Source organism: Manis javanica, chromosome 12, assembly GCF_040802235.1.
Source record: "Manis javanica isolate MJ-LG chromosome 12, MJ_LKY, whole genome shotgun sequence".
Taxonomy (NCBI): Eukaryota; Metazoa; Chordata; class Mammalia; order Pholidota; family Manidae; genus Manis; species Manis javanica.
Genome location: NC_133167.1, coordinates 41,250,749 through 41,377,624, shown reverse-complemented (window position 1 = coordinate 41,377,624; position 126,876 = coordinate 41,250,749). Strand labels below are relative to the sequence as shown.

The 126,876-nt window shown below is 36.0% G+C and overlaps 1 protein-coding gene, 1 long non-coding RNA gene and 1 pseudogene across 2 annotated transcripts; 2 read left to right on the top strand and 1 right to left on the bottom strand.

The window, feature by feature from the left end:
• The first annotated feature begins 70,714 nt into the window (after nucleotides 1–70,714).
• On the top strand, nucleotides 70,715–73,555 carry LOC108385349 (protein DBF4 homolog A pseudogene; annotated as a pseudogene).
• Nucleotides 73,556–78,528: 4,973 nt separating this feature from the next.
• Nucleotides 78,529–86,601, bottom strand: MSTN (myostatin). The gene is made up of 3 exons (XM_017642742.3): nucleotides 86,076–86,601; nucleotides 83,882–84,255; nucleotides 78,529–81,890 (listed from the first exon to the last, which is right to left on the bottom strand). Exons 1-3 carry the CDS (start codon nucleotides 86,446–86,448, stop codon nucleotides 81,510–81,512), a joined length of 1,128 nt encoding a protein of 375 aa, XP_017498231.1. The 5' UTR covers nucleotides 86,449–86,601; the 3' UTR covers nucleotides 78,529–81,509.
• Nucleotides 86,304–108,276, top strand: LOC118971805 (uncharacterized). The gene is made up of 5 exons (XR_005060470.2): nucleotides 86,304–86,415; nucleotides 86,517–86,738; nucleotides 89,546–89,646; nucleotides 98,452–98,565; nucleotides 99,305–108,276. It is a non-coding gene; the product is annotated as an uncharacterized lncRNA (long non-coding RNA).
• Nucleotides 108,277–126,876: the final 18,600 nt, after the last annotated feature.

Here is a 126,876-nt window from a genome sequence, read left to right as displayed (position 1 = left end):
GTTATGTGAGTTCTTTATATATTTTGGATATTAGCCCCTATCAGATATAAGATTTGAAGTTATCTTCTCCCATTCAGTAGGTTTTCTTTTCATTTTGTTGATGGTTTTTTTGCGATGCAGAAGCTTTTCAGTTTGATGTAGTTCCACTTGTTTATGTTTGCTTTTTTGCCAACATTTAGTTATTTTCCTGCTTAGTAAGTACCTTTGCTACTGTTAGTGCTTGTGGAACAAGATATAACTACATTAGAGTTGAAATTGACAGTTTATTCATGAGGCATATATATCTCTCAAAAAAATTTCTGGTTGTTTAGGGGAAATATGAGGGTGGGGGTGGGAACAACTTCCTAGAAAGTCAGAACTGTACTCAGAGCCTACCATTATCTTTGGCACATTAGCGGTCAGAAAATACTTGTTGAATGAATTGGTAATACCTGAAGAAAGAGCTCAACACCCTTTTATCTTAAATTCCTTTAAATCATTTTTCTAAACTTAATAGCTTCTCAACTGTAGGCAATTTTTACTTTTAAAATTTTGCTACCCAAATATCTATAATAATCTATTAAACCATTCCCAAATTGTCTTTTGTGGAAAAATAATGTATTGAAACTTTCAAAAAAAGGTGAAAAATTCTTTTATTTTTATTTTTATTTTTGCTATCATTAATCTACAATTACATGAAAAACACTATATTTATCAGGCTCAACCCTCACCAAGTACCCCCACACACACCCCACTACAGTCACTGTCCATCAGCATAGCAAAATGCTGTGTAATCACCACCTGTCTTCTCTGTGTTGTACAGCCCTCCCTGTATACCCCCCCACAACACTATACATGCTAATCGTAATGCCCACTTTGTTTCTCCCCCCCGACTTATCCCTCCCTTCCCACACATCATCCCTAGTCCCTTTCCTTTTCCTAACTGTTAGTCCATTCTTGGGTTCTGTGATTACGCTGCTGGTTTGTTCCTTCAGTTTTTCTGTTTTTATACTCCACATAAGAGTGAAATCATTTGGTACCTGTCTTTCTCCGCTTGGCTTATTTCACTGAGCATAATACCCTCTAGCTCCATCCATGTTGTTGCAAATGGTAGGATTTGTTTTCTTCTTATGGCTGAATAATATTCCATTGTGTATATGTACCACATCTTCTTTATCCATTCATCTAGTGATGGACATTTAGGTTGTTTCCATTTCTTGGCTATTGTAAACAGTGCTGTGATAAACATAGGGGTGCATCTGTCTTTTTCAAACTGGGCTACTGCATTCTTAGGGTAAATTCCTAGAAATGGAGTTCCTGGGTCAAATGATATTTCTATTTTGAGCATTTTGAGGAACCTCCATACTGCTTTCCACAATGGTTGAGCTAATTTACATTCACACCAGCAGTGTAGGAGGGTTCTCCTTTCTCCACAACCTTGCCAACATTTGTTGTTGTTTGTCTTTTGGATGGTAGCTATCCTTAGTGGTGTGAGGTGATGTCTCATTGTGGTTCTAATTTGCATTTCTCTGATGACAAGCGATGTGGAGCATCTTTTCATGTGTCTGTTGGCCATCTGAATTTCTTCTTGGGAGAACTCTCTGTTCAGCTCCTCTGCCCATTTTTTAATTGGATTATTTGCTTTTTGTTTGTTGAGGAGTATGAGCTCTTTATTTATTTTGGATGTCAACCCTTTATCGGATCTGTCATTTATGAATATATTTTCCCATACTGTAGGGTACGTTTTTGTTCTGTTGATGGTATCCTTTGCTGTACAGAAGCTTTTCAGCTTGATATAATCCCACTTGTTCATTTTTGCTTTTGTTTCCCTTTTCCAGGGAAATATGTTCAAGAAGAGGTCGCTCAGGTTTATGTCCAAGAGATTTTTGCCTATGTCTTTTTCTAAGAGTTTTGTGGTTTCATGACTTACATTCAAGCCTTCAATCCATTTCAAATTTACTTTTGTGTATGGGGTTAGACAGTGATCCAGTTTCATTCTCTTACATGTAGCTTTCCAGTTTTGCCAGCACCATCTGTTGAAGAGACTGGTCATTTCCCCATTTTATGTCCATGGCTCCTTTATCATATATTAATTGACCATATATGTTTGGGTTAATGTCTGGAGTCTCTATTCTGTTCCACTGGTCTTTGGCTCTGTTCTTGTGCCAGTACCAAATTGTCTTGATTGCTGTGGCTTTGTAGTAGAGCTTGAAGTTGGGGAGCGAGAACTCCCCCACTTTGTTCTTCCTTCTCAGGATTGCTTTGGGTATTTGGGGTCTTTGGTGTTTCCATATGAATTTTTGAACTATTTGTTCCAGTTCATTGAAGAATGCTGTTGGTAATTTGATAGGGATTGCATCGAATCTGTATATTATTTTGGGCAGGATGACCATTTTGACAACATTAATTTTTCCTAGCCAGGAGCATGGGATGAGTTTCCATTTGTTAGTGACCTCTTTAATTTCTCTTAAGAGTGCCTTGTAGTTTTCAGAGTATAGGTCTTTCACTTCCTTGGTTAGGTTTATTCCTAGGTATTTTATTCTTTTTGATGCTATTGTGAATGGAATTGTTTCCCTGATTTCTCTTTCTATTAGTTCATTGTTAGTGTATAGGAAAGCCACAGATTTCTGTGTGTTAATTTTGTATCCTGCAGCTTTGCTGAATTCCAATATTAGTTCTAGTAGTTTTAGAGTGGAGTCTTTAGGGTTTATTATGTACAATATCATGTCATCTGCAAATAGTGACAGTTTAACTTCCTCTTTACCAATCTGGATTCCTTGTATTTCTTTGTTTTGTCTGATTGCTGTGGCTAGGATCTCCAGTACTATGTTAAATAACAGTGGGGAGAGTGGGCTTCCCTGTCTTGTTCCTGATCTCAGAGGAAAAGCTTTCAGCTTCTCGCTGTTCAGTATGATGTTGGCTGTGAGCTTATCATATATGGCCTTTATTATGTTGAGGTACTTGCCCTGTATACCCATTTTGCTAAGAGTTTTTATCATGAATGGATGTTGAATTTTGTCGAATGCTTTTTCAGCATCTATGGAGATGATCGTGTGGTTTTTCTCTTTCTTTTTGATTATGTGGTGGATGATGTTGATGGATTTTCGAACATGTACAATCCTTGCATCCCTGGGATGAATCCCACTTGGTCATGGTGTATGATCCTTTTTTTTTTTTGGGAGGGCATCTCACATATTTATTGATCAAATGGTCGTTAACAACAATAAAATTCTGTATAGGGGACTCAATGCACAATCATTAATCAACCCCAAGCCTAATTCTCAACAGTCTCCAATCTTCTGAAGCATAATGAACAAATTCTTACATGGTGAACAAGTTCTTACATAGTGAATAAATTTTTACATGGTGAACAGTGCAAGGGCAGTCATATCACAGAAACTTTAGGTTTTGATCACGCATCATGAACTATAAACAATCAAGTCAGATGTGATTGTTTGATTTTTATACTTGATTTGTATGTGAATCCCACATTTCTCCCTTATTATTATTATTATTATTATTATTATTATTATTATTATTATTATTATATTTAATAAAATGCTGAAGTGGTAGGTAGATGCAAGATAAGGTAGAAAACATAATTTAGTGCTGTAAGAGGGCAAATGTAGACGATCAGGTCTGTGCCTATAGACTAAGTATTAATCCAAGCTAAACAAGGGCAACAAAACATCCACGGATGCAGAAGATTTCTCTCAAAACTGGAGGGGGTGAGGTTCTAAGCCTCACCTCTGTTGATCCCCAATTTCTCACCTGATGGCCCCCCTGCGACTGCGCCTGTCTTAGGTTGTTCCTCCCTTGAGGAATCTTACCCGTCTCTGGCTAACCAGTCATCTTCTGCGGCCATATAGGGAAATGTAAAGTTGGTAAGTGAGAGAGAAGCAATATTGTTTGAAAAGGTTAGCTTTTTACTTCTTTGCAGATGTATGCCCTGTGGCTTCTATGCCCAGCATTTGTCTTGAGGTAGGTATATAATCCTTTTGATGTATTTTTGAATTCGATTTGCTAATATTTTGTTGAGTATTTTTGCATCTACATTCATCAGGGTTATTGGTCTGTAGTTTTCTTTTTTGGTGGGGTCTTTGCCTGGTTTTTGTATTAGGGTGATGTTGGCTTTGTAGAATGAGTTTGGGAGTATTCCCTCCTCTTCTATTTTTTTGGAAAACTAATGAGAATGGGTATTATGTATTCTCTGTATGTCTGATAAAATTCCAAGGTAATTCCATCTGGCCCGGGGGTTTTGTTCTTGGGTAGTTTTTTATTACCGCTTCAATTTCGTTGCTGGTAATTGGTCTGTTTAGATTTTCTGTTTCTTTCTGGGGCAGTCTTGGAAGGTTGTATTTTTTTTAGGAAGGTGCCTGTTTCTCCTAGGTTTTCCAGCTTGTTAGTGTATAGATTTTCATAGTATTCTCTTATTCTCTAATAATTCTTTGTATTTCTGTGGGGTCCATCATGATTTTTCCTTTCTCGTTTCTGATTCTGTTGATGTGTGTTGACTCTCTTTTTCTCTTAATAAGTCTGGCTAGAGGCTTATCTATTTGGTTTATTTTCTCAAAGAACCAGCTCTTGGTTTCACTGATTTTTTCTATTGTTTTATTCTTCTCAATTTTATTTATTTCTTCTCTGATCTTTATTATGTCCCTCCTTCTGCTGACCTTAGGCCTCATTTTTCTTCTTTGTCCAATTTCAATAATTGTGACATTAGACTATTCATTTGGGATTGTTCTTCCTTCTTTAAATATGCCCAGATTACTATATACTTTCCTCTTAATACTGCTTTTGCTGCGTCCCACAGAAGTTAGGGCTTTGTATTGTTGTTGTCATTTATTTCTATATATTGCTGGATCTCCATTTTAATTTGGTCATTGATCCATTGATTATTTAGGAGCATGTTATTAAGCCTCCATGTATTTGTGAGCCTTTTTGCTTTCTTAGTACAATTTATTTCTGGTTTTATACCTCTGTGGTCTGAAAAGTTCGTTGGTAGGATTTCAATCTTTTGGAATTTACCGAGGCTCTTTTTGTGGCCTAGTATGTGGTCTATTCTGGAGAATGTTCCATGTGCACTTGAGAAGAATGTGTATCCTGTTGCTTTTGGATGTAGAGTTCTATAGATGTCTATTAGGTCCATCTGTTCTAGTGTGTTGTTCAGTGCCTCTGTGTCCTTACTTATTTTCTGTCTGGTGGATCTGTCCTTTGGAGTGAGTGGTGTGTTGAAGTCTCCCAAAATGAATGCATTGCATTCTATTTCCTCTTTTAATTCTATTAGTATTTGTTTCACATATGTTGGTGTTCCTATATTGGGTGCATATATGTTTATAATGGTTATATCCTCTTGTTGGACTGAGCCCTTTATCATTATGTAATGTCCTTCTTTATCTCTATTACTTTCTTTGTTTTGAAGTCTATTTGGTCTGATACTAGTACTCCAACACCTGCTTTTTTCTCCCTGTAGTTTGCATGAAATATCTTTTTCCATCCCTTGACTTTTAGTCTGCACATATCTTTGGGTTTGAGGTGAGTCTCTTGTAAGCAGCATATAGATGGGTCTTGCTTTTTTATCCGTTCTATCACTCTGTGTCTTTTGATTGGTGCATTCAATTCGTTTACATTTAGGGTGACTATTAAAAGATATGTACTTATTGCCATTGTAGGCTTTAAGTTTGTGGTTACCAAAGGTTCAGGGTTAGCTTCGTTATTATCTTACTTTCTAACTTAACTCACTTATTGAACTATTGTAAATACTGTCTGATGATTCTTTATTTCTCTCCCTTCTTATTCCTCCTCCTCCATTCTTCATATGTTGGGTGTTTTGTTCTATGCTCTTTTTAGGAGTGCTCCCATTTAGAGAAATCACTCTAAGATACACTGTAGAGGTGGTTTGTGGGAGGCAAATTCCCTCAACTTTTGCTTCTCTGGGAATTGTTTAATCCCTCCTTCATATTTAAATGATAATTTTGCTGGATACAGTATTCTTGGTTCAAGGCCCTTCTGTTTCATTGCATTAAATATATCATGCCATTCTCTTCTGGCCTGTAAGGTTTCTGTTGAGAAGTCTGGTGATAGCCTGATGGGTTTTCCTTTGTAGGTGACCTTTTTTTTCTCTCTGGCTGCCTTTAATACTCTGTCCTTGTCTTTGATCTTTGCCATTTTAATTATTATGTGTCTTGGTGTTGCCCTCCTTGGGTCCCTTGTCATGGTAGTTCTGTGTGCTTCCATGGTCTGAGAGGCCACTTCCAGTTTGGGGAAGTTCTCAGCAATTATTTCTTCAAAGACATTTTCTATCCCTTTTTCTCTCTCTTCTTCTTCTGGTACCTCTATAATGCGGATATTTTTCCTTTCGGATTGGTCACACAGTTCTCTTAATATTCTTTCATTCCTGGAGATCCTTTTATGTCTCTCTGCATCAGCTTCTCTGCATTCCTGTTCTCTGTTTTCTAGTCCATTAATGGTCTCTTGCATCTCATCCATTTTGAAGTCCTTCCAGAGATTGTTTTATTTCTGTATTCTCCCTCCTTAGTTCTTTTTTTTTTTTTGAGAGGGCATCTCTCATATTTATTGATCAAATGGTTGTTAACAACAATAAAATTCTGTATAGGGGACTCAATGCACAATCATTAATCAACCCCAAGCCTAATTCTCAACAGTCTCCAATCTTCTGAAGCATAATGAACAAATTCTTACATGGTGAACAAGTTCTTACATAGTGAATAAGTTTTTACATGGTGAACAGTGCAAGGGCAGTCATATCACAGAAACTTTGTAGATGCAAGATAAAGGTAGAAAACATAATTTAGTGCTGTAAGAGGGCAAATGTAGATGATCAGGTCCTCCTTAGTTTTTGCATATTTCTCTACAAGTCCATCAGTGTGGTTATGGCTTTTATTTTGAATTCTTTTTCAGGAAGATTTGTTAAATATATCTCCCCAGATTCCTTCTCAGGGGAGGATGTGGATAATGTCTGGGTTAGTCTGGTCTGGATCAAATTTTTCTGCCTTTTCTTGTTGATAGATGCAGTAGTATGCTGTTGGCTCATCTGTCAGCTGGGAGAACCAAGACCCTTTCCACTTGCTCCTGGCCTTTCTTTCCTGGGACAACTGCGACTCCTAGCAGCGTGTGTTGGGCAGTTGCACATAGACTGGGTCTCTGTTTTTTGCCTGGCCGCTATGGAGGAAAATCCCTTGCTGTGGGCATGGCCAGCCTCAGGCTGCTGCTCTGCTATGGCTGGTCCACGCCAGAGGGGAATGGGCAGGGGGCTGTTTATCGCCATGAGGGACCTCAGAGCCTCACTGCAGCCCAGGGGGTTAGGGCGCCCGGAGTTCCCAGCTGCTGGGCCAAGTGTCCTGGGACGCCTCCATCCAGTTGTGGGGTCCCTGTCCCTTTAAGACTTTCAAAAAGCACTCGCTTTTCTTTGTCCCTGGGGCGCCGGCTGCAGGGACCCACTCGCAGGTTTTACTGTCCTGTTTTGCTTGTTTCCCGCACTCTCCACTCTGTGTATCTGCGGTCCCAGTGCAGATGGCTAGGGCTGGGTGTTTAGCAGTCCTGGGCTCCCTCTCCTTCCCCGCTCCGACTCCTCTCCTCCCGCCAGGAGCTGGGGTGAGGGGTGCTTGGTTCCCGCTGGGCCAGGGCTTGTATCTTACCCCCTTCATGAGGCACTGGGTTCTCTCAGGTGTGGATGTAATCTGGCTGTTGTCCTGTGTCTTCTGGTCTCTCTTTTAGGGATAGTTGTATTTGTTGTATTTTCAAAAATATATATGTTTTTGGGAGGAGATTCCCACTGTTCTACTCATGCCACCATCTTGGCTCCATCTGCCGAGAATTTCCTGTACAAAAAAATTAGGTTAATTTTTTTTCCTACACTTTGCTAACAGATCCTTAAATCCATTAGTGTATACTGTGACTCTCTTAGAGGAGACTACCCAGCATTTTTGAATCCTATTTAATAAGACCCATTTTTCTCAGTTTTTAAGGGACTATGCTTTCATGGAACACACTTTGGGGAATGCTTATTCTGATCTTCAGAATTCTACTTAATTTTCACTAGGCTGATTGCTTTATTTTTATTTATATCATTTTGTCAGTTTTGGTCTACTTGATATATCCAAAATGAATTTTCTTCCTCATTAGTCCCGACAATCTCTTTTCAGCTAAATATGACGTATCTTAGGAAGTCCACTGATTTCCCAAAACCTGAGTCCATGAATTAGAAATGGCTTTAAGAAGAGTGCTTATCTAAACATTTGTCACACACTCATCAGGCAAATTTGATGCAGTTTTTCAAAGCATTTAGATTCTTTGTAAGTTGTTCTGTACACCTAGGTAGGAGATATCTTGTATTCTAATAGGAAATGTAATAGATATTTTAAACATTTAAAGAATGTGGAGTCAATCTCTAAATGGCAAAATTGCACAGAGTAAGAAAAAGTCCATAGAAATAGAACCAAGAACAGTCTATATAAATAGTAATCTGAAGAAGAGTGAATTCCTTTTTAGCTGTAACATCGCATTTTTTGCACGTTGCACACATTGTTTAGCCGTTTCTAAACACATTTCCATTTACGTCATTTGTAAAAACTTCCTAGCCTCATATTCTGGAAAACTGACAAAGTTGTAATGAACAGATGCAGATTCCATAATTGTAATTGGCTTTTACTCTAAACTAATGTTCTGATTCATGCATCATTAATGACTTCTGTCTTTTTCCATTATTACCTTACAAATTTGAAAGGGTATCTCTCAAGAATAAAAAGTTTACTTGACTTTTTAAAATCAGGGCTTGTTATATTATAAGCTATAAGTTCTCCAAATAAACTTAGATTTTGTTTTTAGCATGCCCTTTTTCATATTTTTGCTGGTATTTGACTTTATATTATCTTTTCAATTTTACTTTTGTTTTTCCCAGAGAAGCACATCAGTTTTAAATGCAACCCTTCCTTTTATTATATTTTCCTATCACTAATAATTTTTTGTTTTTAAACTACTTATTGTAGAATATAATTTTTTTACAAATTCAACTCTGAAGAATATATAATAAATATTAGTAGAATCCCAAACAGAAACAAAAAGATGTTTTCTCATGTTACTTCTTTTCTGATAATATTTTAACAACATGGAAACAACTTTCACTTTCCATATTAGGACTAATCAAGTGGATATCACAAAGACTTAAAAGGACCATATAATCTCATTTAAGCATGAAATGTATAGATTTTCAAATAAAATGAAATAAAATCCCCAAATCCTGATCTTGACTAATTCCTTTGATGGTTTCCATTACTGAATTTTGTTACAAGAATGGAGAACACAATATTTATTAATGAAAAAAATGATTGTTTTATATTTATGTTTTTCAGTGTTTATAGGTTCTTTTCATTAAGGTACCAAAATACAGAGCAAGTGTTTTGGCATATTGTTGCTTGTTATAACGAAGATTTAATAGCTTGTTATGGACTATTAATATGAGCAGAAGTCATTTAGAGTTCAGATATATATTTAGAACTAACATGTGTGCAAAAAGATACAAAGTCAAAAGAAATTCTGGAAAGATTGTTTGAAATGGAGAAATTGCTATTTTCAGTTAGTTTGATTAGGTAAAGATATGGAAAAGATACAAGATAAAAACATGGAAAAGGGATATAAATGATTTCTTTATTTTGAAATTTTAAGAGCTTTAAATTGTAACTTAGAATTGGTAGAATTAAATCAGTGAAAATATAAAACTCTACAATAGTAGTTAAATAGAATTTAATTTCCAGTGTCATCTAGGTAATTCAAAAAGGTTACAGCTATTATAGGAGATGATTATAAACTAAACATCTATCTGAATTTAATAATAAAATGTTATTTGCTACTGCTTACTACAAATTTAAAATAATCATATAAAAATGAATTTTCTCTGGTTTTGAAAATGTCTTTATCATACTGTTTAGCATAAAGAGAAAAATCTTCATATTCCAGCTGGTTATTGAGCAAATGTTAATAGGAATGCAAATGAATGATTTGTTCTTTAACTTATAATTTCTTAATTAAAACCTGTGTAAAATGAAAGCACATGCCAGTATGTTTGTTACATAAATTTTGCAGCATATGGTGAATTAAAACCCTGGTGACCTTTTGGTCTTGTTGATCACATGCATGAAGATGATCACCTGTTAATCTCTACTAATCACTTGGTACATCCTTGAACAGAAACCAGAATGGTTTTTATTTGTGCTACATTTGCTCTTTTGGAAAATGCCTTAACAAGGAATTTTTAAGGTCAATTTATACTCTTGAGATTATAAAATGATGGATATTTTATATCTTAAAAATTTTTTTAATAATTAGTATTTTCAACCTGTGTATATCTGTATATTTTGTTTGTTTATGAGTTTATTTTAGATACCAGTGAGAATTTTCTGACAGTCATAGATTTGTGTGACTCTGCTAGGCTTGTTACTATACATATACATGGACAGGTTCACAAACTTCCGTATATACAGTATGTGTTGGTTCTTGTTAGAATTGTAAGAAAATGAAAACACCAGTGCTTGGATATGCATGTAAATTACCTGTGAATCTTGTTAAAATTCAGATTCTGACTCAGTAGTTCTAAGATGAAATATGAGATTCTGCATTTCTAGCAAGCCTGCAGAGCATTATTACTCTTCCATTCTGAGATCAGCATACTTTTTCTTTAAAGGAGTTGGTAGTAAATATTCTAGACTTTGCAGGGCAAGAAGCAAACTGAGGATACTGTGTAGGTATATACATAACAAGAGAAAAAATGTTAAATGTCCACAATTTTTTATTGATGAAATTCAAAGTATAATAATAATTGAGTACTTTCTGGTGGTGTATGTATAAGGGACTATTATTCAGCAATAAAAAAAATGATCCATTGATATACACCACAGGAATGAACTAAAAACATGCTGAGTGAAAGAGGCCCTACACAAAACCTGCATGCTATGCGATTCCATTTATATGAAGTTTTAGAAAATACAAACTAGCCAACAGTAACAGAAAGCCAAGTTTCTCCTTTGTGGAATGAGAAAGAAACCTTTGCTACAAATTACAAGGAGGAAGAAGAGTTCCTCACTAAGGAGCTGTCCAGAAGAATTGACGCATTTGTAGCCTGACAAAGCTGAAGTAGAACAGCATCTCAAACAGGAGCAGGACTTCCAAGTCAACAAACTGATGAAGAAAATCTAAAAACTGGAGAACAATACCATGACTAAATAGCTTACATTAGAGGTTTGTGGGGATGATTCATCTTCCATCCTGCCTGTCCACACACTCCATGCATATTGAAGTTCTTTCATCCTTCTGATGCAAAGTTGTTCAAATATGAACTGCACAGCAAGTAATGAGTTTATATGGTAATTGAATACACTGATGTTTTTTGTAACTGTATATATATGACTGCAGCAAGTTTCATAAAACAATGCCAAACAACAAAAAAAGACCCCACCACTTTTGGGGCCAGAAGTAAGGAGAAGTACCTGAGGAAACTGCTTAGATGATAGAAATATTCTGATTCTTGATTTTCGTAGTGGTTATACAGGTGGATATCTTTTTCACAATTCATTGAACTCCAGGGATCCAGCTGACATTTTGTAAGAACACTCGAGCAACCTAGTGGAGAGGTACTGCGTGGTTAGGAATTAAGGCCTGTTACCAACAACCAGCAAGGAACTTAGGCTTTCTGCCAACATCAGTGAGTGAGCCATTTTAGAAGCAAATCCCCCAACCCCACTCAAGCCTTTAGATTACTCTAGACCCTGGCTGACAACTTAACTCCAACTTCAGGAAAGACTTGGAGCCAGAAGCACTCCATAAGCCACTCCCAAGTTCCTATTCACAGATGATGATAGCTCTTTGTTGTCTTAAGCCAAAAAACAAAACAGAAAACTCAAGCCATTCATTTTATTTATTTACATAAATTTTAAAGGTATTACTGATATATGCTCTTATGAAGGTTTCACAGGAAAAAACAATGTGCTTACTACATTTACTCATATTTTCAAGTCCCCACCCAAACCCCATTGCAGTCACTTGCCATCAGTGTAGTAAGATACCACAGAGTCACTATTTGCCTTCTCTGTGCTACACTGTTTTTCCCGTGACCACTCACACCATGTGTACTAAACATAATAACCCTCAATCCTCTTCTCCCTCCCTCCTCACCCACCCTCCCACACCCCTCCCCTCTGGTAAGTGCTATTCACTTCTTGGAGTCTGGGAGGCTGTTGCTGATTTGTTCCTTCAGTTTTCCTTCGTTGTTATACTCCACAAATGAGGGAAAACATTTGGCACCTGTCTTTCTCCGCCTGGCTTATTTCACTGAGCATAATATCCTCCAGCTCCATCCATGTTGTTGCAAGTGGTAGGATTTGTTTCTTATGACTGAATAGTATTCCATTGTGTATATGTACCACATCTTCTTTAGCCATTCATCTACTGATGGACACTTAGGATGCTTCCATTTCTTGGCTATTGTAAATAGTGCTGTGATAAACATAGGGGAGCATATGTCTTTTTGAATCTGAGAACTTATATTTTTTGGGTAAATTCCAAGGAGTGGGATTCCCAGGTCAAATAGTATTTCTAATTTTAGTATTTTGAGGAACCTCCATATTGCTTTCCACAATGGTTGCACTAGCTTACATTCCCACCAGGAGTGTAGTAGGGTTCCCCTTTCTCCACATCCTCACCAGCATTTGTTGTTCTTAGTCTTTTTGATGCTGTCCATCCTTACTGGTGTGAGGTGATATCTCACTGTGGTTTTAATTTGCATTTCCCTGATGATTAGTGATGTGGAGCATCTTTTCATGTGTCTTTTGGCCACCTGAATTTCTTCTTTGGAGAATTATCTCTTCATATCCTCTGCCCATTTTTTAATTGGGTTATTTTCTTCTTGGGTGTTGAGGCTTTTGAGTTCTTTATATATTTTGGATGTTAACCTCTTGTCAGATATGTCATTTACAAATATATTCTCCCATACTGTAGGATGCCTTTTTGTTCTGCTGATGGTGTACTTTGCTGTACAAAGCTTTTTAGTCTGATGTAGTCCCATTTGTTCATTTTTGCTTTTCTCTCCCTTGCTCGAGGAGATGCATTCAGGAAGAAGTTGCTCATGTTTATATTCAGGAGATTTTTGGTATGTTGTCTTCTAAGAGTTTTATGGTTTCATGACTTACATTCAGGTCTTTGATCCATTTCGAGTTTACTTTTGTGTATGGAGTTAAACAGTAATCCAGTTTCATTCTCTTGCATGTAGCTGTCCAGTTTTGCCAACACCAGCTGTTAAAGAAGCTGTCATTTCCCTATTGTATGTCCATGGCTCCTTTATTGTATATTAATTGACCATATATGGTTGGGTTTATATCTGGGCTCTCTAAAGCCATTCATTTTAACTGTGTATGTTCTGACTTATTTTATTTAACTTATACCTCAATAAAGTAAGATAAAAAAAAACATTTGGTTGAGAATCTTCAGCTAACATAATATGTGAAATGACAGTGTAAATTATAAATCAGTATCAAAAACGTTATCACTGTTTTAGGTACTCCCCAAGTGTCTTTACATTGTAATTAATGTTTTTAATAATCTGTACCCTTTTCATCAGGAGAATATTTATTCTGAAGTTACACCTGACCAGTATACACTTAGGGCAAATATTAAATAGTCATCCATTCTAATAGTATGTCTAACCTACTTTGCCAGTACAAGAGTGGGGACTTCTAAAACTTTATTTGGGGGCCCAGGATATAAATATGTTACAGTTACTGCTTGACACTTTTCAAAATAGAAATGAAGGTAGGATGGTGGTATAATACATTAAATTTTGGACTTGCTATCAGGGAACCTGGGTTCAGTCTCCACTTGGGTACTAATTCACTAAACAATCATGGAGAAATTAGCCAAACTTCTCTGGATCCCAATTTCCTGCATTATGAAAATGAAGTTACTGGATTAGGTAGCCTTTAATAACTTTGAAATCTATGATTCTATGAACCAGTTTCCTTAAAGGATGGTAATATAATATCTATCGTAAAATAGCATAAATATTTTATTCAAAAGATGCTGTTCTTTTCTATTTACTTGAAATGATTTAAGATGCCCTGAACCTGCAAAGATAGTTCAGTGTGATGTTTTTCCAAATCCCTAGTTGCTAAAAGAGTATTTAGAAGAGGGTTTTAATTTAACTTGAAAATGTGGGCTTTGTTGTAGTATTGTGGTACAAAAAAGAAAATAAAATGTCTGTTTTTAGGCATTTATGTTAAACATCCTTTAAACATTTTCATCTTAGACATTAAAGTCTTTTCAGTTCCAAAATTCTGAGATAATCTGAATTTATCTCTTACATTACTAGCTTTTTGTCATGGAAATTGAGTGCATGTACCATGGTCAGGAGGTATTTCTTAAATTTTCAAATAGAGAATTTAAAACAAGTGTTTTAAAATTTTTACAACTGTTTTCATTCCTAGGTCTTGTATTTCATACCAGAAGGCTAGCCTGCTCCTTAATTTGGTTACACGTAATCAGTAAACCATATAAAGATGATTATTTTAATGTATAGTTCATTAGTTGCTTAATTGTGCTTCCTGAGACGGCCTGTGCCTAGTGCAGCTTTGGGGTCATTTAGACCTAGAATCAAATCTCCACTTTCTCACTTGTCAACTATATACAAGTTATTCAAACTTGCTGACCACCAGTTTATTTTCTTTTGCTTTTTAAGAATGGAGTGATAATACCTTTAATGAAATAGCTGATTACTTAAGGATTCAGTGAGCAAGCGTAACAAATGAACCTAGGAGTGTGATATTATCTTATATCCCAAAGTTAACAGATTTCACAATGCGTTAACTATTAGACCTACCTGTTGAATTTTTGTTTTGACATATATGAACTAGTGACAGAAAAAAAAATTACAAAATGATCCTTTATGTTGCAGCCTATCCATCTGCATATTCTGTGGCATAATGTATGACTTCCTTCTGTATTTTTTGCACATTGTTAGATCTGAATGGTTTCTGAATGTGGATTATTAAGTATTCAAGTATTTTTCTAAGTATACAATTTTGAACTATTCCACTAATGCTTAAAACATTTCCATTAGCTTAGCATTACTTAGTAGCTAAACACATAAAATATTTAATGAAGAATCAGTGTGATACTTTGTAGCCAGACAGCAGTAGGTTTGAATCCCAATAGTAGATACATAACCTTGGGATAGTTGCATAACCTCTGAGTCTAAATTTCCCAAGAAGTTAAATGATGATAATGATTAAATGTTTAGCTGGGTACTTCAAACATGTTAAACAATAAAAAAATGTTAATTAGAAACAATCATCATTATTACTAAGTGATGATTACAGATTTAACCCTGTATGGCTATTACATTAGTTGACTATTTGTGATTTCTTATTCTAACCAGAGTTTTCAAATTTGTGTGAAGAATGAATATATTACTCTTATTCAAAATGCATATTTTGTTGATAGTGAACCAACAGTATTATCTTTATTGAAAATGGCAAGTTATTTGCAAATTTGAAACAACAAGTCTGTGTTAATGAGATTCTTGACTAGGAAATTTACCAAATCATCATTTGTTGGGTCATGCCAGACTGACTTTGTGGAAAGTTTGAATTACGAGCTATCTAACAATATAAGTAACTTTGTTTACCTCCAATGGGTAAGCCACAGTTGTAAATACACTGTGGGCAGTATATAAATATTAATTTGTTAATATTAATCTAATTGCTGTAAATTGGGAGAATTTAAAATGTACAGTATACATTTTTTCAATTATTAGTCCATTTTATCCTTACAATGATTAGTAGTCATTTTTAAAATTTGAGCTCATTGGGTTCAATAATTCTTTTACAAAGTCAGCTGTTTAGAGACCCCTTCCCTGGGTCACCACACTGCCTGAGGACACACTGAAGAGATGACTCCTTTCAACAGACACATTCAAGATCACTGCTTCTGTGGGTCCAGGGCAGTGAAATCCTGGACACACCTTTAATTTACTTAATTTTCCCTCTTTCATCCAAAAATTTTTTTAATTGAGGTACATACAATGAAATGCTTAAGTTGTAGTGTACAGCTTGATGAGTTTTGATGTGTGTATACATTCATGTGACCATCACCCAGATCAAGACATCAAATGTTCTCACTGATTTTTTTACCTCCTCACCTATTTCACCCATATTGTCATATGGCAACCACCAGTCTGTTCTCTGTGTTTATGAGTCTGTTTGTGTTTTGTTTCTTTGTTTCATTTTTTAGATCCCACATTTAAGTGAAGTCATATGGTATTTGTCTTTCTCTAACTTACTTAGTATAATGGCTTCTAGGTCCATCCATGTTGTCACAAATGGCAAAAATTCATTCTTTTTTATGCCTGAGTAAGTATTTCATTGTGTATATGTATCACATCTTCTTTGTCAATGGATACTTGGGTTAATTCCATATTTTGGCTATTGTAAATAATGCCATGATAAACTTGGGAGTGCATGTACTTTTTTAAATTAGTGATCTTGTTTTCTTCAGGTAAATTCCAGAAAGTGGAATTACTGGGTCATATGATGTTTCTATTTTTAATTTCTTGAGAAAACTCCATTATTACTTTCCATTGGCTTCACCAATTTACGTTCCCACCAACTATGTACTAGGGTCTCTTTTCTCCACATCCTTGCTAGTACTTGTTATGTCTTGATAGTAGCCATTCTGACTGGTATGAGGTGGTATCTCATTGTGGTTTTGATTTGCATTTCCCTGATAATTAGTGATGTTGAGCACCTACCTGTTGGCCATCTGTATGTTGTCTTTGGAAAAATGTCTTTGTAAGTCCTTTGCTCATCTTCTAATTGTTTTTTCTTTTTTTTTTTTTGGTGTTGTATGAATTCTTTATGTATTTGGATTTGGATTTTACCCCCTTATCAGATATCTGATTTGCAAATATCTTCTCCCATTCAGTAGGTTGCCTTTATTGATGGTTTCCTTTGTTATGCAGAAGCTTTTTAGTTTGATGTAGTCCCTCTTTTTTATTTTTGCTTTTACTTCCCTTGCCTAGGAAGATGTATCCAGAAAAAGAATCACTAATGCTGATGTTCAAGAATTCACTGCCTGTGTTTTACTTTAGGAGTTTTATGGTTTTAAGTCTTATGTTTAGGTCATTAATTTAGTTTGAGTTTCTTTCCAGGCTCTCTATTGATCTATGTATCTATTTTTTATGCCAGAACCATACTGTTTTGATTACAGTAGCTTTGTGATATAGTTTGAAATCAGGAGCATGATTCCCCCAGCTTTGTTCTTTCTCAAGATTGTTTTGCCTATTAGGGATTTTCTGTATTTCCACACAAATTTTAGGGTTATTTGCTCTAGTTCTGTGAAAAATGTCATTGGTATTTTGATAGAGATTGCATTGAATCTGTAGATTGTTTTGAGTTATATGATCATTTTAACTATTAATCTGCCTGTCCAGGAGCATAGATATCTTTTCATTTATTTGTATCATCTTTAACAACTTTGAGCAATGCCTTATAATTTTCAATATACAGATCTTTCACCTCCTGAGTTACATTTATTCCTAGGTATTTTATTCTTCTTGATGTAATTCCAAATGGGGTTGTTTTAATTTCTCTTTCTGCTAGCTCATTATTTGTATAAAGAAATGTAAGATTTCTGTATATTGATTTTATATCCTATAGCTTTACTGAATTCATTTATTAATGCTAATAGTTTTTTGGTGGAGTCTATATATAGTATCATGTCATCTGCAAATAGTGACAATTTTACTTTTTTCTTACTAATTTGGATGCCTTTATTTTTCTTATCTGATTCCTATGGCTAGGAAGATTGCATTTTTCTAGGAATCTATACATTTTCTTCTAGTTTGTCCAGTTTGTTGGCATATGATTTTTCATAGTAACCTCTTACAATTTGTACTTCTGAGATGTCAGTTATAACTTTTTGTCTTTTATTTGTGATTTTGTTTGAGTCCTATCTCTTTTTTTCTTCATGAGTCTGGCTAAAGTTTTATCAGTTTTGTATATCTTTCCAAGGGACTATCGTAGTTTCATTGATCTTTTGTATTTTTTTTAGTCTCTGTTACATTTATTTCCTCTGGGATATTCATTATTTCCTTCTTTCTACTAACACTGGGCTTTGTTCTTCTTTTTCTAGTTACCAAGTCTTACTTGTTACACATTCTAAAATGAGATTCTTATGATAGGAATTACTGCTTTGTCTCTTTCTCAGCTCAGAGTACATAAGGATTTCTATACATCTCTATTTTCTTTTGAAGTTTAATTTCTTACATTTAAAAATGTGAATTTTTAAAAATATTATAGTTACATGTACACACCACTCACTAAAAAGAAACTTTAGATAATACTATGGTCAAAATAAAATACACATAGTTCTACTACCCAATGTAAATATTTGCACCCTTACAGGCTCTGTTTATTGCTTTTCTATGTATTTACCTATATACTCATAAATATACATACACATACTTATATCCCCCAATCAACATAATAGGAACATGCCTTTCATTTTAATATATTAAACTTACATTGTTGCTTTAATTATTAGTTGCCTTACATTGCCTTTGAGTTTTTTCTACTAGGTCTTTATTTTTTAGTTTATTTTAAATTGTTCTTCTATATAAGGTATACATAACATGTTAGTATATAGATAGCATATACAAAAAGTACTGCAACAATTTTAATTTATGGTATTATTTTCATGTCATATGAATTTTAAGTTTTTATTCAATGAATTGTATTCATTTTTTCCTTAGTGGCATACTTCCAGTGTTAAGACTTTGAAAGGTCTTTTTCACCCCAAGAATTTGTTTATATTTTCATTAGTTCTTTTATGGTTTTACTTTTATACTTAACTCTTTACTCCTTTGGTAAGTGCTTTAAGTACTTTGTAAGCCAGATCTACAGAGTAGAGATATATGCCTTTAGGTAAACTGAAGAGCTATTACCTATATTTCACTGTCCTGACATATTTCCCCAGATATCTTTCCAAGGCCTAAAAGTCTAAGGTTAGATAATTATCTTAGTCTTTAGTATAGCATTTGCTGAAAGTAGAAACAGGCTTAAGGTAGAAAGTCTGAAAGTCTGAAAGAGATTAAGGAAAACCACCAAAGACAATTTACTTGTCAATATTGTTTTTAAGAGCCTATTATTTATATGACAGCCCTTGTGTTTTCTAGAGACATTATACAACATAAATAAGCATTCAAAGACATGTAGATATGAGGCATGAGCAAACTTTTCTGGATCATTCCTGTACTTTGCTGAAGTTAGGGAAACCCGGAGTGGGTGTAGGGGTGTTGTCTCAGACTTCTTTTGCCCTTCTGTTATGACTATGTAATCAAACTTCTTCAGTTATTAGGCTTTTTCCTTTACTTCAATACATGAAACTTTAGTTTTTCTGAATCTTCCACTTTCAGTATTCTTGATGTGCCTATTCCTTCTCTTCAATACTTTCATAAGTACTTCAAATACTTTGAAAACCAAATCTAAGGAGTAGGAAAATAGATGTATAGGCAAACTGAACAGCTGTTACCTACATTTTACTCTCCTGAAATATTTCCCCATTCTTCCAAAAGTCTACAGTTAGAAAATCATCTTATCTTAGTCTTTAGTATAACATGTGATCAAAGCAAGAAAAGGGTTTAGGTTAGCGCCCATTTCTTCTCCTGCCCTAAAATGGTCATGATACATCTAAAGAGCTTGAGCTTCTGGTCTTCCAAGTTGAGCCCTTTGGGAATGGAAACACAAACATTTTTCTTCTTTAGTGAGTACCTAGGTTTTATTTTTAAAAAACAAACAAAAAAGGCAGTGCTATGAAGATCCTATTTTGGAATTCTAAGCCAGAAATTTAGCTCTTTTATTTTAGGTTTTACCTGCCGTCTTCTCAAAGGTAAAATTTATCAATGAAGAGAAATGGGTAAAAGCAGATTAAAAGAGAGTGGAACAAAGCAACTTTTCAATACCTAAAACCATCTTATTACAGCTGTTTTTATGGTCATTTTGAAGCAGGATACTTCCACTGTACTTAGGATGTACAACTAAAGGATAATTATAGGCAAGGATCTTTTAAGAACTTTTGCTCCTTTTTTTGGTCACATTGTCTTAGTCTTTAGTATAATTTATTGAATAGTCAGAGGGTATTTCCTTTTCACTTTTAGCTATTTAATTCTCATATAACTATAATAATCATCAGTATCACTATAAATTTAAAGTTACTTTTAGTTACACCTACTTAGGACTTGAAAATTGTAGGCTGTGATGGAAAGGGGGAAAATGTGAGCTAGAATTAATATCAAAACAGAGGACAAGAATGTGGTAATAAAAACAGAAATGAGAAATAGGTGGCCAAGTGGTTTTAGTGAGTCCTGGGGATTGTATCTTTTCCTGATGGTTTAACCTTTTTGATGCCTACTGTTAAATGTCACAGTATCCCTAATCAAAGACTTTGTGTAGGGTCCACTTAAAAGTCTAAGATAGGGAGATTGGAGACAGTCTGCATCTAAAAGGACTTTTCCAAAGGTACCATTTGTCTAGTTTACTAATAAAATATGAATATATAGTAGAATGCTTGGCACATAGATGTGCAGATAACAGTAATAATATTTATGATAAAAGCAACTGATACATGACTCTCACTGCATACTAGGGACTTTACAAGATTTTTACATATTTTGATTTGTTCACAACAACCTATGAGATACAGGTTAATGCCCTCATTTTTACAGATGAGGAAATTGATGCAAAGAAGTTAAGTGATTTTCCCAAGGTCTCATGGCTAATAAATAGCTGGCAGAACCAAGGTGCCAAAAGGCATCTGGATGCAGAGTCCAGCTCTTAACTACTAAACTACACCTTTTCTTTGTGTATTATTTGTAATGTTGAATGAATGGATAAAGCTCACAGGTACATTGCTAAGATGTAAACATAGAGGATTAGAAAAGAATTCGAACATGTTGAGTCAGAGAAGTCAGGTGAAGTTGTGGTAGTAAAATCATCAAGACTGGGGATCAAGATTAAGGGGAAGGCAAGAGAAAGGGAAGAAGAAAGATATAGTACAAGTCAGGTATTTCTAGAAGCAAAAAGTAATTCTGCAGTTCCTTTTTTCCTTACCCTTTTGGCATAAGCTGCTAAGAGGCACACATGCTTCATCAAATTTTATTTTCTCATAAGAAGAAAATTACTTAATGCATTCACATCCTTATGTCTTTGGTTCTAATTAGCAACATGATAAATTTGCATATGCACACAGTAGTTATTTAATTCTATGGTACCTATATTTTGCAAATTAAAACATCAGTATACATGGTTTGACCGAATTTCTCTTCCAGTTTGTTGATATGTTTACGTGAGAAACCTTACAACATTAAATCACATTGTATTTGAACATCAAATAAATACGGTTTTTTAAACTCTGTTACAGGTAACACATTTCTCCATCATTTTTATCATAGTGACTAATTCAGCTCACTTGTTTTTTTCAGACATCTGCTAACATATCTCATAATAATTGATTTGGTATATTGCATTTTTATTGACCATCAATGACTTTTCTGATATTCAAACATTATCACTAAAAATGATCTCTGCATCCTTGCTCAGAATTAGACTAGGCAGTTATGCATTTTTTATGTGTTTATTACTGACATTTGAATGATCATAATCTTTACATATATTCTAGGATCTTTGACCTCCAGAAAGTTTCTTTTTAACTTACTCAGCTGGCAAATTCTTACTAGGAAGTGACTTAAGAACACAAGATTTATAAACACCATCAGGGGTCAAAGCAGGAAGAGAAGCTTCAAAGAAGAGTTTATATCTTTGCTGAATCAGCCCATTTAGGGTATTTTAAAAACGTAATACAGTATACCTTAAAAGATTCAATATACCTTTAAAAATCCAATATACCTTGCTAAGATAAGAGAAAAGGAACATAGTACTGACTTAATACCAGATATATGAGATAAAGTCACAGTGAATATCTTTGTTAGCTATTTGCTTTGTTTGTTTTCTTGCCTTACAAAAAATTGTAATTTTCATCTTCTAAATTTGAATATAGGAGATGTTCACATATGACTTCTAGAGCTTATATATTCTGCCTCTTCATTTTGGAGTTAACATAATCCACACTCCACTAAAAGATCTTCCAAATATTCTTAAGAATAATGGTGCGTTTTCAACTGATAATTTTTCATCATCTGTGGACTTATTTTTCTTAGTATATTTTTAGGAGCAGTTATAAGACTCCCAAATCTTACATATACACATGACAAAATTAGTCTGTGTTGCACTATAAGATCACATATTTCATACCATATACAGTTAAATTATTTTAATATTCTTACAATAATTTTTAATTCAACTTGAAGGATATCAGACATGTTTTTAATTATAAAGGTCATCCATGCTTGTGTTGTAATGTTCAGATATTACAGAAAGGTTGGATATGAAAAGTAACCTTTACAAAAAATCTTTCCTTCTACCCTTACTCCCATTACATAGAAACTACGTTTATACAAAAATATCCCTTTTGGCAAACAAATAACATAGCTCCATTAATTTAAATGTTACAAAACTTTTTTTGCCACTAATCCTCACCAGTATTTTACTGCAGTTAAGTGATAAGTTAAAGAAGACTTTTCAGAAATCTGTGCTTTTTGTAGTTCCAGATTTATCAGCCAACAAACTTAAGTTGTTAATAAGTCAGCTGCCACCAGAAGCACAGAAAAACAATAATTTAACTAGTTATTTGTCTGAGCCACAATTTTTCATATGAACTTCAGTTCTTTAAAAAAAAAACATAGTCAAACAACTATGACATTTTCCCAATTTCTAGTTTTTTTTAGCTCTTGTAGTGAGATCTTTTCATATATGATACAGCATGAAAAATAGTTTCAAGCAAGGAAAAGGTGGTTAAGAAGTACTGCATTCATATTAAGAACTCCTGTTCATCAAAAGACATAAAAAGAGTGAAAAGTTAAGGCACTGGGAAAAGATATATGCAACATACAATTGACAAAGGATTAATCTCCAAAATATTTAGGAACTCTTCCCCATTCAGGTGAGAAGAAGATAAGCAACTCCATAGCAAGAGACTTGAAAAAGCACTTCACTAGAGGTTATCCATATTACTGATAAACACTGAAAAGGATAGTCAGTCTCACTGGTAATTGGAAAAGTGCAAATTAAGACCACAAATAGGTACTCTTACAAACCTGCCAGCTTGGCTTAAATTTAAAGTCTGAAAATATCAAATATTGCCAAGGGTATGGAGCAGTCGAAACATGTACTGCTGGTGAGAGTATAGATTGATAAAAGAACATTAGAAAACAATTTAATATAAATATTATAATAATGTATAGCACATAATTTTGACATTTCATGCATGGTGTGTACACACACATGTATACATACACCCATTAGGAACTCCTGCATATGTAAGCCAAGAAAGTTGTGCAGAATTGTTAGTAACACTAGGTAATAGCAAAAACTGGAAACAAGCCAATATCCATCAGTAGTAGAAGAGATAAATATACTGGTACTTTTATGTAATATAATGCTGTATAGCAATAAAAATGCAGGAATTACAGCTGCATGCAATGACTTGGATGATTCTCAGGAATAAATGTTAATAAAATAAGAATAGAAGAATACTCACAGTATTATTTTACTTATATAAAGTTTGGAATGTTCAAATGTAAACAGTAAGGTGATTAGGGATGTAACCTTGTGATACAACCCTAAAGAAAAGCAAGAAAATGAAATATACAAAACTCAGGAAACTTCTGAGGTAACCTGTGGTTCCTTCTGAGGGACAAATGGGTAGGAAATGACTTCAGGAAACAACACACAGAACTGCAATGGTAATGTTATTTTCTTAGGCTGGGTGGTGGTATGTAAATATTTATTTTGGTTAATCTTACATAATATATACTCTGTAGATATTTCCTAGCAATAATAAAAAAGTTTAAATAATTATATAGAAAAACTTAAATTAATACAGAAATTTAGCTTTTCTGTATTATCTAAAACCTGAAAATGATTCTTTTATAAAATATGTTTTACCCTCCTGTGGAATATTAACTGCATTTAATCTAGAAATTATGCTCCAGAAAATGAGTTATATAGGCAACCTTATAAGGATGTGGCTATTTCCACCATAAGAAATACTCCAAATAATTAGACTTATTTTAACAGATCAACTCTTCCTTTGACAGTATTTTTAAATGCTCTTTTATTTACTGAAATTTTTTTTGAAATTAGAACAGTGTTTGTAAATTTTCATTAGTCCCAAGCAAGCTTTAAATAATTTTAAGAAAATATTTAAAAATTGCCATTTTAAAATACTGATAATTTCAAAACTAAATTCTATTATTGATATATTACTAGATTTTGCTGAGTAAAGCTGTTCTACATACAAACATCTTGGCCACCTGCAACTGTTTGTCAGTGGACTTTGAGAACACTAGTAGTAATTGTAAACTTAGGAATGTGTGACAAGCTAATAGCCAGCTGTGCATGCCCTGACTTTTTCCAGGTGTTACAATAAATGTGACCATTTGGTTCGCTTGTAACTCACAAATATTTCATGATTCATTAACTTAAAAATCCATTTATAATTTTTTTATTGAGGAGGGTAGATAATATTATATTCACTTGAAATAAAAAAATACCCAGAAATATTTGTGGTATCATTACTTATATTCTAATAGTCTTTTCACAAAATGTAAGAAATTTTAATGTAACATTTGTGTAAATTTTTTTCATATTCTTTTCACAGGGTAACACTACTGAGCCACTTCCGTTTATAGTCATCTGAAGGAATGAAAAAATAAGTGAAAGTATGTTTTGTATTCAGAATTTAACTTGCCTTCTGCAGAACCAATTCCAAAGTGATCTTATATTAATTTCTAGTTTGGGTACATATGTTTGATCATTATCTGATAATAATTACCATTTATTGAACACCTGCTATTAGGTGTTAGCTCAAGAGACCCATATGCCTAAATCTTGCTGAGGCTAAACCCATCCTCATAAAGTTCCTAAGGGAAACTATGCATACGAGACAATTCCAAGTGGAAAAATCCAAATCCATCTTATTAGATTATCTTGTATCTGAAATTCCAAATTCATACTAAAGTTCTCAGATAAACTGGAGTAGAATATATGTCTTAGGCAGCTCCCTCAACCCCAAAATAAATAAGCTTAGGAAGAGCAAAGAGGTGGAGAAAGCTAGAAGAGTAAAGAGCTAATAGAGCTCCCTTACCCCTGCCTCCCTCCCATTACACACACTTCTATTTCCAGCGTGTTAACCCAGTGTTTAGTAGGAGCCAATTTTACAGTAAAGCTAAAGAGGTATTCTACCCTGTGGAAGAGAAGATACTTTCTTATTTTTTCTGGAGAAGAGGACAAGTTAGCACAACTGATCATATTCCAGGACACCAATTAGGTCTTGTTAACTTCTGGTAGGGACTTACTTTGTTTTTAAAAAGAAATATGCTAATTCAGACAGCTTTTGTCTTCTTGAGTGAGACCTATCACATGGCTAGACAGAAGGTTTAAGGTGTGGATATTATATTATGGCCCCTGCCTGTGTAGCTGCTCCTTTGATACTACTACTTTTTACGTAAGGGGCCCCCAGAGATGCCTCTTTTTAAGTCAGTTATAAGAGGCTATTGATTAACACCTATTCCAGACTAGATAAAAAATTCATGCCTGATTGATTTTTCCATTCCAAATAATGTACAGCTTTACACTTCAGCCCATACCAGTTTTTAGAAGTTGATATTGGGGTCTTGCCCACTCTTTAACCAGTATTGTCTTTGGCCAATACTTAAAAATGCCCAAATTCTGCCTCATTGGGTTTCAGAGGCAGTTTAACATATATGTATGTCAGTGAAGGAATCAAAGTAGATTTCTTCTGCTTCTTCTAATCCAGCCATCATACCAATCCCAGCCTTAGAGAAAAGAAGAGAAGGGAGGGAGGGATTTAGAACCACGGTCTTTATACACAAACATAGCCCAATTTTTATATTGGAATATGACTAACCAGATTAATGATTATTCCCTGGGATTAGGATGTGGAGGGTCAGGAGAAGGAGGACGGAGCTCGAGCATGTTTTCTACTCAAAGGATGACTAAATTTGCTGTGCCAGACACTGCCATATATACACTGGCTTCACAGTTTATGAGTACACCTACACTAGATTTTTGGTCTCAGAATTCACTTCAGGTAGCGCCTTTAGCGCACTAGTCAGAGAAGAGAAGAGTGGTTTTTTTTTTTTTTTAATACTGAAAGATATTCCTTTTCCAGGAAAAATCATACTTACTTTTATTTATAGATCTGTAAAGCTTGTATATTCAGGTATTAGAATCTTGGTTTCATCCACCTCATTAGTCCAAAGTTCTTGCCATTTTAAGGTGCTTGTACCAGGACATATTTAAAACTATCTTGATATAAAATGAAATTTTTAATACAAATGGATGAAGATTAATCTCTTCATAGAGAATTTTATCAATCAGTGTAAAATAAACAATGAAAACTGCTAAAAATCCTATTAAAACTTATGAATATGTACTTAATGTATATAGCTGTTGAATCACTGTGTGTATACTTAAACCAATATAATATTACATATGAAATACTCTACTTTAATAAAAAAAATCAGCAGCAAAAAAATCCTTTGAAGCACACGCACAAAAAATAAAGTATCTGGATATGTTAAAGTTAGAAACACTAAAGGCAGGAATTTAAAATGTTACTTATTTTTTCATTTCAACATTGTTATAAAATAAGAAATGTAAGCAGTGTTATATTAGAAAAGAAAAGAAAAACCTACAAGCAGATAATATGAGTTCTCTCAACTGAAAATTGTAGATCGGACCAGATCCAGGATAAATTACACCGCAAATTTTAACAGTAGGCACTTCTGGGGAGAGACGAAAGACATCAATGTTGCGGGGGGTAAAGGTGGACATTTACTTTTATAAGCACATCTAAAACAAAGGGTACAGAAAGGTCAAGAATAGAATAATGAAAAGAAAAATTATGCAAATACAAAGACCCCCTCCAAAGGCTGTTTTGATATATTAATAACCTTTAGGACCAAAGCTTTACTAGAATTGGAAGGTTTCTATACAGTTTTTTCAAGTTCCCCAGAGACAGTCAGTTTCTTTTTTTTAGTCTTTCATCTTTTAAGAAAAAGTTTGTTACACAAATACAGGTGTTATTATTTTAAAAATTTAGAAATGTCCACATAGGACACTTTTTATGTTTTACACTATATTATCCATAGTATGTTATTGTTAGTATCAATAGTCAAAGAGTATGAATATATTTAGGACTTTAAAACATATTACGTGTGTGTCATAAACAAATACAAATGCAAAAATGTATCATAAAAGCAGTACCAATTTACATTTTTACTTTCTTGAACATATACCCTCTCCACAATTAAAAATAACAAAATTTCATTGAATTAATGTTGTAGACAGTTTGACCTATGTTTTTTAGGTGCTCTTTTTCATTAGAAGTATATATGTAGTGAAGTTTTTTACTACTAAAAAAATTTATGAACTATTTCAGTATTATATAAAGGATTCAGAAAACTAAGGAATAACATAATTAATACCTATATATATCCCCCACCCAACTTAAGACATGAAACATTGCTAATCAAGTTAAAACTATTTAATTTTCCTGAATTACGTTCTCCTCTTTCCCACCATTTCTCCAAAGGTTACCACTCTATTTAATATGTGTAATTTCCACATTTTTTAACACTATTATTAAATCTCCATGTCTTACCAATATGGTATTGTTTTGCATGTTTTTACATTTAATGTAAATGGAGTCACTTTATAGTCTTCTTCACTTGACCTTTTTGCTCTGTTTTGTTTGAGAAATATTGAAACATTACTGTTTCATTCATTTTCACTGCTGAGTAATATTCATTGCATTAATATACTACCTCAATTTGCTAATCTATTCTTTTGTTGATTACCATTTAGATTATCTGAAATGTTGCTATTTTAATCAATAGTGCTATGAATATTTTTCCACATATGCCCTTATGCAATAGTTTCTTTGAGTTATGTGCTTGTAAGTAAAAATACTGGTCATAGGAGATTCATATATTCATAGGATATTGCCAAATTGCTCTCCAAGGCATTTTTACCAATTTATGTGCATTAACATTTAAAAGTTTATTTCTACATATCCTCACCAACTCTTGGTATTGCCAGAGATTTAAAGATGTGTAATTTTAGTAGACATAAAATTATATCTGCATATGGCTGTAATTCTCATTTTCTTGATTACTTATGAGGCTGAACATCTATCTTTTCATGTATTTACTGGCCAATTAAGTTTCTTCCTTTATGAATTACCTTTCATTCTACTTTACTATTTAGTCTTCAACAATGCACTGAGAGGCTGGTTAAAAATTAATTTAATTAGCAAATATTTATTGAGCACCTTCTACATGTTAATTATTGTTCTAGATGTTGAATATATAATGGTAAATAAAATAGTCCACTGTCCTTGCCCTAATGGAGCTTATAAAGTGATTTTTTTTCCTTTTTCAGCTTTTTTCCCTTTTCAACGTTGAGATATAATTAAATGTTTTCCTTTGGACCCAGTTTGATAACTATCAACTTTCATGCAAATATCCACTTTCAACTTGAGACATCTAGAGGGATTTCATTGATATTAGTCACCTCAGACTGATGTTAGAGTTTCAAATATTGAGTGCTGTTATTGAAAATGATGTCTGTATAAAAATATTTGATATGACTATTAGGCATCCAAGTAGATAACATTTGGACACTCAGAAGGGAATCCAAGCTGTAAATTTAATTTTGGTCGTCACTTGTTTATACATGGTATTTAAAACCATGAGACAGGTTGAAATCATTGGAATGAGGGTACATAGAAAATAAAAGAGTTCTTGGACTGTACCTTGGAGTATTCTAACATTTCGAAGTATGGAGATGTGGAAGAATCTATAGGTAAGAATGAGTAGTGTCTAATAACTTAAGAGAAAAAGGAGCATGTAGGGTCCTGGAAGCCTAACAAAGGTGATGTTTCAAAAAGGAAGGAGAGGTGAAATATCAGCTGATATTCAAATAAGATGATGTCTGAAAATTAATAAAATCATACTAAAAGATAAAATCATGTCTGCAGTAAGTATTATGAAGGAGATAGCCCTTCTTCAAGTTCACTGAATCTTCTGTCATTTCCATTCTTCTGTTAAGGCTATCCGGTGAATTATTTTGGTTATTGGATTTTTGAGTTCTAAAATTTTAATTTGGTTCATTTTTATATCTTCTATTTCTTTTCAAAAGTTTTGTTTCCCTATTTTTCTTAAGAGTGTTGGTAATTGCTCCCTGGAGCATTTGTATGACAGCTCTTTAAAATCATTGATAATTTCAACAGTTGTATTACCTCAGTTAATGCTATCTATTGATTATCTTCTCATTCAAGTTTAGACTTCCTGGTTCCTGATATCATGCATAATTTCGTATTGTATCCTGTATATTTTGAGATTTTGTTATGAAAATATAGTTCCTTTTTAGGTATTCTCTTCTACCAGGCAGTTATTGTTTTTAGGTTCAGAACACATATCCTGACCCATTTTTGTTGGTCATAGCTTGAGTGTCAGTTGTTTTCAAAGCAACTGCAGTGCAAATTCTGCCTGCCTCACTGCTACCCGGAGGTCAGCTCGAAACCTGGGAATATTCCATGCCATAGTTCAGTTCTCACAACTTTTATTCTGTTGATTCTTGTTGGTTTCATGCCAGCGTCATGAGGAGGGTGAGTCCAGGACTTCACAGACAGATTTAAGAATCTTTTCTATAGCTCTCTTCCCACTCTTCAGTTTGGTGGGGATGCTGTTCTTTGCCTTTTCACTTTGTGCAGGGTGGGGAGAGTCAGCAGGGCTCCATCCCAACAGTGCCTGGCAAGGAGGGAGCGGGAGCCCTGCTTCTTCATGTTGTTTGCCTAGAGTTTGGGAGGGTATAGTTAAAGGAATCTTACTCAGAGCCACCGTCTTCCTAATCCTTTGACTAGAGAGAATGGGTTTTCTTTGGGGCACTTTTTTTTTCTTTAATGTCTGTGTCTGTTGCATATATAGGAGACAAACAAACAAACAAGACAAAAATTAAAAATCTAGCTTACTCACGCAGACCAAGATCCATGGTCCCTAACCAGTCTTCTGCCTTTCCTCCATCTTTGAGTATCTTCTGATAATTGTTTTATATATTTTGTCCATGGTTTTCTTCATTGTAATTAGCAAAAGGAATAGGGTTGAATATGTTTACTCCATACAGTCTATAACTAGAAGTTTCTTTAAGAATATTGAGATCATTTCTTTTAAGTTTTTTCTACTTCCAGCATTCTCTTAGTTTCTTCTTGTTTTGATTTCTTCTTTTTTTTCTATCTTTTCACATTAGAGGCTAAAAATAATTCATTAATATTTAATAGTGAGGAACCAAAAAGTTGATCACAGACTCTTATTTATTTATAGGACTTAACTAGCAGGTTTTGCTATAGGGCAATCTGGAAAACTAGGTTTTTTATTGGATGCCACTATTAAGGTATTAATTTCAAAAAGGAGTTCAAGAAGTTAATACACAACTTCTACAAATGAAAATGAGCAAGTATCAAACTCTTTTGACTTAGTAACATGTTACGATGATTGAAAGAGCAGTTGAGAAGCTAGCATATGTATCTTACAGAAGAGGAAGTCAAAGTGACACTGTCTGGATGGCCTTCAAAGCATATATCCATGCTGTGAACTGCCTGTGGGGACCATGTGGGAAGGAGCTGAGAGTGGCCTGTGAATAATGGCCAGCAAGAAAAGGTAGACCTCAGTCTTACAACCACAAGGAGCCGAATTCCACCAACATTATGAGTTTGGAATAGGGTTTTAACCCAATGCTTCCTGATGAGAACTCAGTATAGCTGACAACTTGATAGCAGCCTTGTGATAGTCTCAGCAGAGAACCCCATCTTGCCTCACCAAACTTCTGACCTACAGAACTGTAAACTAACAAGTGGGTGTTGTTTTAAGCTGCTAAGTTTGTGACAGTTTGGTATGCAGCAATAAAAAACTAAAACAATACCAAAAAGATCAAATGAATTGGTATACATATAAGTAAATCTAAACAAACATTTGTATCAAAAAACAATACCCTATTTGATGAGGTTTTCAAAAAAGATGAAAATAAAATTCTGAGCACAAGCATATAAATCAAAAGGGGCTGGCCACAGTTATATTTGGGGGGCTAGAGATTTGCAGGTGTGTTGTCCCTTCTTCTTTGGCAAATGACCATTTAAACATAGACCACAGCTGCCTGCCTCCCATACAACTAACTGGCCATAGGGCCAGTTCTGAACAGTGTAATAGGAGTTGGAGTCATGTGTGCACGTTTCACCTTATTTGCTCAAAAGGAAATTGCTTACCTTAGACTTCTCTTCCTTCTAAATGTTTGGAACATGGACAATATAGAGACGCAGCTTTGATCATATAAATGCAGATTGTAGAGGATGGTGGAGGAGCAAAATGTAGCATCTGGGTCCCTGAATGACTAAGTAGAGCGGAGCCATACTGCTAACACAACTATATCTTGGGACCATTACAAGAGGTAAAAATTTGTATTATTTAACTCTTTGTATTTTTAGATCTCTTAAAGTAACTTGACTTTAGCTAAATTGCTCCCTGGAACTGGAGTGTGACAATCAGAAATCTAAAATATGGGATATTTAACTTAGCAAAATTTAGGACTTGGTAGTGAGGCAATAGGTCTTGTGTTGTTTGGGGTACAGAAGCAGTTGGCTTTTCTAGCTCATGAGATTCAAATTTCTGGATTCTCTATCCCCTTCCTTCTCTGCTTGCAAATTAGGGTGTTCTTGCCTTAGCTCATCTTTTCCTTGTAATGCCTTGCTAAAAGCAGCAAGAGCAGCCAAAACATATTCCTTATTACTTTAATGCGTGAAAACCAATAGTATGAGATAAAACTGACTCAAGACCTTTCCCTGAAGTGTTCTCAAAGAAAGACAATCCTTTGACAAAGATCAGATGAAGTGTATTGCCTTCCATTTTATCCTGTTGTTCATATAGCCTTTAAGTAGCCATCATTAAAGTAAGAAAGGGAGAGAGGAAGCTAAGAAGTCAGGAAAAGGCTGGATTAGAAACTTTGTCTAGAAAACAAAAACAGAAACAAGGCTTTGATGTGGTTACTGGCATATAAACAAATAGGAAATAAATAGAATCAAAGCCTATGGAGGTGTTTTGAGAAATATACCACCAATGAGTCTTGTCCTTATCTGCCTGGTCAAAGCTGGATTGCTGCCACATGTATATTCCAAGGGAAGGAGAAAGAAAAAATCCAGTGCAAGCAATTTTCTTTGCAGAAATATACCACCAATAAGTAAGATCTTGTGAAGGGCTGTGGTTGACTGTTCAATCTTTTAAGCAATCCTCAGTCTCCCAAGCCTACTCCAATAGTGAAGTGTGCTATTAAAACAGTACACATCCCCATTTCTACTCTTTCCTACCTACATTCTTTCCAAAATCAGATATGGCCACAGAAGATTATGAACAATGAAGTGTGTCTAGACAAAGGCAGAGTCCATAGATGATGAGGGAATTTTTCTAAGAGGTCAAAACCAGCATGTAATAAAGGAATCTTCTTTACTACAAGGCCAAGAGGTTCTTTACAATTCCTACCCAGCATAATTTTCTTTCTAACTATGGACCAGTGGCTACTCTGTATTTCCCATTTGTTCTTTATCCAAAAGGTCTTCCGTCATTGTATATTAAGGGTCTGGTTCATATAATTTGTCTGCTAGTATATTAGTCACAGGACTCAGATGAGCCTCAGATGAACAGAACGTAGAGAATTTTTTAGATCTAGATATCTTGGACTTTGGACTAGATGGGATCTTGGGTTATGTCCATAAAGAGGCAGTAAGTCTTCTATGTGTGGGAAGAAATCATGCGTATTTAGATGACACGACTCCTAGTTGTCCCCCAAAGATCTAATCTGCCCTTTTTCCTAGGTACTTGGTCTTACCAGCAAGAGACATTTACCATTCTAACTTGCAGTAAGATATTGCCATATGACTAATTTCTTGATATTGGAAGTATGTTCAACTTCTGCCTCATTGGCTTATAAGAAAATTGCTTGCACTGGATTTTTTGTCTTTTTCCTTCTCTTGAAATATAGATATGGCCGCAATCCAGCTTTGACCAGACAGATAGCAGTATAATATCCTGGCAGATAGCAGTATAATAACATGGAAGCAGGTTAGGACTCAGTGATCTCATAGAACAGTCACCATATTAACCTGGATTTCTCATTTCAGGACTGTTATGTGAAAGAAATACATTTTGTTAGGCCACTGTATCTTTGAGTAGTTTATTTAGCCTTTTCCCTAATTAATTCAGAGGGCTAAGACAGTGTCTTAAGTTAGACTTCATTAAGCATGCATAAGATCTCAAGAGTAACCGTAAAAGAATAAAAATAGAGCATATAACTTCTAGTACAGAAATTTTAATTCCCTCCTCCCCCCAAAAAAAGACAAGAAATAAGTAGAAGCAAAGGAGAAAAGTAGGACAAGTAGCACAAAGTCTTTAGAAGTAAGTCTTGCAGTATAAGTAGTCTCAATAAATGTAATGAACCAAACTCACCAATAAAAGTTATAAGACTAATGAAAGATTAAAAGAATAGAAAAAATATACTAGGCAAATAATCAAAATAACACTGAGGTGGTTATGTATCTATCAGATCTAATAAACTCTGACACAAAAAAATAGGGATAGGAAGAATCTTCATTAAAATTTCAATTCTGCAGGAAGATACAATAATTCTAAACTTACATTCCTCTAGTAACATAGCCATGATATATATGGGGCTTATTTCAGAGAGGGTCAACCCTATCTGGAAAAGTTTTCTTGATTCTGGATATAGAGAATCTCAAGAAATACTCAAAAAACTTACCAGAACTCCTAAACAAATTGAGCAAGGTGGCTCAAATAAATTTAACAAAAGAAGTGAAAGACTTTGTATACTAAAAACTTCAAAACATGGCTGACAGAATTAAAAAATCTAAATTAGTATAGAGATATTTCATGTTACGGATTGAAAGACTCAATATTATCAAGATGGCCATATGTCTAAATTTATCTATAAATTCAGTGCAATCTCTATCAAAATCCTAGCAGACTTTTTTTTTTTTGCAGTAATGGACAGTTCATATAGAATTGCAAAGGACCTGAAATATCTGCAATAATTTTTAAAAAGAAGACAATTTTACTTTAATCTGAATGCCTTTATTTTTGTTCCTTATTGCTTAGTTTTCAGAATTTTTGGTACAATATTGATATAAATATTGAAAGCAGACCTTTTGCCTTGTTTTTGATTTAGGGTAAAAGTATAAGTTTTTCCACCATTACATCTGAAGTTAGCTATGAATTTTTTTAAATGTCCATTATAAGATTAAGGATGTTTTCTTTATTCCTAATTTATTTAGAGTATTTTATCATGAATGGATGTTGGCTTTATCAAATGTTTTTAATGCATCTATTGAGATGACTATTTGGTTTTTGTCTTTCATTCTATTAATAATAATGTATTGTACTAATTCATCTTTAAATGTTAAACCAACCTTTCATTCCTAAGATAAATCACAACTGGTCATTGTGTATAATCCTTTTTATATGTTGTTAGATTCCATTTGCTAATATTTTTAAAGGATGTTTGTGTTTTTATGAGAAATATTTGTTTCTGTGGTTGACCCACGAACAACACAGAGGTTAAGCACACCTAGCCTCCATGCAGTCAAAAATCCATGTATAACTTTTTGACTCCCCAAAAACATAACTAATAACCTACTGTTGACTGAAAGCCTTACTGGTAACATGAAGTTGATGAATACATATTTTATTATTATATACTATATTTTTACAATAAAGTAAGCTAGAGAAAAGAATGTTTTTTCAAATTATTATAAATCTCTAAATAATTTTTCCAACATATTTATTGAAAAAAATGTACATATAAGTGGACCTGCACAGTTCAAACCTGTACTGTTCAAGGGTAAATGGTACTTTTCTTGTGATAGTTTGGCTTTGGAATCAGAATAATACTGGTCTCACAGAGTAAGTGGAAAAGTGTTTTTTCCCCTCTGTTTTCTCGAAGAGTTTATGAAAAATTGGTATTAGTGCTTCTTTAATATTTGATTTCACCATTGAAACCAACTGGGCCTGAGCTTTTCATTATGGTAAAAATTTTACTAACTCAAGTCTCTTACCTTGTTATAGATATATTCATATTTTTTTACTTTTTCAGTGAATTTTTGTCATTTGTATCATTCTAGGAATTTTTCCAGTTCATAAAAGTTGTCTAATTAATTGATATAAAGTTGTTTGTGATATCCCCTTATGTAACTTCCTTAATTTCTGTAGAGTTAGAACTGATGTACCCCCTTTCATTTCTGATTCTGATAATTTGTGTCTTCTCTTTATTTTCTTGGTCAGTATAGCTGTAAGCACTGCCTTAGTTGAATCCCATAAATTTTGCTATGTTGTATTTTTAATTCAGTTCATGGTGTTTTCTAAAGTAACTTGTGATTTCTATTTGACTTCTGGGTTATTTTAAAGTATGTTTAATTTCCAAATATATCAAAATTTTGAAGATTCCTTTCTTTGTTAATTTTAAATTGTGGTCAGGGAACATAACTGTGTGCAGAAATTTTTAGAGTGTTTTGTATTAGTAGACAAATTTACCATTTATAGTGTTCTTCATTTCTTTCTCTGGATTTGAGTTATAGTCTGGTGTCACTTCCTTTCAGCCCAGAAGACTTTCTTTAGTATTTTTTTCTTAGACAAGTATACTAGCAGTGAATTCTCTCAGTATTTGTTTATCTGGGAATGGTTTGATTTGATTTACTATTGCCCTGCCTCTGATTAGTTAATTTTCTTTTTTGGTACACTAGCGAATAGGTATCTGACAAGGTGAAGGGTACACAAATCAAGTGACCATTGAAAGCAGAAAGACTGCCAGTCTACATGGCTTACCCACCTGACAGAACCTCCACACAGACTAGGGCAGACGCAATAGGAGCAGCCTTAGACCAGAATACCACACACTCTCACTGCTCTTACCAGAAGTTCAACAGTATTACAAACATAAAAATACTTCCCAGACTGCTGTATGGCATTATTTGATTTCCAGAATGCTGGAATGGTTAGTTTTGTAAAATTTCCCAGATTTACAGTTACTCTTTGGTGAGCATATTTGCTGAACTCATCACTAGGTGGTAGCCAAAAGCCCTGTCCTCTGCTTTTCTCTCTTCTTCATGTCTCTTTTTCTTAACCTGGTTAATTTGGATTTCACTCTCAGTAGTTCCTTCTCAGGGTGGAGAACTGTTCTGGAAGGCAGACTTAGGGGCTCTGTTCTATGAATTCATGGGAGCTAGTCGCTCCAGTCCTTATCTTGGACCCCTCGTACTTGCCCACTGTTAGATTGCACATCAGCTTTTCTCAAATTGCCTCACTGCTTTCCATTGAACACCTGTTGTTTACTTTGGTTCTGAGGTCCTTCAGATGTTTTTTTTTCCCTTTGTCTTACTTTCATAGATACCAAATTCTTACAGGTTTGAGGTCTGTCCTCACCTGTTTGGTTTTTGGGATTTCTAGAAATATTTTACCACCCAGTTTTCTTGTAAATGTCCATCAGATTTGATTTTTCTATTTAGTTGTTTTGTTTTTATATGGGAATTCAGAAATATTCAAAAACTATGCCAGCAATGCCCCATTGCTATCATCTTCTTGCTCTGCATCTTTTCTGTTCATTAAGTTTTATGGTATTTTTCTTAAAGGTGTTGGTGTTTCTTGTTAGTTCTATTCCTTGGTATAGGACCATTTCTAGTGCAATTAAAATTGGAAAATGATTTTTCTCATTACATTTTCTGACAGAAACACTATAGGCTTCTTCTGTACGTTGTTCTTGCATCTAGATGTCTTACCAAGATTTTTTTAATTTTTAATTTTTTGAAGTTCACTTTGGGTATTCTGGGAAGACATTTATGTAAATAACATTTTTCTTCCATCTTTCTAAATTAAACTTCATGGATATCCTTCCATGTCAGTACTTATAGAGGTAATTCTTTTTTATTAATATTTATATATTTCTTATACCATTTTATCATAATTTATATAAATAATTTCTTTTTTGACATTTAGATGATTTCCAAACCTTTGCTATTATAAACAGTATATCTTTTCAAATTAATATGAATGTTTCCATCAGTTAAATTCCTAAAAATAGAATTACTGTGGTGATACATCCATTTAAAATTGTCTTCCAAGTTATCATTAGTAATTATAATACATTTTATTTTTTAATTTTTAAAAATTATTTATTAAGGTATTATTGATATACACTTCTATGAAGGTTTCACATGAAAAAACAATGTGGCTACTACATTTACCCATATTATCAAGTCCCCACCCATACCCCAATTCAGTCATTGTCCATCAGTGTAGTAAGATGCCATAGATTCATTGTTTGCCTTCTCTGTGCTACACTGTTTTCCCCCTGGCCCCCCACACCATGTGTACTAAACATAATACCTTCAATCCCCATCTCCCTCCCTCCACACCCGCCCTCCCACACCCCTCCTCTTTGGTAACCACTAGTCCCTTCTTGGAGTCTGTGAGTCTGCTGCTATTTTGTTCCTTCAGTTTGCTTTGTTGTTATACTCCGCAAATGAGGGAAATCATTTGGTACTTGTCTTATTTCATTGAGCATATCCTCCAGCTCCATCCATGTTGTTGTAAATGGTAGCATTTGTTTCTTTCTTATGGCTGAATAGTATTCCATTGTGTATATTTACCACATCTTCTTTATCCATTCATCTGATGGACACTTAGGTTGCTTCCAGATCTTGGCTATTGTAAATAGTGCCACAATAAACATAGGGTGCATATATCTTTTTGAGTCTGATTTGTATTCTTTGGGGAAATTCCAAGGAGTGGGATTCCTGGGTCAAATGACACTTCTATTTTCAGTTTTTTGAGGAACCTCTATATTGCTTTCCACAATGGTTGAACTAGCTTACATTCCCACCAGCAGTGTAGAAGGGTTCCTCTTTCTCCACATCCTCACCAGCATTTGTTACTCTTAGTCTTTTTGATCCTGGCCATCCTTACTGGTGTAAGGTGATATCTCATTGCAGTTTTAATTTGCATTTCCTTGATGATTAGTGATGTGGAGCATCTTTTCAAGTGTCTGTTGGCCATCTGAATTTCTTCTTTGGAGAACTGTCCATATCCTCTGCCCATTTTTTAATTGGGTTATTTGCTTTTTGGGTGTTGAGGCATGTGAGTTCTTTATATATTTTGGATGTTAACCTCTTCTCGGATATGTCATTTACAAATATATTCTCCCATACTGTAGGATGTCTTTTTGTTCTGTTGATGGTGTCCTTTGCTGTACAGAAACTTTCTAGTTTGATGTAGTCCCATGTATTCATTTTTGCTTTTGTCTCCCTTGCTTGAGGAGATGTGTTCAGGAAGAAGTTGCTCATGCTTATATTCAGGAGATTTTCGCCTATGTTGTCTTCGAAGTGTTTCATGGTTTCATGACTTACATTCAGGTCTTAGATTCATTTCGAGTTTACTTTTGTGTATAAGGTTAAACAATAATCCAGTTTCATTCTCTTGCATGTAGCTGTCCAGTTTTGCCAACACCAGTTGTTGAAGAGGCTGTCATATCCCCATTGTATGCCCATGGCTCCTTTATTGTATATTAATTGACCATATATGGTTGGGTTTATATAAAGGCTCTTTAGTCTGTTCCATTGGTGTATTGTTCTGTTCTTGTGCCAGTACCAAATTGTCTTGATTACTGTGGCTTTGTAGTAGAGCTTGAAGTTGGGGGAGCATAATTCTTCCCCAGCTTTATTCTTCCTTCTCAGGATTGCTTTGGCTATTCAGGGTCTTTTGTGGTTCCATATGAATTTTAGAATGATTTTCTCCAGTTCATTGAAGAATGCTGTTGGTATTTTGATAGGAATTGCATTGAATCTGTAGATTGCTTTAGGCAGGATGGCCATTTAGACAATATTAATTCTTCCTATCCATGAGCACAGGTTGGGTTTCCATTTATTGTTTTCTTCTTTAATTTCTCTCATGAGTGTCTTGTAGTTTTCAGAGTATAGGTCTTTCACTTCCTTGATCAGGTTTTTTCCTAGGTATTTTATTCTTTTTGATACAACTGTGAATGGAATTGTTTTCTGTATTTCTCTTTCTGCAAGTTCATCATTAGTGTTTATGAATGCAACAGAGTTATGTGTATTAATTTTGTATCTGTAACTTTGCTGAATTCAGATATTAGACCTAGTAAATTTTGGAGTGAATTCTTTAGGGATTTTTATGTACAATATCATGTTATCTTCCAACAATGACAGTTTAACTTCTTCCTTGCCAGTCTGGATGCCTTTATTTCTTTGTGTTGTCTGGTTGCCATGGCGAGGACCTCAAGAACTATGTTGAATAAAAGTGGAGAGAGTGGGCATCCTTGTCTTGTCCCCAGTCTTAAAGGAAAGGTTTTCAGCTTCTCGCTGTTAAGTATGATGTTGGCTGTGGGTTTGTCATATATGGCCTTTATTATGTTGAGGTACTTGCCCTCTATACCCATTTTTTGAGAGTTTTTATCATGAATGGATGCTGAATTGTGTCAAATGTTTTTTCAGCATCTATGGAGATGATCATGTGGTTTTTGTCCTTCTTTTTATTGACATGGTGGATGATGTTGATGGATTTTTGAATGTTGTACCATTCTTGCATCCCGGGAATAAATCCTACTTAATTGTGATGGATGAGTTTTTTTATGTATTTTTGAATTCGGTTTGCTAATATTTTGTTGAGTATTTTTGCATCTATGTTCATCAGAGATACTGGTCTGTAATCTTCTTTTTTTGTGGTGTCCTTGCCTGGTTTTGGTATTAGAGTGATGCTGGCCTCATAGAATGAATTTGGAAGTATTCTCTCTTTTTCTACTCTTTGGAAACCTTTAAGGAGGATGGGTATTAGGTCTTCACTAAATGTTTGATAAATTCAGCGGTGAAGCCATCTGGTTCAGGTGTTTCATTTTTAGGTAGTTTTAGATTACCAATTCAATTTCATTGCTGGTAATTGGTCTGTTCAGATTTTCTGTTTCTTCTGTGTCAGCCTTGGGAGGTTGTATATTTCTAGAAAGTTGTTCATTTCTTATAGGTTATCCAGTTTGTTGGATATAATTTTTCATAGTATTCACTCATAATTCTTTGTATTTCTGTGGTGTTTGTTGTGATTTTTCCTTTCTCATTTCTGATTCTGTTTATGTGTGTAGACTCTCTCTTTTTCTTGATAAGTCTGGCTAGGGCTTTATCTATTTTGTTTATTTACTCGAAGAATCAGCTCTTGCTTTCATTGATTCTTTCTACTGTTTTAGTCTTCTCGATTTTATTTATTTCTGCTCTAATCTTTATTATGTCCCTCCTTCTACTGATTTTGGGCCTCATTTGTTCTTCTTTTCCTAGTTTCGTTAATTGTGAGATTAGACTATTCATATGGGATTGTCCTTCTTTCCTGAGGTAGGCCTGTATTGCAGTGTGCTTTCCTGTTATCACAGCCTTCGCTGCATCCCACAGATTTTTGCAGTGTTGAATTATTGTTGTCATTTGTCTCCATATAATGCTTGATTGCTGTTCTTCTTTGTTCATTGATCCATTGGTTATATAGGAGCATTTCTAAATAAGAAATTATGGTTGGTTGTGAAGCCTCCATGTGTTTGTGGGATATATCATTTTCTTTGCATAATTTATTTCTTGTTTCATACCTTTGTGCTCTGAGAAACTGGTTGGTACAATTTCAATCTTTCTGAATTTACCAAGGCTCTTTTTGTGGTCTAGTATATGATCTATTCTTGAAAATGTTCCATGTGCACATGAGAAGAATGTGTATTCTTCTGCTTTTGGGTGTAAAGTTCTGTAGTTGTCTGTTTGGTCCATCTGCTCTAATGTGTTGTTCAGTGCCTCTGTCTCCTTACTTATCTTCTGTCTGGTTGATCTGTCCTTCAGAATGAGGGGAGTGTTGAAGTCTCCTAGAATGAATGCATTGCATCCTATTTCCCCTTTTAATTCTGTTAGTATTTGTTTCACATGTGTAGGTGCTCCTGTGTTGGGTGCATAGATATTTATAATGGTTATATCTTCTTGTTGAATTGACCCCTTAAGCATTATGTAATGTCTTTCTTTGTCTCTTGTTACTTTCTTTGTTTTGAAGTCTATTTTGTCTGATACAAGTACTGCAACTCCTGTTCTTTTAATTATAATAAGTTTTAATTGACTTTCTTTCTACCCCAGATTTTTTATTTCATCAGATCTTTTTAACTCTAAGTTTACAAATTTCAGAATCCAATCACTTGTTGCTATTGCCACTGACAGTCTGATTGAAGACATCATTTTTGGGGGCATGGATTATTACAATGACAGTAACTAATCTCTCTGCTTCCATTCCTGTGAAAGAATATAGTCTCAGTGCATTAATATATTTAACCTAGCAGCCAGCATGAGAATATGGAAATGTAAGTCAGATAATACCAGTATTCTATTCACAATCCTCCTCTGGTTTTAATCTGATACAATAAAATTCAAAATCCTTACAATGACCCGCAGGCCCTTTTATCATCTGCCCCTTTTTAATCTCTTACCTCATATCTAATACATCTGTATCAAAAGTGTACTTTCCTTCCTGTTAAGTACTAAATGTCCCTTTTGTATCAGGAAATGATTTATTTTGAACCGTATTGTTTTCTTGTTTATTTTATACTTATTCATTCTTTTAAGAGCAACAAACACCTGTTTTGCACACCTCTGCCTCAACTATCACCTGATTTCCATTTATATCATATAATTATATCATTATATCATACAATTATATGATTAGATCATAGAATCATGTAAACATTTTACTATGGACTTCAGGGCATTTGTGATCTACCCCTGCCCTTGCAAAGAAATCAGAATTAGCACATACAGGAGGAGGAGGAGGAGGAGGACATTCTAGTACAAACTTTTGAGTATTTATACCTTTCTGGTAGTGAGAGATAACCAAGATTTTTATTGGATATTTCAGTGGACTCAAGTCAAAGGGCACTACTCTAGGTTCTACTGCTTAACGTATTAGGTCTACCATTCTGGGAATAATTTTGCCACCTTCTCCTCAGCCTCCTTCCACTCCCATCTCTGCCACAGCAATGTCCCATAACTGCAACAAGACTTCTGCTTACAGCAGGTGCTGGTACCTAACAGACTTCTGCCACAATCTTCATATTTTGCCATTGAAAGGACAGACAAACTGATTTCTAGTAGCATGTTCCTTATTAGTCTTACGGTTTTTCCTTTCCTCTATTCCAAAATTAGAAGAGATGACCATGCGGTTTAGAGTCTACCTTCCTTTATTCCCAAAAAGCAGTGCTGTTTTCTTGTGGAAGTGAAGCTTCCTTGAATGGCCTCCTTTAGTTTAGAACTCTGTTTAAATATTTTCAGCATTTGTAGAATCTGACATTCCTTCCTTAGCTTGAAGCACCAACTCAACTTTTCCTTAGTTAATTCAGTTAGGATTGCAAAGAAAGGAGGCAAACACTATTTCTAATCTGAATTTTCATCCCTTTAGCCTTCTTTCTTTATGACATCTGATATACTATACTGGTGCTCAGTACATAGGAATTTCTATTATTATCCAATGGAAGTGCAAATGGGCACTCAAAATACTTAAAGATGGCCATTTAAACATTCTAGTGATGTTAAAAATAAAACACGATGTTCTTATCTCTTGAGAGTGAGTGATCTGTGAAAAGATTATATCACAGAACTAGAGAATATTCAACAATTGCAGTTATAAAGTTATCATTCCTCTACACCATTTCTGGAGCATAACCAAGTAACAGTAAGCCTTTTTCTAAGGTAGGTCTGCTCCAGACTCACTGTCAAATATCTGACTCAAAAAGCCAGAACTTCCTTCTCAGAGCAGCTCCACATAAAACTAGTTGGAAGCAGAATTCTGGGGAACGTCACTGGTATGTGTTACGAAGAGATCTTATATAAGAATTGAGATAAGCAGATCTTCTTTGTGAGATCTTACTACAAAAATTTCAGTGATGTACTATGGGATGTCAGATAATCATAGCAGGTTACACTTTGCCACAGGAGAGAAATGCACTTTATCAATAATTTTCAAAGTGGGGTAGGCTACCTCCTAGGTATATGAAAACTTCCTAGGGGATATAAGAATATGGATCATTTAAAAGAAATCAGTCTCTAGAGTCTCCCTTTCCAACTCTGTCCAAAAATTAGTGTGAAAATTCACTTGTGTTCATAAAAACTCTTCTCTCACTTTATAAAGCAAAGGCACACACATAAATGTATACACTCTGAGCTCTGAACAAAAGGAAGGCCTTAGTTAAAGATTAATTGCATTATCATAGCCTACAGTGAATTTTCTTCTTATTTATGTTATGGGTGAAAAGTGGGTTAGGAATGTGGTATTTTGGGCCAAGTTGGGATGTTTTGAATGAAGATGTATGGTAGAGTGGAGTAGTAGGACTAATGATGATATTCATTTAAGGACTGTGCCTCTTCCGTACTCCCAATGTTATCAATGAATATATGTACACATAAGGAGAATACTTTAAAAGCAAAGCAAGGAAAGCATTAATAAGAAATATATCTGATAGGAATGATCCAGTTGGGAACAATAGCAACAGAAATTTGAGTAAAGGTGTAAGGAAAGTACTACGATTTGAGAAGAGATGAAATATGAAAGTCGTCTAGAAAAGTGAAAGGTGGCAAGGGTTAAGATGTATTGAATGATTCCTGAGCAGTATTAATAGTAAGGTTAGTCATGAAATTGAACTTTTTAAATATTTAGAGCCTTATGGTCATAAGAAAGAAAAGTAAAATTTTTAATTTTAATTTATATACGTTTTTGTTGTAGATTCACTTGACAAACATTTGAAGATGAGTCATAAATTTGAAGGCAGTGGGTTATATAGAAAATATGGTGCATGATATGTCAGTCATTTATTGCAACAGTGGTGCTGCATAATAAAAAATTTCACAAAACCTCAGTGATTTGCAATACAACACATTAATATCAGCTCCTGATTCTGTGATTTGGCTTTATAGTCTTGCTCAATTGCTTTGGGCTTAGTGGTTCTCACTCTCCATCTGTGTCAGCACTGAGTCTTGCTAGGTGGTCAACTAAACTTTCCTAGACTCACAAGTCTGGGGCCTTGGCTTAGACAACTTTGCTGACCTATTGCTGCTCCGTTTTTTTCCTGAAGGCTAGCCTGGACATACTCTCATAGTGAAGGCAGAGGAACCAAGGGAGAACAGAAATACCCAAGCATCACGTTTTCTGACATTTCACTAGCCAGTGCAAGTCCTATGGCCAACCCCAGAATCAGAGAGGGAGGAGACTATAAAATTAGAGGGAAAAAGGTTTGGGCACAAGGAGGACATTATTTGGAACTATTAAAATAACCGGTGTACTACAAGTGATAAATAAGAGGCTTTCACAAATAGGTGTTACATTCAGATAAATATCTGAGGAGAAAGTATAATGAAATTTTGAAGTCAAAGATAGAAAGGAAAGCTTCAGGGAAGAGCTTGTTCTTTTTAGGATGTATTTTTTGAAAGGGGGATAATGTGTATCAGAACATGATGCTGTTAAGATACCTTTGGATATGTTTAAGAGAGAAGAGTTTACAATATGTCTAAATTCTTTATAATTATTTCAGTGTTTAATGAACATTTCTAGATATCAACCAAAAATGTGTGAAGGGATATGTAGATGTAGATTTTAAAAATTATTTTGGAGAAAATGAGAGCAAAAATTAAAGATTTTTGTTTTAATCACACCTCTGCTTGTGGACCTAAATAAATGCCGACAGGATAAAGGTGGTATGGTCTTTGCCCAAGCAAATTCAGTTTTCAAATTTGATAGTTTTCAGATTGGTTTGAGGACAACCCATAAGTACAGAAGGTTAGAGTCACTTCTTCAAACTTAATGGCCAGTTGTTATTTCCACTCAGTTCTTATCAAGTCATGTTTTCTAAATACTTTCACCTGCGAGTAATACAAAGTCTTGGACCACTAGGAGGTATGTAATTGGCATCTTATTATTTTTTAAAATACATTTCTTCACTACAGATGTATTTGTGATTTATGAAGCTGCATTCATTTAGGAGTGTGGCTGAGGCTGGTATATCCAACATGGATCTCAGTTGGGGTAGGAATGACCATCATCCTCTCCCTCTAGGGCCCCTCTGTGACTTCTAGTCATTCATTAGCACCATCTGGATTTAGTGTAACATAACAGCTGGAATTTAAGAGGGCTAAAAGAGAAGTACTGAGCTCAGAAATCCTAGAATATCATTTCTGTCACATTTCATTGTGACTGTGACACTCAACATGACTTCACAAAGCAAGTCGCAAGGTTAGTGCAGATTCAAGAGAGGAAAAATGAACTCCATTTCCTGGTGTCAGGGGACATGTATGTGCAGAAATAGAGGGAATTTGCAGACAGTTGGATATTTGGATTTGTTCTTCAGTTAATTATCTATTCATATACATTTTGCCATTTAAATTGTGGGTTGTCTTGTTCTAGCAATTTTTAAGAGTTCATATTTTTTTGCCTATGTCATGTTTGTTGAATTTGTTTATAATCTCTTATACGTGTTGTTAATTTTAACTTGGTCAAATGTTATGTATGAAATTGTTAAGCTTTTCTACTACTATTTTTGTGTCTTACTTTTTGCTTTTTAAGTATTTAATCAGTCTGGAATTTAAGTTTGTATGTGATGTGAAATCAGAGTCCAGGCTTATTTTTTGCAGATGGCTGGCCAATTTAGTGAGTTCCATGTAAAAAATATAGTATCCTTTTCTCAGTAATTGAGGTACTATATTTGTCACATATACACTGAGATCTGTTTTGTTTAACTGAACTTCTTTTGAACCATCTGAAGTATATAAATTCAGCACCATTAAATACATTCACATTGTTGTGTAACCATCACCACCATCCATATCCAGAATCTTTTAATCTTCTCACCTGAAACTCTGTACCCATTAAACAATAAGTCCTCATTCTTCTCTCCTCCACTCAAACCCTGTCTTTATGAATTTGACTACTCTAAGTACTTAATGTGGGTGAAATCATGCAATATTTATCCTTTTGTGACTTGATGATTTCATTTAGTGTAATGTTCTCAAGGTTCATCAATGTTGTCACAGTATGTGTCAGAATGTCCTTTCTTTTTTAAGGCCAAATAATATTCCATTGTGTGTCTATACTACATTATGATTATCTATTTAGCTATCAATGAACACTTGGATTGCTTCCACATTTTGGCTTTTATGAATAATATTGCTATGAACATTGGTGTACAAATATCTGTTTGATTCCCTGCTTTCAATTCTTTTGGGTATATATCTAATAACTGAGTTATTTTATCTACTTCTCTGCCAATACCATACTAATTTCTAAACATTTTGTAATTTTGTTTCTTTGTAAAAAATTTGTCATTTACATTTCTAGATGTTTATTGCTGTTACAGAAAAGAAAGCTATTGATTTTATATATTTTACTTTATCAACTTACCTTACTAGATTTTTGTATTATTTCCAAAAGAATTTTATTATATTTTCTTGGGATTTCTAGATAGTTGTAGCACTTTCTGGTACCTGAAAATGATAGAAATTATTTTTTTAATCTCATTTAAGACGATATTTGCTACAGGTTTTTAGAAAATAATCTTTATCAGATTAAAGTACTTTCCTTCTATTTCCATACTAGATTTTTATTAGTGGCTAGGTTTTTATCAAATGCTTTTTAGCATCAATTCATATAATCATATAATTTTCTCCTTTAATTTGTGATGTAAGAAGTTATGTTAATAGATTTCTTGCTATAATATCATCCTTTTGTTCTTGGAATTAAAACTTATTTTATGGTAGAGTATTATTTTTGAACCATTGCTGTGTCATATTTCCTAATATTTTATGTAAAATTTATTGTGATCATTTTGCAGTATATACATGTCATATCATCTTGTCATATGCTTAAAATTAAGACAATGGTATATGTCAATTATAGCTCAATAATATTGGAAGAAACAAGAGATACTTTGATGGGAAAGCTTGAGAAGTACTGTAGGGATTAATCATTTTGAAAGAAAATTCTGTTTTTATTCCAATATCTTTTTATTTCAAAAAGCTAAATGTTTATAATTAATTTTTTTTCTTGAAATAGAAAAATAGCTTTAGTTCTAAGAGGATTATCTTACCAGAAACTTAAGGAAAAAGGCAAGCTGCTTAGAATTCTTTTGGAGGTACTAACCTGTAAGTAATGTGTATACGTTTCCAGGTCTGTATTTAAATAGTGTGATGGAAAGATATATTAGGTTATAGCATTTCCTAATTTAATTACAATTCCAATTTTTAGATGTTTTCTTAGAGACAGTCAAAACTTCATCAAAGCAAGAGAAAAAATACTGATTTTTCCTTACATTACAGTAATTTCCCCACACCTGTAAGTATATACTACTATTACCATATAAAATTAAAGACGTCCTCTAGGGGGAACTATATTCAGTAGTTAATGTATTTGATGTTATGCAAATGACATGGGAGGGGAAGCATTACTTCAGAGAAGTAATAAGTGTTAAGGTCAGAGAGGATTATTCTGACTACAGTGGTACTCCTACTGGAGCTGTTGTCACTGGACAGCATCCTGGAAAGTGTGGGCTTCCTAGTGATATGAGTCCAGCAGTTAGTTGGCTGTTATGCACTTAGAATCTTAAAAGGCTTTTTGAATGAGAAACCAAGGTAAGATTTGTCTAACTAATAGATATTCATTTTTCAAGATGCCTAGTTCTTTTCACTATATTAAAGGGCTCAGACAAGTAACATCATATTTACATATACCTTGAGAAACTCTAGAATGGGCACAAATCCTATGCAATACTAAACTGTACTCAGCATATCTAGACTCCATGTCCTAAGAGAAAGAATGCTGAGACATACTCAAAATTAGGTCACTGAAGACCAGTGCCCATGTATTGTTTAGGACCTAGTCCAGATTTGAGGAACCCCTAACGGCAATTGAATTCACTCACATTGATTCTAGGGTCAACTATGAACTTCCAGAGCAGTCGGAGAAGGTACATAGATTCCACAATATCTGGTTCTAATTCCACATATACCATGTAATCAGGCCCTTCATTATATCTAATCTAGGATAGTGAGGTTCCATACCTATGGATCTTTTGCCTCATGAAGGAAAATCTCTAAATATATTTAGGATCACTTTAAATGACTAATGTCTAAGAAATTACATTCATGTCTCCAAACTAGGGAATGAGCACTAGCAGTTATTTAAAAGTGAGTACTTCTTTTAGTATCTCTGTTTTTGAGTTGAACATTTTAGTTTATGTTGAATATAATCACCTCTCCTCAACTCTTTTCAATATTACCATTGCTATCTCTTCTGTCTATATTTATTTGGAATATGGAGCACAGGGTTGAGATTGGTTGGAGACATTTTCTGTTTCCAAGTAAGCTTTGGAGATCCAAATAATTACTCACACTCCATTGGAAAATACTTTTCCTTAAGGTCCAATCATTTTTCATTAGATTATATATAAGGTAAAATGAGCCAAATTGTTTCATGTCTTGGCAAATAAGTGACTACTGGGCAAGGCACAATAAAAGTCAGGCACTCTTATTCTTTGAAACCACACATACTCATTCAATTCAACCATCTGCTTACTGGTCTTCCAGCCTTTGATTCATGGCTTTTCCTATTCATTTGCCAGGTTTCTGTTCTTAACATACATTTCTTACCTTGTTTCTTTCAATTGCCCTCCCTATCACCTATCCTTTCCACACACTCAAAAGATTTAATATATCCTCATTTCCTATGTAATATGAAGGACAGATTTATTAACCCACATTTGGTGTTCTTTACAATAAAACCTCAACCCATTTGTTCCCTCATTCACTAAAATATTTATTGAGTGCCTGTTATATGTGTTTATTTTCTCTATAATTGATTTAATCTCTCTGCCTTTTCCTTCATCCTTTGGCAATTTTAAAAGCCTTCTGCCTTCCTTAACAATTAGGTTTTCAGTCTATTTTTATTTTAGTCCTTCTGTTTGTTAATTCTGTAGTATTACTGTTTACATCCTCAGGTCCTCATCTTAGTTCATCAGACTTTATTTTAACCTCATTCCACTATTACGATCTTCCTTTAAATTTTTTCTTGCTTTACAGATTTCATGCTCTCTTTAATATGAGAGATATGTTGAAATTTTTTTTCCTGGAGGAACCTCTACTTTCAGAATGTATTCTTTATCTGTTACTTGTATATGATGTTTCCTCTCTCCTTTTCTCCCTCCTTCCCTCCCTCTCTCCCTCCCTAAGATTTCCTTCACACTGTAGTATACTTCTAGCAGTGGCACTATTTCTTTTCATTACTCAGTTCCCTTAAAGGATTATGTTCATATCTTACCCTTAGAGCTTCTGTATGAAACAGGCTCTTTGTGGCTTATGCCCTATCTGATTAAATTTTTTTAATTATGTGAAATGAGGAGTTTTGAAAATAATACAATAAACACCCATGTGCTCATCACTTGTTTAAGAAATAAAACATTTGCCCTTCTGCATTTGTATTGTTCAAAGTGGAGGTACGGGTGGCTGGGGAATACTTGGCTGTGTCTGTAGGCAATCATGATAGGTGTATTTACCCTGTACTATTTACTTTCTTTTCTCTCTCGCTTTCTCTCTCTTTCAATCTTTTTTTTTTTTTTTTTTTTGGTTATACCTAATTCTGTACCAGATTTTACTTTTAGATAAAAATCCTTTGGATTTTGTCATTTCTTATGCAGGGTGAATATCAAACTTCTGCTTCTTTCAAGAACAGTCCTTTCTGAAGTTGAGCAAAACTTAAAGGTTTTGTTTAAAATGTCATTAGTACATACTTATTCATCCTACCACATGAAGGGTACTTTTCAAGGGTCTGTTACCTTAGTATTTCTTGTCTTCATTTCTTTATCTGTCAAATCACTGTTTATTATTATTATAGTTAGCTCTGGATGATTATAGGGCATTATTATATCCTCTTCCTGGCATGCACACATGCATGTGCACATACACAAACAGTTAAAAGTGACATAAAAACAAACAAAAAACCCCCACCAAAATGGCAAATTCTAACTTTCTCTCATCTGTGTTGTTATTTATCCATGATAGTTGGAAGTAGCATCTACTGCAAAAGGAGCATTCTCCCACTTCCATGGGTTGTGTAACAACCCTCTCAGGTTGCTTCCCTTCAAATTAGGAAGTATTAGTGAGAGTTTTCAGAGTTTTCCCACTCATCTTGTTCTCCTGTACCAAGTATGGCAGTAGGATTGTTGCCAACTATTATTAGAATCCTCTTTCTCTTTGCCTGGATAATATTTTTTCATTTTTATAGTATGAGATTTTGTATCATTCTTAGTCTGAGAGCTACTGGTATGTATTTTTCTGATTTGGTTGTTATTTTTGGTGTTTCGGTTTATTTTGCTTTTGCTATGGTTCATTTTATTTATTTTTTTTAAGGGAGGAAGGTTTTCACTACCATCTTCCCTTTGCACCATTTCTTCTCTCTTGAAATTTCTCTTCTTCACTTACATTACTCTTGTGGTTCTCTTCTTCACGTCTTTTATGCCATTCTCACCTCCAAGATTTCTCCTCCTTCTGTCTTTCCTTGAAGTATTAACATTCCCTAAAACTTTATTCTTAATTCTCTTCTATCCACCCCCAGAGCACCAACTTCCCTCTGCACATATATATTTCTTGCTCAATCTTACTATCCTTTGTTTCTAATCTCCTATTCAGCATATTCTTTTAGTTGGTGTGTACTTACTGTACCCACTGCTCACTCAACATCTCAGAAAAAGGATTTATTGTCTTAGATGTGAAACCTGCTTCTTTTTCTGTATTTCTAATCTCTGCTTTTGGCATCACTATCTATCAGTTGCCCATGGTAGAGGTGTATTCTTCTTAGGCAATTCTTTCCATTTTAGCTCTCACAGTTTCACTAAGATCTACCATTTTTGTCTCCCAAATATTCATTCAGGGTGACAACCTCGTGCCTAAGCTCTCTGCTTCTAGATTCAGCTCTTTTTCATTCATGGTCTATTTTAATACTAGAGTGATTCCTTCAAAAAGTATTTGGACTACTTGCACATTGTAATTCTTTCAGTAGTACTACTGTTTAGCACAAGAGAAGGTTCAAAATCTTTAGTACACAAGGTGCTTCAGAATCTGGCCCCTGGTTACCTTCAGGTCCTCATCAAATCTTCCCATTTTTCAGCTTTTCACATCATATTTCCACTATAAACTGATTATTTTTATATAGTTTTAAAACATTACATATAGCTAATTACAATTCACTCTTTTAGGTGTAAATTTCTGTGTTTTGACAAATGTGTATAGTAATTTAACCACAGCAGTAATCAAGAAAAAGAAAAGTTTCATCACTGCCAAAATTACTTCATGCTGTTCCTTTGTAGTCAACCCCTATCCCTATTCCTATTCCCAACCCCTAGTAACCTCTGATCTGTTTTTTATCCCTACAGCTTTGCCTTTTCCAGAATGTCATGTAAATGGAGTCATATAATATATAGTCTTTTGAGTCTGGTTTCTTTCACTTAGCACAATGAATTTGAAATTCATCCATATTGTTATGTGTATTACTGGTTTTGAAGCATTTATAGATACCGGAAGCAAGATAGCTTTGTCTCTAACCTCTGTGTCTTCATGACTTTAAGCACTTTATTTCCAGAATAACTTGTCTGTTGACTATCTACTCAATTTTGAAAGTTCAACTCATCTCCAAGTCCTATGTCAACACAACATATTATCTTTGCACTCCCCAGTGTCTAGTTACATTAGTTAAAGTTAACAGAAAGCAGAAACCAAGATAGGTATTTTAACACAGGGGTTTTAATATAAGGAAATGGTTAGAAGCACGCAGGGAGCACAGAGGGAGGATTGTTTTAATCAGCGACCAGAATCCCTCAGTCCTAATTGCCTTTAAAATCCTGGGAAGTTTTGCTGCTGCCAGGAAAAAAACAGATTGGCTCCTATTGAATTCCTGCCTCCTAATCTCATGTGAGTGCTTCCAAATGGCAGAATCTAACCAGAACCCACTTGGCAATGGACTTTGGAAAATGTCATTTTCAAGCTACTACCCCAGTAGTTCAAGGAAGAACGTAGAAGTGTGAATGTATAGAAGCTAAGAGTCAATGAAAAATATCTGGCACACTGGCATGCTATCTTGCACACAGTAAGTTCTTAGTAAAGGTTTACTGAACTAAATTGAACAAACATTTTGATCATTTTATGGGTTAGGCATTTCATAGAATTTCTTGTCTTCAAGTAGTTTAAAATCTACTACTTCTAAGCCAATCTTGTAAGAGAGGCAGAAGTGTAAACACTAAACTATGCCTTGAGGCATAATGTAATGATAATACAGGGAAAGTGCTGAAAGAAGGCAGAGGAAAGAATAAATTCAGCTTCAAAGAAAGGGGGGGATGGCTTCTTGGTGGAAATGGCATATACTCTAGGCATTGAAAAGGCTTTTGAAACTCAGAAGATTGAAGGAAATTCACTTGAAAGGAAAAAGCAGGAGCCATGGCACCAAAATGTTAAAGCAAATGGCATTTTGTGGAAGTAAAGTGTAGCTGTAACTTAATTTTTTTTTTGTTAAAGTAGTTAAGTTTTTAAAAATATACTTTTTATTATTCCATAAAAACACTAATTTAACTCCTTTCTTTATATATATCTTAATTATGAATTTCAGTATAACCCAGGTCCAAAATTCCATGATTAGAATTTGAGAATTTTATTGCATGTATTAAAATACAAGTACTTAAATTGGCCCTTGGGAAGACTATGTACCTTAACATTAACTTTGTTAAAAGCACCATTTGTTAAAAGAGTAATATTTCTTGCCCCCTAACCCTTGCCCTCACTCCACATGCCACGTTGAGTTCCACATGTAACCCTGGCACATGCATGCACAATGATCTACTCTTAACAGAGTCGGTGGGAATCGTGGTGGCTATGTTCTAGAGCTCAAACTTGACTTGAGATTTCAACTAACTAATTTATCAGGTTTCACATGATTTATAACAATCCCATTTTGCATAGAGGGAGGAGTACATATAAACATGGCCTCTTACTAAACTTTTAGTTTCCATTTAGGCAGGAGGAATTAGAATGAACATTTAAAACAGCATCCTTATTTTAAAATTAAGTGATGTGCATAAGTCTGCCACAATTAGAACCCAAAATTCAGTGTGACCTTTATGGCAGCTGGTGATGCTCTAATATTTCTGAGTAGTACATAAAAGGTGAAAGGGCATATCTCCTTTCAATGTGCATATGTAACTGCAATAAGTATTAATAGGAGTACATACTTTTGGATAATCCTGGAATGTATATCTATATTTATAATTAGGAATAGTTATGTGAATTTGATATAAATATCTGTCATCAGTGGTGTTTATTAAATTTCCCGTGTACATTTTGCAAAAACTGTAAGTATATGGTAGCCTACTATTAGGTTTTATAACAGGTAATAAAAGAGTATTTAGAATTTAGCTCCTTCATGGGTAACAATATTCATTCTGAATCCATAAATTTAAATGGTGAGGATGGCTTTTTTACTTATTTTGCAAATACATAGCAAATAATCAGACCAAGCATTTTAGAACTTTAAAATATAATTTTGTATATGAAATTCAATTCTAAAACTGCCTGTTTTTTGTAATTTCAGAAGAAAACTCAAGAGCTGAAAGTGGTTGTTCTATTATATTCTGTTTCTCTATGCACAGATTTCACTTCTTTTCTGGTTTCCCTTAACTTCTCTTTATTGTCTTCGTTTTTGGATTGTCCTCATTCCCTGCCATATGCTTCACATACATAAAATAGTTAGGAGAAATGAAAATAAACTTAAAAGCATATTTGCTTGGATGATTTTAGGTGATTTTTACTTTTTCTTTATATTTTTCTATGTTTGAGATTTGTAAGCATTAGAAAAATGAAAAAAAATTGTTCTAATCACAAAATAATAACATTAACCTTCTGGGAACTTAAAGAAGTTGACCAGTAAGATTCTTAATTGACATATACGCTTTAGAGACCAGTGTAGTTTCATGTGATTAGATTAGTTTTCAACAGAATTAATTTGGCTTAATCATCAGACTGCTCTTTGTAGGAGATATTTATGAAACAATTCAGTGAATTTTAGGAAGGTCTTTACTTTATATATTTCAGACAAAAATGATAACTCCTTTCTTTACTGGATTGTTACTGTGAAAGGCAGAAACTAAAACTGTTTTCTTCTTTCTGCGGGATATAGGCATAGCCCCTATGACTTTTATCTTCAGTAGATGTTGAATTATTTAACATGTGGCACAGTTACAAATCAATTGAAGAAATACTACAACAGAAAAATCAGCAAAGTACATGAATTACATTTTTATGTAAATGCAAAGTAGCCCATTATTTCACAAAGAAAAAAGCATAAATGGCCAATAATCATGAAAGATGTTTTGCCTTATTAGGAATCAAGCAATACAGATGGCAACAACTGATAAGCCTTTTTTTAAATCAAAGATTTGAAATACTTGCTTATCCTTAGGATTGGCAAGGGAATAGAGAAAAATCTACACTTTCATTCTTTATTGATAAAAGTGAAGATTAATTCAATTGAAAAGCAATTTGGAAGTATGTATCAAATGTAAAATATATGGAATTTCCTCACAGTTCTATATCTAAGAATTTATCGTAAGGTTGTAATCAAGTGTTGTAAGATGTCTATGTAAGGATGTTTGTGGCAGCATTGATTACAATATAGAAGAATTAGAACTCTTAATATCCATCAATAGAAATTTATTAAGTAAACTATAGCTCTTTTATATAATGGACATCTGTGCAGTCATTAAAATGATCTATATTTATTGATCTGTAAAAATATGAATGATGTATTGTTGAGTGAGGAAGCAGGTTACAATACAGTATATGTAGTATGATTCTATATATCAAGGTTGGTAAACTTTGGCTCTAAAAGATCAGGTGGTAAATATTTTAAGTTTTGTGGATCATACAGTCTCTGTCATACTACTCAATTCTCCTGTTGTAGTGCAGAAGAAGTAGCTATGGACAATGTGTAAACAAGTGAACATAGCTATGTTCCATTAAATCTTCATTTACAGAAACAGGCAACCATCTTAGTCTGCTGATCCCTACTATGTATGTAAAGTGTGTGTGTGTGTGTGTCTGTGCATGTCATCTATGTGTGTCAAAAGAATATATATATTTGTAGAACAATGTTCACCCAAATATTAACTGTATAGCTCTTTAGTGGAGATTCTAGATGATTTTTACTTGCTACTTTATATTTTCTGTATTGCTTGATTTTTATAGGATTAGAAAAAGTCATAACAAATTATTATTTCATAAAAGGGATGACTGTTTACCCTTCAGAAAAACAGGTTCATAGGATAATATGTCTGATAGTTCTATTTCTAAGATCTTCCATGTTACATATTTAGATATCAAGTACATTAATGTTTAAATATAGTTCACCATTTTGTCTGGTGTCTGCATTTTTGTTCTTGCTTCTTTAATAATAATATCCTTGCCCCTGGTTTTTATAACCCTTCCTTTTCTTTATGCATGTATAATTATCAACTTTACCTAAGTATATATTTTTCTAAATCTAGAATTCTTTTATCTACATCTTCTAGAATCTATCAGAAGTAACCCAATTTTGTAATAAAAATAAATACACACCTACACAAAACTTTCTTGGCTCTCCTGTTTCTGTTACTGTGAGCTTTCTGGTTTCTCTTCCTGCCCCTGAATAAATGAGTCCCCCAAGGTCCTTTCCTTGTTCTCATCTTGCACGGCATTGTTTCCTTTGGCATTCTCAGGGGTTCAGATACCATCTCCATATGAGGACTCATCTGAACACTTTCAGGAGAAAGTGACAGGTAGCCAATTCTGTCTTGGGAATTTATTCAAAACCACATCAACTTAAAATAACCAGTTACCTATAATTACTTCCAGCTCATCATGTAGGCTTTAGCTTTCTATCAGACTCCTCCTATAGATGTGCCAAATTTATATTTACTCACCTGACTTTAACATCTGGCACAGCACAATATGCCTAGATTGCGAACCTAGTAGGTTTCCAGTATCAGACTGAGAAGAGGCACTTTGGAGCCTTCTGGATATGTATTTAGAGAAAGAGAAGAGTACAAGCAGAGAAACCAGTTAGTCTTACCTGTAGTTGTCTAGGCAAGATATGATGGTCCCTTTGACTTAGCTAGATTGCCATGGAAGTGAAAAGAAGTAAATGGATTCTGGGATTTTAGAAACACTAACAAGATTTAATGAAGGACTACATTTGTAGAGGTGAGGGAAAGGGTCCATCAAGAACGACTCAAGTTTCCTGGCATGTACAAATGGGAGATACTGACTATCCATTTTTCCATGAAGTAGAATGCTATCATCAGTTGAAGATTTTGCTAGGCAGAGTAGGAGATGAGCATTTCAGGCAGAAGGAGTAATATGAGCAAAGGCCTGAAAGTGTGGAAACAGTGTTTTCTAGAAATTGTGTATACTCATCTATTCAGTAGTATGAGATCTAGAGTAGGGAAGGTCAATATAGAGAAGTAAGTCTTGGACAGCAGGCTAAAACCTGATTATGAAGGGTCTTGAATCCCTTAAAAATTAGCTGTCCTCAGACATTTAGATTCACAGACTGCTAAAACTTCATATCCAATTTATGAGCCCAACATAGAATTGCCTGCTATTATTTTGCACAGTAAAGTAATAATGCAATATTAAAAACGACTAGTTTTCTTTTATGTTCCATTGTTTATAGCTTCCTGTTAAGGAAATTTGAAAAATGCAACACTAGGTATATTCTGGTATCTTAGGAATAGTACTAGAATTGACATAACTCTAAATTACATTATAAAGGAAGCTAAAGAACATATAAATCATGCCAAAAATACTTAGGATTGGGAGGACTGGATGCCTTAGGAAATTGGTAATTTGATCCAAAGCCTGTCACCTGTTAAAATTTATCCTGGGTCAGTAGTGACTGAAAATCATCATGACCTGACAGGTGTTGAGGATCGTGTGTAAAACGAAGTGGCAGACTCAGGAGAGTTCCTATTGGACATGTGTATGCATTACTGAAACCACTGCAGCATTAATTGATAACTATGCTGGCAATCTTGATTGAGGTGCCAAGGACTAACTGGCCTGAACTCTCCTCACCCCTACTAATGTGCCTTTTTAAATAGGCTCAACTGTGCTATGTAGTTGAAAAGTGATTTTGGGCCTTCTCCTTTGACTAGATTACTTTATTCCTAAAATTGACTTATGTTTTTTCGTAATGGATTTCCTTATTATTACATACAAGTCTTTTTTTTTCCCCTGGTGAAATGTTTTGTCTATCTTTTGAATTATCAATAATGTAAGACATTAAGTTGCTACTACTTGTCATCCACATGGATAAGTAGACCCTAATTTAGAAGCATCAGTATGCCCTTACATGTATAGGAATTTATATCACTCATAATTAACTATTAACAAAAAAATCATTTTTCAATGTAGTTAATATCTGTCATTCAAGAATTGTTGCTTTATAAAGTAGAGAGTCAGAAATAAAAGCAGCCTTCCTAGTTGGTAGTGAGTGAAGGAAAGGAGAAAGAAAAGCACTGTTCCTCACTGATATTATATAGTGAGAACAACTTCTTTTTCCTCAATAAAGGGTAATAATGGCCTGTGGGTCTATATACATGAATTTAGCCTCAACCATGCCAGCAACAAGATTGTAACCAGATAGAACAAAGAAGCAGACTTTCAGTAATAATCTAATAATTTTTAAATTGCAAGTTTCTGCTTTCTAGCAGGAACATTATCGTGCTCCTTAGGAAATAACTTAGTAGAGCTCCTTGATTAGTTTTTATATAGTCTTCAAAATTTAACTAGCACATTATTCTCCCCTTCAACAACTACTTCTAAAATGCTAAGGAAAAGCTAAAAAGAATGAATCTTAAATGCATGTGTTTATAGGGAAAATAATGATGCCATGAAGTTTTGGTTTTCCAGTAGAAGCAGTAAATAAAACTCTATGTTCAGAGTCTTGCCTCATGGTTAACAGCACACCTTTGCAGACTAGCTGACCAGATTGCAGATATAATTTGAGCCATTGGACAAAGTGAGTTCAATTCTTTGTGCAATAAAATCATGAATTCATTAGCAGTATGCATTTATAAACTGCATAGTTCATAGACTTGACAGTAACAGATTGGGCTGATTATAAATGAATGACTTAGGTTTTGCTTTGGTACAAATTACTCTAGGTAGTTGCCAAATATTCTTTGTACTTCCACGTCCATGTCTTTGCTTGTGGTATCATATCTCTCTAAAATCTGCTCTTTCTTTCTTTCTTCCTTTCTCCCTACCCTCCCACCCATACCTCTCTTCTGTCCAAGGAAACTTCTAATTCATCTTTCTAGGTTTAGAGCATCTGTGGATTCATTTCTAGTCCTCTCATCAACTCTCTTCAGCCATACCACTCTCCACTCTAGGCAGTATAAATTTTTCTTTCTATACATTTAGCAATGGTGTTGGAGATTATTGTATTTATATTTGTGGACTCCTCGAAGGGAGGTGATTGTATGTTTAATGTGCAGTAGATACCTAAAGATGTTTATTGAGTGAAGGATTGAAGGAATAATTACAGCATTATTCTTTTCATTTTTGTTGTTTAACTAAATGTTTTGTCTGATACTCAGGTGAATTCTAGAAGACCCAGAGAAATATCTATAGAGGTGTTTTTAAGCAACTTTACTTCCCGTACTATACTCAATTTTTTAAATCCTGACCATAATTTTACTGACTGTGATTTTAAGGTAGTTTTCATGATTGTTAGTTTATATATATGTATGCTGAAAAATTGCTATTGTGCTTTTTTCCTTGATCAGTTGTATGGAGTTCTGCAAATTTTACACATTGCCCCAGAGAAAAATGGGGCAAGATGGTTGGAGAACTATAAATGGCACAGGCCTAATAGTCTTCTGTGCAAAAAAAATTTTAACTACTAATTATGGAAAAGTATAAACATATTCAGAAGTAGAGTATTGTGGATCACCAGGACCCATCAACCAGGTTTTAATCATTCTAGTCTAAGGCCAGTCTTGCTTCATCTATCAATCAACCTATTATCCCTGCCCCAGCTTTTCTTAAAGGCAGATGTATTCAAGCCTTATTTATATAAAATGTACCCTTTTTAAAAGATGTGACAAACATACATGGTTGTGAATGTGTTCAAGATATAGAACATTTCCAATACCACAAAATTTCCCTTCGTGCCACTTTGTAGTTAGTCTCATTACCCACCCACTGTGAGGGCCACTGATTTGTTTCTGTTTCTAGAGTTTTGCCTTTGTCTAGAATGTCATAAAAGTGGATACAAATAGAGATTCGGATTAAAGATGGCAGCATAAGAGGTGAGACAGAACCCTCCTTCCAAAACCACATACACATTGAAAATATAGCAAACACAACTAATCCTGAAAGAGCAACAGGAAAGAAGGCTGCAGCAAACTGCCTACACCTGAGGAACACAGCAGACCTCATGGAAAAGGGTTAAGCACCAAAGCCATGATGCACCAGGACCCAAGCCCTTCCCCCACCCCAGCTCACCAGCAGGAGGAAGAGAAACAGAGCAGGGAGGCCGTGGAATCCTACGACTGCTGAACACCTAGCCCTGGAGAAGTGCTCTGGGAGCATGAACTTACGTTACATGGTGCTCTGGAGATTAGTAGGCTTGGAAAGCTAAGACAGGCAGAATACTTGAAAGGACTGACATTCCAACATCTTCTGATAACAGGTACCCAAAAGTGGCTGCTCTGGGAAAAAAGAAGAGTGGACACTCTGAGAGACTTCCTAACAATGAAAGGACTGCTAAAGGGGCAAGGATTGCTGCTGCTCAGGAGAAAGAACACAGTGGACAAAATTGTCCCAGTGCACTCTTTCCAGGAGGATAGGAACTTTCAGGAGCTTCAAGCACTCCATCCCCCTGGTTGGCAATGCATCTACTTCATCCTGACTGGCATAGGCCCACAGAAAGGCTGCCCCTGCCATTGTGCCATGTCAGCTAGAGTGCGGCGCCACCTATGGCACATGCAAGTACATAGCATAGAGGCTCCTTCCTGTGTGCTCGGCCCACTGGCCCTGGCTGTAGAGGCAGGCACTGCATCTGGGAAGCAGGAAAGAGCTCTTCCCTCCCAGCAGGCACCAGTGCCTCTCACCTGTGACCCCCGTCATTGCTCCAAGAGCTGAGCAGCTACAGAGAGTAGAGCTTCTGGGCACTACAAGGTGCTACCTACAAATACAAAACATCAAAGGAATCTGGTTCAAACCAAAATCTCACAAATACCAGAAAGAGGGCCAAGTGAAACTGAGCTCACCAATCTTCCTGAAAGAGATTTCAAAATAGAAATAAAATGCTCATGGAGCTACAGAAAAATATTCAAGACCTCAGGGAGGAGGTCTTGAAACGTTGAAAAATACAGTATCAAAATAAAACATACAATGGAGGGATTTAAAAGCAGATTAAATGTAGTAGAAGAGACGGTAAATGGAATAGAAATTAGAGAACAGGAATACAAAGAAGCTGAGATACAGAGATATAAAAGGATCTCTAGGAATGAAAGAATATTGAGAGAACTGTGTGACCAATCAAAATGGAATAATATTCGCATTATAGGAGTAACAGAAGAAAAAGAGAGAAAAAGGAACAGAAAGTGTCTTTGAGGTGGTAATTGCTGAAAACTTCCCCAATCTGGGGAAGGAGATAGTCTCTCAGGCTGTGGAGGTGCACAGATCTCCCAAAACAAGGGACTCAAGGAAGACAACACCAAGGCATATAATAATTAGGGAGACAGTATTGAATGCAGCCAGAGAGAGAAAAAAGATCACATAAAAAGGAAAACCCATCAGGCTATCATCAGACTTCTCAACAGAAACTTTACAGACCAGAAAGGAGTAGCATGGTATATTTAATGCAATAAAACAGGACCTCAAAACAATAATACTCTACCTGGGAAGATTATCATTTAAATTTGAAGCAGGTATTAAACGATTTCCAGATAAGCAAAAGTTGAGAGAATTTACCTCCCACAAACTGTCTCTACAGTGTATTTTGGAGGGACTGCTATAAATGGAAGTATTTATAAGGCTAAAAAGCTATCACCAGAGAAAATAAAACCACAGTAAATGAAGTAGACCAATAAATTATGAAGCAAATGCTAAGTTAAATCAACTACCCACAAAGTCAGTCAAGGGATAGACAAAGAGTACAGAATATGATACCTAATATGTAAAGAAAGGAGGAGGAAAAGAAAAAAAAAAGAACCCTTAGATTGTGTTTATAATAGCATACTAAGTGAGTTAAGATATACTGTTAGATAGTAAAGAAGTTACCCTTGAAACTTTGGTAACAATGAATCTAAAGGCTGCAGTGGCAATAAATACATAACTATTGATAATCACCCTAAATATAAATGGTCTGAATGCACCAATCAAAAGTGATTTTATATACTGAATGTATAAAAAAAACAAGACCCATCTATATGCTGTATACAGGAGACTCATTTCAAACCCAGATACATACATAGACTAAAATTGAAGGGATAGAAAACGATACTTCGTGCAACTAATAGGGAGGAAAAAACAGGCATTGCAATACTTGTATCAGACAAAATAGACTTCAAAACAAAGAAAGCAAAGAAGGACATTACATAATGATAAAGGGGTCAATCCAACAAGAAGATATAACCATTATAAATATCTATGATCCAATATGGAAGCACCAATGTATGTGAAATAAATACTAACAATTAAAGGGGGGAAAAATGCAATTCATTAATTTTAGGAGATTTCAACACACCACTCGGTCCAAAGGACAGATCAACCAGACAGAAAGCAAGTAAGGACACAGAGGCCCAGAACAACACATTAGAACAGATGGCCCTAACAAACATTTACAGAACACTCTTCCCAAAAGCAGCAGAATACACATTCTTCTCAAGTGCACATGGAACATTTTCAAGAATAGATCATATACTAGGCCACAAAAAGATCCTCACTTAACTCAGAAGTATTGAAATTGTACCAACCAGCTATTCTGACCACAGAGAAATGAAACTAGAAATAAATTATGCAAAGAAAACAAAAAAGCCCACAAACACATAGAGGCTTAACAACATGCTCCTAAATAACCAATGGATCAATGACCAAATAAAAACAGAGATCAAGCAATATATGGAGACAAATGATGACAATGACTCAACACCACAAAATCTGTGGGACGCAGCGAAGGCTGAACTAAGAGGGAAGTATATTGCCATACGGGCTTACCTCAAGATAGAAGAACAATCCCATATGAACAGTCTAAACTCACATTTAAGGAAACTAGAAAAAGAGGAACAAGTGAGGCCCAATGTCAGTAGAAGGGGGGACATAATAAATATCAGAGAAGAAATAAATAAAATTGAGAAAAATAAAACAATAAAAAGAATCAATAAAAACAAGAGCTGGTTCTTCGAGAAAATTAGCAAAATAGAAAAACCCCTAGCCAGATTTGTCAAGAAAAAGAGTCTACACACATAAACAGAATCAGAAATAAGAAAGAAAAAATCCCTACAGACACCACAGAAATAGAAAGAGTTATTAGAGAATACTATGAAAAATTATATGCTAACAAATTAGAAAACTATGAAGAAATGGACAACTTTCTAGAAAAATACAACCTTCCAAGACTGACCCAGTAAGAAACCGAAAATCTAAACAGACCAATTACCAGTAACGAAATTGAATTGGTAATAAAGAACTACCTAAGAACAAAAGTAGCTTCACCACTGAATTTTACCTAACATTTAGTGAAGACCTAATACCCATCCTCCTTAAAGTTTTCAAAAAATTGAAGAGGGAATACTTCCAAACTCATTCTATGAGGCCAGCATCATACCAAAACCAGGCAAAGACACCATTAAAAAAGAAAATTACAGACCAGTATCCGAACATAGATGAAAAAATAATGAACAAAATATTAGCAAAGTGAATTAAAAAATACATCAAAAAGATCATCATCATGATCAAGTAGGGTTTATTCCAGGGATGCACAGATGGTACAATATTTGAAAATCCATTAACATCATCCACCACATCAACAAAAAGAACAAAAACCACATGATCATCTCCATAGATGCTGAAAAAGCATTTGACAAAATTCAACATCCATTCATGATAAAAACTCTCAACTTAATGGGTATAGAGGGAAAGTACCTCAGCATAATAAACGCCATATATGAAAACCCACAGCCAACATTACACTTAACAGCGAGAAGCTGAAAGCTTTTCCTTTAAGATCAGGGACAAGACAAGGATGCCCACACTCCCCACTTTTATTCAGCATAGTTCTGGAAGTTCTAGCCATGGCAATCAGACAATACAAAGAAATAAAAGGCATCCAGATAGGTAAGGAAGAAGTTAAGCTGTCATTGTTTGAAGAAAACATGATATTGTTCATAGAAAACCCTAAAGAATCCACCCTAAAACTATAACTGAATTCTGCAAATTGCAGGATACAAAATTAATACACAGAACTCTGTTGCATTCATAAACACTAACGATGAACTAGCAGAAATAGAAATCAGGAGAACAATTCCATTCACAATTGCATCAAATAGAATAAAATACCTGGGAATAAACCTAACCAAGGAGGTGAAAGACATACACCCTGAAAACTGCAAGACATTCATGAGAGAAAGAAGATACCAATAAATGGAAATACATCCCATGCTCATGGATAGGAAGAATTAATGTTGTCAAAATAGCCATCTTGCCTAAAGCAATCTACAAATTCAGTGCAATCCCTATCAAAATACCAATGGTATTCTTCAATGAACTAGAGCAAATAGTTCTAAAATTCATATGGAACCACAAAAGGCCCTGAGTACCTAAAGCAATCCTGAGAAGGAAGAATAAAGCTGGGGGATTATGCTCCCCAATTTCAAGGTCTACTACAAAGCCACAGTAATCAAGACAATTTGGTACTGCCACAGAACAGAACCATAGACCAATGGAACAGAGTAAAGAGCCCTTATGGAACAGAGGAAAGAGCCCTTATATAAACCCAACCATATATGGTCAATTAATATATGATAAAGGAGCCTTGAATATACAATGGGGAAATGACAGCCTCTTCAACAACTGGTGTTGGCCAAACTGGACAGCTATGTTTAAGAGAATAAAACGATTATTGTCCAACTTCATACACAAAAGTAAACTCAAAATGAATCAAAGACCTGAATGTAAGTTATGAAACCATAACACTCTTAGAAGAAAACATAGGCAAAAATCAGTATGAGCAACGTTTTTCTGAACACATCTGCTCAGGCAAGGGAAACAAAAGTAAAAATGAACAAATGGGACTACATTAAACTAAAAAACTTCTGTACAGCAAAAGACACCATCAGTAGAACAAAAAAGCATCCTATAGTATGGGAGAATATATTTGTAATTGACATATCTAACAAGGGATTAATATCCAAAATATATAAAGAAGTCCCACACCTCAACATCCAAAAAGCAAATAATCCAATTAAAAAATGGGCAGAGGATATGAACAGACACTTCTCCAAAGAAGAAATTCAGATGGCCAACAGTCATATGAAAAGATTCTCCTCATCGCTAATTACCAGGGAAATGCAAATTAAACCACAATGAGATATCACCTTACACCAATTAGGATAGTCAAAGTAGAAAAAACAAGGAACAACAAATGCTGGCAAGGATGCAGAGAAAGGGGAACCCACCTACACTGCTGGCGGGAATGTTAGCTAGTTCAACGGTTGTGGAAAGCAGTATGGAGATTCCTGAAAAAAATAAAAATAGAAATACCATTTGACCCGGAAATTCCTGTCCTGGGAATTTACCCAAAGAAAGCGACATCTCAGCTTCAAAAAGACATGCACCCCTATTTTTATTGCAGCACTATTTACAATAGCCAAGATATGGAAGCAATGTATGTGTCCATCAATAGATGGATGGATAAAGAAGAAGTGGTACATATACACAATGGAATACTATTCAGCCATAAGAAGGAAACAAATACTACCATTTGCAGCAACATGGATGGAGCTAGAGGGCATTATGCTCAGTGTAATAAACCATGCGGAGAAAGACAAGTACCAAATTATTTCCCTCATTTGTGGAGTATAACATAGAAGCAAAACTGAAGGAAGAAAACAGCAGCAGACTCACAAGACTCCAAGAATGGACTAGAGGTTACCAAAGGGGAGGGGTGAGGGAGAATGGGTGGAGAGGGAGGGAGAAGGGTTTTGAGGGGTATTATGATTGGTACACATGGTGTGGGTGGGGACACGGGGAAGGCAGTATGGCACAGAGGAGACAAGTAGTGACTCTGTGGCATCTTACTTGGCTGATGGACGTTAACTTCAATGGGGGTATGTGGGGGACTTGATAATATGGGTGAATGTGGTAACCACAATGTTTTTCATGTGAAACCTTCATAAGAGTGTATATCAGTGATACTTTAACAAAAAAAATAATGGATTCAAATATTTGGAGCCTTTTGGGTATGGTTTCTTCCATTTAATATAAGACTTTTGAGGTTCATATGTGTTGCAATAATTGTTCAGTTATTTTATGGAGGTACTACAATTAGTTTATCCATTCAACAGGTTTTGGTCATTTAGGTTGTTTCCTGTTTTAGGCTATTATGAGGGAAACAACTTCAAACATTCGCATACAGGCTTCTCTGTGGATATATGCATTTATTTCTCTTGGGTAAATACCTTAGCATAGAATTGCTGTGTCATATCCTGGGTATGTTTACTTTTATAAGAAGTGGCAAAACTGTTTTCCAAAGTGTCCACACCATTTCAGTGAAAAATTCAGTGAATTTGGTGCAGACTTTTAAACTAAGAAAACTATCCAAATTCTTGAGTTTTTAATTTCTGTTACCAATAAATCTTAGAGCTAAAGTGCTTGGTTATTTTTATTACTCAAAGCAATAAGACTCAGTGAAGCAACTATCAAGACATCTTGCTGCTTACTGCTGGCAAGATCCTGGCTAGAGTCCTCTTGGACAGACCACAGTGCAGCACTGCCAACCTTGTGCTCCCCAAATCACAATGTGGCTGTGGGCCATGGCACAGTACAGCTGACTTGATCTTTGCAGCATGTTTGGATTTAGGAAAATCAGGATGTATCTTACAAGACTGTAGATCCCAGAAGACTTGGTTTTCCGGTTAAATGAAGCTGCCACTGAAGAAACAGACCTTACATGTACAGTGAAAAATAGGTTGTTTTTAAATTAAACAAGGGTCATTGCCAAATATTTTGGAAACAAAGTGTAAATAATGGCATCCTACCTACTACATTATCCTGTAATGGTGAAATAATTTGACTTAGTCAAGAGTTCCAAATTCTTGATGATAGTTTTTCTAGTCATCAGAGTTTTAAAAGGTCCCAAATTTATATATCATATTTTCATTTTTATTAGGAAAAAAAGGTGCTTTATTTAGTTCTTTCTTTGATATGCTGTAGAATAGATTGAACTACATTACTCTTATCAACATTTAATTTTCTTTACCATTAATTGAGTGCCACAGACAACGAGGCCCTCTGCTGTACTAAACCTCTATGTAGTGCACCCTTTAAGCCAAACAGATTAATTAAAACTGCTGGAAAGCCCCCTAGAAAACTAAGTAATCGGATAACCCATTTAGCACAGTTGCAAGCATTATCTAATCCGTTGCAAATACACTGAAATTACTATATACCATTAAACATATTTTGGTAATTTATAAAAGAAAATATTTATGTATTATAACTATCTTTGAGACATATAGCAAAACACAAGAGATAAACTGTCAACCAAGAAGTTACGAGGTCTCGCGTTATTTTCAGAGAAGATCCAATAGCTGCTTGATAATGACGTTGATGATTCCTTGAACTAGGAGAAATTTCCAGTGAGACCTGAAGTGACTCAGTCCCGGGGATTAGACATCCTTGAAGTCTGCTCACAGAGTAATCAGACTTGATTTCTTGTGGCTTTCTAAAAACTTGATCTGATTCTTTGCCATAGCTACCCAAGCTGGAGGATGGATACAGTCCCACAATAGTATTTATTTGCACCAAACACCATAGTCATTTAGAACCTGTCTAGGATGCCCAAGATTTTAGACACAGTGTATATCTACATCAGGAAGTGTTTATAAATAATTGATTAGAGATATAAGCAGCCTGAGGCCAAGGCCAGAAACTTGTGAAAGACATGCTATACAGCATTTGGAAGAGGGTGTCCTCTTGCTTGGACTCTGAATTTCAAATTGAGGCTTTTCAGAAGGGAAAGACAGAGACAGCTCAGGTCCTAAATACAGTAGATTGGGACACACCTAGAGAGTGGACTCCAAAGCCAGGGTAGAAGGAGGATGGCAGCTAGTAATGTGGGAATTCAGGACACTTTAAAAGGACTAAGAGACTGTATACCTTCTTGATTGATAGTTTATATTAGGACCTGTATGTGACTTTGCAAAGACAGGGCTCACCTGATAATGCTGTTGCTTTTGAGCCTGAGAGTTAAGCACCAGAGTCTGATAAGCCTTTCTTCCTAAGGGTCCGTGATGTGATCCCACATCTAATGGGGTTGAGTTGTAATAAGAATTGTTATAGTATATAGTATTGTCAACAGCAAACAAGTTGAAGAGATTAACTTTATTTTCTTTAACTGATCCCATCTTGCTTTTAAATCTCCAGTCCTTCTAATGATGGAAAATGCTTGAGTTTGCTAATCAGAGTTACCTGTTTTCCAGGGGTTTTTTGAGGCACAAACTATATGATTTCACTTATATGACATATCTAAGTGATCAAACTCGCAGGAGCAGAAAGTAAAATGGTGTTGGCCAGGAGCTCAGGTGGGTGGTGATGGTTGCAGCGGTGTGGTGGGAAATGCAAGTACAGAGTTGTTCAATGTGTATAGAGTTTCAGTTTTACAGGATGAAAAAATCCCAGAGATCTGTGGTACAACAATGTGAATATAACTAACCTTACTGAAATGTACATTTGAAAATGTTGAATGATAAATATTGTGTTATGTGTTTTTTAACACATTCTAAAAAATAAAAATAAATTAGATATCACCGAAAAACATCTAGGTTTTCTGGGAGCTATTACTCTTTTTCAACTTTTCCCATTTCAGAAAGGTTCCCCTTATCCCCATTCTGCTTTTCTGGATGAATCTGGAGCAGAGAGTCTCACCTAGCTTCCTGGAATTGCAGAAGGGTTTCCTGGTCCTCCCCCTCGCAGGCTTCTTGTTGAGATGGCTTGTTTTGCTTGGTGTGAGGGCATCATCCTTTCCTCCTAATGTGTCTGCTTTAATTTAGCTGGTCTTCCTGGTAACTGTCCTGTACTGATAGCCACTGATATATGGCTGGTTCCTAGTTTTTGGAGCATTGTGCTCTCACCTGCTCTTGATGACCATGCTATTGCCTCCAGTTATGAGATCCCTGTACTTTGTCATCGTCATCTAAACTCAGCAGCCAATCCAGCAGTCCATCCAACAGGCTGTCCTCCCCTTCAAGACCTGGTATTTCTTGGATGCTTTCTCAGAGCCTCTCTGGAGAGTTTGGAATCCAGTGTGGATACACTTCTTAGTCTAGGCACCTTGTCAGTCATTGTACTCAACTCCTCGAGCATGGCATCATTCTAGATATAGGACTATGTCAAGCAGAGGAATACTCCTACAGCTTTCTGACTTTCCACGCTACACAGGAATCAGGGCACCAGCCCCAATAATCTTTGATTCTCCCAGATTTGTCTGGATTTTTCTTCTCTACTTACCTCTCTCAGCCAAGTTTTGATCCCCAAAAGGGAGCAAGCGTACTTGGATATAATCTCTTTCTCAATCCCTTTCTTTCTCCTTCTTCAGCCTAGAACAAAAAAGTTATAAAATATCTAAATTTCCTTAATACTGTTTTTGCCCTTTTTCCAGGGGCAGTAAGTTTAACCTCATAGTTTAACCTTAATGACCAAAAGTCTACAGAGGGAGGAGGGGAAAAAATTACCAAGAAGGACAAAAATAGGGTGGCAAATATTTTTACAGTATCTTCTCTTCACCTGAGCATCTTTGCAGGCTTCTCTCTCTTCCTGCTTCTCAATATCCTATACACTGTATTTCCTACATGCTTCTAATACAATCTTTATCAGAGTTTCTACCACCCCAATGTGAGTAATAGTGAAGGTCTGGAGTCCAACTACCTCAGTGCAAAACCTGGTTCTACTTTGCACTAGCGCTATGAACTGTATAAAGTTCCTTAGCTCTCTGAGCTGTAGTTTCTCCATCTGTAAATACAGATCAATAGTAGTCCTAACTCTGTAATTGAGCTGATAATCACTTTAACAATGCTGGGACTATAGTAATTGCTGAATTAATATTAGCTATTAATTTTCAGACCATCATCATTCTCCTCTAGGCTAGTAAAATAGATTTCTAATTGAATCCATTATCCCTATTTCTATTCTTAGGCTCCTCCTTCATTTATACCATTATGTAAAATTCAGAGGATCTGAGAATTGGATAGGGAGAATTACATCTTTATTTTAGTTTGTATTTAATTGAAATGTGGCATTTCTTTCCATTCCAAATCTAGGCTTGAAAGCACAGAAGTATTCATAATATCTATGACCATGTTACCAATAGCAATCACAGATATTTCATATCAAATTACAGATAGCTCATTTATGCTCATCACTACTTTTAAATAAGTTATTCAATTCACTCCCAGATGTATTTATTTTATTTATAAGTTTTTGTGCTATCAGATTGAATCAGATGACACATTTAAAATATTTTTATAATTATGGCCTAATTATATAATTATAATTTAAATCATTAAACAATTAAAATAATTTAAGCCATTATTCTGAGAAGGGATGTATAAAGGTTTCATCAGACATGGAAAGGGAGCTTGGCCCCCAAAAGATTAAAATAACCTTATTTAAAATGCTTTTTTTTTTTTTTAGTTACATCTGACCATATTGCTCCATGCTTAAAATATTTCACTAGATCTCATCACTGACAATATCTAGAACAGATTGCCTGGGAAGACATACGAGGCATGTCCCAGTTCCGTCTACCCTGGAGCCTGACTGCTTGTCGCTGCCCAGAGCCCTGACCCTGCAGCCGTGCTGAAATACTGGTGGGCACTGGAAAGCAGCCCTCCTTTTCATGCCTGCATGCATGTAGGGCGGTGGAGGGGGCTGGCGGTGGAGGGTGTTCTGGAATGCTCTTCTTCCTTCTTCCTCGTTTATCTTTTCTCTTTATTCATCTATCAAACTTTTTTCATTATTGAAGACATTGCGAACATCACCACCTCCTTTAAGTCTCTGGTAAACTCCCAGTATGGCTGAGGTGCCTTTCTTTTCCTCTCCCCCAGCACTCTGTGTAAGCCATTTATTACATTTTATTAAATTTGACTATTTATTCTGCTCTCATTAGACTGTAAGATCCTCAAGAAGGAGTGATTTATTCCTGTCTTCTCTCTACGGTCCCTGTGGTGTTATTTAGGACTCAATGAATAGGCAAAATCTAACAGAGGTATCACACGAATGGGAACAGAACTGATACATTATTTCAGAGTGAAAGTACCAGAGACATTCTGAATTACTTTGATGCCCTTCTCTTCTGGTAATCTTGGGGGTGAGGGGGGAATCATTGCTCCTGTGGGAGGCTGAGTGATATATTGGCTGTAGTGATTGAGGAGAAGCTTTGTGACTTTGGGGGAGGGTGGATGTGTATATTTTTTCCTCTGGAGGTATGGGAGAAAGAGACCTTGGCTTAAGAAGAAGTGAAGGACACTGTCCTGGAAGGAATGGTTCTCATGGGCTAAATGTCACACACCTAAAGTGAAGCAAGAATTAAAATACCACAATAGTAGGCTCTTAAAATTTTTGATGGAACAAATGGGCAAATATAAGTAGAGCTGCAACCGGTCATTTTTGATTGGACAGAAACCCTGTTATCATCAATCATCCTACTGTTTTTACCTTCATCTGTACTGATTGTGGTTAGATTTTAATAGAGTACCTGACTTAACCCTAGGCATCCTCTGTTATTGGTAAACTCTTAAAATGACTTTTGATCTAAATATCCATGTGGTCCAACAGGTGTCAATTAGCCACCTTTCCACATTTTAAACCACAAGGAGAAAGATGGTATTATAAATGATGACAATTGTATAGTCATCTGAAAAAAAAAAACTGGATTCCTACCTCACACTGTAACAAAATAAGAGTTGAGATGAATTAAAGATCTTAAAAGTACATAACCATAAAAGAATGAAAAGTACAAAACCAAAAAGAAATGTAAAATACATTTTAAAATAAAATGCATAATGGAAAAGGCCTTCCTGAATATGACATGAATATAAGAAGCCATTTAAAAAGAGGCTAAAATACACATCATAAAAATATTTTTTAACTCTGCATTAGAAAAACATGAAACCACAAAGTCGAAGACAAATGAAAATCTGGGAAGAAACAGTTTTAGCTGATTTCTTAAATATTTAGACTTAAAAAAAATACCACCAACAAAATCTTCAACCGCCTCAGCCCGCTGGTTTGCGCTTTCCCCCTGCCTCCTCCGCGCCAGGGAGCCGGAGCCCCGGGAGCAGGACGCGGCCTCTCTGCTGCGTGGGTGCGGAAGCCCGCGGAAGGGACCGGGCGACTGGCCGGCCAACGGGCCTCCAAGGGCCGTGTTTCTGCGGCCGCCCGGTGCGACTCCGTCTCCGGACCCAGCATGTAGGTGCCGGGCGGCTGCCATGAACTCCGGAGCCATGAGGATCCACAGCAAAGGACATTTCCAGGGTATGAAGCCCCTGCTCCGCCTGCAGCCCCTTTAATCTTGACCTCCCCTGCTGGTTCCACCATTGAGTCTTCACTTCTCCCTCCCGGTGGAATCCAAGTCAAAAATGCAAAGAATAGACCGTCTTTGAAATCCGTGAAAACTGATAACAAACCAGAAAAATCCAAATATAAGCCACTTTGGGGAAAAGTATTTTACATTGATTTACCTTCTTCTGTCACCATACCTGAAAAAGTGCCGAAAGACATTAAGGATCTTGGAGGGCGAGTTGAAGAATTTCTCAGCAAAGATACCAGTTATCTTATTTCAAATAAAAAGGAAGCTAAATTTACACAGACTATGGGACGAATTTTTCCTGTACCAAGTCCAGAATCTGCATATACTGCAGAAACTACTTCTCCTTATCCCAGCCATGATGGAAGTTCATTTAAGTGTCCATATTCAGTATGTTTGAGCAGAGGAAAATTATTAGTTGAAAAAGCTATCAAGGACCATGATTTTATTCCTTCAAATAGTATATTGTCAAATGCCTTATCATGGGGAGTGAAAAATTCTTCATATTGATGACATAAGATACTACACTGAATAAAAGAAAAAAGAGTTGTATTTACTCAAGAAATCAAGTACTTCTGTAAGAGACACCGGAAAAAGAGGTATTGGCACACAGAGAGCAAGAACAGGTAGACTCAAAAAAGCCTTTTGTAAAGGTGGAAGATGTGAGCCAACTTCATAGGCCATTTTATCTTCAGCTGACCAATGCCTTTTATAAATTATTCTATTCAGAAGCCCTCCAGTCCCTTTGATGTAGATAAGCCAACCAGCATCCTAAAGCAAACTCAGGTTAAACCAAGAATCTGGACAGATGGTGATAAATGTGGTGGAATCCCAGTTCAGCTCCAGCTGAAAGAACAGAAAAAAAAAAAAGGATATTGTGAATGCTGTCTGCAAAAATATGATGATCTTGAAACCCATCTTCTAAGTGAGCAACACAAAAACTACAAGTTTCTGATTTTAATATGGATAATAATGCATCTCAACCAAAACAAAAGTCAGATACTATACTTTTTCCAGCAAAGGATCTGAAAGAAATAGATCTTCATTCAATATTTGGTCATGATTCTGGTCTATTAGCAATAAACAGTTAACCAGAGCACCTAACCATTCAGTCAAAGACTCCATCCCATAGTCCTCCTGAGAATCCCAATGAATGTGACATCAAGAATATGGATATTTTTACCTTCTGGTAAAATTCATCAGAAAGTGAAAATATTATTAAGAAGAAATAAAAAAGAAAATCTAGAACCAAATGTAGAATTAGATAAAAGAACTGAATTTCGTATTACCCAAGAAGAAAACAGAATTTGTAGTTCACCAGTACAATCTCTACTGGACTTATTTCAGACTAGTGAAGAGAAGTCAGAATTTTTGGGTTTCACAAGCTACACTGAAAACAGTGGTGTATGTGATGTTTTAGATATTTGGGAATAAGAAAATTCAAATAATCTGTTGTCAGCGTTTTTTTCTTCTCCTTCAACTTCTACATTTACTGGCTTTTAGAGTTTTAAAAATACCTTTCAGAAATGATGAAGATGATAATTCTTGAAATTTTTATGTGTATAAAAATTCTTGAAGTTTTTTTTTGCCAACTTTGTTTACTGAACCAAATGTAAATATTAACAATAAAGATGATGTTTGCATTAAAAAAAATACCAACAACCTGATAGAAAAATGAGCACAGGATAAAAGCAAACAGTTAATAGAAAAGGAAGTACAGATGATCCTTAAACATGGTAAGGTTAATAAACTCACTCAACATAAGAAAAATGCAGTTAAAATCATGATCAGATACCATTTTTCACATAATAGACTAGAAGTAGGAATGATGAGAGTGTGGGAAAATAAATAATCTCATATACTGTTAATGGAAATATAAATGGGTTAATCTCTCAGAGGACAAATTGTCATTATTTATAAAGTGAAAGATCTGATAAGATACCACACAAGGTCCTTGATCCTTAGTTTACATGGCCTTGTCATGGAAACTGCGGCAGTCTTCTAAAGATCGGAAAGGGGGCGACCTGAGGGCTAGGCAAGCACAGTGAGGATGACAGAGTGAGAGGCAGACAGAATCTATGGCTTCCCTGGTATTACTGAGCTACTGATCTTACTGAACCTAGAGCTGCCGTACATCTGGACTTACATGAAATAACACATTTTTATGTTGTTTAAGCCATATTTGAAATGGGTTTTCTATTACTTATAGCTGAAATTATTCTAAATAAATGTATATGCATACATATGTCACATATATATATCTGTACACATCTATACACATGTATATATCTATATCTTTAAGTTTGAATATGCTATTATTAACTCTATCATAATCAATGTGACCATTCCCTATTGTTGGAATATATGTCATTTCCAATTTTTTTAAATAATAAGTAACATTGTGATTTTGCATAAATATTGCCATTTGCTTCAACTATAAGGATGCAGCCTGGCCTGTGAGTAGATAGGAACCTTACTAGGTTTTCATCAGTCTTATGCAACTGCCTTGGAATTCTGTCTACTTGGAGTGGTAATGGATATAGTTCACTATAAGACAACAGTTCCTGGTAGATTCTACACTTTGGGACAATTTTACTGGTTGCCAAAGCACATCGACAAGCAGGTATGACTACCTTTATCTGCTTTTTTTTTTTTGCTGTATTTTCTATCCCATGGCACCTGACCTTGTTCAGAACCCAAGATATCATACAGTTCCTCAGTAGAATTCTTTACTCAGGGTGCAGGCAGCCACATAACTCACACCATTGCTTGAGTTGCTGAGAAGTATTTAGCTTTTCAGGAAGATATTCTTGGAGCTTGAAGCCAAACAGTTGCCTCAGTGACTGCCTGATTGTTTCCATGTAACAATTTGGATTGTCTCCCACAGTCACTTCAGTATGTTCAGTAAATTGGTGTTTTATGCTTGATTTTCACTTTCAGAATTCTGTCTTAGCACTATGAGGATCTGATGTCATGATGTAGGCAAACGTTCTTGTATTGACATGTTTTGTTTTTGGCTAGTAGAGAATGCCAAAATTCTGAGTTCCATGGGAATAAAGCCAAGAGACGTTTGGCTTCTTAGTAGGCGTTAGTGTCCGTGGGAGCGGATCTGAGAAAGGCTTGTGGAGGATCCATGGCCAAAACCGGATAATCAAATTTTGTTCTGAATAGGGTTCTTCATAAAACATTAGAAAAAAAAAAACTTAACACTTATAGGAAAAGAGTTTTCTTAGTAATCTTGAATCATTAGAAAAACAAAATGTGAATTAGTAGGTTAATCTCCTTATATTTTTTATTTAAAGTTACCTTTAAGATTAATTGAATCAAATTTATCTGTTGGCCCTTCTCAGAACTTTCCAACAGATTTCCTTAAGATCAGAACCTAGGAAGGTTTTAGATCTCTGTAAGTTAATTCCAGTGAATAGCGTTTTGCCTATAGTGTATATGTAGAACTAATAAAAAAAATTTTGTTAAAGCAATTTTTAAGAAAATAAATATATGCATGTGTTTAATGAAAAATCATCCGTATTGTGGAGCAGAAATGATAGCATTATATTGATAAAAGCTTTTCTCTTTTATATTAATCCAAAATTGGAAGCAATGAAAACTAAGCATGTATGTCTTTGCTTTATTGCCAAGCTATGTTTTTCTGTATCAAGAATGTTTAGTGTGATGTTAAACCATAGTTGAAGTGAACTTTCATATTCCATATTATAACAGATTATTAGGAGGTCATTATTACAGACACATTTTATGCCTATCAGATAAAGTAGGCAGCTTTATATGTAAAATCTTACATTCGAGAATAACTTGTGTTCTTGACAGGATGTGATATTCACTGAGGTATTTTTATAGGTAATCTAGTAAAATATATGTTAATATATGTAAATATTTCCTCCAGTGTTTTAAATGGCAACAAAGATAATCTTGCCATAAACCATACATGCTGTGTAATGAAAATGTCCTCATTTTCCAAAGGCTTTCTCTGCAAAGATTCCATCAAGACATGAATGAATTAAATTTAGTACCATTTTGTATTGCTTGACATCTTGCTCAGGGATGACCAAAGTAACTATAGCTTACTTTGATGTGTTTTGCAATGTGTAAACTGGAACTGAATGACCACGCAAATGAAATTTCAACGCTGTATGCTGCATGCCAAGCAAGTCATGACTTGCATATCACATTTTAGCCTATGGTTTAATTTCTTAGTTATGTTATGGGGTAGTATTCATGTGTCTTACCCTAAAAAGTGATCAATTGATATTTTAAGTGGATATTTTATGCTACTTTTTAATAAGTACTATTGGAATGAATGACCATATAAATGTAACTGATTTAGATTGCTTTTTATATAATTATTATACAAATATAATGCTATGTTTCCTTGGGCAATTTGATTAATTTCTTTTAGCCTAGGTTCCTTCTATGAAATCAGTATTGTAATAATAATATAATTAACTTTGAACATTGTGAAGATAAAACTACATCATTAATGTGAAAGCACTTTGAAGTCTTAATTATTAACTTAATATTATTCTAATTTTTATTTCTATTTACAATAAAGTAGTAGTTTTAATCACTGTGGGGTAAATGGCAGTATTCCAGAATCTTCTGCATGGCCTTAGCCATTTTCATATCAATAGGTGTTTGCTGCAGCCTCCCACAGCCTCAGGGTCAAGGATGGAGAGAAAACAACCATTATCTCCTCCCCTCTGTTCCTGATACATAATTGGTCCGGCACCTGCCAGTCACCAAGGACCCGCCCATGGACTTCCTCCTAAAAGGGGCAGGTGGGGGGTGAGGGGGCCGGGAAGTAGGGAGTACACTGAGGCTGCAGAGCGTGAGCTGCAGCCAGAGGAATCATGTGTAGCCAGGCCTGGGTAGCAACCATAAGGAATAAAAGCCTTTCTCCAGCTTACCCTTTTCCTTGACTTACTTCAGTTTCAGCCGTTCACAGGGGACTAGGCCCCAGCTGGGAATGCCCTTTCCCCCAGAGTTACGGTCACACACTACTATAGATTTCACATGAGAATCTCTTTGTCCAAGAAAATCTCCAGGGTAACAAAAGGTTTGCTAAATAGATGTAAATTGTTATAATTCTAAGGACATTTAGTGTCTAGTATTGCCTTTTCCTAGCTAACAAACCATGAGTCAGAGCTTTTTTGTTGTTTTAGCTCTCTTGCGTTTTGTCTTTTGCAATCATTGTTCTCACACTGACCCTCCAACCATCCTATGCTGGCATTTAAGAGAGCTTGTCTCAGTTCTTGAACCAACTCACATTATGACTTTGGGCAACTATCTCTTTAGACCTCAATTCTGTAATATGTAAATTAGATGATCTCTGAGTTGTTCTCTGGTTCTCATATCCTATGACACTGACCCATTTCCATATCTGTGTGTACATTTCTCTGCTTTTCCAATCACCTACTCTTTATCCACCTTCTCATTAACACCAACTCTGCCTTCCCTCACTAAAATACAGCCACACAACCTTATGCAAAAACCAATGCCAAATCCAAATAAGGATATATTACAAAATACGAGCATTAAAAAATATAGTTTCAGTATTCCACTAGTGTTTGGTGAAGAATTAACCAAAGCAATGAATCATTATATCAAATAGTGCTTAGTTCAAATCTAGGCTGGAGGCTAAGATACGTCCTATTCCCCAGTTAGTTCCTCAGAGTTCTCTTCTGTAAACTGGGGATGATAATGTCTCCATACTTAGCTTGTCTGGCACAAATCTGGTGCTCAGTAAGTATCATTATCTCATACCTTGCTAATTCTGACACACAGACATCAGAAGTCCGGATGATTTCTTGGATTTGTTTTTGACACATGAAAAAAATATGAATTTGAAGTGCTTTTTATTCAGTCCAGTTCAATCTACTATAGAATTGCAGTGGGTGATTGGATCATCTTTAAGAAACATAAAATGTTTAGGTAAATAGTAAGGCTTTCTGTCATGTTAAGACATCCAGGCTGATTTGGTATTTATTTTCCTTTTCCAGCACTTTAATTGTTTAATGACTAAAACTAACTGGGAAAAAGGCCTTAATAAATATATTTTGTTACTTCATAAACAATAATTTTTATCGCAAGATGGAAAATTCAGTATCCCTCCCAAGGATTTGTAAACTAAGCTCTATGAATGAGTTCTAGGAAAGTCCTAAATTCCCTGAAATTATATACAAAATTGTGAGTTTTATTTTTCCTAGTTTTTCCTATTTTTCCTAGTGAGAATTTTCCTAGTTTTTAACAGATTTTAAAAGGGTCACTGACATCCTAAAATGTGTGTGTTGTAGTTTAAAGTGAAATAAACTTGTTTTCATTTTGCAGACAGAATAATTGAGCTTTAATTTACTTACTGTCAGTGTCAAATTACTGCCTTCTAATTCTAAGAAAATATGGTTCTATACAGAAGTGAAAAAATGAGCTTGAATGCAAAAACAGCTGTTGAGTTTGAAAGGGTTTTCTGTTTTTATTTTTATTGGGCTTTTTTGGAACTAAACTAAGTTTTGGGGAGGCATAGAAAGTAATTAAAAACATTCAGAATATTAAAACTGATAAACTGCATTGAACTTCACATGATGTTTTCTGAAAATCTCAGGGATTAATATTATGTATCACAAATGAATATTCTTGGGGTGCCAAAAATGAAAGTGACCTGTCCACAGACAGATTGGCAGAGTACCTTTGCCATTTCTGAGACAGACAACAACGTAAAAGAAATGCATAGGTCCTGTCATCACCGAAGAGATTGGTCCTGATCTATTTTTCATGTTCAGGTGGGTTTCAAAAAGGCCAACCCCTTCATGAGGTTGGTGATATGATCCCCAGGCTGCATGATTAGAGTGTGTATATAAAGACTGGGGAGTTCCCTGAGTGGGTCCTTGGAAACTGAGGGTGTTCCTTCCTCACTATAGAGATCAAGGTCCCCAGTTATTTGTACTGCAGAGCCTAACTATGTTAATGGGCCTGCTGACCTAGACTTTTAAGTCATGTATGTCCACAACCTGGAAGAAGTAAGTTGTAGTTTGTGCAACTAAAAGTGGCCTCACCGTATTACCAAGGTTGGCTCCTTTCCCCACAGGGGAAACACCCTTACAGCTCCAGCCTTATTAATATTAAATATGTCAGCATTAACATTAGAAAAAATACTACACTTTGTATGGGTGTAAATTGCTGTAATATCCTTGATGGTTAAAAATTACACTTATATTAACTAGAAATTATTTAGGAATACTAGATAGAATTTTAATCACCTCCCCCACAAGACTTAGTCACTGCTTTATAGTTGTTACTAAATGGATGAGGAGTGGAGAAGAGAGTTTATTTCAAGAACATTTATGTACAGTGTTGCTCTTAAGAATTTCTAGACACTTTATAATTATTTTTCAATTCAGTTTGAGAATTGGTGCCCCCAAAGCTCACCTAAATATGCCTGTATCATAAAGTGCTAGGAAAAAGGTATAGCTTCCCTGTGTCCCCCGTGGCTTCAGTAGAACTTGTAACTCTAGGACCATATACCCTTGCCAACTGCCATGCATTTGGAAATTGAACCTATGAAAACATATAAATAGTTTTTAGGTCAAGATAAAGACAAATGAAACAGATATATCTAGTCCTTGCTTTCACATGTTTAAAGCAACTTGATGAGAACCATTTAATAAGAATTTCACTCATGAGAACTCAAGTAGCAGACCTAAAATTACTAAACCAAACTTTTGTAGTAAACCGTTCGACTTTTATAATAAACTACAAATCAAAAATCCAGAATTAATCATTATAACAAGACTATTGTGTCTTTCAGAAAAGATGAAAACACTTTAATTTATATTGTTCTACATGTTAGATGTAAGAAATAATTTCACTTAATTATAAGTGCAATGAATTTGATTAACAAAATTCTAATTTACAAAAAAGTAAATATGTGCAGAAATATATTCATTATTAAACTATAAAATAGAATTAACAATTCTTGTTAAGATATCAGTTTATTCCACATTTCAGATAATAGAGTTAAATCATTTGGTATGCTTAATAATATAAGTATTAAAATAATGGAACGTTGAGATTTGAATACAATGACAGTAAAGCATTAAAATTTCACATTCACATTATACAGCCATCATGAATCCATAAGTGGGTGTTAATAACATAAAAAAATATAAAATGATTGTAATATAATCATTTAACCATTAGAATATGGAGTTTTAAGACCACTAATCTGCTAATTTACTCTGAAATATAAGCAGTTGATTTTCTGTTATACATGATGTGTCTTTTTGCCTTAATACTTAATTTGAAATATCCTTACTGTAAAAATATACCAAAGTAAATAAAAAAGGAGACACTTATTTACAAAACAATATTGTATACATATTATATAAATGCAATTGTTTCAAAATCTTTCTATACAATATTGATAGAATCAGTCACTTCCATTGTTTTATCATAAAAACTGCAATGTTGCAAAGGCAGGCTGCAATTTTGAAATTTTGATAAAAAATGAATACTTTCTGGCTGTCTTTAAGATAATGCAGTTTCTCCATGTATGCTACAGAATTGATTGCTGACCTCTAGAAAAAATGGTTCTTCTTTCCTTAAAATCCACTCCCCATTTGGAGGTATATGAAAATGCACCTGAAGAATGGAGAAGTTATTATATTACTGAACATTTTTTCTTTGATGAACCTGATAGCATCAGGCCCTTGGCCTGTTGTATTAGCACCATTGGCATGGGTTGTTAGTGTACTGTACCAGTCATAATAGGAATGGAAATTTGCATGTGGTACACCACCCTTGTTCTTGAGGAGTTTCATCTTACCAAGTATGCTATCATACAATATAAATTCAAGTGTTTAAGGATGATTCAAATGATGGAATATAACAATCCTGTGTTTTACTGATATATATATAGAATTTTCTGTAAATATTAAATGAAACTGTAAAGAAAGACTTTAAGGCATACTCCTTTAATTCACCAGAACACAAGAACTGCTTTCATTTATGTTGTAATATATATGAACATAGATGCAATTTGATCTCCTAGTTCAAAAACTCTGGAAATCATAAAGCTTTTTATTGTATGATTTCTTTTGATGGTTAAATACCAACCATTGCTTATATTCTCTTTGTTCATATACTGTAGCTTGTGCTTAAGTGACTGTAGCATACTCTAGGCTTAAAGCCTATGGTACATAATTTCACAGTTTCAAAATTATTGAGGGGAAGGTCTTCCATGTTTTGGGAAGTTATAAACCAAATATAAATCTCATGAGCATCCACAGCGATCTACTACCATGGCTGGAATTTTCCCATATATTATTTGTTCTTTGCCATTAAAATATAACATATTAATTGGAGACATCTTTGTGGGAGTACAGCAGGGGCCTGCTGAACCTCTGGGGTTTGCTTGGTGTACAAGATGTGTATGAGGATATTTTTGTAAAAATACAAATTCACACTCTCCAGAGCAGTAATTCGCCTTGTATCTTTTGGGTGCAATAATCCAATCCCATCCAAAAGCTTCAAAATCCACAGTTAGAGGATAACGACAACATCGAGATTCTGTGGAGTGCTCATCACAGTCAAGTCCAAAGTCTCTTCTGGATCTTTTTGGTGTGTCTGTTACCTTGACTTCCAAAAAGGGGTTCTGTATGAAAAGTAAAGAACACTCAGTAATAGTAATAGATCCTGAAATGCTTTCCTATCTCAAGAAATCATTATTAAGAAATGAATTTTGCATATATCACATTAATTTTAAAAGGCAGAGTTTTAAGGAATTTTAACTTATACCAGGCTTGACTCTTCCCTTAATGGCTCAAAATAACATAGCAGCAATACAAATTTCCCTGTGGTCAGGTCTATGTATTTTTTATTTTTATTTTCCCCTGTTTAGGTACCCAAATGCCTGGCAGATAATAGTTGCTCTGAAAATATTTGTGGGAAGAAAGGGGGTTGTGGGGAGGCCAGGAGGGAAGAAAGAGAATTGCTCACTTTCTTCATGCTTATTAATTAAATATGTGGCTAAATATGTCTGATGACTCCTGGAGGGACAGGTATACTCATCCATCCTCTGTTCCCAGATGTTTACTCAGAGCAACTTGGATATTAATGACAGAGCAATGTAGTTACCTCCCAGCACTATGTGGATTGTAACAGAAAAAAAGAAGGTAGGATGATGAAAGCGGTAGTATGTATACTGGGTTAGAAAAAAAAAGCTCTAAAAGAGGGTGGGACAGATTCAGAAGAAGATACAATAATATTTCTGATAGTCTTTCACTGAAAATACCTCTCTTCAGACTTTTTAACAATGATTTGCTAGTCCTTCCCTTGCCCCAATCTTTTAATGCATTTGAGACTTTATTTCCTTTTACACAGAAAAACTGTGTAATTCAATAATAATTGAAACCTCTGTCACACTACTATGATCATTTAAAATGCTACCTATAGAAAAAAATACTTTCTTAAATAATTAATAATAGCTTTTATCCTATATCAAAATCAAAACAGACTTGATGGTTATTGTTATTTAAGATTATTAAAAAAACACTATTTTGGAAGTCAATAATATTTGATGTAGCAAATAGATTGTTTTAAATAGATTGATGTAGAAAAATAGATTGGAAAATTGCATAATCTTTTAAAGAACATGTTTTCATTTAAAGTTAATCTGACTTACATGTTCTTTATAACCAAGACCACTTAAAGACTAAAAAGATAACATTTATTGTTTGCAAGTATAATCTTCTGTTGTCAATTATGTCAATAGATGAAAGTAAAAAATATGGCCACATTAGATACGTTTTTGAAAATGAGACAGAAGCATAGGTAAGCCAGAGAGCAAATAATTCTAAATTTATACTAGGTTGTAAAATGGTTTGTATTAATTTTTATAAAATATAAGGCATTATTGTCTGCTTGGCCAAATATTAAATTAGTTGGCATTATCTAAATAAACTCTCATACAAGAATGGTAAGGCAGCTCAGAAATAAGGTAAATGGCAAAGGAAATAACTAACCTGGAAATTTAAATTTTAGTAGGAGCAATTCACAAAGTTATCTAATCTACATATACATCAGTGCATCAATAGCTTCCAAAATAATGAACATATTTATCATCAGGGGCCTTAAATACAGCCTATTTAAAAAAATATAAGCCTAGTAATATTATACTTTGTTAATTGCTATAAATAAAAGCTTTTTAAGTATAAGTTTTAAAGCTTTTTTTCCGCTTTATTAAGCCAAAAAAATTTCAAGACATTTGGCACTCTTCTGGGGGAAAAAAAGTTTTAATTTGTTGGGTATGTACTAGAATCCACTATAAAAATTTAATACTTTTACTTATATAATCATGTAGCATGTCATTGAAGTATTTTGTATTTCAATGAACTCCCTAAGAAGTTAAGGACTATGGCATAACTTTTTTTTAAATCATCATGCGAAGTAAAAGTATCAAGTGGTTGTTTCATAGCGTATGAAATTGGACACCTTTTATTGGGTACAGGGCTACCATTGAGGTAAGATACCTTTGTCTGGCTTATGAGCATGGGAAATTGGTAGTTAATTGCCTCTATTATTCACACACATTATGAATAAAAACATAATAAGGTTGTTAGAATGTTATTTTCAGTTATCACTTACCAGCCCATCTTCTCCTGGTCCTGGGAAGGTTACAGCAAGATCATGACCATTCTCATCTAAAGCTTTGATTTCAATGCCTAAGTTGGATTCAGGTTGTTTGAGCCAATTTTGCAACACTGTCTTCACATCAATGCTCTGCCAAATACCAGTGCCTGGGTTCATGTCAAGTTTCAGAGATCGGATTCCAGTGTACCTTGTACCGTCTTTCATGGGTTTGATGAGTCTCAGGATTTGCACAAACACTGTTGTAGGAGTCTTGACAGGTCTCAGATATATCCACAGTTGGGCCTTTACTACTTTATTGTATTGTATTTTAGAGCTAAATTTAAAGAAGCAACATTTGGGTTTTCCTTCCACTTGCACTAGAAGGTCAGCTATAAAAGAGTAAAAACAGAGAAAGAGTTATTGAAGTGTTTTCTCATAAGAAATGAACAAACTCCTTTATATTAATTGGTGAGCATTTTTTCCATTGGAATAATGAATGCATTTTTAGTTTTTTAAAGTGAAAAACTATGTAGAATCTCATTCATAATTCAGAAAAATAGCAAATAAGATAATTACTATGGCATTTCAGAATTTTTTAGATACATATTTTTTAGCTGCTTATGAAGAATCTATCCTTTACAGAGAACTGTGGACTTAGGAAATTCTGTGATGTAATGAACAGTAGATGAAATTTTAAAATGATGATGATGATAGAAAGAACAGGAGACACGGTGGAAGAACATCCACTTAGAATTCTTTGGGAATCTGAGTAGTTACACTTACTGAGCAGCTGTACCAATCAGTCTGGAAGAAGGAACCCTTCCCCCAGTGCTGAATTACCTGGGGACAAGACATGCTGAGCAAATAACTGAGCCTTGGGAATTAGAAAATATAGTACAGCTGTTATGTTTTAGCTCTGCAATAGACTTTTAAAGAAACAAAATTAAGTAGGTAATTAGTACAAAACATTTAAATGTCAGATTTTGGCTTTCTCAAAAGTTAGAAAATGCTATCTTTAGGGTCAGGCTGTCATTACAAACAGAAGCCCTGCAATTTATTTCCTTTTGGTTTTCCAAGATTATTTATAAATAAGGCAAATCTACTCCAGAACTGTCTGATAGCAGAGCCTTCAGGAAAAATTACTTGTTACATTATAGCCTGCTTGCTCAATAAGGAAAACAATATTTTGAAACTATTTCAAATCCAGTTCCAAGCGTATAAAGCACTATGTAAAGCAAGATCACAGACACAGACACATGGCACAAAACCCTCCTTGTCATGCCTTCTCTGTTAAGGAGCCCGTCTCCCTCTCCTTGAGTATAGTTTTGGACTGACTGCAAAAGGAATAGTATAAAGTACATTATTTTTCAAAAGCAATATAGATATTACAGGTAATATTCCTTCCTCCCATGAAGACTAAGTCCCATCAAGACTGAAATAATATTTTAGAAGGTTATTAAGCAATGTGCCTGCCTAGAAACATGCAGACTGGGTACTCTCAACAATAGTGCCATGGTTAAGGTACTTTGTGAGTTATAACCTACTTGATTAAAATGTTTATTTCTTAGGTATTTTTTGATAATTTGCTCATGATTATCATTATGCTATGTTTACTTCATCATTGCTCTTACTGATACACTAAATGTTTGAAAATATTTGTTCAGACTTTCCAGAGTAATAGCTTTCAAAATTAAATATTTTAATTTGTGAAGAACCTAAAAATACTATGAGAAAGTTTTGAATAACAGAAGTTATCCTAGGGTCCAGCAAATGTTCGGATAGGCCTAAACATCTACAAATTTCTTTCTTTCTCTGTTATTAGTGAAAAAAACCTTGTTGTGCAAATCCATACTTCAGGCAACCAAATGCAATTATGAAATTTCATGTTAAGTTTTTAACATTGCTTGCAGTATCTCTCAGTTGTTACACTGGTGGTATTAAGCTGTGAATGCTTATTAAACTAAATAACATTAATCCCATGCAAGCATTTTATTTATTTTTCAGCTTTTTAGCTCTCTACGGAAACAAATTGCGCAGCAGATTTCAGTCTTGCTAGTAATTTCTCGTGAAATCCTGGGAAAAAGAAACTCTTCCTTCCTACTTACATAAAAGCTAGCAGCTTGTTAAAAGAGCCTGAAAGTAGATATGTTTCTCATAAACACTAGAACAACAGTCAGCAGAATCGATATACACTAGCAGTTCTACTTACACTCTGTGGGCATAGTAATGATCGTTTCTGTCGTGGCGTGGTAGTCGTCGTCTTCCAGAGAGCCCTCACTGCTGTCATCTCTCTGGACGTCGTACTGATCAATCAGTTCCCGGAGTGGGGGCGCTTTGGGCAAAAGTTGTCTTACAGCATCTTTGCTGATGTTAGGAGCTGTTTCCAGGCGAAGTTTACTGAGGATTTGAATCTTTATGGCTTCTATTCTTGAAGATTTAGTGTTTTGTCTCCAAGTACATGCATTACACAGCCCTTCTTTTTCCACAGTTTCTTTCTGCTCGGTGTTTTCATTTAGATCCACTGGACCAGCAACAATCAGCATAAACAGGTAAATATAAACATAGATTTGCAGTTTTTGCATGATTTTAAAGTCAATACAATCTTTTTCTTGTTCTTATTCCTTCCTTTTATTTTTCTTTTGGTTTTGAGTAATGCCAAGCAAAATTTTAATGCCTGTGCAGGCTGAGAGACAACTCGCCACACCAGTGAATCTTTTATACTGTATTCCAAGTGGCTTTTTATATTCCAACTTTGATGAGACAAGTGTCGTCAGGATCTACGATTGGCTCTTGCTCCACAATGAATCTCGCTGTCAGAGGTTAAAACCCTGTCTGTCACAAGTCACCAAACAGTATTTTGTTACAGTCAAGGGTGAGCTAATTCATTTGACTACTTCACAAAGAAATAGATCTACAAATAATTAAAAATATATATGACATTTGGAAAATTAAAGTCTATGTTAACAGTAATGTAAACTACACTTTAATCTTATTAATAACCTTTATATGTGAAACTCTTAAGCTAACATTTAAAAAAGTAAATCTTAATTTACACTTCATACCTTAAAAGCTGAAATGTTACTTCCTCAAAAGAATTAAAGTGATTTTATATTATTTATGCAAAGATTTGAAGTAAAAAGAATTTTATTTGTTGTATTAAATTATTTTCAGTGCTTTGTAATTAGGGAAATATAAATTGGGAAGACCTGAATTAAAAGGAAATAAAATTAAGATTGTGATACCAGTAAAAGATTTTCAACTATAATTTGAGAAACTTGTTTTCCTGACTAAATTCTCAGCACATGTTGAAAATCATATTTAGTATAATGTTATACTGCACATGGAATTATTTTTAAATAATTTAATATACTTTATTAATAGGAAAATTATGCTCAGTTTTTGACTGATTATTATTATTTCCTGTTCTAAAGATTAATATCACTCAGATGTGTTTCTTAATTGTTTATTACCAAGAGGACAATGTCATCTAGTAGGGAAATCTCTGAAGTTAGCATAAGAAGATAATGGCTTTTATGACTGGCGGCAATGCAACACTTGAGTTTTCCTCAGATTTCCAGTAATAAAAGTAAAAAGTGTAGTATATATTCTCTATAAATTAGAATATTGTGAGCACATGCAAAGGAAGAGCACCATAATGAAGGGGTGCTCATTTTTTTGTTTCCCAATACTGTGATAGGTTTGCACCCCTTTGCCAGTGTCTGATTTTGACCGGAGGGCAGACACCTGGCAGGGATTTGGGGTAAGGTCTTGGAGCAGAGAATAGAGCTTTTTGTTCTCTAAATTTAGGTGGCCTCTGTAGGGATCAAACTCTAACCCTTAGCTTTGGGAGCCCCAAGATCTAATCAAATGAACTATTAAAGAGCTACAGACATAGCTGGCAAGAAACAGAGGCTGTTTCCAGGCCACAGGAGATTTCTTCTGCTTTTTAGGAAGCTAAGGACTACTAAGAGAGTTAATCCATTATTTTTTTTCCCCCCAGAGAATGCAACGGCTCATATCAAATATTTAGTTTTTAGGTCACTACCACTTTTGCACATAGTACACTAATTTGCTGCCTCAGTGCACTAAAATGCAACTCAGTAGCCTGAAAAGTTAATGCATTTTCATCAAATTCTTAAGAGGTATCTACATCTCTTGAGAAAAAAAATGGCCTTACATAATGCATTAGATTTGCCCATCATTAAAGATTAAGGAAAACCAGACACAAACCAAATGCCCTGAAGGACGTCAGATACTCTTTGTTGTGGAACAATATTAGATCAGGCTTATAGTTTTATTTGTTTGATAAATTTATTTTTCAGAGTATGAATCTTTGCCATGTTATAATAATTATAACATATGCTCCTATACACTTCTGAGTCGATGAAACCTTTTGTTTTTTAACTTGATTAGAATTGCATAGCGTTTGGGAACCCAGGCTCTGGAGTCAGATCTGAGTTCAAATCTCAGTTTTGCCACTTCTGACTATGATGTAATAATGGGCGAGGTACTTACGTGATTTTTCTAGTCTTCAGTTTCCTCATAGAGTTTTGGAGGATGTAATTTAATAATGCATGTGAATTGCTGAATATAGCACCTGTCATATAATAAGTGATTGATAATTGGTACTTGAGTGCTTGGTTTTTGTTTCATCAAGAGGGTTTTATATTATGCTTAAAATTATCCTCCACATGAAGTAGAACTGCTTCAGGTTGTAGCTGCCAATTATCAATTTATATAGACTACTTCTGTAGGCTCTGAGGCAAGTAAAATTTTCCAAGGCAGTTGGTCTTATTACAAGGCATGTTTCAGCTCTTTACTCTTACTATCTGGAGTAAGATAAACAAAGGCTGTCATTTTCACACATAGTTGATGCTTGGGGATACAAAATCTGCAAATTTACCTACTTGCTGAAGTTATTTTTAACCCCAAAACCAATACTCATGGTGCTTTTGTGGGCATTCATGCACATGTGCAGAATGGCAAAAAATTTGAGTCTTCTGACACACAGGTTCCCAGCTGAGATCAAACAACACAATGTTCTGCCTTATCTCAGCTGCATACTGCAAACATGTGCCTGTTTGGTAATCTATTAGAACCATGTTTTTCCATTTTTCTGTGTCCTTTTTGGGGGGCAATTCCACTGTTTGAAATGACCTCCAAGCATAGTGCTGAAGTGCTATGCTCCCAAGCACAAAAAGCCTGGTAGTGGAAAGTAGAACTGTGATTGCCAATGGCTAGGAGGAGGGATGGGGGATGAAAGGAGCTACTATATAATAGATACAAAGTTTCAATTTGGGAAGATCAAGAAGTTCTGGAGATTGTTGTTGATAATTGCATAAAGTACAAATGTACTTAATGTCTCTGAACTACACACTTAAAAATGATTAAATGGTCGATTCTATGTTATGTATATTTTGCCACAGTTTTTTAAAAAAGAGATTATAGTATGCCTTAGGAAAAAATTTCTTTGTGGAAAAATATGTGTGTTATATAAGCTCTGTTCAGACTTGAGTTGTAAGTGCCATTCGCTATCAGTTAAACGTTAATGAATCTACAATATCTATTACATAAGATATCTTTAAACAGAAGTACACATAAAACAAATTATACATTGATTGGTTGATGGAAATGTTGTGACCAGAAGCTCATGGGAACATAACCTTTTATTTCCTCTAGGAGCAGTGGTGCATAATCATTCATTCAGTGTTGGCAGTGACTACAGAACACAGCTACTGTGAATAATGAGAATCAGCTACATCTAATCAACTTCTGTAAAGGTTGGTATTGAATGAGTTAAGACGTACACAAGAATTTTGAGAACATATATTGCTTCTCCAATGAGAGTGCTTGCAACCTTCCCAAGGTCCCAGGGCAGGCAGGTTCACCAACTATAAGAATCTTCACTGTGATCTGACTGCTAAGGGCCTAGCTCTGGCTGCTGTTGTGGAGACAGGACAGTGTGTCCTTAGGATATGTGAGTAGAGAAGAATTCCTTCTAGTTGACTGAGGAGAACATGGTTCAGCTAACTTTTGGTTTTGTCTTAGGTTGGCCATCTTTAAAAACAATTCTCAAAAGAGTCAGAATTTAGGTGACCAATGAAGCACTTTGTAGGTCTTGTGCTTTTCTTTCCCCTGTTCTTCTCTGTACTGGGTGGGCCTTGCATTTCTGTAACCATAAGAAAGGTAGCAAACAAACTTCTCTCATCTCTGTTACAGATACCACAGGGTGTTTCAAAACAACTTGGAAAATACAAAGCGTATTTCCAAAAGGAAAGTTTATGTTCTTACTCTTTATGGGAACTACTGGGAACTACTGAGTGCACTAACATAAGGCTTGCCAGAAGTTTAATGATGTGGCTAAAGGAAGGAGGAGGAGTTTTGAGTTTTAAGAATTAGAATAAGAATGCTTCATGAAAAAAACTCTTGTGTGAAAAACCCAGAAAGCTGTATTTTACCTGATCACTCTTGCCATTTCCTTGTAATGATAGTCCTTTAGTATCATCCTACGCAGATTATACTTAAGGCTGGAAAAAAACTATATAGTGCTCAACTCACATAACAGCATTAGAAGACAGCCATCCCATACCGATGATATCTGATTTTTCATGCTTTCAATAGATTATAGAACAAAGATTAACAAAATACCCTGAGCTAAGGAGCAACAGTATAGAAATACAAAACAAGAGACTTTAAATATAGTTCTGGGTTTGCTATTGATGTTTTATGTGACTTTGAATAAGTCATATAGCAAAGCCTTCATTTATGAGTATATGTATGTATCAATTCATTTATTGTTTTATGAAATATTCTAGTGCCTACTATGTACCTAACACTGTGTAGGTTCTGAGGGGGAGAAAATGAACCAAACAGAAACAGTCACTGTCTTAATGAAGCCCACCTGAAAAATATGAGCACATTTCATTAGGTACTCCCTCCATTTAAGGACTGTCCACTAAAGCAGTGATTCTTAAACTTTTTGATCTCAAGATGCCTTTATACTCTTAAAAATTATTTAGGGTCCTCAAAAGCTTTCGTTTTGTGGTTCATATCTATCAATATTTAACATTATAAATTAAAAATGAGAAATTAAAAATACAGGCATATATAAGCATATATTCTATTTGCTGACAGAGTGATAATGATGTCACACATCATGGAGTCTCTGGAAAATCCCACTGTACACATAAGATAGAATGAAAGTAGCAAACATCTCCTTAGCATTGTTATGAGAACAGCTTTTATTTCACACATTCTGAAAGAGTCTTCACTCCAGGGATCCCCAAGTCACAGTTTGAGAACCATGTACCAAAATAATTTTTGCAAATTGACTATTTTTTCCCTCTAACTTGGAGACCCCTCCTCCTAATACCTGTAGCTTTGCTTTTAGTGAGAAATCAAATACAGTAATTTTCAAACACTGTATATTTACTTATTGGTACATACTTACTGTCAAGAGCATAAATATAAATATCACTGCATTATATTCACCAATAACCAACGTATGGGTCATCTAGAGGATATGTGCACAACATTTGTCAGTTCCAGGGTATAGACTGAAGTCTTTGGTCTTGAAGGATTTCTTGAGGATGGTCTTCAGGTCAGTCTTGAGATGATAACATTCATATTATGGCAATACCTCGTACCATCCCAGTTAATAAGTTTCTGCATTCCACTGCCCTTTAGAGGTAGAATCAACTCATGAAAACTTCAGAATGTGGTTTCTTCCCTCCTTCCATTCCAAAGTGGGAACTCTAGTTTATTTATTATGGATTTGAAATATGAAGAATAAAAATAAAGTTCTAATTTGGCTTCCTCTTTTTACCATTGGAAGAAGATACTAGACTCAGACTTAGTGTTAAAATGGAATAGATTGTGCCCTCCTCCATTATTACAATTCTCAAATGTTTGCTTTTATTTCCCTACTTGTCCTCCCATTTTTGCCCCTCCATCACCCTAATAGGCCATGAGTTCTTAAAGGCAAGGAATCATATTGTTCATTTTTATCTCTTCTGTGCTAGGTCTAACAACTAGCACATAATTAGGTTGGCAAAGGGTATTTACTGAATAATTGAACCAACCAATGTATGAATGTCTCCTTAAATACAAAAAACTTCAACTTTCTGATTTTTCAGTAAGTATAATTAAATGTGTATTTATATACTTTCTAAGTGACTCTGGTGTGTTTTTAGTTTGCTCTGACTGTGGTTCATAGCATTTCTATTGGGTTCACTCTTCCTCAAACTGGTAAGGGAGACTGTGTTGCAGGTCCCTGTGTCCTTGTCTTCTCTAGTAGTTCTTTGGTAGAAAACTGAGCATTTTGAACATTCCAGTGGCACTTTTACATTTAATGGTCTATGACTACCCGGAGACACTGTGTGGCTCTTACCAGACACCTTGCTGAGGAATGGCCATATGCTACCACTATTTAAGACTACTTTTCCCCAGCACAGGTCATATTTAGGTCAAACTGAGTTTATGAAGCATCAAAGGTAGCCAGGGAGGAGAGAAGAAATCTCAAAAAAGCTGTGTGTGTGTGTGTGTGTGTGTGTGTGTGTGTGTGTGTGTGTGTAAAAGCAGAACAATCTTTGCCTCTTTGCCTTGGCCCCATGAGGAGAACTGTGAACTGATTATATGTGCCACAGTCTTCTCTTTCCCTTTCATATTCTTCTTTAGAAAGTGCTAAGTTTCTCAGTGATCCTTCTCTCCCTGATTTCTCCTCATGTAAGCAGGAAGAAGCTTTCCCCCCAAACTGGGATAGTTTATTGCTTTAGTTTAACCCAAGAAGGCATACTTTTTTGAGTAGTCAGCCTAGGTGGGTCAGAAGCCAACCTATTTCCCCGAATGCTGTCTCAAACTAAGTTCCTTCACTTTCCAGAGGCATGAGTTCCATAATAATTTAATAAGGAGTTTGTCTTATGCATATTCTGGATCATCCACATAACCGCCTTATATCCGAGTACTACTCAGTGTCTTAATTTTCTATAGAGTCTACAGTGTTTATACTTGAGTTTTTTACTGTAATCAGGTTGGCATTAAGTGCCACCCAAAGTAATAAGAATTAACTTTTATTCATGAGAGTTCTCAAAAAAATTGTCTTTCCTTTGAGAGGAATCTTTACATTATTCAAGCTTGAGATCCTGGCTCAATTTCTTTATTCTATCAATAGCAAATAAAGCATGACTACTTAAGTCATTTGCTCCAAGGTGGTGGCTGGTGTTTAGGAAAAGTCTGTGATTCACTAAGTCTTTTTTACTGAACTTAAATTTTCTTTTTGTTTATGTTGAATGTACATCGAAAGAGATAGCATGTAGGATAGGACTATTGCACATCGCCTGACATGTTACACCTCTCTTTAGTTGGCTCTGAAATTTGCTGCAGTTTGGTTTAAACTTCCATACCATTGCTCACCTCCCTGGATTAAGAAGGCACAACCTTCTACCGGCAACTATAAATTTTCTTTCCCAAATTTAATGAAGACAAATCTTTAAAATTTACAAATGAAAAAGAGCATAAAAAGTTCATTTTCATTATCTTTGGTGATTGATTTCCTTCATAATATCTTGGTTTACTTTGTAACAAGCGTGTGGTTTACATAGCAGATAATAACAATATAAATTGAATTGGCGAGGACATGTCTTTAGTTTTAAAATCTTCACTTTTATTATTAAGAGATAAGTTTTCCAGTAAACAATCTCTTCCTAAGAAAAATATCTTGCAATTTTCAGGATTTTATTTTTGGGCAACTTTGGAAATCATCGACTCATTTCAGAATATGTGTCTGCAAAAAAAAAAAAAAAAAAATTTGTGTGTGTGTTTTACATTTAGATTTTTTAATTTAAAGTCTTAAAACTCTTTTTAAAAAATCTGACTCCCTCTTTACTAACTAGTGCCTCAGAAGTAGTGATAACTTTAGAATTCAGTTCCTTCCCAGAGAATTGAGAAAATGTTTTCTTATTTCCTTGAACTGCCTAAAGAAGCATTGTTTTTCAAGAGGATTAGCTTTCAGAGGCATTCTGTTTCCAAATCCTTTTGTAAATTCCTAGAAATAACCCTTTAAAAATATATTCATTTGTTCATTTATTTTTTTCATCAAATATTTACTGAGCACCTAATTTGTGTTAGTACTATGCCAGGAATTGGAGATGGAAAAAAATGATACTTTTTGCTTAAAGAAAAAAACTGAAGTTTGGGAACATAAGAATTTTAAGATTATTATAGCTAATCTATTCATAAACAGATAGAGAAACTGTGCAGAGGCCCAGAAAGAGGTTATATGACTTAAATGAGAATTAAATTTAAAACAGTTTATTGGATTTACAAAGGCAGTTTGCACTGAAATTCTTTTAAAGCATCTAGTTCTTTTTTTATATCCAGTTAAGAATTTGTTTAATGTTCTAAAATTAACAAATAAGGTCAGTGCCCAATTTCCTGGGTCAATGCCACAGTGGTGCCCTTTGTTCTTGGACCCCATCCATGGTCTGGCTTGGCAACTGAAAGACCCAATGACCTGCATTTGGCAATTAGTGTAGGAGTTTTAGTGTCTACGACTAAACATGCTCTGGATGCCCATTTGCTCAGATATTGGGGATCAGTCTTTTGTTATAGACCATCACTGTTTATGTTATACTCATTTTTTAATATTTTGAATTATATGTTTACATCCTTGACTTTTAAAATTAAAAAGTCAGTAGTTTCTAATAATTTTAACTGTAAAGAGTTCTAGCTTCTTTATTAGTTTAAAAAGAGATAAAAACTTGAATTAATAGTAAAAACATTTTGATTTAATTAGAATTAATATGAACATTCTGGCCCCTGCTGGGAATTCTAAGAACTACATTACTTGTACTACCATTTTTTTCTAAGGTCATATGAACTTCATTTTAAACCTTAAATTCAGTTTTATATATCTTCTCGCTTTCTAGTAACACACAGAAATTTACTGAATAAAATCTGTAAATGAGGCATTACTAAGACTTAAAATCTATGCTAAATTTTGGAGATTTCTTCATGACATTTTTATATGAATTTGAGTCTACTGTAATACACATTTTCTACCTCTGTTTTAAATATGGAGAAACGTAATATTTTTATCTTCACTCAAACTCAGGAGACATCTGAGAAAAAACTGGAAGGAAAAAATGGGAAATGTGCAATGTAAATACTAACACAAAGAAATCCAGGATTATGATGTTAGTTGCAGACAGGATTGAATTTGAGGCAGAAAGTGTAAAACAAACAAAGAGGGAAATTTTATGATGGTAAAGGATTTGCACAGAGGATATGTTTCATAAATCTTAAAGCACTCAATAATCTAATAATTATAATAATACATAAAAAACTGCAGAAGCACAAAGCACAAGGAAAAATGATCAGGAACAAAGTTGTAGTAGCCTGCTTTAATCACATCATCTATCAGTCAAAAGTTAGGATATATTTGAATAACGAAGTCCATACAGTTGATGAAATAGATTTGGTTGATGGAATAGATGGAATGGATGACATATATATCCTGTTAACTAAAAAAAAATGTTTTTTAAAGCACATGAAACATTTACCAATTGACTATATTTTAGCCTACATGCACAAAGAAATCAATAAATTCCAAAAATTAGAAGTAATCCAGACCACATTCTCCAGTAATAACAATGTAATTAAACAAAAATGAATGACCAAAATAAAAATCACCATTTCCACTATTTAGAAACATAAAAGTTTTTAAAACAACCTTTGGTGCAAACTGGAAATAAAACTGATACTGCAGAATGTGTAGAAAGGAATAATTAGGACATACACAAAATAATAAGTAAAACATTACATAGAAAACCTTTTGGATACAGCTATCACTGTGTTCAGCAGATATTCATAGTTACAAACATGTATTACTAAATAAGAAAAAATGAAAATAGCACACTATTTGACTAAAAAAAATAGAAAATGAACTACAAATAGACTATAAATCTTAAAAAGCTGAAGAAAAATTAAAAGATGAAGTCAGAAATAGCAAAGCAGAATTGATAATATAAATTTATGACTATTACCTTAAAGAGGGAAAAATCCCATAATACACTAGCTAAACTAATCAATACAAAGAAGGCATAAATATTCTAAATTAGAAGGAAGAGAAATGATTTACAGACACAAAGAGAATTGGAGAATTAAAAGAGTAAACTGCAAAATAATATGCAAACAATTTTGAAGACCTGTGTGAAATGAAGATGATACAGATTTTCTAGAACAAACATAACCAAAGAAGAAAATGGAATAATTACCAGTGAGCTACCCTCTGAGAAATGCTGGATTCTTCACAGGACAGGTAGTACTTTTCAAAGTAGTGTTTTGAGATGAGCATTTTTTTATTAAAATAGGATAGTATAGAGTGCATTCTCATACCAAAGGGAAAGTATTATCCAGTGAAACTTCTGCAATGTGTATATTTATACCAGGTCTCCTTTTAAAGCTACATTTTTGCTATACGTCACAATCAAAGTACCATGAACAGCACTGTTCTAGAATTTTAACTGTTTAATTAAAGAATTCTTTAATTAAAGAATAAAAATAGACCAATATAGAAAACTTATAAGAAATTACAAAAGCTTACAAAAAAAAGCTGTCATAATACCAATGTTAACACCTGGCAATGGAAACAAGAAAAGAATATTGACCTGAACTTTTAAATTAAATATTAGCAGTTAGAATTCTGCAGTTTGAAAGAATAATATGCTCTAATGAAGCCCAGTCATTTCAGCAATGCAAACACGATTCAAAATCTGAAATCTACTAATCTTTCAACATATTAATAGGTAAAAGGCAGGGGGGACCTGATCATCTTAATAGATTCCTCTAAAGCTCTTGGCAGAATTTAAATAGGAATCCTTTAATTAGGACCATTCCTTGTTAAAAAACCCTCAGTAAATTATGAGTAGATGGATATTTTCTTGAAGTAGTAAACCAGCATTATGCTTATTGATGAACCACTGTACATTTTAAAATCAGAAATATGTTAAGGATACCCTCAATCATAACTATACTTGTTTATATGGAATATTAGCCAATACAAATAGTGGAATAGGAGGCATAAGTAGAGGACAAGAAAAGAAAAAATTGTTATTTTTGCAGGTGGCATAATTTAATGCCTATAAAAATCTGAGAATCAACTGGAAAAAAGTATATGAGGTTCAGTAAGGTGGCATGTTACGAAATTAATACACTCTGAAACATAGATTTTCTTTATGCAAAAAGTAATCAGAAAATATAATGAACAAAAGGGGATGCTATTCAGAATAACAATGATTTTTTTGAGATTATTTCTTTCTGTTGGTTATTTTTAAGTAGGTTGTTTAGTTTCCAAATATTTGGAGATTTTCCAGATACATTTTTTACTGATTTCTAGTTTAACTCTACTCTAATCAGAGAACATACTCTGTATGACTTCAATCCTTTTACATTTTTAATAGCTGGTTCAATGGCCCAGCAGATGTTGTCTCTCTGTAACAGTTTCATGAACACTTGAAAAGAATATATAACCTGTTGCTGTGTGTGTGATTTAATAAATATCAGTTAGGTCCAGTAGGGTTGTTTAAGTCATACATATCCTTACGTGTTTCTATCTACTTGTTCTGTCAATTCCTAAAAGATAGGTGTTGAAGCCTCCAGCTATGACGATGGTTTTGGACTATTTTTCTTGTCAGTTTGGTCAGTTTTTGTTTCATGTACTTTGAAGCTCTGTATTGGATGTATATATATCTACAATTGTTACACTTTCATGATAAATTAAATTAACTCTTTTATCATTATGAAATGTCCCTCTTTATCTCTGGTAATACTCCATGTCCTGGGATGTGCTTTGTCTGATGTTAATATGCCCACTACAGCTTTCTTAGCATTAGTGTTTGTCTGGTGTTGCCTTTTCTATTTACTTTCAACCTATCTGTACCTTTATTTTTAAAGTGGGTTTCTTGTGGACTACATATAATTAGGCCTTGCTCTATACACCCTATTTTGAAACCTCTGCCTCCTGTTTGGAGTGTTTAGGCAATTTACATTTAATGCAATTATTGATATAACTTGGATTAAGTCTAGTATGTTGCTGTTTTTTTTCAATCTGCCCCCGTTTTTCGTTCTGTTTTCCTTCTTTTTCTATTGTCAGTTTGAGTATTTGTCATTGCATCTCCAGTATTGATTTATTCACTATGCCTGATCATTTTATTTATGTAGTGGTTGCTCCGGACTTTATAATATACATACTTAACCTTCAAATGCTATTTTGCTGCTTCATATATGATGTAAGAATCTAATAACAATGTAATTTTATTCCTCCCCTCCCATCGTTTGTATGGTTGCTGCCAGACATTTTACCTCTGCCTATGTTTTAAATTCCTTAATACATTGTTATTATTTTTGCCATAAACAGTCACTTTTCTATAAAAAGTCTTTATATTTATGCATATTTTAATCATTTCCAGTGCTCTTCATCTTCTTGTGCAGACCAGGCTTTCCCAGTATCGGTACTATTGACACCTTGGGCTGGATAATTCCTTGTTGAGGGCAGGGGGTAATTCCATTTTCTCGCCTTTTTCCCTCAGATCAACTTGCACAAACTCTTAAAGATATTTGTAGAGCTTATAATGTTGAAAAGTTGGAAATAATCTACATGTCTGACAAACAGAAGTAAATCCAATAAATTGCAATATCCCCAGGTAAATCTATATGTATGTACTGACATGGAAAGATGAATGTACTATGTGAAAAAAGTGAACTTTAGAACAGAATATATTTTATAACCATGAGAATAAGAAAACCTAACATTCATTATATATATGCATTCTCTGTAGACATTTCATCCAAGCGCATGACCTTTAATATTAAATATTTGCTGATGTTTGCTCCAGACTCATATTCAACATCTACTTTACATCCCTTTTTGATTGTTAGTGGGAATTTCCAGTTAAACTGGGAATTTCCAGTTTAACATGGAAAGAGTTCTGAAGCAGAACTCTTGATTTATCAGTCCTTTCCTCATCACCCAGCCTACTCCATTTCAGTAATGGCACCACCATTCAAACATTTAGTGCTCATGTGAAATACCTGAGAGTCAAGGAATTTTTCTTGGTAAGCTTCTCACTCCACCCCATTCAATGGAAATAAAGGAGTAGCAAGCTGGAAGATTAACAGGGTATTGCCTGGTTGTGGGATAATAAAATAACTACCACTTCTTTAGTTCACAACAAATTAGTCACTCTATGAGGCACTTCATATATATTATCTCATTTAATCCTTACAAAACTCTATATGGCAATGGTTATTTCACCATTTTACAATAGTTTAGGATTTCAGGCAATAATACCTTAGTGAAAAATGAGGTCTGTGTGTGTATGATTGTGCCTGTGTGTGTATATTATGTATAAATCCTCTCATATTTCCCTTTCTTTGTTACAGCTTATAGGTCCTGTCAGAAGATGGTTACCAGGTAATATCGACATCCTGAGAACACCAGGTCGCAAGGTAGGTGCTAGTGGAAGCATGTTGGGCACTTCCTGGGAGGTGTTGATCTCACACCTGGTATGTGCAGATAGGTCCTTATATCCCACTTCTTCACTAGTTCAAATTCTGTAATATTAAAATTCATTCTTCCTCAGTTATGTAAAAATTTTCCTTCCTCAGTTATATAAAATATTAACTGGCTTTGTGGGTAGAAGGAAGTAGTTTCTTGAATAAATATATTCAATGTGACTTCTGTAGAATTGCAAGGGTGTTTTGAAAATTAATTGCATCAGGTGCTGTGTTAAATACCAGTAACACAAAAAATTAATAATGACATGATGCCCCTGATGACCTCACACTCCAGTTGGGGAGACAGACTTGTAAACAGATATGTTAAAAGTAGAAGGTGGTAAGTGCTCTTGGGAGGATTGAGCAAAGAGCTGTCAGTGCAAAAGCACAGAGGACTCTGCCCAAGGGAGTCAAGAAGGTTTAAGAGAAAGGTGACATTTGAGCTAGATCTTGAAGGATGGGCAGGAGTTTGCCAGGTTAATGAGATGATCTCTATATAAAGTGCCTAGGACAGGGCCAGGTACTTGGTAAGACTCAATAACATCTAGTTCCAGTCCAGGAAGTGTTCCAGGCAGAGGACACAGGTCAGTTCAATTCAAGGAACACTTATTGAGTACCTTGTATATATCAGGCACTGTTCCAGGTTCTTTAGCCCTATGTGCCAGGCACATCCTGTGAAGACAGACAATTTCACAAGGATCTAGTCTGACCCATGTCCAGATCTATTTATAGATTTTGCTCTCAAGATGGAACAGGGATGTTTGTTTTAACACTGTTAACACCTTCCATCTTGATTGTAATCTTCTACAACAGCATTGATGGCACTGAGATGTAAGCAGCTAATGACTGTTCTAGACTCAGTTTCATCAAGGCAGTGGTGATAGTGTGGCCTGACTTCCCTTGTGTACGGGGCCACTTTGATCTGCACTTGAGTCAGGTCGGGGCAACAGCTCTTCCTCCTAGCATGGATGGAAGAATCCAGATGCCTGCACTTCTGTTCTAGCTCACTGACCTGGTAGCTGCCCTCTCTTCATTAAGACCTTTTATTATATCTGATCACCAAATCTTGATGGTTTATTCTACAGTAGAGTAGGAAATAGTATAGAATAAATAGGCTCTACACTGTTATCTGAATTTATTATACTAAACACAGAACCTATACATTTCCACATCTGAAATAGAACATTTCTAAATATAAGGAACCTTCTGTAAGTGTTTTCAATGGCAGTTTTACTAGCTGGGATACAGAAAATAGAAGGAATGGGCCAGGTGTTTCATAAACATTTTATTTAGTCCTCACAGCAGTTCTATATGAATTATTGTAATTGTTACACAAATTAGGAAACCAAGGCACAAAGCATTTAACTTACCTCAGACTGAAAATGGGAGTGCTGGGATTTAAAACCAGTCTACCTAATTTCAAACCCACTTTCTTTCCACTACAACAGTGTCCAATTTTAATGCTACCATTTATTTTCTTTCTACCATATGCCAGACACAATGTGAGATGCTTAAATACATCCTCTCTAATCCTCATGAATTTTATTTGATAGGCTATCAATGCACTTAAGTTCTTTGTTACAAGTCATAGCCAGCAAATTATAGATCTCAACTTGGTCTATAGGTCTGAAACCTGGAAGCCTGTTTTCTATTTACTACACCAGTGGTTCTCAGCACTGGGTGTACATTGGAAAAAAATAGGGTACTTCAGAAAAAAGCCTTACCCTCAGAGACTCTACTTTAATTGGTCTGGAGTAGAGCCCAGGTGATTTAAATCTAGGTGATTTTAATGTGCTCTCTAGTCAGGGGCACTAGAGTCAGGTCCGGCAGCAGCTCTTCCTCCTAGCATGGATGGACTGCAACTCAAAAAGTTCAAGTGAATAGGACGCTTGAGGTAAGGCACAATTTCATTTATTATGATAAATTGGTGGGAAGTGACACCCACAGACTATTTAAAGTGATTGTGTTTTCCTGGAAACTACACAGAGGAAGTAGCAGGGGTTTTGGAGTAAGATAGGTCTAACTTTTAATTAGTTTGACCCTTTCTTTCTGAGTGGTCCTTGGCAAGTTACTTAACATTCTGTAAAATATTGAATTGTGAAAGAAGTAAAAGGTGTCCTTGGAAGACTATTCTATCTTGGAACAGATGGAGTGAATGCTGCCTTTGGTGACCCCCTCCTGGGGATCAGCAAGCACACAGTACATTGAAAAGGCCCCAGGCAAACTGATTTTTCTAAGCAATCTAATTATAAAGCCCATCTTCTGTTTCCCATTCTTCCCACCCCCAAACATTCCTCAAGCCCCTAGGGGCCTTTCTCATTACAGCTACTTATGGGTGATTCCTTTATTGCTGGACACATGTTGTTGGAAGGTGAGCAGAAGAGGATTCCCTTTTAGCCTGAATGCCAGGGTGGGATATGTATGTATGCTCAGGTGAGAGGGAAAGGGGAAGGGTATTTTTAATGTCTCATATTAGACTTGAAGTATACTTTGCAATAGAAACAACAACTGGATGGTAATAAGGTTTCTTTGTTATTCAATTAATACCTACTCAAAATTTTGCCAGAAATGTACTCTATTTTATATACAAATAGGACTATGTTTTGGTAATCTTTTCAGTCTGATAGGCTTTGAGGAATTAGTATGGAAGCATAACCATTATTTTTAACATTACCTCTATGAGAAATATGGGGTCACTCCTTGGGCTCCAAGCAATAGCTTCTTTCTTCTCTAACTCAGCTTAACAAGTTTAGTGAAGCTAAATTGGTCATCTAGTGAAGATGGACTGAGGCAGCTCAAAGAATGCCGTTTGCTCTCTGGAGTTTAGCAGAACTCTGAGCTACTGATTATAAGATCACAACATACTTGAAGTCAAAGGTCATTTCTTTCCTTTTTTTTGTGTCCCTGTTCCTCCCAAGCAACTGATCATATAGTGGGAGCATATACTGGGCATTAACATATACATAGATTAGATTTGAGATCAGCAATGACCTCACTGTCAATGGAAAAGTGGACTCTGGGAGTCAGTTCCATGCAGGGACAAGACATTCCTCAAATGATCTTCCATTGTTTTCTGGAATCAGATGTCTTTCAATGACAAGACTTTAAGAGAGTACATGGTTGTTACAGTAAAATATCATGGTGGAAATTATGAGTATGGTTCAGATTGCATTAGAAAGTGTAGAGGAAGAAAATGACAAATGCAGGGCTTTACATTTTTTGCTCAAGGCCCTGTCGGAACTTCGGAAAGCTTCCTTGGCTGCCTTAAAAAATATCTTTTTCCTTGTATCAGTGAGGCTGAGGTACAAATAAAAAAAACAACCTAACTTTGATTATGCAAAAAACAAAACCTAAGTTTGCCAAAACCACATGCATTGTTGGCAAAAAACAAACCTAAGTCTGATTATGCAGTTTTATGCATTACAATGCAGACTTCTAGGCATCAGTTAGGAGTGTAGGATCCTGAGAATGGAAATACCTGGGTAGTGAGTCCAGCTACCTTGAGTCCCCAAGTACCACTGAGTCTTAGTTGTAAGGAGAAGCAATCCTTCCTCTGTCTGATGTTTTTTCTCTTTACTTTATAAACCTGTTGTATATTACCTGAGGTAGTTGGTTCGTTACCTGTGATATATATGTTGTAACATTACCTGAGATAGAGGGTGATGAATCCCCTCAAGGTCAATCCCTGCTATTTCTCTTTGCTTCCAGACCCAAGCCTATTCTAGTAGATTCAAATTCTGGAAGACCTCAGGGAACAAGTCAGAAAAGAGAAAAATTGGAAAATTTGCATGATGATTACAGTTCTCATTTCAATATAGTTTATGGGCTGTACCTGGTATTTACAACTCCTTTCTTCTATGTTTCTCCTGTTCCTTTTATTAGATAATACTTTAGCTAGTTGTGATTACTTATCAGTCGCTGTAGGGAAATTGGAAATTACCATGGCGAGAATCCTCACCTGACCCTAATCTACCTGCCTATTGCATATGTGCAATGCTCGCAGACTCATGTTTGCACACCTGTTGATGGTGAGCCATCATTGTCTGTGTTTCTATATAAGGAGCCCCACCCAGTGCTCTTCACAGGGGTTGAGTGGAGGCAGAGATGGAGATGGACCGTAAACTTTTCAGAGGTGGATGTGATTCTAGCACTCGACCTGCCATCACTAGAATAAAGATTTTTATAAACTTTTTTACCTGCAATATTCCATTGTTGTTGTTTGGTCTCACTGAATCCAGAGTGAACCTGACTGGGTCTGAAATCCCCCTCATGCATAGTCAGCAGGATTTGTTGCAGACCAAAAAAGGAACAAGCTGCCTTCATGGGAGGAGTGCTTCAGCAGGCTGCCCTTATGCCATTATGTGGAAATACTGCAGGAACCCTTATGGATGAGGAGGAATTTAGTTGTCCCCCAGTGATCATGTTGACAGAGGTGGTTTTCTTCCTCAAGGAATGGGCCCCTTCCTGGGATTTGGGGGAGGTGGAAGTGACACCTGAGACAGTGATAGAGGCCCTCCATGAGATTGGGAGGTCCTTAGAGAAATAGAGTGTCTGTGAGGTGGCAGGAACCGTGGGTTGGCTATACCCCACATTATTAAAAACGGCCATAAAAGAGAAGGACGAACTCCTGCAAGAGGCATGGGAAGGGGCAGCATGACAAAGCAAGGTGCAGGGTGCTGTGGAGGAGGGAAGGGATTTGTTGGAGAATGAGGACATCACAGCAAAAAAGCTAAGGGAAAGGAAAGGTGGTGAAGGAGGAGGACGTGCTCCTCCTGCGAGGAGCATAAGAAGAGGAAGCATGAGAATGCCAGCTCCAGAATATTGAGGAGAAGGTAAGGGAGTTGTTGAAGACTGAGATAGCATTGCTGCAAGGCACTGTGGAGAGGATGTAGCAGAAGAGGTGCTCAGGGGAATGGTGAGGAAGCTGCCATCAGCTCCAGAAGCAGTAGAGGATACATCAGAGAAGGACAAAGGGGTAGGGATGGTGCCAGAGGCACCAACCCCTCCTCTGTTGAAAGCATGCCCTGTTTTAGTCAAGAAAACTAAGACACGGTAACCACAGGTTCCTGCTGAAGCCCTCTCTCTAGGTCATGGAACATTCCATCTCTGCCCCAAAACTCAGGCAGAGCTGGTGGATTTGGGCTCAGCAGAAACCCTGTGAGTCCCGGTCAGCCTGGCTCCTGTGCCTTTAAGATGTAGGAGTGGGTGGGATTATTCTGTCTGGGTTAGAAGCAGGAAAGCTGGCTTCCCTGACAACTCATCTTGCCTTGAGGCAGCAATTACAAAATGCATACCAGACCCCAGGCAACCACTTCCTTCTCTTGTGGCTTATGGCCACACTTTCAGGGTGACTTACCATCCTCCCCTGCTAAGTGGCATATGTATGCTGAGCTCCAACAAGTATTATGGGATTTGGGCATAAAAAATGCTATTTATAACCCAGAAAATCATGTCCTGGCTGAGGAGATGAGGGATGTGGTGCTGCAAATGGCTCCCCTGTCCCTCTTTGGACCCCTAATGGCCATTCTTTCCCCTCACTTAGAGCAACCCATGAATGAGGTTACCCGTACGGTGGCAGATTTGGGGGAAGCAGAAGTGATATGGGCATGGAACAGAGTGTGGTCCACTACTGAGAGGAGGAGTTTAATAGGCCCCCTAGAGGTCACAAGGACCTAGATGTGAGTTGATTTGATAAAGGCAAGAGCAGATAAAGAGAAATTGGATGGGAAGTCAAATAGAATCTTACTGGAGCTGTGGCAACAACTGAAGTCAAAACAATGGTTTCAGCCATTGAGGACCAAGAAATGGAAGCCAGAGACAAAGCCACAAGCCTGGTTTGTGTGCCTGCAGGAATTCTTGCTGGAGAGTGAGCCAGTCTCACCTGGACCCTCACAGGAAGATGATTGGGTGATATGGTTTGACTGAGAGGAAGGTCAAGGTACCTGCCTTGGGGGACCAGGTGGGGACTGGAGGCCACATGTTGAAATATCAATTCATTGGTCCCCAGTCAATGTACAACGTGTCCTGGTTCTGGTAGACACAAGAGCTGAATGCTCATTGATTTACGGCACCCCTGAGCGGTTTCCTGGGATCCTTGCTGTGATGGATACAGGGGTAGGGCTATCAGTGTGAAACAAGCCCAATTCCCTTTAGGAATAGGGAATCTACCCTCAAAGGAGTATACTGTGTGTATTTCTCCCATCCCCAAATATATTTTGGGGATAGATGTACTATAAGGCCTATAGTTGCAGACCACTGTAGGTGAGTTCAGACTGAGGACACTAAAGGCAGTTTTGAGGGGACATGGTAAGCTCCCACCTGTAGCTTTGCCTGTGCTTGTAGGGTGACTAATACCAAGCAGTGCGAATTGCCTGGAGGGCATAAAGAAATTGGAGAAACCCTCCAGGAACTGGAGAAGGTAGGTATTATAAAGCCCGCCCATAGCCCTTTTAATTCCCCAGCGTGGCCAGTAAACAAGCTGGACAGCTCCTGGTGTATGACTGTGGATTACAGAGAACTTAATAAAGTCATACCTCCTCTGCATGCTGCTGTCCCCTTTATTGCAGGTCTTACAGACATCCTCAGTCATGAACTAGGGACATACCATTGTGCTGTAGATCTTGGCAATGGCTTCTTTCCCTTTGACATAGCACAGGAAAGTCAGGAACAGTTTGCCTTCACATGGGAAGGATGGTAAAGGACTTTCACTGTCCTTCCACAGGGACACTTCCTCAACCCCACCATCTGTCATGGACTTGTAGCCCAGGACTCGGCAGCATGGGCGAAACTGCCAATGGTGCAGCTGTACCATTACATTGATGATATCATGCTTCTGATTCTCTTACAGACCTAGAAGGTGTAGCACCTGGGCTGCTGCAACATCTATAGGAGAAAGGATGGGCTGTGAACAGCACAAAGGTTTAGAGACCTGGTTTGTCAGTCAAATTATTAGGTGTTGCCTAGTTGGGTAAGACTAAAGTTAACCACAAGCAGTGATGAAGTTTAGGCTTTTCCTAAACTGTTAACTCATGACCATCACACTATTGAAAGAGTTTTGGGTCTTTAAGGCTACTGGAGGGTATTTGTCTGGCACAAATTCTGAAGTCCTTACACCATTTGGTACAAAAGGCTGTCATGTGAGACTGGGATGAAATGTGCATTTGCCTTTGCCACTGCAAAGTGGGTAGTCAAGGCCATGAAGGCCTTGAGTGTGATAGACCCATCAAAGCCCTGTGACTTGGATGTCCATGTGGCAGAAGACAGTTATGGCTGGGATCTCTGGCAGTGGCTTGAATGAACTCACCAAACTATTGGATTCTGGTAAGGGGCAGAGGTACAGTACACCATGCCACTGGCTACAAAGCCCATTACTGAGGCTTGACTCTGTGACTACCAACATGGTACAATGCCAACTGGTTGGTCACTGACCCCTTTGGGAGCAAGAGTTGTAGCAAGACTTATGGGCCTCTGGTCAGGCTAAAACAATCACAGTGTATCTGTGACAGGCTATGTACTGCTGGCATTCCCAGGAAACAGTGAAGCAGATGAATTGGCCCAGGTACATTGGCTAGAAGGAAAGCCTGCCTCTGATGTGGCCCAGTGGTTACATCGGTGTTTGTTACATGTGAGACAGAAGACAATTTGGGCTGTAGCCCATCAGTGGGGTCTGCCTTTAATCTTTGATGAAGTCAGCAGAGCCTGGCAGAAGCACACCGTATGCTCTAAAAGGGACTTACAGCGAGTTCCACAGCAACCTGGGACAATAGCTAAGGGGCTGATGCCACTCATCAGGTGGCAGATAGACTATACTGAGCCTCTTCCCATATGAGAAGTGTATCGATATATCATGACATGTGTAGACACAGCTACTGGAATTTTGGTTGCTTTACCTGCATGTTGCACAGACCAGAAAACAACCAAAAGAGGACTGGAGTATCTCTGCAGCCTATGGCTGACCACAGGTAATTGAGAGTGATCAAGGCACCCACTTTACTGACACACAGTACAAAAATCGGTGCAGCAATTAGGGATAAAGTTTCATGTACTATATAATCCTACCAGGGCAGGCATGATAGAGAGGCACAATGGTTTGTTAAAATCTGGCTTGAAGTCAAATACCAACAGTCTCTGGGGATGGTCAATCTGATTATGGACACTGCTATGACGTCTGAATGAGAAGCTCAGGAAGGGGCCATTGAGCCCTTTAGACATGATAACATACATTACTGCCTCCCCTATATAACTCCAAGTACAAAACGAGGAATTGTTGAAGCCAAGATTTGGCCACCAGAATAACATCTTGCTGCCACACCACCTGCAATAAACCCTGGAGACTCCATTCTGTGGACATGGCCTTGGACATTTCAACACATGGACCAGTGATGGCTGGCCCTCCTGGCACCTTGGGGACAAGGCTTGGAGGCTGGCCTCCTATGTATTCCTGGAGTAATGGCAGAGTTGCCCCCAAGGATTACAGTAGTGTATCATAAATGGTCAGAAGGTCAGAGCATCTTACTGGGAAATTTTGTTTTATCTTTATGGCCAGTTCATGTACCTCCAGTAGCACTTATACATGGACCCCTCAGTAACTCCCACAGGGTGAGTGGTAAAGGTATGGTGTACTAGACCCAGATAGGACCCCCTTCCTGCCACTGTCCCATCACAGGATCACTCTCTTGCATGCATCCTACCTGGTGGACAAGATTTGCCTGTGTTGGTGTGATTAGAACATGTGTCTTATCACCCTTAAAATTAATCTCCTCTAATGTCTTTGTGGATTGGGCACACACCCTAGCAAAAATTGCTACTTACTGGGTGAGCATGGTGCTCTCTTCCAGTCTGCTGCTAGCCTCCCATGGAAAGTGCAAGTCATAAGCTCATCTGAGTAGAATTGATTTGAGTACAAATGGAAGATCATTTGGTGGCAATTAATCTGCTCAGGCTTGAGGATGACTATTATCATAATTTTTGTTATCAGTCCTCAGGCTTGAGGACAACTATTATTATCATAATTTTGTTGTTATCTGTATGTTGTTGTAGCTTCTGTTGCTGTTGTGGAACCTGGTTACAAACCTTCAGCTTTCTCACACAGGGACCATTGCAGAAGACTGAGTGTGTATAGATTGTGAGGCGAGAATCCTGGACAGGTGCAGTGTAGGGAAATGGAAGTTACCATGGCCAGGAGCCTCACCTGACCCTGATCTACTTGCCCATTGTGCAACTGCAGTGCTCACAGGTGCATGCTTGCACACCTGTTGGTGGTGAGCCATAGTTGTCTGTGTTGCTATATAAGGAGCCCCACCTGGGGGGTTGCATTGAGGCAGAGGAGCCCAGAGCAGAGATGGAGACAGATTGTGAACGTGCCAGAGGCAGGTGTGATTCTAGCACTCAACTTGCCATCACGAGAATAAAGCTTGGTATAAACCCTTTTACTCCCAATGTTCCATTGTTATTCAGTCCCACCAAATCCAGAGTAAACTTGCCTGGGGCTGAAATCCCTCTCAGGCAGACAGTACATTGACCTAAACTCTCTCATTCCCCAAACCTGCACTATTAGTGGTTCTTGCTTGGTGGTTGCTCCAATCTTCCAGTAGTTTTTACCATGGACATGAGAACACTAAGAGTTGCCCAGAGAATCCCTGGGTTTCCCTGGCCCTCCCTCCCTTTGCTGTGTAGTGCCATCTCTTTTTCTACTTTTTAGTTAGGATTATTTGCTGCGGACAGTACAGTAACCCCCTTCTTTACTTGGTAGTTCAGTGTCATGAAGAACCCAAGATGGCTGATGTGCAGTCTGATTCCATTCAGTGGAAGCCTTCTCATGTTTCCTAGAGGAAGTATCCTTCTGTTGGAAACTAAAAGGACAATGTTGTGGAAACAAAAGTTGTGTGATTATGTCAGGAATTATAATAAAGGAGCCACCATTGCTCCTACATTTTGGTTCTTAGATCAAAGTGTTCTGGCTATGGAAAAATATGGCATTGTATATTGGCTGCAGGCTCAGAGAATATAGTATAATTTGTGTGACAGCTTCTTAGTCCCACAGGTGGCAACATAAGTGAGTTGTCAGTAGATGATTCCACCATTTTATCAAGCCATCTTCTTCTATGGACATGTAACTATTTCTTCAACTCTAATTCTATAAGTGGATCCCTTATTCAAAAGCAATATTTTATGGGATTCCAGGAGAGTGAATAAGGCAGTCCCTAAGTCCACAGATCGTGGCACTAATAGAAACACTATAGGCAAAGAAGGCAAATTCATATCCTGGTTAAGTGTCTTTTCCTCCATGATGGAGGTTCAGTGTAATCCTTTTTCCATCAGGTGACTGGCATATCCTGGATTTTGTGCCATTTTTGGAGCTTAGTCTTTGATGTTGGTGAAATAGGCACTCATCAGTGATAGCAGCCAGATCAGCCTTGGTGAAGAGAGGCCTGTGTTCTTACAGACACACTGTCACTAGGATCATTATGTTCATGGACCCGTTGTTCAAGCACCGGGATAGCTGGGGAAGACAGCTTGATATACACAAGATCGGTCATGTTGTTTACTTGATATTAAGAACATTTTTCAGTAGACGTCTTTTCGTAAGTGTTTATATGGAACACAGATATTCTCACTCTGTCCACTCTGAGAGACCCATCCACATAACTCCTCCTCAGACCTCTTTTAAACCAGTCTGCCAGTCGTGTTTCTTCAAGCCCTGACTCCTTTGCCGAATAGTCACTTGCCCATGAATCACTGTAGATCTCTGCTACTGTCTATCTCTTGCCAGGCAAAGTAAACAGTCAGGTTTTAATACATATATCATGATGTCTTTGTCCTGAGGTCTTCCCACCTTCTGAGGGGTATCATCATAGTAGTCTCTACACTGTTCCCATTGGTCAGGAAACCAGTAAACCTCTACGATCTTTCTAGTATGAATGGGACAGATTTCTATCTTGCACTCTTCACTTAAAGCCCTCTCCTCTTCCTTCCTTCTCCAGGGCTCCTAATATAATCTTTTCTTTAAAAAATAAGAGGCATTTTACAAATCTCAGATAGCTTAAGATTTCTCTATGCAAAACATTCCAGAAGCAAAGAAATAGAAAATAATCTGGCTATCTGCTTAAACAGTTGAATAGGGGGAAAAAACAACAAAGAAAAAATTAAAGTATTATCTTAAAAACTATCCTCCACATCATTCCTTGTATTTTTCAAAGCTCTTTCAATAATTTATCTTATTTGATACTCATTGAAACACTGTGATGTGAATATAGTTAATATTATTATACCCATTTTAAAGATATGAAACTAAAAAGTGGAAGGAGTAAAGTGATTTTTCCAAGGTTACATAACTACTAGAGAACAGAAGCAGGAAACAGGATTTTGCCTTCAAGTACAGTGACAGAAGAGTAAATGCACAAACCCTCTGGTCATGAATCTGGGGAACTCTTGATGGAGTGGAGACAGAGATGTTGATTGATAGCACAAGGATGAAGAAACAACATCACTCAAAGGGTGACCCCAGTGCACTGAGCCGAGAGTAAGAATCAGAGGCAGGCTCTTCGGAAAACCATGAACAGTCACCACTGTATTATTAGCTTTTTGTCCTGTTTCTTAATACAGTATCAAGATTTTTTTTAGAGATAAAAATTGGGAAAAGACATAAAAAGTATACTCAAGCCCAAATAAATATTTCAAAAAGATCAAAATAGAGATAAGGAAAATAGGTAATCTAATGAAGGACAGAATAACTTAACACTTCAAAAATAAATTTGAGTCTGATATGAAATTGTGTAAACTCATAAAGGTCAAAGAGGAAAGAAAAAATAAGTGTCATGTTAGTATCAATTAGGAATTTTTTTTGGCAAAATTGAGTCCTAGTTAACTAAAACAAGTGAATCATTTATTTTAAAATCAGTGTAAATTCCTGAGGTTTTGCCCTGCCTCCTCATTTTGTGTATTACGGATACTTTCATTTGTTGTGACAAAACTCCTCTTGTATAAACAGGCCCCCAAACTGGGCAGATGTCCTTATTTCCTGGCAAACTCAGTTCTGTGACCTAAAACAAGTCATTTAACCTCCCTGGGCCAAAGGCTGTTTCATCAATTATGTACAAAGATAATGCTAATTGTTTTCTAAGCCTTCTCCAAACTTTCAAACGCAATTGTTCTATGAAAATTGTTTTTATCCTTACGTAAGCCCTGATTTAGTTCTTGAGTTAAAAATAAAAAGATAGGCTCCAGCAGGGGTCACTGTAGTCACATCAAGCCCCGAATCTCATTCTCTTAAGGGTGTGATTGACTGTGTACATCACACCAACCCTTTGTCTTGATTTTCTATTTGAAGACTACATAGACTCCCTCTGTACCCAGTGTTACCTGAATTGGTCTTACAAATACTCAGAAAACCCATTGCAAATGTTTTCTTGTTCTGTTTCTTTTCCTTTAATTAATGAACGAATTATTTTTTCCTGTCACTGAAGGTTCTTTACCTCCATTGACTCTGCGGTCCTTCAGGAGAATTTGGTTTATTTAATTAGGTTTGGCATACTTTTCACCTCTGAGCATTGTGATGAATATAAAATAATGCATATTTCTTCAAGTACATTGGCTTATATTAAAACAAAACACAGAATTCAATCACCCTAAAGAGTTTTCCCCATAGTTATTTTGCTATTCATATGAAAGCATAAATCATATGAAATCATTGTTCATATATCCAAGAGCAGGATAAAGATTTCAGTGGTAGTTTTGATTTCAAATATCCTGTCCTTTGTCAAATTATATCATGTTTTTGCTCAGACAACATAATGACTGTACACATAATGTGGAGAGTTGGGGAACACTGTCTCTCTGGTGGGAAAAGGTAGGTATCCAGCAAAGTCATAGTTACCCCCAGAGTCCTAAGTTTTAGGATTAAGTCCTTGGTCTTAAATCCTGAGGACTCTTTAGAATGTGATTCTATTTAGGACTACTCCAGAGGGGTTCAGCCCTGCCCACAGCCTCTCCACAAACACCAAATGCTTACACAAAACCTGACAGTGGTTCCGTTGTGCAGGGAACCAAAGAAAGTTCTTATACCCTGAAGAATAGTGTCTCTGGTCCTTTGGCTTGGTGTATATGGCACCTCTATCATGATAGTACTTAGCCCAGGGTAGTTCTTAACAGGTATATGGTGGACACATTTAATCTCATTCTCCCCTTTTCCTCCTTACCTGTCTGCTTTTTTGAGAAAGACTGATACTGCCCCTCGCAATGACAGCACTAGCTGCTGCTATTTCCAGTGTTACAGTGTTTAAGTCCTAGTCTAGGCAGACAGTTGGGCTCCTTTCCAGTTGTTAATAGGCCAGGAAAGCCTTCCAGAGTCTTCTTCCTCAGTGAGTTAAGGATGGCCTGGTGACAAATACAAGGAAAGTGATGGTATGTGACTTCTGAAATGGGTCCGTTAAAAGCATTACAGCTTCTGCCTTGGTCTCTTGCATTGTGCACTATGGGGAGAGCCAGTTGCCATTTCTTAAGCAATGCTGTGGAAGGAAACTATGGCCTCCTGACAACAGCCAGCACCAGTTTGCCAGCCGCATTCATGAGCCAGCTTGGAAGCAGATCTTCCCGAGTGGATTGAGTCCTCTCTCTTCTCCAGACTTCTGCAGAGTAGCCTTCCTTTTTTTCACTGCTTATAGATAGCCTCCTGAATTCTGATTTTACAGACGCATACTTACTCAACTGTCACAGCTAACTGATCAAGTTTCTCTTGGATGAGTTGCAGCCTGGGTCAGATGTGCACCCCTTGTCCAATCATCTGTGGACAGAGCTGGAGGTACATAATACAGACAAGGCTCTGTGCAAAGGCAGAGGGCAGTTCCCAGGGAAAGGTGTGCAGGCTGAACAGGTCCTGCCAGTGGCCCATCCTACTAATCCCCTGGCACTAGTACTTCCTTAGCATTGAATTTAACGCACTATAATTGAATTGCCTGCTTATTGTTAGGTATGCACTCTGTTCTGTAACTCCTCAATGGCAGAGACTCTGGCCTATTACAGATGTATCCCCAGCATCTATTACAGTACTTGGCACACAGTAGGTGTTAAAAAAATTGTTAATAGTCTTGTTTTGAACTTGTATCTTTTATGAAAAGATGTTGATAACTTTTACTGTAAAGTTGCTACCACATTAATAGAACTACCCACACAATTTGAGAACTGAATTTTTATTTAATATTTCCAAGAATGGGAAATGCAAATGTTCAGTGATGAATTGTTTTCAAAAAGAGATCTTCTAATGCCATGTAAATCAAGACAGCCTTTCAGTGGTACCTGTTTGCATTTAGAGAAAGAAACAAACTCATTCTCAGTTTAATTCTAAAAGGCTAAAAATACATTATTACCAGAATTTCCAGAATTCATATATTCATAAACATATGGATTTATCAGAAAGTCTGCTATCTCACAGGAATCCTAATCCTACTATGATATTTTGGTAACAATTTAAAGCAATTTTATTCAAGTTCAAGTTGTACTGAAATGTTATGAATGACCTACTTTTCTGTTTCTTAAAATAAAAGATAGTTTATTTTTATGCAAGAAGTAGTTAATCCTCTTCTATTTAAAAAAAAAATCACAAGTTAACCAAGTGGAGCCATTTTAAGTATTAAAGAGGTCATAATTTATATTAGTGATTACAAAAGTCTAATTGATTATATAAATATTTTCTTAGATTTCTAGAGGCCTAACTTTGGATTAGAATTTGTACCAGAATATCCCTGTGATCCCTCTCAACTACAAAACTTCATGAGTGTAGTAATAAACACAAATACAAATAAATTCCATAGATTTGTTTTCACAATTTATTTCATAGCTTAAGAAAAAAATTCCATAAACAAATATAAATATGCTTAAAATTCTCTTTTTTCTAACATGGTATTTAATACCTAACAAAAATATGATTACAAAGTAACCCATACTCATCATGAAAAAATTATGAAATATAGAAAGCAAAAAGATACAACTAAAAAATCACTCACAATTCCTTCATTTAAAGATAATTACTGTTAATATTTTGGTTTATCTACTCAGTAAATGAAGTAAAATTAACTGACTACAATGTGAATATTTTCCAAAGTCACTAAGTTTTACACTTTACTATTTAATCACCGTATAGTATTAGACATACTATTATTCATTTAATCTATTTTATCGTAGGACATTTAGGTTCTTTCAAATTTCTGTCATCATAACATTTCAAAACATTCTTGATGAAAAAAAAACATCCTCGATGGTAAATCTTTCTGTAGATATATATACATGTATTTTTAAAAGATACATTTTTTGTTGTTGTTATCATTAATCTACAATTACGTGAAGAACATTATGTTTACTAGGCTCTCCCCTACCCCAAGTTCCCCCCACAAACCCCATTACAGTCACTGTCCGTCAGCATAGTAAGATGTTGTAGAATCACTACTTGTCTTCTCTGTGTTGCAAAGCCCTCCCCTTTCTCCCACCCCCCCACATTATACATGCTAATCATAATACCCCCTTTCTTCTTCCTCCCCCTTATCCCTCCCTACCTTCCCATTCTCCCCAGTCTCTTTCCCTTTGGTAACTGTTAGTCCATTCTTGCGTTCTGTGATTCTGCTGCTGTTTTGTTCCTTCAGTTTTTCTTTTGTTCTTATACTCCACAGATGAGTGAAATCATTTGGTATTTGTCTTTCTCTGCTTGGCTTATTTCACTGAGCATAATACCCTCTATCTCCATCCATGTTGTTGCAAATGGTAGGATTTGTTTTCTTCTTATGGCTGAATAATATTCCATTGTGTATATGTACCACATCTTCTTTATCCATTCATCTACTGATGGACACTTAGGTTGCTTCCATTTCTTGGCTATTATAAAAAGGGCTGCAATAAACATAGGGGTGCATCTGTCTTTTTCAAACTGGAGTGCTGCATCCTTAGGATAAATTCCTAGAAGTGGAATTCCTGGGTCAAATGGTAAGTCTATTTTGAGCATTTTGAGGAACCTCCATACTGCTTTCCACAATGGTTGAACTAATTTACATTCCCACCAGCAGTGTAGGAGGGTTCCCCTTTCTCCACAACCTTGCCAACATTTGTTGTTGTTTGTCTTTTGGATGGTGGTGATCCTTACTGGTGTGAGGTGATATTTCATTGTGGTTTTAATTTGCATTTCTCTGATAACTAGTGATGTGGAGCATCTTTTCATGTGTCTGTTGGCCATCTGAATTTCTTCTTTGGAGAACTGTCTGTTCAGTTCCTCTGCCCATTTTTTAATTGGATTATTTGCTTTTTGTTTGTTGAGGTGCATGAGCTCTTTATATATTTTGGATGTCAAGCCTTTATCGGATCTGTCATTTATGAATATATTCTCCCATACTGTAGGGTACCTTTTTGTTCTATTGATGGTGTCTTTTGCTGTACAGAAGCTTTTCGGCTTGATATATGCCCACTTGTTCATTTTTGCTTTTGTTTTCCTTGCTCAGGGAAATATATTCATGAAGAAGTCACTCATGTTTATGTCCAAGAGATTTTTGCCTATGTTTTTTTCTAAGAGTTTTATGGTTTCATGACTTATATTCAGGTCTTTGATCCATTTTGAATTTACTTTTGTGTATGGCATTAGACAGTGATCCAGTTTCATTCTCTTACATGTAGCTGTCCAGTTTTGCCAGCACCATCTGTTGAAGAGACTGTCATTTCCCCCATTGTTATGTCCATGGCTCCTTTATCAAATATTAATTGACCATATATGTTTGGGTTAATGTCTGGAGACTCTATTCTGTTCCACTGAATTTCCCTTTGGTAACTGTGGCTCTGTTCTTGTGCCAATACCAAATTGTCTTGATTACTATGGCTTTGTAGTAGAGCTTGAAGTTGGGGAGTGAGATCATCACCACTTTATTCTTCTTTCTCAGGATTGCTTTGGCTATTCAGAATCTTTGGTGTTTCCATATGAATTTTTGAACTGTTTGTTCCAGTTCATTGAAGAATGTTGTTGGTAATTTGATAGGGATTGCATCAAATCTGTATATTGCTTTGGGCAGGATGGCCATTTTGACGATATTAATTCTTCCTAGCCAGGAGCATGGGATGAGTTTCCATTTGTTAGAGACCTCTTTAATTTCTCCTAAGAGTGTCTTGTAGTTTTCAGGGTATAGGTCTTTCACTTCCTTGGTTAGGTTTATTCCTAGGTATTTTATTCTTTTTGATGCTTTTGTGAATGGAATTATTTTCCTGATTTCTCTTTCTACTGGCTCATTGTTAGTGTATAGGGATGCCACAGATTTCTGTGTGTTAATTTTGTATCCTGCAACTTTGCTGTACTCCGATATCAGTTCTAGTAGTTTTGGAGTGGAGTCTTTAGGGTTTTTTATGTACGATATCATGTCATCTGCAAATAGTGACAGTTTAACTTCTTCTTTACCAATCTGGATTCCTTGTATTTCTTTGTTTTGTCTGATTGCCGTGGCTAGGACCTCCAGTACTATGTTAAATAACAGTGGGGAGAGTGGGCATCCCTGTCTTATTCCCAATCTCAGAGGAAAAGCTTTCAGCTTCTCGCTGTTCAGTATGATGTTGGCTGTGGATTTATTGTATATGGCCTTTATTATGTTGAGGTACTTGCCCTCTATTCCCATTTTGCTGAGAGTTTTTATCATGAATGGATGTTGAATTTTGTCGAATGCTTTTTCAGCATCTATGGAGATGATCATGTGGTTTTTGTCTTTCTTTTTGTTGATGTGGTGGATGATGTTGATGGATTTTCAAATGTTGTAGCATCCTTGCATCCCTGGGATGAATCCCACTTGGTTGTGGTGTATGATCCTTTTGATATACTTTTGAATTCGTTTTGCTAATATTTTGTTGAGTATTTTTGCATCTACATTCATCAGGGATATTGGTCTGTAATTTTCTTTTTTGGTAGGGTCTTTGCCTGGTTTTGGTATTAGGGTGATGTTGGCTTCATAGAATGAGTTTGGGAGTATTCCCTCATATTCTATTTTATGGAAAACTTTAAGGAGAATGGGTATTATATCTTCTCTGTATGTCTGATAAAATTTCGAGGTAAATCCATCTGGCCAGGTGTTTTTTTCTTGGGTAGTTTTTTGATTACCGCTTCAATTTCTTTGCTGGTAATTGGTTTGTTTAGATTTTGTGTTTCTTCCTTGGTCAGTTTTGGAAGGTTGTATTTTTCTAGGAAGTTGTCCATTTCTTCTAGGTTTTCCAGCTTCTTAGCATATAGGTTTTCATAGTAGTCTCTAATAATTCTTTGTATTTCTGTTGGGTCCGTCGTGATGTTTCCTTTCTCATTTCTGATTCTGTTGATCTGTGTTGACTCTCTTTATCTCTTAATAAGTCTGGCTAGAGGCTTATCTATTTTGTTTATTTTCTCAAAGAACCAGCTCTTGATTTCATTGATTTTTTCTATTGTTTTATTCTTCTCAATTTTGTATATTTATTCTCTGATCTTTATTATGTCCCTCCTTCTGCTGACTTTAGGCCTGATTTGTTCTTCTTTTTCCAGTTTCAATAATTGTGACATTAGACTATTCATTGGGATTTGTTCTTCCTTCTTTAAATATGCCTGGATTGCTATATACTTTCCTCTTAAGACTGCTTTCACTGCATCCCACAGAAGTTGGTGCTTTGTGTTGTTGTTGTCATTTATTTCCATATATTGCTGGATCTCCATTTTAATTTGGTCATTGATCCATTGACTGTTTAGAAGTGTGTTGTTAAGCCTTCATGTGTTTGTGAGCCTTTTTGCTTTCTTGGTACAATTTATTTCTGGTTTTATACCTTTGTGGTCTGAAAAGTTGGTTGGTAGGATTTCAATCATTTTGAATTTACTGATGCTCTTTTTGTGGCCTAGTATGTTGTCTATTCTGGAGAATGATCCATGTGCACTTGAGAAGAATGTGTATCCTGTTGCTTTTGGGTGTAGAGTTCTATAGATGTCTATTAGGTCCATCTGTTCTAGTGTGTTGTACAGTGCCTCTGTGTCCTTACTTATTTTTTGTCTGGTGGATCTATCCTTTGGAGTGAATGGTGTGTTGAAGTCTCCTAAAATGAATGCATTGCAGTCTATTTCCTCCTTTAGTTCTGTTAATATTTGTTTCACATATGCTGGTGCTCCTGTCTTGGGTGCATGTATATTTATAATGGTTATATCCTCTTGTTGGACTGAGCCCTTTATCATTATGTAATGTCCTTCTTTATCTCTTGTTACTTTCTTTGTTTTGAAGTCTATTTTGTCTGATACTAGTACTGCAACACTTGCTTTTTTCTCCCTATTGTTTGCATGAAATATCTTTTTCCATCCCTTGACTTTTAGTCTGTGCAAGTCTTTGGGTTTGAGGTGAGTCTCTTGTAGGCAGCATATAGATGGGTCTTGTTTTTTTATCCATTCAGTGAGTCTATGTCTTTTGATTGGTGCATTCAGTCCATTTACATTTAGGGTGATTATCGATAGGTATGTACTTATTGCCATTTCAGGCTGTAGATTCGTGGTTACCAAAGGTTCCAGGTTACTTTCCTTACTATCTAAGAGTCTAACTTAACTCACTTAGTATGCTGTTACAGACACAATCTAAAGGTTCTTTTCTGTTTCTCCTCCTTTTTCTTCCTCCTTCATTCTTTATATATTAGGTATCAAATTCTGTACTTTTTCTCTATTCCTTGATTGACTTTGGGGATAGTCAATTTAATTTTGCATTTGCCTCGCAATCAGCTGCTCCACCCTCCCTACCGTGATTTTACTACCTCTGGTTACAGCTATCCAACCCTAGGAACACTTCCATCTATAGCAGTCCCTCCAAAATAGACTGCAGAGATGGTTTGTGGGAGGTAAACTCTCTCAGCTTTTGCTTATCTGGATATTGTTTAATCCCTCCTTCAAATTTAAATGATAATCTTGCTTGATAAAGTAATCTTGGTTCCAGGCCCTTCTGCTTCATGGCATTTAATACATCATGCCACTCCTTTCTGGCCTGTAAGGTTTCTGCTGAGAAGTCTGATGTTAGTCTGATGGGCTTTCCTTTGTATGTGATCATATTTCTGCCTCTGGCTGCTTTTAACAGTCAGTCCTTATCCTTTTTCTTATCCATTTTAATTACTATGTGTCTTGCTGTTGTCTTCCTTGGGTCCCTTGTGTTGGGGGATCTGTGGATCTCCAGGGCCTGACAGACTATGTTCTTCCCCAGATTGGGGAAGTTTTCAGCAACTACCTCCTCAAAGGCACTTTCTATCCCTTTCTCTCTCTCTTCTTCTGGTATCCCTATAATGCGAATATTGTTCCCCTTGGATTGTTCACACAGTTCTCTCAATATTCTTTCATTTTTAGAGATCCTTTTTTCTCTCTATGCCTCAGCTTCTTTGTATTCCTCTTCTCTAGTTTCTATTTCATTTATTGTCTCCTCCACCGTGTCCAACCTGCTTCTAATACCCTCCATCGTGTTCTTTAATGATTGTATCTTTGACCTGAATTCAGTCCTGAGTTCTTGGATGTCTTTCGGTACCTCCATTAGGATGTTGATGATTTTTATTTTGAACTCCCTTTCAGAAAGAGTCACGAGGTCCATATCTTTAAATCTTTCTTGGGAGTTGTATTAAATTAACAACTTTACTGTGGACAAGGTACCTTTGGTGTTTCATGTTTGTATATGGCGCCCTCTAGTGTGCAGAAGCTCTATTCTGGAGCTGCTCAGCCCCTGAAGCAATGTCGGGGCTCGTAGGGGAGCAGCGGTACTGGTGCCTGGGGGTAGTAGGAAAGAGCTGTTCCCCACCTCCTGGCTGCTGTGCCTGTCTCCACTGCCTGAGCCAGTGGGCTGGGCACACAGGTATAAGTTTTTGTCCCAGAGCAGCCAGATATGGATCCCTGCTTTCCACAAGCAGCTGGAATCCCATTCTCCCCAGGAACTCTGCCTGTATTAACTTTCCAACCCTGTAGTCATGTGAGTCTCATGAAAGCACCATGAAATGTAGGTTTGTTCTCCCAGAGCACATTTCCGGAGCTAGGTATTCAGCAGTCCCGAGCCTTCCACTCCCTCCCTGCTCCGTTTGTCTTCCTCCTGCCGTTGAGCTGGGGTAGGGGAAGGGCTCGGGTCCCATGGAGCCACAGCTCTGGTACGTTACCCCGTTCGCTGAGGTCTGCTCTTTTCTCCAGGTGTGTGCAGTCTGACGCATCCTCTTTCCTGTTGCTCTCTCAGGATTAGTTGTGCCAATTAAATTTTCTAATTGTATCCAGTTTTAGAAGGAAGCCTCTGTCTCTCCACTCATGCCGCCATCTTTAATCCCCAACTCAAAAAGACATACATTTTTAATAAATTTTTTAAAATTTGAATCATTTTTCAAAATTATCCTTCAGAAGATGTACTGATTTAGATAACCAGCAGGAGCATTGCCACCAGAGTAATAGCCTTTTAAGAAATCATTATCCATCAGATCTGTAAAAAATGTTATTTTCTCCTTGTTCTGGGAATAGTTTTGCACCTGATTAGAGGAGAGGACTGGTTATTAAAACCAGAGGCCTATTGTCTAATTCTTTTATGAGTAGAATTCCACTTACAGTGGGCTTTTTGTTAGAAGTGAAGAAAAAGGAAAATACTAGAAATGCTGTGTTGTCAGTTTTCATCTTTATAACTTTAATGTCTCTATTCATAAAGATGATGCTCTTCTAGACTACACATCTACAGAAACTTCAAACCATAACTAAGAAATATTTAGGTAGTAGAAATATTCACATCAGGGCAATAAATGAATATTTACAGTTTAAGAAAAAGTCATTAAATATTAAATTAAAATAATACATGTGACAAGAATCAGAAAATAAATATTCTTATAGGATAAATAGGAGATGTCTTATGGCATAAGTAGGGGAAAATAGAATTATACTTAAAGTTGTAGAAGTAAAGATCTGTACTCTTGGCCCCAAAAGTTTTTATTGCCTGTAATATGGTAGTATTTTGTTTTCATGTATTCCTTTCTTCATAATGTCACTGCATTTGGGGTGTATTTTTATTAATGTGATCTCTTCATTTTCATTCAGTCTTCTGGAGATTTCCTGTAATTTCTAAGGTCAGATTTGGTCCTCTGTGTGATTGTTAAATTGTTGTCAATAGACTCCAAATGCAGCTGTCAGTGTATTTTCACTTTGGGAATTCCCTGGCTTGGTAGCCTGACCATGGGAATCTACAGAAGGTTAGAGACAGAGAGGAAGGCAATGTACCCACCCACTCAGCTCCAAATTGGGCCAGGAAGGGCCCGCCCTCTTTCTGTCCTCTCTTGTCTTGTGACCAAACACTTGGGGCAGCTACTGAAGCTGCAGCTCTCTGATTAAAGACCACGGCCTTGCTCTCTCCATTGCTCTCTCCATTGCTCCTGCCAAGAGCTTCCATCTTCCCCCACCTATGAAGAGGGTGAGCTCCTGCATTGCTTTAGTTTGACCTAAAGTTTTAATTAAAAAAAGGTTTGATGGAGGTGGATCTTATGGCTGGAAAGTAAGATGAGTGGGTTTAAGCAATTGGAAAGTAATTACATATCCATCTGCAGGGGTTTTCCAGGACATTATTTTCAGAGGTATATTTTTTAAAGGTATTAACAAAGGGGATACATGTTTGAGGTGTTTAATAATAATAAGTAGCATTCCCCTAATGCCTTCTATGTACCAGAAGTTTTATGCATTATTTCTAGTCTTTTTAGCAATTCTATGAGGTTAGTACTATTACTGCTGATTTTTAGATAAGAAAACTGATTTTCTGAAAAGTTAAATCATTGGCTCCAAGTCATAGAGCTATGGAATGCCAGAACCATGATTTAAACCCAAGCCTGACTATCACACCCCAACTCTTTCCATGCAGTTTAGTTTTGTTTAAAAGGGGCCAGGGGAGTGGATTTCAAAGTTTTCAAGTGTTTATTTTTATATTTCTGGCTTATATGCAGGATTACTTCATATTTTATTGTGAACCATGTTTTCCAGCAATCAAAGGCTTGATTAAAGGATGTTTTCTTGCCAACAAAGTCTATCGAGCTGAATCACAAACATTGCCTTGCCTTCTGTCACTATTCATAATTTATTCATGGGTTGCTGTTTTCTTATTAGCATTGCATCCAAGTTATGTATTTTGAATGATTCTTTCAAGGCTTGTTGGAAGGTCTTAAAGGATAGGTGGGGAGAGGTATTTTATAGAATGCTTTGAATAGGAAATACATGATTAGTTTATCTAAGAGTCATTCTGATTCTGCTGGTCCAAGAAAAAGAGTATTCTAAGAAAGTGAAGGATAAGTTAAAAGAGTAAAGGACCAGGATAATAAGAGAGGCACCAAATATTATTTCTACAAATCACAAAAACTGAAAAGAATTTTTGGTAATTCAGAAACAAATGTGATGGAAACTTAAAGGTTTACAGGAATAGAGTATATATATATATATATATATATATATATATATATATATATATATATATATATACATAAACAGGATCTTATGTCATATCACTGTCAAAGAGATTTATTAGAGGATTTTGACCTTATATAATTGGGGAGCTGGTTAAGCAATCTCTCTGTAAGGCTATCATCTTCGCATCTGATATTGGAGCTTGAAGTCCTCAAGACAGGCATTTGGGAAGAAAACCAGGATATGATGTAGGAAAGAGCAAAAACAAGCTAGAACCCACAGCTTGAGATGGTGCCCACTAGATGGACTGAAACCCAAATCAATTCTTGTTGCCTCTGACTTTGGTGGTATGAGTGGCCTGCAGAGGCTAGGTATTTCTTCATGGAGCTAAATATCCACACCTGGCCCAGGTGTTGTAAAAGCTGAAGGAGGATCTAAAGGAAGGTGATGCAGTGTCAGCTGTGGCTGCTGCTGCACATCAGTCAGGACAGTCAGTAGATTAGTGACAGCATGGGTGAGCCACAAAACAGCTGCTTCACTTCTGCTCTCCATATTTCCCATGCAAATCTCTCTTGTAGCCCACCCCGACCTACAGGAAAGGAAGCCCCAGGAAATTTAGTGTAGTCTAACATTACAAAGTTACCACACTAAGCAAAAAGATTGTGGATACAGTATTGGAAAAAAAGAGGAAAGAGTACTATTAGCCAAGATAAAATGAATTCTTCATGAGACTAATTTATAAGATAGATGCCTTCCAGTATGGAAGTTCCTCAAAAAACTAAAAAAAAAAAAAAAACAAATAGAAATATCATAGGACCCAGTAACCCCACTTCTAGGAATTTACCTGAAGAAAACCAAGTCCCTGATGCTAAAAGACATGCACCCCTATGTTTATTGCTACATTAATTATAATAGCCAACATATGGAAACAACAAAAATGTCCATCAACAGATGAATGGATAAAGATGTGGCACATAGAAAAAGAAAAACCCTGCCATTTGCACCAACATGGATGGACCTAGAGAGTATTATACTAAGTGAAACAAGTCAGGTAGAGAAAGACAAATATTGTATGATTTTCACTTAATTGTGAAATACTCAAAACAAAATGAACAAAATAGTAGTAGACTCATAGACACTGAAAAGTGACTGGTGGTTACCATCGGGGAGGAGCTCGGGGGAAAGGAGAAGGGGATAAAAAAAAATTCTCAATCATAAGTTGGTCATGGGGATGGTGGTACAGCTTGGAAAATATAGCCAATGATTCTGTAATATACTCTTGTGTTGACAGATAGTAATTGCACTAGTGGGGGTGAGGATTTAATACTCTGGGTACCTGTTAAACCACTGTGTCCTATACTTGAAACCAATATAAGATTGTGTATTGACAATACTTAAATATAAAGAAAAAGATGCCCTCCGACTGATAGCACAAAACTGTTCTCCTTAAGGGTCTTGTCTCCCTGCACTTTTACCAGATATGAAGCACAGATTGTATAAACCTATTTCAGGGAGTTTGCTGTCTGCCTGTATATTGGCCCAGAGGGCTTTTTCTCTGTTGTTAAACAATATCCATGTTATCATTGCTTCTCTCAGATTGCTTGCCCTTTCCTCTTCCCAGATAATTCTCTTATCAAATTTCCAAGTCTCACCACCCTTACTGGGAGGGAAGAGCCCCTGTACCCAAAGATGCATGGCACACAGATGGCTCCAGCCATGGATAGCCCCCAAATGGAGAGCTGTAGCTTTCCATCCTAAGACTGAGACAATATGGATGGACGATGGTGAGGGGAAGAGCAGTCACTGGGCAGAATTGTGGGCAATGTGGCTTGTGATCAGCCAGGAGCCCTCCCATATAGTTGTCTGCACTGACAGCTGGGCCATCTATCAAGGCTTCACTCTGTGGCTACCAACATGGTAACATGTCAACTGGTTGGTTGTTCACTGACCCCTTTTAGTGCAAGAGTTGTGGCAAAACTTATGGGCCTCCAGTCAAACTAAAACACTTACAGTATATCATGTGACAGGACATTTGCTGCTGGCATCCCCAGGAAACGATGAAGCAGATGAATTAGCCCAGGTATGTTGGTAGAAGGAAAGCCTGCCTCTGATGTGGCTCAATGGTTACATCAACGTTTATTGCATGTGGGGCAAAAGACAATGTGATGTGTAGCCCATCAGTGGGGCCTGCCTTTAACCTTTGAAAAAGTCAGCAGAATCTGGCAGAAATGTACTGTATCCTCTAAAAGGGACTTACAGTGAGTCCCACAGTAACCTGGGACAATAGCTAAGGGACTGATAACTCTCATCAGGTGGCAGATAGACTATATTGGGCCTCTGCCCATATGAGAAGTGTATCGATATATCATGACATGTGCGGACACAGCTACTGGACTTTTGGTTGCTTTTCCTGTATGTTGCATGGGCCAGCAAATGACAAAAAGAGGCCAAGAGCATGTCTTTGTGGCTTATAGCTGACTGCAGGTAATTGAAAGTGATCAAGAATTAAGGATAAAGTGGAAGTTTCATGTATCATACAATCCTGGGCAGGCATGATAGAGAGTACAATGATTTGTTAAAATCCAGCCTGAAATCAGATACTGATGGTCTACAGGGATGGTCATTCTGCTTATGGGCAGTGCTACAGTATTTGAATGAGAAGCCCTGAAATGGGGCATTCAGCCCTGTACACATGCTTGTGCACATTGCTGCCTCCCCTATAAAACTGTAAATACAACTAAGGAGGAATTGTTGAAGCCAGGGATTTGGCCACCAGAATAATATATTGCTGCCAGCACCAACTGCAATAAACTCCAGAGACTCTGTTCAGTGGACATGGTCTTGGGTGTTTTGACAATCAAACCAGCAATGGCTGGCCTTCCTGGCACCTTGGGGACAAGGCCTGGAGGCTGGCCTCCTGGATTCCTGGAATAACAGCAGATTGGCCCCCAGAGATCACAGTACTGTACCCTAAGTGGCCAGAAGGTAGGATCATCTTACTATGGAGTTTTGTTTTAACTTTATGACCAGTGCATGCACATCCAGTAGCACTATGCATAGCCCCCTCAATAACCTGCACAGGGAGAAGGGTAAAAGTATGGTGCACTAGCCCTAGATGGGACCCACCCCCTTCCTGCTATGGTCCTATCACAGGACCACTCTCTTGCATGCATCCTACCTGATGGACAAGATTTGCCTGTGTTGGTGCCATTAAAACATGTCTTATTGCCCTTAAGGCTATGTCTTCTAATGTCTTCTAATGTCCTCTAATGTCTTCATGGATTGGGCACACACACTAGCAGAAACTGCTAACACATCTACTTGCTGAGTGTACACAGAGCTCCCTATCAGTTCTGCTATTGGCCTCCTGTGGAAAGTGTGAGTCGTGAACTCACTGAGTGGAACTCGTTTGAACACAGCTGAAATGACCACTTGGTGGCAAATTGATCTCCTCAGGCTTGAGGACAACTATCTGTATCCTAGTATGTTGTAGCCTCTATTGCTGTTGTGGAATCTGGTTACAATGTTCCAGCTTTCTCACACAGGGACCACTGCAGAAGATTGAGGATGTATAGATTGTGGATGAGACTCTTCAGTCACATGAACATGCAATTCACAAAGCCTTAACGGGTCTGTCACAGTCAAGGCATGCAAGGCCTTCAATGCCCATTTTGTCGCAGTAAAAGCAGACACACATGTCTCATCCCAGTCCCACCTGATGCTCTTTCATACTAAACGGTACAACGGCTTCAGAATATGTGCCAAGTGTGGGATAAACTCTCTAGTAGCCCAAAAGACCCCAAAACTCTTGTAATAATGCCACAGTTGTAGGGATAGTGAAGCCTGGACTTTGCCTATGACTGCTTCTGGGATCACTTTAGTCTTACAACCAGACAACCCCCAAGAATTTGACAGATCATGTCCCTGAACCTTCGTGCTGTTCATGGCCCATCCTCTCTCCTGTAGATGTTGCAGCAGTCTAGGTACACTCTTCCACAGTGCCTTGCAGCAGTGCCTTCTCATCTTCAACAAATCTTCTACTTCCTCCGTAGCACCTCGCAACCTGAGT

Excerpts from the sequence above, each read along its gene's own strand:
- MSTN (XM_017642742.3), bottom strand. The coding sequence starts at position 86,448 with ATGCAAAAACTGCAAATCTATGTTTATATTTACCTGTTTATGCTGATT. Across the intron at positions 84,256-86,075 it reads CATTACTATGCCCACAGAGT|CTGACCTTCTAGTGCAAGTG; the intron begins GTAAGTAGAACT and ends ACTCTTTTATAG. Across the intron at positions 81,891-83,881 it reads GACCAGGAGAAGATGGGCTG|AACCCCTTTTTGGAAGTCAA; the intron begins GTAAGTGATAAC and ends CTTTTCATACAG.